At 38.2% G+C, this 144,179-nt stretch overlaps 1 protein-coding gene and 1 pseudogene across 3 annotated transcripts; both read right to left on the bottom strand.

Annotated features, from left to right (window-relative positions):
- Positions 1-14,323: 14,323 nt before the first annotated feature.
- LOC308338253 (NADH dehydrogenase [ubiquinone] 1 alpha subcomplex subunit 1-like) lies at positions 14,324-14,595 on the bottom strand (annotated as a pseudogene). The gene has a single exon. The product of its transcript is annotated as an NADH dehydrogenase [ubiquinone] 1 alpha subcomplex subunit 1-like (transcript).
- A 19,781-nt stretch (positions 14,596-34,376) lies between these two features.
- Positions 34,377-128,905, bottom strand: PPP2R2A (protein phosphatase 2 regulatory subunit Balpha). 2 transcript variants are annotated; one of them, XM_080797724.1, is made up of 11 exons: positions 128,876-128,905; positions 128,220-128,338; positions 126,325-126,399; positions 70,245-70,342; positions 52,812-52,977; positions 46,515-46,627; positions 45,601-45,778; positions 44,192-44,356; positions 43,051-43,220; positions 40,271-40,362; positions 34,377-37,209 (listed from the first exon to the last, which is right to left on the bottom strand). In XM_080797724.1, the coding sequence occupies exons 2-11, from the start codon at positions 128,224-128,226 to the stop codon at positions 36,930-36,932; spliced, it is 1,344 nt and encodes a 447-aa protein (XP_080653850.1). In that variant the 5' UTR covers positions 128,227-128,338; positions 128,876-128,905; the 3' UTR covers positions 34,377-36,929. The 2 variants fall into 2 exon arrangements, with proteins under 2 accessions (XP_080653850.1, XP_080653851.1); XM_080797725.1 differs by lacking the exon at positions 128,876-128,905 and adding an exon at positions 69,207-69,277 and having other exon boundaries at positions 128,220-128,529.
- Positions 128,906-144,179: the final 15,274 nt, after the last annotated feature.

The following is a 144,179-nucleotide window of genomic DNA, read 5'->3' as shown; positions in this document are numbered from 1 at the left end:
ATTTCTATCTGAAGTTTCTTTTTTTTAATTAAATTAAATTAGGTTTTTTTTTCAGTGTTCCAAAATTTACTATTTATGCACCACACCCACTGCTCCATGCAATACATGCCCTCCATAATACCCACCACCAGGCTCACCCAACCCCCCACCCCTCTCCCCTCCAAAACTCTCAGTCTGCTATCTGAAGTTTCTAAATCTGAAATGTATTTCATCTGCATGTCAGGGCTGGTTTGGAATTTAGGATTCCAATAACTTTGTACTGAAAGTATTCTGTTCCTAGAGTCTCCCAGTCACCCAGAAGCAACTTTTTCCTTGGCCCAAACATACCCTTGGCAGACAAGGGCGAGGTGGTGTCAAAGGTGGGATGATTTCCCAATGGTAGAGGTGTGAAAACAAGTATCAGGGAAATGTCCATGGAAAATGAAACAGGAGACAAATACTGATTGACTCCTGATTCTTCCACAATAACAAAGACCAAGATTCCAATAGAATCTGATAATTTTCCCTAGAAAGGCCTATAGTACTCATTACCAGTACCAAAAGAGGGTCCCCTCCCCTCCTTTAAACTAAGAATCACAGCAGGATACTTCCCACTTTGTGTCAAAAATAAAATTTTACTCTTTGGCTGTTCCAGTGTACAATTTGAGGAAGCACTGACAGCATTTTCCTTTCTCAAAATCTCATCAGCACAGGGGTAAGATGCAGGCAACGTTGTAGTGCACTGCTACTGGAACACCAAACACACGGGGGGCTATTAGAATCAATAAAAAGATATTGAATATGAACCTCAGGAAAAGCACCCTTTAAGGGAATTAATGAGGACCCCTAACAATAAGATCTACCATCTCACCCTATGGAATTCACCCATAAAAATCATCAACCATAATAGCCTGCTGACCACTGTAACCACCTCACCATTGACCTCTAGGCTTGTAATACACACTCCAGGCACCAGAGACACACTTCTCAGGAGCAGAATGGGACTTGCCCACTCCTGATGGACCAACTCTTACAGTGAAGCCAAAATACCCCATGCCTTGGAAATTCTAGCCGTTAGGACAAAGTCACAGAAACCACACCCAGAATTCAATAAAGGGCAGACACCTCACAAAGCGGATGCTGCAGATCACCATCACTCCCACGAAGTGACTTGACAGTGGACTCCAGATCTGTTCTCTTCTCGGGATTACATGGACACCGCATTCTTCCAATACTCCATCCTCAGAACAAAACTGTGAACTGGCCTTGTCAGTCCTGTGTGCAGGCTCCCAGTGAACCCTGCGAAATCCAGACACCTTCTTGAGAGCACTCAGCCTCTCACACCTATCCTAGCAGATGGAGGGTGCTGCTCTCCCTGACTTCTGTACCAACTAGAGAATGCTTGGAACAAGTCTTGCCATACTCCATGCAAAAGGCATATTCTTCCTCTGCAAAATGACGGACAGTAAAATACCATGAATTCCCTGCACCTTCTTGAACCTAGGTAAACTGGAGATACAGCTTGGCCAGAACCATTATCCCCAATCCCCTACACACACACACCCTTCCCGTGTGCACTCCAGACCAGTTTCCATCCACCCTGCTCATTCTCAGCCATGGTCTCTGCAGAATAGTACAGTAGTACCGAGGTGCTGGGACTGAGGTGCTAGATGCTAAGCCAGCACCTTGGACCCACTTATTATCAGAAATTAATATTCATTTTATTAACAGATGTATCCCAGAAGGCAGAAAATCTTGCCACCACCACCATTAGAAAAGTCATTATAACAGAGGTCGTAACAACCTGTGCCAATCTTCACACCTCCATCCCTGTCTCCAGGGATTGGCTCAACCATGCGCATGTGACCTGGTCCCAGCCAATGAGGTGAGAGGAACCTCAGGTCTCAACCTGCCAGCCAAGCATGGGGTGGACCACCCAGGCTAGGGGCTTTTCCATCACAACTGCAGAAGTGGCCCAGGCCAGGCCTATACCAGTGTCACGGAGGACCCAGGAAGCCAGGTGCTCCATAACATTACTAAGGGCTGAATCAGACTCGTCCTGAAGTCCACACATGCTAGATCCTCCCCTAACTCAGGAGAACCCTAAATGTGTTCATAGGCTTGGTCTGAACAAGATGACCCTCTGTGTGGTATATAACCCACAAGTTATACCCACCAGGCAATGGAGACATACTCAATAACTACATGGAATTCAACCACAGACAAACATCTTGTGGGAAGCTCAAGGTCTCCAGAGACATGCGGGGGAATTCCTGAGGCCTTAATTGTTGCCAATCTCACTATTATTTTTTTTTTTTCCTTTCAAGTGAAAGGACCAGGGTCAGGGAGGATAGATCCCAGTGTACTCCCACTCTGCCACTGGAAAAGAACAGCCCTCTCCCCCATCATCCATCATGTTGCAGATCTGGGGTGTGGGAAACTACCACCCATGGGCCAAAGGGGACCTCCCCCTGTATTCTGTCAGTCAAGTGTGGTGGGAACATTAGTTATGGATGGTCTGTTGGCTGCTTTCAAGCCACAATTCAAGAGTGGAGTCACTTTCAGAGACACCACATGGACTGCAACACCTAACAGAAAATCTTTACAGAAGACTTCACGGAAAACTCTGTTCTCAAAGATCCTAGGATCATGTCACTTCTTTGAGTAGAACATAGCGCCTTCTGGGTAAAATCTAATTTCTTCACTCCAGAGGCAAGGACTGCCATCCTTTTAGCCAGAACTCCATCTCCATCCTCCTCTATTTACACCTTGAATGGCACATCTACATGTCTGCAGCCCAACGGGAATTCACTGTAGTTTACGTGGTAGTGATGTTCAGAAACGGAGGTGTAAGTGTGAATTTGTGAGTGTGAGCGTGTGTTTCCTCTTTGTTAGCCACAGTGTGCAAGGAGAATACAACGCAGTAGCATGCTCTCTGTCCCACAGGAACGGCCACGCAATGGCCGTTGTGTGGCTCCATAATGATCTCAGAAGGAATCCACCTTCACAGAACAACCTTCATCTGGGAGGACTCCCACATCCCTTGTCCTGGACACTATGTTCCACCGAGTCTGGGGGCACACAGAGGGACAGAGACTCTCCCTGCCCATCAGGGTTTTGAAGGACACATGCTGTTCTAAGACATTGATCCCAAAACAATTCATCCACCTGTCATCCAGCCAGGCATCTATGAGAAAGATTTACTCCAAGCAGAAAAGACAGACTGAGAGATAACAAATGACAGCCTTGTGTGACAAGTGCCATGACAGGGAACACTCAAGAGGACTGGGGGTGTGCAGGATTGGCCAGACTGGGTGGTAGGGGTCCGGGAGTGCTCCAGGAGGATGTCAAGGTTGTGCCCTTGTGTGGCCACACGTGTCAGTGTGACCGGGCACTAGCCAGACTGGAAATGACAGGGACGTTGAGGGGCGGTGTCCCTAAACTGTATTCTGCAAGGCAAAAGTTCAGTAATAAGATTTCTTTTAATACAGTTTCATTTCACATGCATCTATGAGTCCCTAAAACTGATTGTATAGAACATGAAGTACGTAGTTGACCATTGCTTTCAAGTCTGAGGTGCCAGGAGCAGAGCACACTTGACATTTCTTTTTGTTGCTTTCAGAGTATGATAACTTTTCCCACCTTCATCTCCAACCCAAGGACAGGGAACAAAGGAAACAGAGATCTATACTTTGAAATGTTAACAGAAGGGTTCTGTGAACCCAAGTTCTCACAGGAGCTAAAGGTTCAGGACGAGGGTGACAGAAAGGGGAGGCAGATAGCAAGGAACCAAAATAATATGTCATGTGTATGTGAGCTGGCCCACTTCTCTATCTGTCAGAAGCAAGTCATGCCTGAAAAGAGTCACACCTGCACTGGATCATCTGTTTGCTGACCTTGAGCATAGCAGAGAATGTGCTGAGCTGGGTGGGGTGTTGGGGGGAGATGGGCAGCTGACCACAGATGCTACTTGCCCAGTACCTGTAGGACCAGCTCCTGGTCCTCAGCTAAGACGAAACAATAATTATGTTTAGTTACCTATCTCCTGGGACAGGTAATGTGCGCTGTGCTGTGGTGACTATATCCTCTCCCATTTTTTTTTTTTTTAAATCACTTTGGGCAGGTAAGATTGACACACAAAAAGCTGCCCATAGTTACTGTATGCAACTTAACCCTGACCTAACCTTACTATCTAGTTAAGATATACTCTATGTAGAATATCGCTCATAAATTAGAGGGTGGTTTTTAGTAGCTAAGGAATTCAGGGACCAACCTTCTTCTGTCTTATTCTCCCTTGAATCTGCTAAATTGGACCACATTCGTCCCCATGCTATCTGGAGAGTGGCCACACGGGGGCAACAGAGAGTAAACATTGGCACAAACCCCACTAAAAGTCAAACCTTGTTCATTCAATGTTTCCAGGTCATTTTATAGATTATGAAACGTGTGACTTTGTTGAATTTTTTAAAAACAGAACTAATTCTTTCAATCTGTTAAAAATAGAAGATGTTTTCAAAAATCTCAGAGTTGGCCAGCAGATGAAGGTCCAGAGACCTGGGAAATGGCTATGACTATTGAATATATTCAGGTCTGTTTAGGAAACAAGGATGACTTCTGTTCCACTTCTTTTCAGGAAGAATTCATGTCAACCACCAGCACTGAATCCACCAAAATAGTGCTGCTCAGAGGAAAACAAAAGGAGAATCAACAGCCTCCAGAAGCTGAGAAAGAACCACACCCAGGAACCAAGAAGACATACCACTGAGGCTCTGCTCAGGCCAATTTGCAGTCTGTAGATCCTCTGGAGCTAGAACGCCCCCAATGCCCTGGGGGTCGTGGGTCAGGCAGAGCATACACCCTGTTGCTGCACTGGGGTAACCCGTGACAAGTCTCCTGGTCCCTTCCTCCATGAGACACCCCCTACCCCCTTATGACTCCAACCTGCTTCCTGGAACTTCCATTCCCCTTTCTGACCCCATCGTGCCCTTTTCCTCTCACTGCCATAGTATAGAGTATGTTTAACTACATACTATTCTGTCATTTAGATGTTTTTTTGTCATGTGTGCTGCCAAACTATACCTTGCATCATCTACCCTGATGTAAAATCACTTGTTGCATTGCATGACTTCACTGTGGACTCACAGTCCCCTCACAGTGTCACGGTGCTAGCGTCCTGGGCCAGGTCCTCACTAAGCCGGCTCAGCTCTTGCAGTGAAGGCCTGAGCCAGGCTCTGCTATTTTCCTGCAAGTAAGACCGCACAACCAAAACCTTGGTTGGCGTTCAGAAGTGCTCATGGCCCCTCAGCCACATTGGATGGCATGGGGGCACACCCTGAAGACACTTGCTAGTCCAATATTTCCCTGGGAAATTTCTGTGGAGCAGCCATTGTGTCCAATGAGGGAACTCAATAGGATCAGGGAGGATGGGAGTCAGAACTCCTGAGGTAGAATCCATCTTGGAGACTGCCCAGAACTTTCTACGAGTTCATTCCATAGTCCTGAATGAATCAATTAATTTAAAAACATTTCCTTATTTTAGAAATGATGAGCCTGAAGTTCAGATGAAATGACTCTCCTAGGTCATATTGGAAATCAGTGAAAGAGTCAGACTGAGACGTGAGATGATCCCAGCATGATCCTCCAGAGTAGCTTTACCTAGAGCCACAATCACCCATTTATCTTTCCTGGACTCCCAGATTCTCATGGGACTCTTCATGGGCATACTCTGGGGACATAGGTCATGTCAGTGTCACAGAAACCTATGACACTGGTTATAAAGAGACTCTGTGATATCAATGGAGTCCCAAGCCATAGGCCATCTCAGGGTTTGTCTGCAAAGATATGGATGGTGGTAAACCCACATGCTGACAGAAGGTAGAGGACGATGGAAGAAGTTATGGAAAGAGGGGATGCTCATGTCACATCTGGCCCCAGATGACATGGTGGGGTCCAGCAGGACAAGTCCCCCAAGTACCCCCCAGTTCCTTCAAACAACTCACCCCTAAGGTTTGAAGCTGAGCTTCATACATGGGTCATGAGCACTCTGGCTAGCTCAGGGAAGCATGACACAGGACAGAAGAAAGACACAGCCTTGATAGATATATATTCATGGAGCAATAGATTTCTCCAAATATATTCTGAAATGGTAAAAAAATTCACTGATAAAACATGGATTTTTTTTATTAAAAAGAAACCCATACTTGTTCAATCCATAAATATTTATGGAGTATCTACTTAGTGCAAATGTATAGCCCTAGTCCCACCTGGGAGCTTGCAAAGAGTGTGGGATATAATCAATGGATCAACGATAGGAAGGAATGCAGGCTAAGGACTAAGAGAGCATCCTATTCAGAGAGGCCCATTAAGGAAGCCCACTGAGAAGATACTTTTCAGCCAACACCAGAAAGACAGGGCCAGTGAATCTGTCTGTGAGACGAGTGACAGAGCAACTCTATTTTTAATTATTTTCACCATAAAACATAAATGTCAAGAAATATAGTTTCAAGTATTGCTTTGAAACATTTGTTTCTTCTCCGTAATTTGACTTATAGACTAACCTTTACTCACTGTAAAATACTCTAAGAAAATATCTTATTCAAGCATGGACAACTCGTATTAAAAGGCCAGTAAATTAACCCTAGCAAACTCCTAAACCTACCCTTACCCCAACTCCTAACCCTAACCCCTGAGCCTAACCCATGACCCTAAAACCTGACCCTAACTGACCCCAACCTGATCCTAGGTAGGGCTTGGAGGAGTGTGTCCCCAGAGACCTTGCACCAAACCACAGGGACAGGGACACCCAATCGATTCCAGAAGACTCCGCCTGGCACCCAGAAGGAAACCATGCTGTTTAGAACTTTGGAAAAAATTCAGAGCAAGAGAAATCTGCATGCACACCTGAGGCCACCCTCCACATTCAGTGGCCTGCTGGACACAGATCTGGAGCCTAATACTCACTCTGACCCGCGCCCTCAACTCATCACTCCAAGAGTCTTGCCACACAGTTGGCTGATTGAACCAGCCATCATGCTAGGCCCTAACCCCAACCTTAGGTTGACTTTTTAAAGGACCTCCCCAGAGGTCTGGCTCCAAATCCCCAGGGAACAGGGATACCTGAGTGAAGAGGAGGGCTCTTCCTACAACACAGTCAGAAATCATGCCTTTTCCAACTCCATGGAGGATTTAGAGCAGGAGAAATCGGAATGAAATCCTGAACCAATCTCTGCTTATTTATAACTTCATACCATACTGAATGCCAAGCCTGAGCCTGATACTCTCCTCAACTCTAGCCCTCAATTCAAATGTCTCTGAAGGTCTCCACAGCTAAGCAGATCACACCCTCCATGTTCCTGGGACTACACCTTACCCAGCATAAGACACAGGTGTAAACATGAACATACGTTTCTACCAAGAGCACTTACAAGCAACCAAGAGACACACGAAAAAGTGCTCCACATCAATAGTCATCAGCAAAATACAAATCAAAGATACCACCTTACAACAGCTGGCATGGCTAAAATGATCAAGGCAGGGAACAACAAGTGTTGGAGAGGATGTGGTGAAAGGGGAACACTCTTACACTGCTGGTGGGAATGCAAGCTCACACAGCCACTCTGCCAAATGTTATCAAGTTTCTTCAAGAACTTAAAAATAGAGCTAGCTACCCTATGACCCAGCAATTGCACTACTTGGTATTTACTGCAAAGATATAGATTGAGTGAAAAATAGTGGCACCTGCCCCCCAATGTTCATTGCAGCAATATCCACACTAGCCCAACTATGGAAAGAGCCCAGATGTCCACAGATGAATGGATAAAGAAGATGTGGTTCATATCTACAATGGAATATCATTCAGCCATCAGAGAGGATCAAGACTTACCACCACATCCACGTGGCTGGAACTGGAGGGTATTATGCTGAGGAGAATAAGCCTATCAGAGAAAGACAATTGGCACATGGGTTCACCCATATGTGAAATGGAAGAAACACCACAGAGGATCAGAGGGGAAGGGAGGGAAACTTGAATGGGAAGTCATCAGAGAGAAAAAACACGAGAGACTCTTCATTACAGAAAGAAAATGAGGGTTGCTAGAGGGGAGGTGGATGGGGATGAGGTAACTGGGTGATGGGCATTAAAGAGGGCACATGATGCAATGAGCACAAGGTGTTATACACACCTGATCTATTATTAAGCACTACATCTGAAACTAATGATGTACTCTAAGTTGGCTCATTGAATTAAAGTTAAACAAAAAGAACTCAAGCAGACACTCATAAAAATTTGTATAAAACCACCAAAGAAACTTAACAGCCAATGTAATGTTAAGAACGAAAAAGCTGGAGCAGACACAAATCCAGATTTAAAGTTATACTACAAAGCTGTAGTCATCCTAACAGTATGGTACTGGCACAAAAATACACACAGCAACCAAGGGAACAGGATAGAAGCTCAGATATAAACCCACAATTATGTGACCAATTAATCTTCCACAAAGCAGGCAAGAATATCAAAAGGGAAAAGGGCAGTCTCCACAACAAACAGTGTTGGAAAAACTGGACAGCTACACACAAAAGAATGAAATTAGACTGCTTCCTTACACCATACAGAAAAATAAACTCAAAACAGTTTCAAAATCTCAATGGAAGACCTGAAGACCTGAAACCATAAAAACCCTGCAAGAAGACACAGACAGTAATTTCTTGACATGGACCAAAGCAACACTTTTCTACACTGTCTCCTGAGGCAAAGGAAATAAAAGCAAAAATAAACTACTGGAAATCTATCAAAAAGTTTCCACATAGCAGAAGAACTATGAAGAAGTAATAATCACGAGACAAACTACTGAAAGGGAGAAGATATTTGCAAATATCCTATACAATAAAGGGATAGTGTCTAAAAAATATAGAATAGATACAATTCAACACCCAAAAAACAAAGAGTCCAGTTAAAAAATAGTCAGTAGACATGAAAAGACATTTCTCCAAAGAAGAAATACAGATGCCCAAATATCTCATGAAAAGATGTTCACCATCACCCAACTTCAGGAAAAGGCAAATCAAAAGTATAATGAGATATTACCACATACTGTCAAAAGGGCTCCCATCAACAGGACAAGGAACAACAGGTGTTGGGAGGATGTAGAAAAAGGGGAACCCTCGTTCACTGTTGGTGGAACCTGCAACCTGGTGCAGCCACTCTGGAAAACAGAATGGAGGTTCTTCAAGATGTTAAAAATAGAGCTACCCTAGGGTCCAGCAATCACACTACTGGTATTTACCCAAAGAATACAAAAACAATAACTCAAAAGGACACATGCATCCCTATGTTTCTTGCAGCATTATTTACAAGATCACAATATGTAAGAACCCTAAGTTTCTGTTAATAAAGTGGTAAATGAGGTGATAGATGTACACACACATACACACACACAGAGAATGGACTATTACTCAGCCATAAAAGAATGAAATCTTGCCATTTGCAGCCACATGGATGGATCTAGAGAGGATTATCCTAAGTGAAATCAGTCACTCAGAGAAAGACAATACCATACGATGTCACTCTTATGTAGAATTGAAGAAACAAGCATACATAAATAAGGGAGAAAAAAGAGACAAACCAAAATACAGATTCTTAACAATAGAGAACAAACTGAAGGTTACCAAAGGGGAGATGGATGGAGGGATGAGTGAAACAGATGAAGGGGACTACAAGTACACTTTTCTTGATGAACAAGTAGTATCTGGAATGACTGAATCACGCTACTGTAAACCTGAAACTAACATAATACTGTATGTTAACTCAACTGGAATTAAAATAAACAATAAAAAAGATTTTTCTTTCAGTAATCTATTTGAAAAAGCTTTGGTACACAACATTCATATGCCCTACTTAGGAGTATTTCCTCAACAATATTTATTCACTCTATACCTCAAATTCAAATTTCACTGAATCCTTATACTTTAACTGTTAATCCTAGCCCACGGGAGCCATGGTCCCTTTCTGACCAGAATCAGCACCTATACATTCCAGAGAGTGTAAGTAGAGATAGGTGCCACTTCATAATCCAGAAAGCTATTATTGTTTCTGTTTTAGTATGAGATGCTCAGAGAGTGTGGGACAGATTTCAGAGCAGGCATGTTCTCTATCCTGGATCACTAATTCAGCGGTCTTTACCTGAATCCATTTGGTTAATAGGTTCCCTGTGGATGAGCTTACTTCCAAGCACATCCATGGAAAGGCAAAAGGTGGGTGGGCTCAGTGCAGGATAGGAAGAGTATCAAGTACAGACAAGGGTATGATCCCTCCCATGATCTAGAACTGCCATGGGTGTGGGTATGGGAGACAGAAGCAACAGGAAACCACTAAGCTCACCAGCTGAATGCAGGAGGCACAGATCAAGGGATCTCAAGATGCGGTGCATGGAGGCTGCTCTGAGCTACCTCTGGGAAGGAGTGGGGGAAGGAACGAGAAAGAGAAACTGCTTGTACCTGGCCCATGCCAGCTGCCCACTGCTCCTGGCACTTGTGAGTCTACACAACTGACATTGGGCTCCTGATGGGCCGGGTTGGGTCCCTCAACACTCAGTGGGATAGCTGGATCCAGGGCTCAGGGACATGCTGAGGGAGGTGGTAGGGAAGGTTGCCCCTATGAGGTCATCCCCTCCTTGAGCAGACAGCCCTGCAGGACTGCTGAAAACCCACTGAGAGGTTCAAAAGACATGCCATGGAGGAACTAAGGCATGGAGAAACAGAAAACAATGTTGGATTTTAAGGTCAGAACTGTCAGCTCAGGAAGTGGGGACAGCTTCCCTGAGGAGGCTGAGGGGAGGGCAGGCCAGGCTGAAAAGGAAGACATGGATCTCCTGATTGGGGACCTGCAACCCCCTTCCAAGGCAGGGTATCATCCTCACCTCACAGGGGATCCATGGAAGTGTTCCATCAGGGGACTGACAGAGCTGCCTCTTGAGAAGGCTACCCTGGCATTGGGTTGCACAAGGCAGGACGATGAAGGCCAGATGGAAGGAGGGCAATACCCCAGTGGGCCATGGGGAACAGCAGAGGCTCATTACCATGAGGATGATGAAAAGTAGGAGGCAGCAGCATGAGTGCCTGCTTGAAAGTGCCATGGGCACCCTGCCCACAAGTAGATTGACTGGGTGCTTTCTGAGCCAGGCATGGTTGACCTTGGTGGGCTCCAGACTAATCTTGACCACAACCCTAGGAAGTGTGCACCACCACTGCCCTCTTCTCCCATGCTGCTGTTAGGAACCATAGTCACAGATCCCCGGTAAGTTTGTGTGGAAATGAAGGAGTGGCTCCCCCCTGAGCACACTGCAACTCTGGTGGCAATCCAGTGCAACCCTGGTGCCTGACCAGAAATTACTGTCTACCTGTTTCCACACAACTCAAAAGACAGGAGGGCCTCCCTAATTCCACAGGATATGATGAGACAGATCCACATGCCCCACTACCCCTCTGCCAACAACAACCAGTGGGTCACTCAGGACCTTGGCTATTATCACAAAGCACACCATGCCCCGTTTCTGTCACTTCTAAAAGAAAGTTGGGTTCTGATCTCCCAGTTTACCATATATCCTGGTTGCTGACCTGGGACCATGCCATTAACCCACATGGCACCTTTTTGTTAGAGAAGGCCACCCTACACCTCCTACAAAATGTTTCTAAGGAAGTACAAGTCCATCAGGGCTACAGTGTGAACAGTGGTACACAGCCTACATGTTCAGTAATTTTAATAAGGGTTGCCCCCGGCTCCAGACTCACCAAATGTTCCTCTGTCTCCACGTAACATGTGGTCTTCCCTCAGAAAAAAAGCCCAGGAAACCAACCATTAAACTGATGCTCCCTTCACCCTCTGTTTCAAATCTTGTCCAACCACAATGGTATGAAAGTAGAAATCAGTCACCAGAAGAAAATGGACAGTCAGAATTATGTGGAGACTTAACAGAATGCCACTAAACAACCAATGGTCAAAGAAGAAATCAAAAGAAATTTTAAAAGTACCTTGAGACTAATGAAAAAGAGGACCTATGAAAACTTAGGGGATGCAGCAAAAGTAGTTCTAAGGGAGAATTTTATAGAAATTTGGGTGTTCATCAATCCACCTGAAGGCTCTCCAATAACCAACCTAATTTTACATGGGAAAGAAGTGGGAAGAAAAAAAGAAAAAAGCAAAGCCCCATAACAGTAGAAATAAGGAAATAACAAAAAAGGATGTGGAAATAAATCCAATGGAGACTAAAAAGACAAAAGATCAGTGAAAATACAAGCTGCCTTTTTTGGAAAGATAAATAAAATTGGCAAACTTTTAGCTAGACTCACAAAGAAAGAGAGAGGACTCAAATACATTGGGAAAGAAAGATAATGGATTCCTGCCTCACATCAAGATACTAGAGGAGGTGGGTTTTGATGACTTGCAACAAAGTGTTGTGACTAACACAAAAATTAATAAATATTCTGTACTTTGTTTTACAAAAAAAAAAAAGATACTAGAGGAAAACACAGGCAACAACCTCTTGGACCTTGGACACTACAACTTCTTACAAGACATGTCTCTAAAGGCTAGGGAAACAAAAGCAAAAATGAGCCATCGGGATGGCTTTAAGAAAAAAAACTTCTGCACAGCAAAGGAAACAATCAACAAAACTAAAAGGCAACATACAGAATGGGAGAAGATATTTGCAAGTGGCACTATGGATAAAGGTCTGGTATCCAAGATCTACAAAGAACTGCTCAAACTCAAAACCCGAGAAACAAAGAACCCACTCAAGAAATGGGCAGAAGACAGAAAGAGACACTTCTCCAAAGAAGACATCCAAATGGCCAGTAGACCATGAAAAAATGCTCCAGATCACATGTCATCAGGGAATTCAAAACCACAATGAGATACCACCTTCCAGCAGTTAGAATGGCTAAAATTAACAAGACAGGAAACAACAAGTGTTGGTGAGGATGTGGAGAAAGGGGAACCCTCTCACACTGTTGGTGGGAAGGAAAGCTGGTGCAATCATTCTGGAAAACAGCATGGAGGTTCCTCACAAAGTAAAAATAGAGCTACCCTATGACCCAGCCATTGCACTCCTGGGTATTTACCCCAAAGATACAGATGTAGTGAAAATAAGGGACACATGCACCCCAATGTTCATAGCAGCACTGTCTACAAGAGCCGAACTGTGGAAGGAGCTGAGATGTCCTTCGACAGATGAATGTATAGAGAAGATGTGATACATACATACCACAGAATAGTACTCAGCCATCAGGAGGGATGAATACCCACCATTTGCATCAGCATGGATGGAACTGGAGGGGATTATGCTAAATGAAATAAGCCAAGCAAAGAATGACAATAATCATATGGTTTCACTCATATGTGGAACACAAGGTATAGTGTGGAGGACCACAGGGGAAGGGAAGGAAAACTGAATGAGAAGAAATCAGAGAGGGAGACAAACCGTGGAAGACTCTAAATCATAGGAAACAAAATAGAGGAGGGTACATTCGGGGAGGGGTAACTAGCTGATAGGTATTAAGGAGGGGACATGTGATGATCAGCCCTGGGTGTTATATGCAACTAATGAATCATTGACCATTACCTCAAAAACTATACCTTGGCTAATTGAATTTAAATTTAAAAATATGAAAAAAAAGAAAGATGAGCTATTACAATGAATACCACAAAAATACAAAGGATCGTAAGAGACTACTATGAGCAAGGAGAGGCTAACATCTTGGACAACCTAGAAGAAATGGATAAGTTCCTAACAACAACCTAGAAAGACTGAACTCTATATATACATGTGTGTGTATGTACATACACACACATGTATATTAGATGTATATATATATATATATATATACACACACACACATTTTACACACACACACAAAATGGAATATTACTCAGCCACCAAAAAAAAAGAAATCTTGCCATTTGCAACAATGTGGATGGAACTAGAGGGTATTATGCTAAGCAAAATAAGTCAATCAGAGAAAGACAACTATCATATGATCTCACTGGTACGTGGAATTTAAGAGACAAAACAGAGAATCATAGGAGAAGAGAGTAAAAAATAAAACAAGATGAAACCAGAGAGGGAGAGGAGGCTTAAGAGACTCTTAGTCATAGGAAACAAAGTGAGGGTTGCTGGAGGGGAAGGAGGTGGAAGGATGGGATAACTGACTGAAAGACATTAAGGAGGGCATGTGATATAATGAGCACTGGCTATTATATAAGATTGATGAACCACTGACCTCTACCTCTGAAACCAATAATACATTATATGTTGATTAATTGATTTAAATTTTAAAAAAGGAAAATTCTTCTTTAATCAATACTTTCCAAACCCTTTGACCCATAGCAACAATTAACTCCAGAGATGCACCTATCTCTCTCCATCATACTCTGCTGATAGGAATAATACGCAATCTTTTTTCCTTACCCCCATTAGTGAACCTGTGGATGTGTGCAGTGGCTATGTTGGGGATGAACAAGCACACAGCTAAGACCCCGATCCCAGCCAGAATCTCAAACCAAACTGCACCTTGGTTACCAAAGCTAAACCTTTCCTTTGTGGCCCCTTTAAAGAGACCCAGCATCATTCATAGATTTTCTTATGTGAATAGCCTTGCATACCTGGGATAAATCCCACTTGCTTGTGGTATGTAACCCTTTTTATGCATTGTTGGATATGATTTGACAATTTTCTTTTGAGGATTCTTCTCAACAAATGTGTGTACGTTCATAAGAGATATTGATTTGCAATTTTCTTATGAAGCTTTGTCTGTTTTCAGATTTTGGTATTTGGTATTTGGTTTTAGGGTATGCTGGGCTTATGGAATGAGTTAGAAAGAATTCTCTCTGCTTTTGTCTTCTGGATGAGAGTCTAGAAAATTGATATGATCTAAATGTTTCATATAGTTTATCACTGAACACTTCTTGGCCTGGTGCTTTCTCTTTTGGAGGGCTATTAATTTTAGATTCAATTTCTTTCATAGACATAGCTTTATCTCTTCTTGTGTGAGGTTTGGTAGATTGTGTCTTTCAAGAAATGTATCCATGGGCACCTGGGTGGCTCAGTAGCTAGAGCATCTGCCTTCAACTCAGGTCATGATCCCAGCCCTGGGATCGAGTCCCACATCAGGCTCCTTGCTCAGGGAGCCTGCTTCTCCTTCTCCTTCCACCTGCTTGTGCGGGCACATTCTGTCAAGTAAATAAATAAAATCTTAAAAAAAAGAGAGAGAGAAAGAAATGTATCCATTTCATCTAGGTTATCAAATGTGGGCAGAAAGTTGTTCATAGGATGCCTTTATTGTTCTTTTAATATCCATTAGATCTGTATTAATGTTCTCTCTTTCATTTCTGATATTAGTAATTTGTACCCTTTCTTTTTTTTCTTAATTATCCTGTCTAAAGGCTTATCAGTTTTATTGGTTTTTTCAAAAACCAGCTATTTGTTTCATTGAGTTTATCCATTAATTTCCTGGTTTTAATTTCATATTTTTATTACTTATTCTATTTGGTGTAGTTAGGATTTAATTTGCTCTTCTTGCTCTAATTTCCTAGGGTAGAACCTTAGATTATTTTTAATCTTTCTTCTTTTCTAATATGTACATTCAATACTTCAAAATTCCTATAAGCGCTACTTTCACTGTATCCCACAGATTTTGAGAAATTGTTTTTTCATTTTCATTTAAGTCAAGTATTTTAAGATTTCTCTTGAGTTTTCCTCTTTGACCCTTGTGTCACTTAGAAACATGTTGTTTAGGGATGCGTGGCTCAGTCAGTTAAGCATCTGCTTTCGGCTCAGGTCATGATCCTGGGGTCCTGGGATCAAGTTTCGAATTGGGATCCTTGATCAGCAGGGAGTCTGCTTCTCCCTCTGCCTGCAACTCCCCATGCTTGTTCACTCTTGCTTGCACTCCCTCTCTCTCTCTCTCTCTAGCTGACAAATAAATAGATAAAATCTTTTTTTCTTTTTTTAAGTGTGTTTGATCTCTGAGTATTTGGGGAATTTCCAGCTCTCATTCTGTTATTAAATTCTAGCTTAATTCCACTATGGTCCAAAAGAAGTCATTATATGATTTCTATATTTTTTTAATTTTTGAAGGTGTGTTTTATGGCCTAAAATGGTCTATCTTGGTGAATGTTGCATAGGAACTTGAGAAGAATGTGTATTCTGTTGTTGGATGAAGTAATCTATAGATGTGCATTATATCCAGTTGATCAGTGGTATTGCTGATTTCTACTATGTATTCAGCGGTTTTCTGGGAGCTGGGTGTGTTCATTTCTGATACAGGTGTATTAAAGTCTCCAAGTATAATATGGACACATCTATTTCTCCTTGCAATTCTTTTTTTGCCTGATGTTGCTTGAAGCTCTGTTGTTTGGTGCATATATGTTAAGGTATGTTATGTCTTCTTGGAGAATTGATCCCTTTAATACTATGTAATGCCCCTCTTTATCCCTAAAAACTTTCCTTTTTATGAAGTCTTCTCTATCTGAAATTAATATTGCTATTCCCCCTTTGTTTGGTTTAGAGTTAACATGTTATCTCCTTCTTGATCCCTTTATTTTTAATCTATATCTGTTTTTGTATTTAAAATAAAGTCTTGGGGTGCCAGGGTGGCTCAGTGGGTTAATCCTCTGCCTTCACCTCAGGTCATGATCTCAGGGTCCTGGGATAGAGCCCCACATTGGACTCTCTGCTCAGCAGGGAGCCTGCTTCCCCCTCTCTCTGTCTGCCTCTGCCTACTTGTGATCTCTCTCTCTCTCTCTGTCAATTAAATAAATAAACTCTTAAAATAAAATAAAATAATTATTTTGTAGACAACATATAGTTGCATCTCTTTTTTTTTTTAGATTTTATTTATTTATTTATTTGAGAGAGAGAGCATGTGCACTGGAGTGGGGGAAGGGGCATAGGGAGAGAATCCCAATCAGACTCTGTGCTGACTGCTTAGCCTGACTCAGGGTTCAATCTCACGACTTTGAGATCATGAACTCAGCCAAAATCAAGTTTTTGGGTGGTTAACCACCTGAGCTATCCAGGTGCCCCTGGGTCTTGTTTTTTGATTCACTCTGACAAGTGGCACAGTTATAAGTAAGGCATTTGTTTTCTTTTTTTTCACCTCTAGCTTCCTTCAGGATTTTCTCTTTATCTCTTATTTTCAGTTTTGTTTTTGTTTGTTTGTTTGAAAATGATATGCCTAGGTATAGTTTTTGGTGTTAAACATTAATTTATGGAAACTCTCAGCCCTTACTGTTTCAAATATTTCTTCTATTCCTTTCTCTTTTCCTTTCTCATTCTATTTTCATCTTCTGTTTTAAGCGTATGTGTTATGACTTTTGAGTTGCCACACAGTTCTTGGATATTGTGTTCTGCTTTTTTCAGTCTTTTATCTGTTGGCTTTGTAGTTTGGGAGGTTCCTATTAAGATATTCACAAGTTCAGAGATTTTTTTTTTTCCCTCAACTATTTCCAGTCTATTAATAAAGCCATTAAAGACATTCTTCATTTTGGTTAGTGTTTTTAGTCTCTGGCATTTCTTTTTGGTTTTTTTATTAGAATTTCCATCTCTCTGCTTACATTGCTTGTATGTTGCCTAATTTATCTATTAGAGCCTTTAGAATGTTAATTATAGTTGTTTTAAATTCCCTGCCTGAAAATTCGAACATCCATGCCATATTTGAGTCTGGTTCTGATGCTTGCAGTACTCTTTAAAGAGGTGTTTTTTACTTCTCGGTATGCCTTGTAATTTTTTTTTTAATAACTGAGCATGATGAATTCGGTAAAATCATTTGCTATAAATAAGCCTTTAGTAAGGTACTGCTAAGGTGTAGGCAATGGGAAATGTTCTATACTCCTATGATTAGGTCTCAATCTTTTAGTGAGCCTATGCTTCTAGACTGTGCATTTCACACCTGATTTTCAGTCCCCACTCCTCTTAGGTGAGACAGGATGGCTAAAGTGGGGAGAAATTGGGTAGTTTCCTTCTTCCATATATAAATGTAGAAGGAGCTTGAGTAGTTCCTTTCCCTCTCCCCTTCTTTCTAGCCTTTCTGTAGAAAGCTAGAGTCATCTGGGGTTGGGTATTTCCTTCCTAGAGGCCAATTAGGCTCTGATAGGAAAAAAAAAAAAAAACAGCATATATGGATCTGGTTAAATAGTTTCTCCTGAAAGCAGACTTTGTTAAGAAGGACAGAATGGTCAGGCATATTCTAAAAAGGTTCTCTTTCCCCTTTTTCTGATAAGCACAAGTTCCAGAATTTTTGTTTTGTTCCTCTTTACAATTCATGTTTCTATATTAATATTCCCTATTCATTGAGATGTTATTTTCCCTGTTCCCTTTAGCTTTTCTTCTCTGGTTTCCTTTAGCTCTTTGAGCATATTTTAAATAGTTTATTTAGAGTCTCATCTAGTAAGTTCAATATCTGTGCCTTGTCAGACAACTTTTTTTTTAAAGATTTTATTTATTTATTTATTTGACATAGAGAGATCACAAGTAGGCAGAGAGGCAGGCAGAAGGTGGGGGGAAGCAGGCTCCCCACTGAGCAGAGAGCCTGATGCAAGGCTCGATCTCAGGACCCTGAGATTGTGACCTGAGCTGAAGGCAGAGGCTTAACCCTGTGAGCCACCGAGGGACCCTCAGACACAGTTTTTGTTGATTTTTTCTATGAATGGGCTATACTTTTTGTTACTTTATATGCTTCCTAATTTTTGTTGAAAACTGAGCATTTTAAATATAATATGGCAACTCTGGAAATCAGATTTTGCCCCTTTTAGGGTTTATTTTGTTGTTAGTTGTGAACTGTAGCTGTTTAGTTTTTTATTGGCCTTTAAAACTATTTCTGTAAAGTCCATATTCTTTCTCATGTGATATTTCTGAAACCTCTGTCCCTTTAGCTTGTGATCAGGTGGTGTTTTGACAGAGATTTCTCTAAGTGTCTGTAACCAAAGGAACAAGACAAGTAAAGAAAGAAATGGAAAAAACACTCTCAGCCTGTTTGGGGGGCACTCCTTCAAGGATTTGACAGGCCATTTACAATGCTGAGCTTCTATTTCTTGCTAATGCTGAGGCTAGAGATCAGCCAGGGTGAAAGTTTAGTGTCTTTCCAAGTCTTTTCTAAGCACACATCCCACTTTGGGCATAAGCATAGCTTTCTTGGCTCCTCGGTATACATAATTATTTTGAATGCTCTAATTTGAAAAACAAAAACTAAAACTAAAACAAAAACAAAACAAAAACAAAAACAAAAAAAACAAAAGAAAACAAAAAACCCTCTTCCCAACTTTTCCTTCCAGGCTTTAGGCACATCTACTGCTTGCCTCAGCTGTATTCTTTTGCCAAGGCAATAGCAGTAGTTCATTTGCCTTGCAAGGATTACAAGAAGTTCCAACTGTATAACCACTTTTCTGCCCTGATGACTTCCAAGTTAGGGGGGAAAAAAAGCAAGACCTTTCAGTAGCCCCAACACAAGTTAGAACGGACCAACATAGTTCTTTGAAAATGTGGTGTACTCTTCTCTCTCTGAGACCAAGGCCCACGGTCTCACAGTGGTAATACAGGCTGCCATCATGAGGACTACCCTGGAACGAGGGATGCATGGGGCCAGGGAAAGTAGAAATGCCACAAATCTTTACTACCATTTTTTGGTTGCCTTTTTCATAATTCAGCATTCCTTTTATTATTATCCAGAGTTCTGAAAATTTTGGTTCTGACAGTTTTTACTTTGTTTTCCAAAGTTTTAGGAAGATATTTTTGCTGGGTATAGAATTCAAAGTTTACAAGGTTTTTTTTTTTTTTTCACCTTTCAGTACTTTATTTTTGAGAGAGAGAGAGAAAGGGAGAGAGAGTGCTTGCCCTCACCTGCATAGGGCATGGGGGTGGGGGAGGCAAAGAGAGAGGGAGAGAGAGAGAATCTTAAGCAGGCTCCACATCAGCACAGAGCCTGATATTGGGCTTGATCTCAAAATCCTGAGATCATGACCTGAGCCAAAATCAAGGGTCCCATGCTTAACTGACTGAGCCACCCAGGCACCCCTCTTTCAGTATTTTAAAAATGGTGCTCTGGTGGTTTCTTGTTTGAATTATTTCCAGTGAGAAAGCTGATATCCTTTTCTTTGTTCCTCTCTAAAATACTGTTGTTGTTTTTTCTTCATTGCCTTTAATATTTTCTCTTTATTACTTACATTCAGCCATTTGACTATGTGTTATCTTGATTTAACTTCCTTTATGTTTCATATGTTTGATATGTTTCATATGTTTGGGATTTATTTAACATTTTGGACCTCTGTTTATCATTTTGATCAAACTTGGAAAAATTTCAGCCATGATTTCTTAAAAAAATTTTTGGGGGGTCCTCTGCTCTCTCCTTTCCTTGTGGATGCTAATTATCCATATACTCAGTTGTTTAATGTTTCTTATAGTTCACTGGTGCTCTTTTTCTTATTTTTTCCCTTTTATGTTTCATTTAGAATAGTTTCTATTGGAATTGCTTCAGGTTCATTAATCTTTTCTTCTGCAACATTTAATCTGCCATTAACTCATCTAGTGTATTTTTCATGTTAGACCTCATAGTTTTTAATCTCTAGAAGTATGACCTGAATCTGTTTTCTGTCTTCCATGTCTCTAATTTTTTTAACATATAAAACACAGATTTACAGGTGTCTGTAAATAATGGTGCAATGAACATAAGGGTGTATATATCTTTTCAGACTAGTGTTTTCATTGTCTTTGGGTAAATACCCAGTAGTGGAATTACTGGATCATGTAGTAGTTCTATTTTTAATTTTTTAAGGAACTTCCATACTGTTTTCCAGAGCAATTGCTCCAATTTGCATTCCCAATAATAGTGATTAGGGTTTCTCTTTCTCCACATTCTCACCTACATTTGTTATTTGGTAGAAGCATTTATTTATTGTGCTCTTAGTAAGTGTGTCTGGCAGTGGTAGCACTAGCAAAGGCAGGTAAATCTTGGCCACTGGTCTCCTGCTCAGACATCATGCTTCCCACAGTAGCAACCACACAAATGCAGTCTTGACAGCATAGCATCTGTGGGCTCTCAGCCTGGGAGCAGCAGGCACTTTGGACTCATGATCTTCTGCAGCATCAGAAGGAATATGCATTCCTGGGTATAGGGTAGTGTTGGCATTTCCAAGAACTGCCCCATCATTACAGAAAAAACTGTGGGCTTTGAATTTCCCACTTTGGTTCTTCAGCTTCAGAGCTGGTAGTGGCTTCTTGAAGTAACTAGTCTATATATAACTATTTGTATAATCAATATCCTGTATTAAATTTTCTCTACAATCTATGATATTTCTTCAAAACATCCACAATACATTCTTTTTCTTAACTGAACACTGAGTATTATAGGAAGATATAAAATAATTGGGTTATACTTTATTTAAAGATTTTTGTCAGCATTACTCCACTGTCTTCTGGCATTCAGCATTGATTGGGGGGAATGTGAGGTCAGCTTGATTTATAATTTTAAATTATAATTTATATTTATATATAGATTTATATATTTATATATAAATTATAATTTATATATTTTTAATTTCATAATTTATAATTTCCTTTAATCTTTTTAACTGGATACTCATGAATTTTTTCTTCATTTTTGACATCCATTAGCTTTATCCATTTTTGTAGATATGGATTGTTCTGTATCAGGTTTTCCCAGATATCTGTATGTCTTTTTTTTTATGATTTTATTTATTTATTTGACAGAGAGAGACACAGCAAGAGAGGGAACACAGCAGGGGGAGTGGGAGAGGGAAAAGCAGGCTTCCTGCTGAGCAGGGAGCCTGAAATGGGGCTTGATCCCAGGACCCTGGGATCATGACCTGAGTTGAAGGTAGATGCTTAATGACTGAGTCACCCAAGTGCCCCTGTATGTTTTTTTGTTTATTTTAAGACTTGGGTCTTGTTTCTGGAAAATTTTCTTGAATCATGGAGTGTATTTATTCCATTATTTTTTTCCAGATACAAAAATGAGTTATATGATAGAACTCATTTTCCTGTCTTTAATATCATTTTTTATCATTTTCCTCTTTTTCCCTAAATATTTTACTTCTTGTCTTCTGAATATTTTATATTAGAGGTGGAATAGCTGCCCCTCCCCCCAAGATGTCCAGGTCCTAATCACTAGAACCTGTGCATGTGTTACATTAGATGGGAAAAGGGACTTTGGATGCAATTAAGGTTATAGACTCACAAAGAGAGATATTACCCTGGACTAGCTGGGTGGGCTTAGTCCAGTCACATGAGCACTTAAAAGTAGAGAATTATCTCCCTAAAAATGGATGAATCAAAAAAGGAAGTTAGAGAGATTACAAACATGAAAAGGATTTAACTTGCTATTTTTGGTTCTAAGATATCGGGACCCATATAGGGCTAGTCCTCTAGGAGCTAAGAAAGGCCCAAGTTATATAAGCAAATGGTGACCACAGTCTTAATATACAAGGACAAGAATTCTCTCAGAAATCTGAATGTATTTCAAAGTGGATTCTTCCTAGAACCTCCTGATAAGACTCCAGCCAGTGAACATAGTGATTTCATCCTTGCAAGATTTGGAACAGAAAAATTAGCCAAGACCACATGTATTTCTGACCTACAGAACTGTGAGATAAATAAGTTTATATTGTTTTAAACCTCTCAGTTTGGGGTAATTTGCTTGGAAGCAATAGAAAATGAATTTATTATACATCATGCTTTAATATAATTTATTTAAAAATGAAAAGATCAAAGTGATACATTGAAATAAGAAATGAATGAATTTGAAATTTTGAACTAATACGTCTAACTATATATCTTTTCCTTTACATTCCAGTGTTAACATATTACAAATTTTACTGTTATTGTTCAGAATTTCCACTAAAATATGTGGTCACCCATGTTGATTTTTTTATGAGTAAGACTTTATATTTAAGTATGTAAATATAAAAGAAATATACAGCAAAAGTTGTGTAAATATGGGAGAAACAAGTAAAAAAGTAAAAAATGCATCACTGAAGAGGTGCATAAAAATTTCTAGACAAAGTAAGTGAGAACGTGGATAGAACTATTTAAGCAGGATATGTTATGAAAATTATATTACAGTGTATAATTCCATGCAATGGTGGAATAAACATGAGTTAATTTGGCTTGTCCAATTAATAAATTAAGTCTATTACATCTTGGAATACTCACTAAGACAGGAAATAAAATTTTTAAAGTTTTTATGAATCAAGGAGTTCCACTTATAGCTATCATAGAATAACAGGGACCAGACTTATCTTCTGATAATATAAATTAATAAACTTGATCAAATATACAGAACAATAATTTTTAGACATTGCATAAAGTCCTACCTATTGCACAATTGCATAGGACTTTGGTACATGAGAGAAAGGAAAGAAGTAAGCCCTATGATTACCTTGGCTTCCTACTTGAAGGGAGAACCACAGCAGAAAAGAGAATCAAAAGCAGAACAAGGAAGACTTGGTGAGGTGAAGATGACATTGAGAGAGAGATCTGAGTCCTGGGAGATAAGAGGGTGGCAGAGTTGGGCAGAGTTCTGGAGAGAAAGAACCAATGCATGAAAAAGAAATCCCTTTTATTCTTTGCCTAATACTAAGCTATGCAAGCATAGAATGAAATTCTGTAAGCAAAGAAGGCATGGAAAACTGTAAGTTGAAGAATTTCCAGGGATGTACATTACCTCGGAATAAGATATATTTAGGTTCTGATAAGACAAACTATAAAGTTCTCATTGAACACACAGTAAAGACCCCAGAAGGATTATGCCTTAGGAGTAGGTCTAGGGGCTCCTGGGTGTCTCAGTGGTTAAAGGTTTGCCTTTGGCTCAGGTCATAATCCTAGGGTCCTGGGATCAAGGCTGGCGTCAGCCTCTTAGCTCAGTGGGGAGCCTGCTTCTCCCTCTGCCCCTCCCCCTGCTTTGTGTTTCCTCTCTCACTGTCTAATAAATAAATACAATCTTAAAAAAAAAAAAGGAGTAGGTCTAAATTATCTCTAGAGTAAAAATATTCTAAGCCAGTGATGTCCAATACAGTTGCTACTAGTTGTATGTGGCTGTTGAATATTTGAAATGTGTCTACTAGAGCTATGGAATGGAATTTTTCATTTTACTTAATTTTAACTCATTTAGATAATTTATATTGAAACTTAGTCAAATGTGTCTAGAGGCTACCAGATTGGACAGTGAAGTTCTATGGCTGACCTCATGCACCTTAACAAAGATGAGTCTTGAGATAAAATTGAACTGCAAATAACTGTTTGCCATAACAATTCCCAAAACTCTTTAAGAGAAGAAAACAAAATCTATATGTTCAACTATGATTCAAAATGTTCAGAAACTAATACAAAAATTACTAGATATGCCAAGTAGAAAAAATGTGAGCCATAACTAGGAGGAAAATCAATCAATAGAAACAGACCTACAAATGACAAAGATGATGGAATAAGTAGACAAAGATGTCAAAATAGTGTAAATATACTCAAAGATTTTAAGGAACACCATTAACATACTGAGGAGAAAAATGAAAGATTTTTAAAAAACCAATAGAACTCTTAGAGATGAAAAATAAAATACCTGAAATAACAAATTCACTGGATAGGTATTAAGGACAATTGTATATTGCAGAAGAAAAGACTTGTAAATGAAGAAAGCAATAGAATCCATTTTTTTTTTTAAGCCAGAGAATAAGGATGGGAAAGAAAATGAACAGTGACCTAAGGGATATTATCAAAAAATCTGACATACATATAATTGGAGTCCTAGAAGGAGAGCAGAGGGAAAGACAGAGAAAACCAGTAAAGAAATAATTTCTTTGAAGAAAAATTTCCCAAACTGATATAAACTATGGTCCCATGCTTACAAAATACTCAACAAACCCAAAGCAGGAAAAACATGAAGAAAATCATACCAAAGCACATCATAATCCCATGGCAAATTAAAAAAAAAAAAAAAAAGGTGATAAAGAGGGGCGCCTAGGTGGCTAAGTCAGTTACACTCCTGTCTTCATCTCAGGTCATGGTCCTGGGGCCCTAGTATTAAGCCTTGCATTGGGCTCCCTGATCAGCAGGGAGTCCGATTCTTCTTCTCCCTCCACCTCTCCCCCAGCTTGTGCTGTCTTTCTCGCTCACTCTCTCTCTCAAATAAATAAATAAAATCTTTTAAAAAAAGTGATAAAGAGAAAAATCTCAAAAACAGCAGCAAAAACCAACACTTACCTTACAGAGAGACAAAGATAGGATGTAACAGACTTCTCATTGGAAACCATGGAAAGCAGAAAATACTGGAATCTCTTTAAAGTGTTGAGAGTATAAAAGTCAACCTAGAATCTATACCCAGAAAATTTCCCTCAATAAATTCATTACAAAATACAACCTCATCATTAAAAGGGCCAACAGCATACTAGCTACTGTTTAGCACCATGGCCTATGCTAGGCACTTACATGTATTCATCTCAATTGATCCTCATTATTAGCATCACTTAACCAACATGAAATCTAAAACCTACATCCAGGGTGGCTCAGTTGTTGAGTGTCTGCGTTTGGCTCAGGTCCTGGAGTCCTGGGATCCAGTCCCACGTTGGGCTCCCTGCTCAGTGGAGAGCCTGCTTCTCTCTCTGCCCCTCACCCTGCTTGTGCTCGTTCTCTCTCTCAAATAAATAAAATCTTTAAAAAGAAAAAAAATACATCCATGGGGTAGCTTGGGCAAGTTTATGGGGGACAAATAATAAAGCCAGAATGTATTCATTAAGTCAACCAATAAGCAATTCTTTGTTTATTAGGTGCCAGACATGTTTTAGGGTCCAGGTTACTACAGTTAAGGAGTCAGACAGCTGTCTTTTGTAGGTTCCTGTCTCTTTAGTGAGACAGGTAAGTATCAAGTGAATGACTGACACAATTTTGGATAGGAAGAAAATTGGAGGCCTGGAGGTTGGTGATTGAGGTTCACTGAAGGGAATTAGACTAGGCCTTAGTCTGAAGAAAACTATCTAAGGAGTAGACATCTATCTGAACTAGGACATAGTGATAATAAAACCTTGGTGTGCCCTTGGATGGGAACAGAGGACCCAAGGGAAGGGTTGTGGTGCTGGAGACAATGACCTATATTGGTTGGGGGTCTGTAAACTATAGCAGGGTTTCCTTGGTGTAGTGAAGCAGGTTTCAGTTAAGGCAAACTGAATTACTGAGTAAAGCCTGAATTCCTCCCCACTGACCTGATAAAGGTCCCATTCCCACGTTTATTATAATGACGTAAGCCACATGCAAGTGCAATCCTAGTGAGGGGCAAAACACATAGTCTGGCCAGCTCCACTTTGGAGGAAGGCCTGAGCATTAGTCTGTAAAGTCTGTTATCATGAGGGAAAATCTGTATTTTACATGTTAAACTGGGTCCGGATGCTAAAGAATTTGTATGTACCACATTACATTTTACTTCCCCCACTGCCTTTATTCAAAACCAGTTAGATAAGAGTCAGGAAGAGGAGGGGATCAAACATGTACAATTAGCATCCAACGTTACTGTGCCCTTCATATTCACTAGACTTGGTAAGGACTTCATAGGGTTAGTGTCCTATTTAATTCTCCCAACAGTCTCACAGGTTAGGTATTACTACTATTCTACGGAAAGGAAAAGTGACACACTTGCAAAGTACCATCCACAAGACAGCACTAGTAGAGCTAGGACTTGAATCCAGAACCATCTGACTCCAAAGCACAGACTCACAGCTACTATGATCCCTTTGCATTTTAACACAAATATGGGAGAAGTGACTACTGTATTATAATTGTAGTCTAGTTTCTCAGGCTCCAAGGCACTGTCTAGAAAAATGGCTCTGGTTCAGCCACATTCTTCTCTACCCAGATTTACAGAGATTCCACCTGGACCCATTTGGGTTCTACATCATCTGCACTGCCATGCACACTTCCTTCAGACTCTCTCATTATCAGAGTTCCTACTTTCTACTTAGAGTCTTTTTTTTTTTTTTTTTTTTTTTTTTTTTTTTTTTTTTTTTTTTTTTTTTATTTAAAAAGATTTTATTTATTTATTTGTCAGAGAGAGAGAGAGAGTGAGCACAGGCAGACAGAGTGGCAGAGGGAGAAGCAGGCTCCCTGCAGAGCAAGGAGCCCGATGTGGGACTCGATCCCAGGACGCTGGGATCATGACCTGAGCCGAAGGCAGCCGCTTAACCAACTGAGCCACCCAGGCGTCCCTCTACTTAGAGTCTTATGCAAAGTTCAGTCATTGAGGTTCAATGATTTAGTACTTCTCTTGTAGGAAAGAATTTGTTTCCTTTCAAATGCTAAAAAAAAACAAACAAACAAACAAAAAAAAAAAACAAAACAAAAAACACCAAAAAACCCACAAGCAACCTGCTGGCTGCCTGTGTGTTAATCCAAGGAATGATCTCTTTCAAATTTCCTGTCAAGAGAAAGAGTCACAATTATATTGTGCAGATAATGTTTTACCTTGATATCTGGAATATCACCCAGTTCTAGAACCTTGCAATTTTATTGCCCTTGAAAAAATAAGGGTCAAATTTAATATAAGTCAGTAAGGAAATGGACATTTTGATCTACTTCTTTGGCACCTGTCATATTGATATCTAAATTAGAACCTTAAGCTTCTTATTCATTCATTCTTTCTTTCTGCTTGTTTTACTTTCTAATAAAGCTTTGTCTACAACCTTTCTGGTGGACAGTTAAAACAGCGTCCAGATTTAAAATGCAGCTGCTTGATCTAGAATTTTCACTTTCAGGAAATTAGTCTAACAGAATAATCAAAGAGTACTAGATGTCTGTACATGGATAGCTATTGCAGAATTACTTACAACAACATAAAACATAGAAAAAAATCTAGATGTGGCCTACAGGAAGTCAACTTAATACACCATGGTATAGCTTTGTAATGCAGCAATTAAAAATGAAAATGTATCTCAGTAGTGAGAAAATGTGGGCCACAATGTGAATAGTTTATAAAACAGTGAGTAGAGCTCTTTTTTTTTTTTTTTTTACACATGAAGGCAAAACGAATGACCTCAGAGGTGGCATTATGGATGAACTCTATTATTTTTTTTCTGGCAGCCTAACGTAGCGGTTAGGACTCCGGGTTCTGGAGGGGTGTCTGGGTAGCCCCATTGTTGAACACTGGACTCTTGGTTTGGCTGGGGTCATGGGACTGAGCCCCGCGTGGAGCCCTGAGCTTCTCGCTCTGGCCTTCCTGCTCATGCTCTCTCTCTCTCTAAAATAAATAAGTGTATCTTAAAAACAAAAAACAAAAAACAAAGACTGTGGGCTCTGGAGAGGGCCCAACTAGGTTTAAACCTTGACTCTACTATTTATTACTTGTATGGCTCTCTAGGCAAGTAACTTTTATGAAAATTACGGGAGTTACTTTATGTAAAATCTTTAGTACAGTGAAATCATCGTCATCATCACATAAAATGGAAACAAAATTAAAAATAAAAAGTGCCTTTAATAAAAAAGAGGCAGTGTGTTTAATATTATACCAAAGGACACATGGAAACGGGAGTAAGAAAAACTGGGTTTGAGCCCAAGCTTACCAAGCGGTGGAGATTCTGCACAAATCCCATCCTCGGAGCCCTGATTTCAAGGGTCAAATGGGGAGAGTAACACTCTTTCACCATCTCAGAAATGTGGCTGGGATCAAATGAGAGTTTATAAGAGGACTACATAAACCATGATACACTCGGCAAAATATTTTATTATTATATTGAGTGTTGAATCCTTAATATCATATGCAATTACAAATAATTTTGTCCTAATTGCAAAGCAGGAAAGGTGCAAACTCAAATGGTTACAGAAGAAAGGGAAATAACTGGATGTGGTGGGATAAGCTCGTCCACAAATATGTCAGCACTTGGCCACCAGCAGGGAGAGTGAAGCAAGGGTTAAGAGGAGAGAAGGAACTTTATAACAATATTTTCTTAGACTAGCAGTGTTCCTAGTGTGGCATTCCATCACATCCTAGCCACCTGTTCTTTGCTATTAAGATAACAACTATATAATCTGATCAGTGGATCCTTTCAGGTGTCACTGAGTAAACTGCTGGGCAGCAAGGCTTTGATCTAGATTTGGGCCAACAGATTAACATTTTCAAAGTTACTGGGAAGAAGCAAAATGTCACCAGTAAAAGTTCAAATTATGGTGCTTCATGCTGCTGACTTTGCTGGGTGATTCAGAGAATAATAAATTAATAGTACATTTCAATTCCTAGAAAGGATGAATGTTACAGCTCTCTTTGTAGAGTGACTCACAGCTATGTGACTCTTGATGGAACAATTTTATGTTTTGCCATTTTTCAACTGAGGAGCTTGGCTTAATGGGGTTTGAGGTCCCTTTAAGCGATAAAGTACTTTATTGATGCATAGGTCAAGATTATGCTAATAGGACATATTATTTGGTAATTTGGAGTAGATTCTTTACTTATAATAATTTTACCTATTATAACCTTGATGGAATTCAGAATTAAAATAAGAAGGACCTTTTGGAGAAGAAAGTAACTGCCACAGAAATAAAATCCCCTTACCTCTTGCCACCCTACCCCAACTCTGCTGGAATTACCAAGAGTACACCTGATTAAAAGAAGCAAAACCATGGGGCGCCTGGGTGGCTCAGTGGGTTAAAGCCTCTGCCTTCGGCTCAGGTCGTGATCTCAGGGTCCTGGGATCGAGCCCCACGTTGGGCTCTCTGCTCAGCAGGGAGCCTGCTTCCTCCTCTCTCTTTCTCTCTCTCTCTCTCTGCCTGCCTCTCTGCCTACTTGTGATCTGTCAAATAAATAAATAAAAAAATCTTAAAAAAAAAAAAAAAAAAAAGAAGCAAAACCATGCTAAAGCATTGAGAGAGATGAGACCATCTCATTTAATTTTATGAAGCTGGCCCAATCCTGACAACAACTACACACAAAAACATCATCTAGTATAGAGAAGTAAATTCCAAAAATATTATCCATCAATTTAATAGTTTCAAAGGGAACAAAATAAACTAAATAGACAGCCACAGCATTTGATATTATTACATTTGATAAAAAGAAAAAAAAAATCTTAGTGAAAATAGGACCAGGAAGATTTTTCTTCTTAATGTGATGAAGAGTATCTCAATCAACAGCCCATGTTATACTTTAACAACGAACACCAAAGGTATTCCCCTGCAGTCATAAATAAAACAAACAACTTCACGTCTGTTTTGTATTTAGCATTACTTTGGAAGTTACTGCAATTAAAGCAGAAAAGTCAGAGATTTGAAAATAAGAAATTCATTATTGGAAAATAAGTGAAATTATGTGTAGACAACATAATTACACAAAACACCAAAGAATCAATTGACATACAGAGTAGAACTACTAAATGTTCTAGTTAATGGTTAAATTTAAAATGCAGTGAAATTAACAGCTCTCGTATGTCATTATTAATAGAAATGAAAATGCAATGAAGAAATAAAATGATTCATAATAAAAAGCATTAAGTGTAAAAAATGATTAAAGAACTTTTTCTCATTTTCTAACCATAAATGAAATTAGCACTTTGGTTGGAAGACAAAAGAAGAAGAAGAAGGGGAGGGAGAGACAGAAGGAGGAGGAGGGGGAAGAGGAGGAAAAGAAATTAAGAAAAAACACAGTCTACAATATTTTGTTTAGTAGCTTGACCACAGGAAGACAAAACAGAATGTTATGAATAACTACACTCGTAAATTTGGTAACTTAGATGAAATGGACAATTTCCTTGAAAGTCAAACTGCCAAAACTCAAGAAATAGTCTGCGTAACTCTATTTAAAGAACTGAATTCAGATAAAAACCTTCCAATAAAGAGGCCCAAATGGCATCATTGGTGAATACTATCCAACCTTTAGGGAAGAAATTATATGACGTTTACCCACATTCTTCCATAACTCCTGAAGGCAACATTACACTGACCAATGAAATTAAAAGGTAAGGAAAACTACAGATCAACATCCCTTATGAACACTGATGCAAATATACTCAACAAAATACTAGCAAAGGAATCTAAGCAATATTCTGGAAATTAAGGCTGGCCCTACAAAGGAAAATGAATGTGATTCACACACCAACATTATGAAGAGAAAAAAAGACATGATGGTTTCAATAGATGCAGAAAGAAAAAGAAAAAAAAACACACCAGATGAAACCCAACATCCATTCATGATTAACAAGTCTCAGAAAACCAGGAATAATTTCCTCAGTCTGAAAAAGGCCATTTACAAAAATCCTACAAATAACCTCCTTAATGAAAACTGAATGATTGCTTCCCAGGACTGATGACAAGGCAAGGATGTGTCTAACCTCACCACTCCTTTCACCATCACCTGGAAGGTCAAACCAGTGCAACAGGACAAGGAAAAGAAATAAGAGGCATTTGAAAGGAAAATTAGAAAGATTGTAAAGAAAGAAAACATTTATTACAAATAAGCTGCAGACAACACGACTGAATAGAAAACTTCTAAAAATCTACATAAGTGGATTTGGTATCAGGATACAAGATCAATGTACAAAAACCAATTGTACAATGAACAATTAGAAATTGAAAATTTTGTCCGTATACACACAGTAAACTAGTAACAATGTATGTGCAAGATCTGTATGCTAAAAACTAGAAATAACTGATAAAAGAAATCCATGACCCACACAAAACAAAGCAATATGCTGCCTTCATGTATTGGAGGACAAATATTAAGATATCCACTCTCCCTGGTCTATGCATTAAGGGCAATTATCATCAAAATCCAAGAGGGTGTTTGTTTTTGTTCTCATCAAGAGGCTGACTCTAAAATGTATAACGGAAATATAAAGGAACCAAAATCGCAAAATGTTTTTGGAAAAAAAAAACCCAAAACACGTTGATTTACTGGCTTATGGAAAGCTACAGCAACCAAGGCAATGTAGTATGGGTGAAAGCACAGACATACAAACTATTGAACACTTTTTAAAAATAGACTAACACGGTGCCAACTGATTTTCAACAAAGGTACAAAGAAAACAAACTTCAACCCATCTGTGGTGTATATGTAATGTTTATAAGTACCATATGTAAAAAGTAACTTAAATGGATCCCAGACCTAAATGTAAAAGGAGAAACTAGTAAAGTCCTAAAAATAAAAAATCTTTGTCACCTTAAGGTAAGCAGTTTTCTTAGATAGGACGCCAAAAGCCTAATCCATTAAAGAAAAAGTTGCTCAAGTGGACTTTGTGAAAATTAGGAACTGCTGCTCTTCGAAGAGCTCTGTCAAGAATAGGAAGAAAAGAGAAGCTCAGACTGGAAGAAAATATTTACAGAGCACATCTTGTATCAAGATTATGGAAATTGGTATCTGGCTAGAAATAAAAAAAAAAAAAGTTACCACTTTTGACTTTTTCAATTTAATAAAGACAAGACATGGGACTTTTTTTGTCTATTAGTGAGTGTGATGATTTGGGTAATCCCATATACTTGGTGGAGCTTCCAGTTTTGGAAGGAAATCTGACAGGATCTGCCAAATCTTAAATATACCCATATGCTTTAATACAGAAACTCTATTTCTAGGAATGCATCCTTAAAAATCCTACACTCAAAAAAAAAAAAAACACAACAACAACAACAACAAAAAAAACCACCTTACACTCAGGTACTTCTGTTTGCAAAAATGAAAAAAAAAAAAAATCAGCCCTTACAACAGACTGATATAATAAATAGCAGATCCACCACCAATATGAGGCTATGCAGACAAGGAACTCTTGCTTAAAGTCTTCTGATCTGGGAAACTGCTCAAGACACAACATTAAGTAGAGAAATAGGACATAAAACTGTATATAGGATCCCACTTTCTATGAAAAAGCAAAGACAAAATATGTTTTCTCTGCATGATGAGATTGCTGGTGGGGTATTTTTCCCTTTTTGTACTTCCTGAAAAACATGTATTCTGAGGATATATAAGTTACTTTGTAAAAGGAAATGGTGTCCCAGAGTTAACTCCACATACAGTTCGATATAAGCCAACATGTAATTCCTGGGCTCCTTGTAAAGGAGAAAGCGAGCATGGCACATAAGGATGGGATTTTGCAAAGGGGTTGGCAGATTGCATAGGCTGATTGGCAGCTCAAAACTTTTTTTTGTTGCTTCCCCAGTAAGACTGTGACACACACTGTTAACGGATATGTGGGATCCTCCTCTATCACTGAGCTCTCAATTGAGTACTTCTAGTATTCACGTTGAATACTGGTCTTATCTGGACTTACCTATCCTTTGGACTTTCTCTTCACTTGGCTCCCAACTTAGTTTTTAGTAATTAAGCTCTTACAGTACGGGAATGGAATTCTGCTGATGCATGTTTAAAAATACCTGTTTAGGACTTAAACATTGCCCTCTAGTGGGAAGCCCTCAAATAACTTATTGCTGTTCACAGATTAGAGCAGAAACTGTACCTAGAATATTAAAAGAAAAAAAACTACTAGCTTTCTCCCCATGCCAGTTTCTTTGCCAGGTTTCTCCTTTTGGAGGAATCTTTGTAGTGCACTCATTATGATAGGTTCTGTTCTAAAGAGGAACTTTTCACATGTATTAACTTTAAGCCCATAAGGTGAGCAGTTATGTTTTTTTAAAGTGGCCACTTCTTAATGCTTACACAGAGGTAAGTCACAGCGCTAATACCATTATGAAATAAAATGTCAAGGAGACAAAAATTTATCTAATCATTATGGCTAAAAAAATATCTTCAGCAGCTGAGAACATCCCAAGACATTTAATTTCACTGATCATTTAATACTACAGTTACAATGTTTTGGCCTCGTATGCATTTTTACAAAACGAAGCAGTGTCAGGTTCAAAGGTTTTGGGTTAAGAGGTGTGTATAAGAACTTTTTAGCGCCACACACACACACACACACCCCACCCCACCCCCCCACCACAGCTTCAGTTATTGAATAACTGAATAAAGAAGATACCCCATAGAGTAGTGCTCTCAAATACTAAATAGATTTCAGTTCTCAATTACCTAGCATTCACCTTTTTTCTCTTCTCTTGGTTTGGTTTTGTTCTTCCAGAAGTCTACAGTACTATCTCCACTTGAATGTATATGTGATCTTACAAAAAAAAAAAAAAAAAAGGACGCAGAAGCAGTGTTCCCTAAGAAGGTAATGATTCCACTAAAAATACTGTCAGTAGTGTTCAGGTTTCACATATAAATTTTCCAAGACTAAAAACCTATTACTTGAAATAAATCCTGTTACACACAAGAATGTGTTTTCATACTTCTCAGTTTCTCTAGGAATATCTGTAACCAGAATCCTCACATTGAAGATTTGAAAAGATCCTCACTTAAAAAAAAAAAAAAAATCCTCACAATTTGAAAGGAAAAAAAGTACACGAATGTAGTATTTATTCCAAAAGACTAGGCTTCACAGAAGACAGTTTAATATCCAATAGTTGTTATATAAAACTTTTGTTTACATACAGAGATTCATAAAGTAACTATTGCCCAGCCACTAAATAAAGATCAAAGGAAATTAACAGAGTTAGGAGTTTTTTTCCTACTCTAAGAGAAAAAAAAGTTTTAGATAGAAGGGATAGGATATGGAGGTGTCAAGAAAATAGGAGAATACAAGCAATTTGACAAGACTAAGTTTATTCTAAGCAAAATTTTTATTAATAAAAAGATTAACCATGACCATATGAGATGAGTGGCTGGGCTTAGAGTCTGCTACATCAAATAAATTAAAAACTGATAATTGAGAATATCATTACAATTTATAATAGCATTCTTTTATAGAGGCATTTTAACTTTAGCAATGTTTCTCTTAAACATAAAAAACTAACCCTTAGTGTCATGGGTGAGAATCATCATAGCTACTGCTGACTCAAAAGAGAATTTCCAAGAGCTGTTTGGTGATATCACCTCAAGACCTACACCCAAACTTTAGGGAAACAATCTTCCAAAAAGATCTGGAACGCCTGATAGGAAACAAGTATCAGTGTTTGATACTGTGGCAGGAGGATATCCCACTTCAAGTGTGAAGAATAAATAACACAAATTAAGAATGCACCCAAGACCCCCAAATAAATTAGCAAAAGTGCCGTTACTTTAAGAATTATCAGACATACGTGTTTAAATACAAATTCAAATTTGTTAAGTCCAAAAGATACAGTAATTTTATTACATAAAATTTCTCCTGTGTGCTAAAAATGTTAACTTACAAGAACATAATATTTGTATATGTGTAGAGGGAATTACGGTCGAATTGTCTAATCATTTTTCATTGATGAGAATAGAACAGTAGGTAGTGGACATAGTCGAAGCACTCAAAGAGTCCTCGAAAATTCAAGGTTGTCTATTACTGCTCAGCCAAAACACACTAACCATTCTCTAATAATATAAATGCCTACTTGATTTTTATTTTTAAAAATAAAGTCCATTTGTTTCTCCATTAAAGCTTCTGCAAGACTGACAAAGGTACATTCTACCTATTAAAAATAGGAGTACTCTTCATCTTTGGATAGGGAAATGTAATCATATACAGATTACTAAATTTTTATTTGAGGCAGCTCTTGGGAGTCCATTAAGCACTTTTTGAACACTATACCTTTAAAGTTTGTCTTTAATAGTAATACTTTGGAAAACCAAAAACAGAAGAAAAACATCTATGGAAAAGTACATTTCATTCAGATTTGATAGCAGTAAAGTACAAAAAAAATAGTGCAGTGTCAATTTTCTCTGTAAATCACTTGAGAATAGTTTTATGTTTTATGACTGAATGACAAAAAAAAGTTTTAACCTGTTAAAAAAGTTTTTTAAGTCTTTGACTTTAGTAAGGCAAAAATGAAATTAAGACTGTAAAAAGACTTTTTAAAAATGAAGTTCTACAAATTTGGTTCCCATTTACAACAATTTCATTAACAGAGTTAAGTGTAGATACAATGTATCCAATACTCGTAACCACAGTAAAAAAAAAAAAAAAAAACAACTAGCAATTTGTAGATTGTGAAATCCTTAGTAATACCAATATATATTCAAAACTTGTTCATACAGAACCAAGACCTCTCCTTCTCCATGTAAAAGAACACTTGTTAAAGATAATTAACAAAAATACCAATTTAACAATGGAAACTCATTTCATTTCACTGCGCCCAAAAGTATGACACAAAATACTGGCTTAAAGAGGTAGATTAAAAAGAAAAAAGAAAACCAGATTCTCCATTCTTTGTCACTTTTATTCAGTAGTAGTATTTTTTTCCTTATTTTCGGTGCCAGACACGGCAAGGAGTGATTACAGCCAACTGTTATTAAAACATTTGTTCGCAACATATACCCCCTTTACCACTGACCCCAAACTGACTCATTTTGTGTGCTTTCATTCTTTCTTTTTTTAATATACCACCACCAAGACTGGGTGGAGGGGGCAAGGGTAAAAGAGATGAAGGGGAAGAGTCCAGGAGGCCAGAAGAGGAGGAATGCTACAAGCCACAGTAAGAATGAGCTGTATTTAATTTAAAAAAGGGGGAGGGGTGTACCCCACAAATGATACAGTAATGAGGATACACAATTAAATCCCATAAGCATGACTGAAGGCTTTCACTGTGTTTGACGTCATCACAATGGAAGGCATAAAAAGTGGAGTAAATCAATGTTGATACAGTCCAATCTAGTCCATTAGGCAAGATGGTGCAAGAAGTCATTTAAATTAAAAGTGCCCTACCCTTACCTACATGGCTAGCAGACATGGAGAACACCACAGTGATGAATCCACAGAGATTTCTCCATGTAGCTATAAAAAATGTGTTGTCGAATGGCACATTGTCAAACACTGGAAAGGGGCGCCACAATGGACCTCTCTCTTTTTTAGGTACGAATGCTAGATTCAACTATCTCAACTAAGCAGGAAGTGGGCTCTTCTGCTGGGAATGCCAACCCTAATTCACTTTGTCTTGAAATATATACAGATTGTTTGTAGTAGCTACAGCAATGATATTTTCCTTGGGGTGCCAAGCTGTGTGAAGGATTTTCTTGTTGAAGTCTAAGCTGTCAACACTTATTTCATCTTTCTTTCGCTTGCCACTTGCACAGACTTTTCGTGGCTTCAGAACTGTGCGAGGTTTGTTGTTTTCCCGTGATGCTTCTAGGGTTATGTCTCGCTTTGTGTTCCTGTCAAACATTCTGAAGAAATTATTGTAAGATCCAGTCATGACAACACTGCAAAAGCAAACAGGACGCAAGTAAGGGAACAAACATTTATTTCCAGTAAAATGATTCAGTGATGAAACCTAGCCTATTACTGCATAGGAAATAGCTACTTCAAGCTGATCTGGATTTAGGGAGAGGGTTGCTGACACCAACCCAAGGACCAATTATTCAAATAAACTAGTACTAGTCTGGTACTAGTTAGTGGTAGTTAGTTTGGATTTCTATTAACAGCTCCTTTTCAGGACTACCAAAACTATCACCGAAGTTGAAAATATTCTCGAAAGTAGCTTCTTAGTTAGTAGTACTGAAATAATCTCTGCTGAATATATTTTTGCAACTACAGGTTTTGTGATTAACCAAACTGGTAGCTTCTTCAAATATCAACTCTGGGATCACAGGTTCTAAAACCCTTCAAAATTCATGGTATATAGCTATTCCCAAGAAACCAATGCATTATTTTGTGATTTATATTATAAACTACAGAATTTGCTCCCAGGATGTTGTCTGATTGGGAAAATGCTATCTTATGAATGCTTTTAAGGTATCTGGGATGCCGGGGTGGCTCAGTCCATTAAGCGTCTGCCTTCAGCTCAGGTCATGATCCCAGAGTGCTGGGATAGAGTCCTGTATCAGGCTCCTTGCTCAGCAGGGAGCCTGCTTCTCCCTCTCCCTGCAGCTTCCCCTGCTTGTATGTGCGCTCTCTCTCTCTCTTAAAAAACAAACAAACAAATGAAAACCTTCTTCTGTGAATATTAAGAGTAGAATATAAATTTTTTTCTTCACAGGAAGTCATTTTACCTATTGCATTAAATACATTTAAAGCACTTTTTCTGGGGACAAATATTTTTACAGTATCCGTTTAATCGTTGCCGAATTTTAACCTTACCCAGGGTACCTCTGTCGGTTCAACTTTCCATCCATCACTGCTCAATGTTTGCTAAGTTTAAGCACCAACAAGCAAAACCTCCCAAGTCTGAAACTATTAATTTAGAAAGGGTCTAGTGCTATTACATATCATGTTCATCCACGTGCTTTAAATTATTTTTGTAAGTAAGATTATAGAATATCAAGGAACTGTTTAAAGTAATGCTTGAAAATAAGTATTTACATGTATCATACATTATACAGGTCATATATGAAATATAAATGATTACCATCTATTCAATAATGTCAAGTCCTCCAAAGGACACTTGACAACATTTTAATCAAACTCAAATTGGTGCACATACCTGAGGGTAATAAAACTGTCTCTCTTTTAAAATGAATTATGTATTTTGATTGGTACTCCCACATTATCTGAATTTGTGAGATTTTAATAATTAGGACACCTAGGTCGATGGCTCTTTGTAAATTTTAAAAGGTTTTGGTAGGTCAGCATTTCTATGGTATACCTGCCCAAAATGTATAACCTGAATCAAATTATGAGAAAACATAAGGTAATAGATTAAGAAACGTTCTATAAAATCATTGGCCTGTTTTTCAAAATGCCAAAGTGGCAGTAGACAAGGAAAACATGAAGAACTACTATTCCAGATTAAAGGAGGACAAGACAACTAAATGTTATATATACTTTGGGACTGCATATTTGACTGGATTTTCTTTTCTGCTAGGAAGGACATGGCCAAGAGAGCTGGGGAAATTTTAATGGGCTCTGTGGATTTGATGGGAGGACTGTGCCATGGGAACTGTTTTGCTTTATATGACTGCCCTGTCACAATGTAGAAGAGACTCTTATCCTTTAGAAAATGCTCATTAAAAAGTTTAAGAGCAATGGGCCACCATGTTATTGGTTCACAAATAAAGTATGTGTATCTATTTGCGTGTCTTTACAGAGACAGATACAGAGAGACTGACACAGCAAACAGTAACAGGAGACCCTGAGTAAAGACTAAGTAAGACTGTGTCACTCTTACAAATTTTCTCCCAGTCTGAAATTATTTCAAAACAAGTTTTTAAACAGTTAAGGGAAATCAAAAATTTCTTTTTGATAACGGAACCTAACTTAAAATTGGCATGTTTCAACAATGTGAGAAGAGCCGGTGCAGCAGTGCATCAGATCCTAGTGTATCAGTATCTTCTCTTCCTGTCTGCAAATTTCTCCTTTCTCTTCCTCCCTTTGATGGCTTAGGGTTCTTCTTCTTCTTCCTTCTTGATGGCTTAGGGTTAAGCAGTGGCATTCAAAGGCAAACACTTTGCTTGTTCTGAGTCTAGGTTTACTGTGGCCAGCCTATTTCTGGGTGTCATGTTACATTCAGATGAAGGTAATTATTAAACACCACACCAAACGTAAGTGATCCAAGTTCTAGCATCCTCTGTAACACAGAACACCATGATACTTGAATGTTCTATCAAGCTTCACTGATTAAACTGTTAAAGTACATCTAATGGCCATGAAGGCAAGTTTAAGTAATTCCAAAATTGTGTTTTCTAATGTTTTCTGTTCTACTGAAACACAATAAATGGTAAATAAATATTGATAAGGAAAAACTGAAAGATTAAGACTTACTTGTCCTTGGAAATAATGGTACTTCACATTTTAATGATACAGTAAAAATGAATCATACACTGTGGCGAAGTTGTAGATTATAAAAACCCTAATTACTCAAGGTAATATGGTTAAAATGACACATGGTAATTCCACTTCTATGAGATATTGATGCGATATCTGGAAAAAAACTGGTGTTTGATATTCCAAATGAAATATCTATTGCCTAAATATTTCTCAAAAGTTTCATAGATGAACCATCAAAGTGAAATTTCACCACTTTAACAGCTGTCATGTCAAAGATGTCACTGATCTGGTTCATAAAAAGGAGTATTTAAAGTTGTTTAAATCATAATTTAAGATAACTACATTTTTTGTGTATTTTCATATTTACTAATGAGACAAAGTTTAATTTTTATTTGCTATTATTGCTACAAGATTACTGAATTTATTTCAAGCAAACTGAAGGAAAAATGAAGTAAGGATTTGTAATTTATGTCAATCATACTAGAAGTGAAACAGAACATTTCTTTTCCTCCAATAAAAGGCCGATTTGAATGAGAAGTTCAAACTAAAATCAATTACCTGTCAGATCCATTCCAACAACATTCAAATTTATCAAATATGCAGTCATTTTCATACAGTGAACAAAGTTTACTTCTGAGGTATTCATGAACCTGGGTTTTAAATATAAATATATTATTACAGATATACTTAACTTCAAGATCTGCTAATTGATATTAGAAAAATATTTAAACGAGTCCTTATTTTTTTTAAAGGAATATATAGACATACATACATACTCTGTAATCTTACTAAAACTCAACTCTCTTAGTAACAAACAATAAAGGCATTTTATCCTTTTCACAAACAAATGAGCTCCCTTCCATGAACACACACTTTCCTACTGTAGGACAGAGAAAAATACCCTTTGGGGCATGACACATGAACTCTTTACAAGCTGGACTAAAATATTTAGGCTAAAATACATTTGAAAATGGTGCAGATAATAGAATAAGTAAAGACTATTATTATATCTTTTTCAGTCCATTAACTGCTGCTTTAAAAAATATTCAATACTATGTTTTACTTCCTTTTTAAATACCATTTTTGGGCATAAATAACTGAAGCCTACATTATCATTAAAGTGCATATGCTATGCAATTATAATTGACCCTTGAGCAGCTGGAGGATTAGGGGTGTTAATCCCCCCCCCCCCGTTAAAAATGCACATATGGGGCACCTGTGTGGTGGAGTCAGTTAAGCATCCCACTCTTGGTTTTGGCTCAGGTTGTGATTTTGGGGTCTTGAGACTGAGCCCCATGTCAGGCTCCATGCTCAGGGGGAGTCTGCTTCAGATTATCTTCCCCCTTCCCTGTGCCCCTCCAGTTTGCGCTCTCGCCCTCTCTCAAATAAATAGGTCTTAAAAAAATAATTCACATACACCTTTTGACTCCCCAAAACTTAACTACTAAGAGTCTACTGTTGGCTGGGGAGGACTTACTGATAACAAAGTTAACACGCATTTTATGTCTGTAATATGTATTATGTACTGCATTCTTATAAGAAAGTAGGCTAGAGGAAAGAGAATGTTATTCAGCAAATCACAAGGAATATACATTTGCAGTACTCTACTGTTTTTATAGACCAAATATCCAAGTATAAAGTGGACCACCCGATTCAAACGATGTTGTTCAAAGATCAACTGTATACAGTTACTCAAAGCATGCATCACTGAAAAAATCCTATCACTTGATATTCCTCACAGAATATCAAAAACTAATGAAAATGTACCTCTTTTCTGAAGTATAATTCACTAGGATTTCACAAGGGGATAAACCAAAAAAGAAATAAATTTGGTATTTAAAATATACTCTGAGAAATAATGCATTTCAATATTAACACTGTTAAATTACAAAGGAGGAAAGTTCTAAAGCTTTTGTTGTGATGGGGTGGGAGGGAAGGGGTTGTCTCGATCTCACTAACCCTTTTTACTTAAAAAGAGCCTTAAAAAAGAATTAATGATAGAAAAGAGTAGGTACCTTCCAAGTGCTTAGAATTCCCTGTTCCTTATGAAGCAGCCTAAAATCATTTTAAGTGTCCATTTCAACTTTTAAGTATAATGGAATGATTCAGGTCATGTCTATGTGACATTACGTACAAATTTGTTAACTATGAGGAACTGCAACTCAGGGAGGGGTCAGGATAGAGGGCAAAAATTAGTAAGATCTATTTACCCTTTAGTCACACACAGCTCAGGAAGATGCTTATATACATTCAACAACAGCTAATTCTGCATACGTTGAGTATAAAATTAACTCTACTCTGAATCACTAATCCAATTCAGCATTAGCAGAAAAACTGCAAATTAGGTTAGTCGTAACAATTCAGCAAAGTTTTAGAATCCACGTACAGGGTTTCTCACCAAACAATTTTAAGAGTATGAAATTAAGATCCAAATCAATTTTATTCTCAATGGCAAGCCGGGGTGGTGGTGGTAGTGGTGGTGAGAAACACCAGGAGATAGATCACAATCTTGGAAGTTACACAAATGTAACTGAAAACAAAGCAGTATGTATCTCTTTGCCTTTGTTTCAGCGTAGCATTTCCTTTAAAATTTCAAATACCATTAAGGAAGAATCTTTATAGTAGTTTACGTTTGTAGAAGAGGAGTAAAAGGCTTGAGAAACATCATTTTAATTTTATAGAAAACACACAACATAAAGAAGGTACAAGTGTTAAGTGTTTTCTATACTGTAGTCTAGGGTTTACCCCAGGTTTCTGCTTGCCCCCCATTCCCGTCCCCGGCTGTGCATGTCTTTATTCTCTTCTCCAGAAGAAAGGGATAGGGGATCAATGGTGGCTGACTGACAAGAGAACCCAGAACTAATAAACAGCCATACACTGGGCTTTCAAGTCCTTCTCCTTTAGCCTAAAACAACAGTCCTCCGCCGAAAGGCAGAATGTCAGTCTATTTGACTGGGCAAGCCAAAGTTAAGCTCTAGTTCAACTACTACTGCTCATACTGCAACCAAGATGGGCCATTCTCCCCAGTCCTCTTCCCCACCTAGACCTTATTACTCTTCCTCCTCACTTTAAATGTAGACAGTGATGTGGAAAAATGGTGTCAACAGTGAACCAAACTGGTAGCAAAATCACACTTTAACTGAACAGACAACACAACCTCTATAAAAGTATACATAAAATTAACATATGGAAAAGCAACATACTTATGCATCTCTGAAGGAAAACGCCTAAGGGTAAACCATGCTGTATTGGGAATAACACATAGTACAAAATCCTTTTCTATGAAGACTTAAGAGTAAATAAGGAATACGCTAATTGAAAGAAAAAACTGCAAATACCTGGTATGTTTCCACAGGCCTGTTTTCCATATTTAAGTCCCAAATTTTGACTGACAAATAGTCTCTAGTCATCATATATCGACCACTATGGCTGAATTTTACATCAGAAATAGAGGAGATGATTTCAGAAAAAAAAGACCTGTTACTGGGATCTTCAGGTTCTTCAAACACTAAAAACAAGCAAAAAAAAAAAAAAAATTCAAAAAAAGGACAATTTGTAGAATATTCTGGCTTGGACAAAGCACTTGCTGAGACAACCATTCACAAACTTCCTTAAGAGTGAGCTAGAGATGACAGGCTAGTGCAGAACTGGAAAACATCTCTCTGACTGTAAGAACATAACCTTCCCTGAAAGTTTCTTAAGGGGAATGACTTAACATTGATACTGAAGATATAAAAGTATACAGTATCTTCCCAGGGTCCCATAGCTGATTTAGCAGAACCAGGAATAGTCAGGACTTCTGATTTCAAAGTGCACCAGGTCTGTAGGTTCTGCACATACCTCCATAACTTTGCCTGTATGGTCACCACAAGGGAACACACCATCCGTATTTATACCAGATTTTATTTTTTTTAGCGGCCAGGTATTTTGGTAACAGGCATGTACCCATTTTTATGAGCTTTAAAAACACTTATCAACAATGAAGACAATAATAATGCAACCCCTTAATTTTTTTAACCCAGTGTTTTTTCAAACTTTTTTTAAACCAAGGAAATCTCTTCTCAGAAAAATCTTCCTAGAAAGCTCAAAACAGAAAGCAACAAAGGGAGAGCAGGAGGAAAAGAGAAAGGGGAGGCAAGGAGGGAAGGGGAAAAAAAAAAAACAAAAAAAAAAACCAACTCTACTTAAAGAGTTAGAGAGCCCAGCCCCAAGTTCTCCCAAAATCACATTCCATTTAAAAATATATCCACTAGGACAACAACAGACATGCTCCCAAGAGAGCCTTTTATGGTCTTCCAGTAGAATGACCTATAATGCCTCACATGGAGTCAGGCAGTTTATTACCAAAGGGTACAGGAGGCCCTGGGCACACAGGTTTTCAGATTTGTAAACCCACGTAAATGTAGTCACCATGCCCTGATGCCACTTTCAAAAAGCAGAAAATGTTATCATTTGAAAAAAAAGACAGAAAACACTTACGTTTAGAATGCCTATCACAGAGGGCAGAGGCCCGCATGTCACATAACCGAATAGTTCCTTTACTGCTGCTGTATACAAACGTGTTGCAGCTGTTTGGATGAAATTCTGCTGCCGTAATCACCTCTGTTAGCTCTTCCATATTGGCAGGCTTGATATCCACAATATCTGGATAGCATTTTATTAAGGAATTTCCACTTAGAATAAAGGGCAAATAAAATTTTACATTTCTCAAGTCTGAAATTAATTCATAAACTTAACCACAAGTATTAATTCTGAATTGCATTCTACTCCTTATAGGAGTACAAATCCCAGAGGGATAAAAACTTCTAATGCTTGGGAAAAAATCTTAGAAGAAACCATGTTAGAATGTAGATGGGCCTCTGAGTATGATACAAATCCCAGAAGCCGTAAGGAAAAGACTGATTGTTCATCTTCCTATATTAACAGGACTTAGTGTAAACTCTAAACAAATCAAAAGTAAAAAACCTCAAGGGGGTAAAAAAGGGAACCTATCTGCAACACAAAGGAGCTAATTCACTTAATATTTTTAAAAAGTGCTTTAAAAACAAACAAAAACCCTAGTAAGTATATAAATTCAATGAAAAAATGAGAAGAAAACAAAAAGAAATATAAATAGTTGATAAATAGGACCTTTCACTAACTAGACTGGTAATGGTGAAGGGAAACAGGCTCTTTTATATACTATGGGCAGAATATGAACTATAGTAAAGTGTTAATTTTTCAAATGATGTCTATTTAAAAAATACAACATCAACACTAGCAGCAATAACTACATGTAACAGGACCTTTAAAAAAAGATACTTAAAACAAATATATTTATAAACAATCCTAGGTTTATATGTATATAGTATACTGTGTATGCCAGGTATGTCTGTATCACACACTTGTGCATGTACAGAAAAATCTCAGAAGGATAACATAAACAATGAAAGTGGCGTCTGGAGAAGAATTTCTATTGCCTTTACACCACGATGACATCTATGAATTTCTTTAGCCAACCTTACTAAGAATATTTTTATAATTATAGATAATACTCTGCAAATTTGTTTTATTAAAAACTCAACCATTTAAAAAAAACTTTTTATAGGTAAAACTGAATTTAATATACATAGTAGTATTATAGCAAAGTATTTAGTACTAAGTACTAAACTTACTATAATAGTACTTAAAATTCTAAGAATCCTATTTTTTAACCAATATATCATGCTCTTTATCAAAGAACTTCCCCCACTATTTAATCACTTAAACACAAAGAAAAAGTGTTATAAAGTTAAGAAGCTACTTTTAAAAAGAAGAAATAAAAATACACGGAGAGATGAAAATAAATCTAGTATGGCGCACAACATGTCTTCTTTACCAAACACCAAAAAAAGAAACCAAACGGATACTAAAACTCCTGTCTGTAATCTCCAGATGCCAAAGATTAATCCGTAAATCGTCTGCAGATAAATATGTTTCATAATCACTATTAATAGAAATTGAGTTGATGTGATATGTATGAGCATTGGCAAATATTCTTCGTGGACTGGCCTCAACCATTAGGTCCATGGGCCTAAAGACTGGCACCTGTCAAAAAGACACATGAAAAACGGTCATTACAAAATGCTCACTATTTACAATAGCACTTAAGGTTCAGTTCTTTATCCTAGTTTTTGAAGGAACACTATAGTATAATATAGTATAACAGTGCAGTATAGTAGTTTATATAGTATAATATTACATAGATTTAGCTTTATAAAGCAACTGAGTCGATCTTTAAAGTGTTGAAATGAGAAGAAAAATAAATAACTTGGTTAATTTACCTTCTTTTATAGATAGCAATATTATTAGAATTTGACGTGCTTTCTAGTTCCAATCTTTTGCTGGAGACTCGCAAAGCTAAATGTTTCTGGTTTGGACTGGCTAAGAAGGAAATTAGCTCAGAACATCTAATTCTTGGTATTTCTTAGCTTGAACTAGAATACCTGGTCCATTTTTACCTACTTTCTTATCTCCAAAGCAAATTAATCTTGATACTTAAGGTCAGAATAGCTGACATTCAAACCATAAGGGCAAAAAAGAGTGTGGCATTATATAAAACGCTCTTGCATTGGGTCCTGGGTCAGCCCCTAGCACAGACAGACCTTTCTCTATGCGGGACAGTTATTCAAAACAGGAATTTTTAATGTCCTATCTGGTTATAAACTTCTTGGGAGGGGGAAGATTATCGTTAATCCTATTCACATTCTGTTTAGGATCTAGAATATACAGTATGAATACAGAACGCTATCACAGTTACCATCATTTTTTCTTAAGTACTTACTCGTAGTGTAGTGACTGTAGTAGGATCTCTATACCTTCCATCTTCCTCTTTCAAGTTATACCCTTCTGGTCTTTTGTCCCTTTCACTGATTTTCCATAATTTTATTGTTTTATCTGGAGAGAAAAATGAAAAAAGTCCTCAAAAAAAAGAATACTGCCAATAGAAGAAAAACATTTTAAGGCATATTCAAACATGCTATTTCATATTTCACCTAAAAGGATCCCAAGAATACAATCTCTTACATGACTTAATAAAAAAACAAATTTCCTATTACCTGGAGAATAAAGACACACATACATAGAACTACAACACAGAAATCACAAATTTATACATTAGTGGCACTCAAGGTATCATTTTTTAGAAAGACTGTATTTATTTATTTATTTGAGAGAGAGCGCGCGCAAAAGCAGGCAGAGCAGCAGCCAGAGAGAAACAAGCTCCCCACTGAGCAGAGGCCTGACACTGGGCTTAATCGCAGGACCTTGGGATCATGGCCTCAGAGCCGAAGGCAGACACTGAACGGACTGAGTCACCCAGGTGCCCCTCAAAGTACCATTTGGTATTAAAATCAAGTCACAGCCAGGTCCTTATCCTTTAAAACTAATTAATCCTGGGGGGGGGGGGTGTTTGTGTGGATAAGCACCTACATGTCTGTAAACACAAACACATACATACACATACACATTTTTTAAAAAAGAACGGAGTTATTACAATAGCCTATTATCTAGAATAAAAATGATAAAGGAGTATCCATCTCCTTTATCTTCTAGGATTTCTAACAGATCCTACCAAAGACTCGACAAATTCCTTCAAAGACTGGATGCCTCTGTCTGAATCTATCTTTCCCTGTTGTATTAGGGATTCAAGTCAAGTTGGTCAGGGTCTGAAAAAAAAAATGACCAATTAAAAGCTGTGTCCCAAGTTCTTTAAGACAAAATTCCTAGTATCAAGAATATATTAAATAGTATTATTTTTTAAAATAGTATTTTTTAAATAAATGCTTATTTTGAAGTAAATTTTGACTTAAAGTTGCAAAGATAGCCCAAAGTGTTTCCACTCTACCCTTCACCCAATTCTTCTAATGTCAACATCTTAAGCAACCATGGTATATTTGTTAAAATTAAGAAATTAACATTGTACATTACTACTAACTAAATTCTAGACTTTACTCAGAATGCACCAGGTTTTCTCCTAACAGCCCTTTCTGTTCCAGGATCCAAGCAACACTGTATTTATTTGTCAAGTTTCCCTAGTCTCTCTGACTTTAACAATTTCTCAGACTTTCCTTAGTTTTCATCATCCTGACAGTTCTGAGAAGAGCGATGTGGTACGTCTGCTGTTTTCTCATGATCAGACTGGGATCACTGGTTTTTAGGAAGAATACCAGAGGTGCAGTGAGGGTATACACAGTATCAACATGACTTTCCCACTGGAGGTGACAGCTCTGTTCACTTCGTTAAAAGCAGTATCTGCCAGGTTTCTCCATTTCAGAGTTAATTTCCCCCTTGCCATACTCTAGTCTCTGGAAATGAATCTCTGAAGTCCAGTCCACACTTAAAGGAACAATTAAGTTACAGTCCCTGTGAGGAGGAGCATCCATCCATATATTTGAAATTCTTTTGTAAGAAGCATCTCCTCTCCCTGCTTATTTATTTATTCAACTGCTTATTTAAATCATTACGGACTTGTGCATGTTTATTTAATACTTTGGTTATAATCTTCGAACTGCATTCATATAAAAGTATCACATTCTTAATGGTCCTTTCATAATCCAAAGGGTACAATTTAAAAAAAAAAAAGTGTACAGAGGCACTTTCTAATACGTTGTCTCACAGAGAGGTACAGGACTCCTCTAAGCCTACCACCTCTCTCTGCCTGGTAGTGAAGAGGGTGCTAGCTAACCCCGTGGATACCCTTTGCAAAGATGAAGTGTAAGAAGAAAAAAACTGCTCACTTTACTAACTTGTAATCTATTTTATCTAAACCCTAGTAATCTACAGTTAAGTCATATGTGTTTTCTATGTGGTGTGTTTAGGTAAAGATTTATGTATTTTAGGATATTCTACTTGTCCCCAAATGTAGTAAGTCAAGCCTAAACTCTTAATTTTCAGGGTAATTATCTTAAAATAAGGATGAAAAGCTTCTCACACATCTCCAAAACTGTCTTATGGCCTGTCCAAATTTATCATCCTTACCAAAGATCCAGATAAAGAAATCACAATATACTTACCAAACTTTTCAAATAAGAAGTAATTAGTTTATGGTTCCTAATAGAGTTTTAGGAAGAAAAAAAATTTTAGATCATGAAAAACTGGGTAAACAGATTTTTAAAACGTTATTACCAAAAAAGTTGTCACTTAAGAGGTTAAAAAAATTTGGCAGTCTGGGTGGCTCAACTGGTTAAGGATCTGCCTTTGGCTCAGGTCATGATCTGGGGTCCTGGGATCGAGTGCTCCATCAGGCTCCTTCTCAGTGGGAAGCCTGCTTCTCCCTCTGCCCCTGCCCCTGCTTGTGTGCTGTCAAATAAAATCTTAAAAAAGAGAAAAAAAAAAGGTTTAAAAATTTTAGTAACATAGGGGCGCCTGGGTGGCTCAGTGGGTTAAAGCCTCTGCCTTTGGCTCAGGTCATGATCCCAGGGTCCTAGGATCGGCCCCCGCATCAGGCTCTCTGCTTGGCAGGGAGCCTGCTTCTTCCTCTCTCTCTGCCTGCCTCTCTGCCTACTGGTGATCTCTGTCTGTCAAATAAATGGATAAAATCTTTTAAAAAAAAAATTTAATAACATAAACACAGGACAGAAAAGTACTATACAATTTCAGTGCCATGCTTGGGAACAAGACAGGTCAGAAAATATTTTAATACATGTAACAATTTTTTAAAAAAATCAAATTCTTAAGCTCTGTAGTAGTAACTTTTTTAGCTGTAGTTTTTGGCCTATTGGAGGTATGTGACAATAATCAAACTCCATAGGACTACATGCAAAATTATGCAAATATACATATTTTTCCATAAGGGGATTATTGGATTCCTCAAAGAAATCTGTCATTTCCAAAAGGTTAAGAACCACTGCTCTATGGCGTTTCCCTACAGTGCCAATACTAACAAGTAAGGGCACCTGGGTGGCTCAGTCAGTTGAGCATCTGCCTTTTAATCAGGTCATGATTCAGGGGTCTTAGGATCAACCCCTTAGTGAGCCCTGAGTAGGGTTCCTTGCTCAGCAGGTAGTCTGCTTCTCCCTCATCCTTTGCCCCTCCCCCCCACTCATGCACTCTTTCTCATCTCTCACAAATAAAACCTTAAAAAAAAAAAAAAATACTAACATGTAAAGAGGGTTCCTAAAGTCCGTAGGCCCCAGTGTTGGTCTCACCATAAAAAGAGGATTGGGATAGGGAAGATCGTGCTACCATGTTTCCTTTGTGGGAATGCAGCTTTATGATTAAAGAGATTCTTATCAACAAGCTGTTAAAATACACTTTACTAGTAAACTTTGTATTACTCATATATACAAGACCCACGGTCAACAGGTTAGAGGCGGACACTTCTGCAATGTGGAAGAGTTGAGAAGAACTCAGAGAAAGCAAAAGGAGATGAGAGAGAAAGAGTACAGCCACCTGAAGAAACATTAAATGAACTAAAACTTAAAGTTATTTAAGTAAAACCGATTTGGGAGACATGGGACAGTTTATGATGACCATGGGAAGCCAATGCAAAGACAAAAATAAGATTACTTTCGGTCAGTCACAGGTGATATGTTTAGTCCTGTTTTCCACCAATCTCCCACAGGAGTTCATCTTTTATGAGTGGAAAGGCCTGCTGTTGTATGTGGGTGAGAGGTATTATTTTGCTCAATCTCAAAGAGATAACTACACCAAATAATATAAAAATTATTACTTAGATTTAAGCGATGCTGACATTCTCCCATGATTACTTTCTCTCTTCTTAAACAATAAAGCTTCCCAGATATAGCTTAAGTTTTAGTCCTTCCAATCCATCCTTTCCCCATCCCACCACATCCAGACACAGCAGTCTGTAAAATTCCCACACTGGTTTTATCCTTCCAAAGTGGGCTCTATTTTCTAGCTCAAAAAAAAAAAATTACACAGCCCCAAATAACTGTATTTTATTTACTATTCACTAACAGTAACAACAAAAGACAAACCTACAATGCCTTGTGCAGTGCCCTTTAAAATAATTTGTATTATTAATCAAGGACTTAAAATTTACATGGTAATCGTATTGGGGAGAGACTGTTGTTTCCGTCTATAGAAAAATACTACATAGAGTCACATACTTGAGACCCAACCACTGGAATTCCCAGTGGCCTCTCCCTCCACTGAGCCTTTGCAGAGCTTACTACCTAGGAAAGCTTGTCTGGCTACACTGCCTTGCGTATTTCAAATCAGAGAGCACGTGGAAACCTGCAAGGAAGACAAATGTGAGTATCAACAGAGAAGTTAAAGGTAATTAAGACTTAATCCATAAATGAACTGAAATGGGATTTGTTTCCAAACTATACTGAGAAGGAGGGGAATTGGAAGTACCTGAAAAACCAACTGGCTATGAACTCAGACCTGCTGAAGCTGGCTGATGGGTACATAAGGCCCCCTTATCCTAGTTCAGCCTGTATTTTAAATATTTCCCTTTATAAAAAGAAAAGTAATTTATCCCGTAAGAAATGAACTGCCAAAATTAAAAACAAATACCCCAATACATGAATTATGTATGTCCCAACAGACTTACTGGGGGCATTTATTTCCAAAAGTAGAAACCATATAAACGATTAGATTATTATTTTATGTGAAAAAGCAGTATCGAAGTGCTATCAGTTTACCATATAAATGAAAACTGAACCAAGATTAGAAGCCAACATACAACAGGAATAAACACAATTCCTCCATCTATAATGCTCTAAGTCATAAGCTTTAAATCATTTATTTTTCTTTTAATAAGGAGAATAGAGGCAAATACAGTGATGTGAGAAGAGAGGGGGTAGAGGGTTTTGGTGGACTGGCTGGGGAGAAATTTGACCATCAGAAAAACAAAATGGACACCTAAGAGGAAGTAAACATGTGTGGTGTTAGCTAATGACACTGTGTTAAGAATACACTTTTAAGAACTTGAAAAAGTGGGTGATCAGGCCTAAACAGGGTGAAAGGGGCACTTTGCATTTTCTACCATGTCACCCCAGAAGTTTCCTGAGTTTATAATCAGCAAATGGTAAAGAATGGTAAGGTCTACCAAGTATTAAAATCTGATTTCATTAACAGTGCCTTATATCAGCCTCAAGAAAGTTTTAATTTAAACTTTTACAGACGATGGCTAACCAGAACCTAGAAGTCCCCCTCAATCACTCTAACGGTTCTCTTCAGACCCAAGCCCCCAAGGATTAACCAAGTCACAACAACCCATAAGAAAAATATTTCAAAGAACAAAAAGAAGGTGCCTGTGTGGTTCAGGTCATGATCCCAGGGTCTTGGGACTGAGGCTGGCATCCAGCTTCCTGCTCCACAGGAAGCCTGCTTCTCCCTTCCCTGTCTCTCATGAATAAATGAATAAAATCTTAAAAAAGAAAAGAAATGTTCTTCAACTTATCATGAAGTACTTTAAATTCTGGTATTCTCTTATTTGATAACTTTTCCCGAGCAGACTAAGAATCATCTTCTCCCACCCATGAGGTTTGTTGGGAAGAAGGCAGAATGCAGACTCCTGTTTGTATCCTTACTGAACAATGGATCAAGCAGGAAGGGTGCTCCTCTAGAAAGTATCCTGGAATGGAGACCATCCTTTGACGGAGTATTTTGTACTTATAGTTTTGAGATATTCTTTGGAGAGTTTAGGCACACTTTAACATTTATGAGAACTTACTACACATACCAGGAATTTTATTTTACTACCCATAATACTCCTACTAAACAGATATTACCATCTCCAGTTTGCTGACAAGGAAAGTGTAACTCAAGTGCTGTAACTTCTCCAAGGCTAGTAAGCCAAGCTGGGACAAGCCATACCTGATCTAAATCCAATGATCAAGTCCCTTTTTTTTCCCACTACAGACTGTGTATGCAACATAAGAAAATTGACACCCGAGGACCTTTTTGTGGAATTTAAAAACTAAGGAGAGAACTTAAAAACGGAAGACAAAAAAGAAGAATTTACACATTCCCTATGGAGAAGACATATTTCCAAGTGTCTATTTGCAGAAATCTCTGAACACCAATTCCTCTTTGTAAAGGGCCAAGTATCCTAATGCAGGACATATGTAGATAGTGGGCATATAAAAGGAAAAAAATTAACACTTACCATTGGTAGACAATAAAAACTGAGCAGCATTTTTCTGGGGTAACCACCTAATTTTGTTGATCTTTTCTTCTATTTCTAAACTTTTCAAGTAGTCAAACTCTGGTTCATGGCTCTGAAAGGTGCTGTAAACATTATATTCTCCTCTGCTATGAGACTGGATTTTGTTCTAAAATGGAAACAAAAATATTTGGACCATTGTTGAAAAATATTTCAAAAAATAAACATGCAATCAATTCCAACAGACCTTGTAAAATGCTGGTTAATTACTTGCATCTTAAATACAATTATATTGTTTTTTATATTTAAGGCCTTCAAGGAATAAGTAAAACAGCTCCCCTCAAAAAGGGAAAGCTAAATAAAGCCTGATAACAATTAAGCCCAATTCAATAGGAAAAGTGACATTAAAATACGATCATTTGATTATTAATTTGCCATTATTTAATACACAGTAGAGAACTATTAAAAAAACTAAGCAACTTTAATGAGGGAGCACATCTGGAAAGTAAGATTAAATAAAATTAATAAAAAGGGAAGATTAAGTAAGATAAGCATGTCAGAACCAGCTGGCCACAACACTCTTTCTCCACCCACTTTAGGGTCAATCAGTTATTTATTATGATGTATTGTCCTCATCTTCCTTTCTCATGCCTCCCTTTAAGTCATTTCACTGCTGAAAAATTCTTATTTAAGAGCTCTCATCAATGTAATGGCATTATCTGACCCTGACTTCCCACCCCAAGACCACTGTTACAGAGCTCTGTTACTCACTAAAGACCACATTCAGCATTACCCAGCGAACCTCATTCCACAAACCCATCAACAATGGCTTCCCCTCCTTAAGTCTGCCTTCTTATGAGCCTAGCACACACACTGGTTTCTTTCATTTAGTTATCAGTGTGAGTGAATACAGTTTAAGCTATTGGGTAGAGACTACTTGTGAACTTCTTCAGTTAACACTAGTACCTTTGCAAAATTGAGAATCAGAACCACAAAAGAATTTCATCTTTTCAACCTATTACCACATAACTAAAAATCTTTCCATCAAAAACATTAAAAGTCTAGTTCTAAGAACCTAAGGGAAAACAGTTTATAAAGGAAAGATATTACTGATAGTCAATTACTTCAAAGTAAAAGTGAATTTATCAAGTGAAATGTTTACGATTACCTGATTAAAAGAATGGCTCATTAGTTATTGTTCTCCATACAGAAAGAAAACCTTATCGAATCATCTTAAAACCATGTTTCGGGTTTTTTTTTTTTCCCAGTAGTTTGATTATCTGGACTGTCATTCATAATTCTAGTTATATTTGAACCCTCTGACAGCAGTATCAATTACTGAGTTTGCCAACATAAAGAATGTAGGGCATACCATAAAACATAATCCACACTGCGGATTCGAACCTTAGTCTCATTATCAAACTTTCACACCAAATCAAATAACCCTATCTATTAAACATATATATGCTAATACTGCTTTAGAAGAAATTCCATAAGCCTTCTATGGAAAATTGCTGTTTTAAAAGGTTTGTCATGCAGATGTTGGCGAGGATGCAGAGGAAGGGGAACCCTCTCTCACACTGCTTGTGGGAATGCAAGCTGGTGCAGCCACTCTGGAAAACAGTATGGAGGTTCCTAAGAAAGTTGAAAATAGACCTACCCTATGAACCAGGAATCGCATTACTGAGTGGGTATTTACCCCAAAGATACAAATGTAGTAATCCATTGCGCTCCAATGTTTCTATCAGCAATGTCCACAATATTCAAACTATGGAAAGAGTCCACATGTCCATCGATAGATAAATGAATAAAGAAGATGGGATAGGGGTGCCTGGGTGGCTCAGTGGGTTAAAGCCTCTGCCTTCGGTTCAGGTCATGATCCCAGGGTCCTGGGATCGAGCCCCACTTCGGGCTCTCTGCTCAGCAGGGAGCCTGCTTCCTCCGCTCTCTGCCTGCTTCTCTGTCTACTTGTGATCTCTATCTGTCAAATAAATAAATAAAATCTTAAAAAAAAAAAAAAAAGCTTAAAAAAAAAAAAGAAGATGGGATATATATACAAGGGAATATTATGCAGCCATCAAAAAATCTGGTATCTTGCCATTTGCAACTATGTGGATGGAACTAGAGGGTACTATGCTAAGTGAGATAAGTCAATCAGAGAAAGACAATCATATGATCTCACTGATGTGTAGAATCTGATACACAAGGCAGAGCATCATAGGGGACGAGAGGAAAAAATGAAACAACACAAAACCAGACAGGGAGACAAACCATAAGAGACTTTTACTCTCAGGAAACAAATGGAGGGTTGCTGAAGTGGAGGCAGGTGAGAAGGATGGGGTGGCTGGGTGATGGATACTGGGGAGGGTATGTGTTGTGGTAAGCACTGTGTACTGTGTAAGACTGATGAATCACAGACCTGTACCCCTGAAACAAATAATACATTATATGTAAATAAATGGTTTGTCATGTTATTCTCCAAAAAAACTATAATAGCAATTTGATTTTTAGCATGAATGCTATGTTTTGAATTTAAACAAGAAACTATGGTACTATTTACACATCAGGTTCCAGAAGTATGGAGATTGAAAAACACAGCACCTCTACCTTCAAGTAACTTATGTAAGTGAAACTTTAGTTGAAGTAGAAATTAAGGTCCATATAACTTAGGTAAGCAATATAAAGAACTAAGGGCAAGCACATATAGTTCTATATGTAAAAACTGTATCTATATGGGTCACAACATAAAAGTAAGAAAAGCACAAACATATGAACGTATCTTCTAAAACAGAAAAGAAAAAAAACACCATCATCCTAAAGACTCAATAATTACTACATGGGTCTAAACATGATCTATTACAGAATACAAATGAAACTATGGAGGTGATTAGCAGTCTTAATGGATTTTAAGAAGCATTGTTGCTTTTCAACAGAAAAAAAATACATCACAGAAGATGAAAGTTATGTCTACAAAGTTAAAAATGCCAGGCTGAGCTCATATATTAGCATCCACACCCCTGAAACTCCACTAAAACTGCAGTGAAAGAATTTTTAAAGACAAATCAACAAGAACAAAGAACAGCAGCAAAAATGACAACAGCAGTAACAAAAAGAAACAGCCATAAAAGAGATGCATAAATGGAGACTGGCTTAGTGAACTGCAGAGAGCTGTGCGCTTTTGCCTTAAGTGAGCAATCAGATTCTGCCTAAAACTAGGAGAAGGATGCATTTATATTATTGTAATGATCATGACAGTTAAGTACAAACGAAGTACTGTGAGCAAAATATGAAGAAAAGGAAATATAATTCCCTGTTCTTAACACTGTGCCCCCCAAAAATGCATCACAGAATGCTTTGTTTTAAAAAATTCTCCTACATAGAGAATCGACACATTGTAGAAATGCGGCATATTTGTGTTTTCTTGCATAGCTGTTTGCAACTCCCTTTATCATAGCTTGTTATGACCACTAAGAGAGAACTTACGTTCTTAACCAATCTCTTTATAGAATTATATATACAGCTAAATAAAATATTTTTATATATGAAAATAAATAAAATAAATTTAGAAGTGTTTTATCCTTCAATACATGTAATAGTGCCTGGCATAATAGGCATTCAATAGATGACCAAAAAGAATAAAAGCTGGTGCTGGTATGGTAAAGGAGGTTGGATTTAACCCAGTAATTAGAGTATAGGGCAGAAATCAGAGGAAATGGGTTAGAGGTACATACAGTAAGACAAAAGGATCTTGAAAACATAGCTCTTCGTTTAAAAAAGTAGGATATTGAATGAGATGTGAGATACAGTATTTTTCCCACATACTGAAAACACACAGTACAAAAAAAAATGAAATCACGCATTTCAACAAACAAAATTCATAAATATATAAAAGATATTATATCATGACCAAGTTTTAAAACAAAGTAATGAAGACAGCGTGGTACTCACACAGTATTGACAAATAAACCAATGGAATAGAATAAAAGGCCCAGAAATAGCCCTGAATTACAACAAAGTAGCACTGATGAACCAGGATGGTCTTACCATTTAATGGTTTTGGTTAATTTGCTATTCATATCTAAGAAAATGAACCTCAGGGCGCCTGGGTGGCTCAGTGGGTTAAAGCCTCTGCCTTCGGCTCGGGTCAGGATCTCAGGGTCCTGAGAACGAGCCCTGCATCGGGCTCTCTGCTCAGCAGGAGGCCTGCTTCCCCCTCTCTCTCTGCCTACTTGTGATCTCTCTCTCTCTGTCAAATAAATAAATAAAATCTACAAGAAAGAAAGAAAGAAAGAAAGAAAGAAAGAAAGAAAGAAAGAAAATGAACCTTGACCCCTGCTACCTCAAACCAGTCATATAAATTGATTCCAGGTGAATCAGAAATACAAATACAGGGGCACCTGGGTGGCTCAGTGGGTTAAAGCCTCTGCCTTCGGCTCGGGTCATGATCCCAAGGTCCTGGGATCGAGCGCCGCATTGGGCTCTGCTCGGCAGGCAGCCTGCTTCCCTTCCTCTCTCTCTGCCTGCCTCTCCGCCTACCTGTGATCCCTCTCTGTCAAATAAATAAATAAAATCTTTAAAAAAAAATACAAGTATAAATGTTCAATAATCAGGTTCTAGGACAACAACGCCCAATACAGCATTCTGCAGTGGTAGTAGTCTATATCTGTGCTGTCCAATATGGTTGCCACTAACCACATGTTGTTTTATGAAATGTGGTTACTGTGACTAAGGAAATGAACCTGAAATTTTATTTAATTTTAATTAATCAGAATTTAAATAATCGCATGGAGCAAGTAACTACCATACTAGACAACCACACGTCTTAAAGATCTGGCACATATGTTTTCCTGGACCTTCGTGTAGAGAAGTATTTCTGATGCAAGGCAGAAAAAGCAGTAAGCTCAAGGAAATCATTGATAAACTGTACTGTGTTATTCTACTAATAACCTCTATATATCAAAATCCACCACTGAGGAAAGTGAAAAGGTAAGACACAGAGTGAAAAATTCTTCCAACAAATTGTAATTAAAATTACAGTATGATATACTTAAAACCTCCAAAAATATTTGAAATTTTAAAAAGACTGACAATAATGAAGCACTGGCAAAGATGTGGAACAGCCATAATTTTCATGTATTGTTCATGAGAATAAAACTGGCAGAACCACTTCTTACTCTTCTGTCTACCCCATGACATAATTTTATGCATGACTATATTACCAAAAAACATAATCAGGAATATTCATAGCTGCATTTATTAATAGCCACAAACTGAAACAACCAAAATGTACACTTCTACAACATAACGGATAAACTGTAATACAGCAATACAAAAGAAATTATACAGCAATGAATGTGAGCACATTATTTCTATACAAAGGTAATACTGAGACAAAAGGCCAGACCCAACACTTACTGCCTGATCCTATTTATAGAAAGTTCTAAAACTATAGATTAAACTTAAGTGTTTAAAAGACAGGCCTATAAATAGGCTTATGGGGAAGGAAGCAGAAATTAGTGACTTGGAAGGGGAATGAGAAGGGTTATGTAGAAGGGCAGGAAGTTCTATTTCTTTTTTTTTTTTTTTTAAAGATTTATGTATTTATTTGAGAGAGAGACGGAGAGAGAGCACACACACGTGAGCGGGTGGAAGGGCAGAGGGAGAGAGAATCTCAAGCAGACTCCCCACTGAGCACAGAGTTCCACTTGGGGCTCAATCTCATGACCCACGAGATCATGACCGGAGCCAAAATCACAAGCTGGACACAACTGACTGAACCACCCAGGTGGTCCATCTCTTTCTTGACCTAGATGTCTGCTGTGTTAATAATCTACTAATGCTTTGTGTGCTTTTTTGAGTATATTTTTATTGAGTATATTTCAAGCGTAAAAATAAATATAGCACACGAAAGGTGCAGCCACTTTGAAAACAGTACAAGGGAGTGATTTTTTGAAATAAAACTACCCTGTGATCCAGAAATTCTGTTTCTAGGTATGTATCTGAAAGCACTGAAAACAGGATCTCAAAGAGATTATTCACAACAGCCATGTCGTGGAAGCAAAGTAAATGTTCATTAATGGACAAATGAATAAAGAAAATGTGACATACAAACCCACATGAATATTATTCAGCCTTATAAAAAGGAACTCCTATCATATGCTACAACTTAGAAGAACCAGGAGGAAATAATTCCAAATCAAACAATCCAGGCAGATAAAGACAAATACTTCATGATTCCACATATATGAGGTTATCTAAAGTAGCCAACTTCATAGAAACAGCAAGTGAGGGGTGCCTGGGTGGCTCACTGGATTAAGCCGCTGCTTTCGGCTCAGGTCATGATCTCAGGGTCCTGGGATCGAGCCCCACATATGCCTCAGCATCCCTGCTGAGCAGAGAGCCTGCTTCCCCCCTCTCTCTGCCTGACTCTCTGCCTACTTGTGATCTCTGTCAAGTAAATAAATAAAATCTTTAAAAAAAAAAAAAAGAAAGAAAAAGAAAAGAAACAGCAAGTGAGAATGGTGGTTGCCAGGGGCTGGGAGGAGAAAGGGGGCAGGAAGTTTTTCAGTGGTTATAGAGTTTCAGTTATGCAGGGCTAGGGGGTAGTTTCTAGGGATCTGTTGTACAACAACATATACATGGTTGGCAATACTGTATCATATAGTTGGAAACTGTTGAAAAGTTCCATGTTATAGAGTATTTTGCTACAGCTGAGTAAGAATTCGGCACACAAAAACAAAATACATATTTACAAAGACACACTGAAATGATTATCCACATAAGGAGCAGGTGATGTGCAAAGTACGTGCATCTGCACACCTATGTGCACGAGTTCGTTTCCTTGGAGAGAGGACCTTGCTATGGTATGTCATACACTCAAGTAGGTCCCTGAGGCTTAAGCAAACCAAAACAAAATTTATAAAACAATAATAATATTCAATGGTGTTAGAAACAACCAACCATTGGACAAGAGGACTGGAGCTTCATTTCTTATACAAAAGTAAATTTCAGAAGGAAAAATTAAATTCTTAAAAATAAGTAAAAGCACCAAAATGAAAGAACAATGGTAAATTTCTATGTATCTTGACAGTGAAAAAGAACTTTTTAGTATAAATCACAAGCAAAGAGCAGAGAAAGGCTGATATCTAACTTAAGAAATAAATATTTAAAGGTTAAAAGAAGCATACTAGCAAGGAAATTGTATCTTATGACAGCAGGTTACGGTCTTTCATGTATAAAAAGTCCTTAAAAATCACTAGGAAAAATATTAACACCTTTCCTTGAAAGATGGCAAAGGTCAAAAGTTGGCAATTCATATAAACAATGGTGAGATATTTATGTATAACTGATCATCAGTAATCAAAATTAAGAAATAATGTTTTGCCTCTAAACTGATGAATAAAAAAATTTTAATGCTCCTCAAAATATGGGCAAAATCATATACTACTAGCAGAAGTATAAATTTTTACAGCCTTTCTGGATAATTTGTCAATACTTACTGAAAGCCTTAAAAAATACAGATACTCAACAATTCCACTTCAAAGTATAATATATGCAAAGATGTATCAACTTAATGCATAAACAACCTCAATGTCCATCAAGTGACTTATGAAATACTACAAACCCAACTACATTCAATGGCAAATCAATGTTTCTCAACCCTATTAACTTAGGCACAACGCTTCCTGGTACCCATTCTCTGTGGTGCCCACAAGCTACATTTTTATTGGCACTTTTGTCACTTAAGTTATAAAAACACACTGGACATATTCTTCCAACTACACATGTATTCCTTTCCTTTCAATAGTTGTAACAGTCTCATCACTTCACTTAGATTAACCTGAGTAAACATCGATATAAAAACTAAAATTTACAGAATGACATGTTCAACATGATTCTCTCTCATTCTGCAAAACAGTAACAAAAACACCCAGAACACGCACAAATTGGTTTTTACTCATGAGATGGGATGATTTTGGATTTTTATCTTTTTCTTTGTGAAAATGATATTTTTTCATATTTTCCATGATAAACAAATCAAGTACAATGAATTAAAAATAATCTTGGAAAAGAACATCACCTGATAGTCCATTAACAGTTAATTCTAAACATAAATAACTGCACTGTGCTTTTACTAACTTCCTCCTTTTTAGATGAAACTCTGAAAATGTAGGATTTCCTCTGCTCCTTGAACAATACGTAAGTTTTAGTAAAAATTAACTGTACTTTACTTTAATCATTTCATATAAATGAGAATGGATATTTTTTAAGCTTCCAAACAGAACACTACTAAAACTTAGTTACTGTTTAGTAATGCTACTTTAATCTTACCTTTGTCAGGGAATCATTTGTTTTCTATTTCAAAGTAGTTTAAGGAGTTTTAGAGACTTGTGAAAAGGACCATTCAGGGACAGTGAGATAAATGGCAGAAAACAAAATCAATTTATATCTGATAACAAGCCACTATCAATGCAAACAAGTGGAACTTTCTAGAATAAATCAAAACACAACACCATCAATGATGTAAATAGAAAACAAAAAAAGAAATTTCAAACATTTTCTGAACTGATCACAATAACAGTGACAGTGGTGGAATACCTCAAGATTTTGCAGGAACTTACTAAATTATATTCAGTAAGTTGTGCCCCTTCACTGAGTGCCTACTATATACATACTATAATAAGAAACATGCACTTTATAGACAACTTATCAGACTCTTAAGGAGTTGAGTTTCTCTAATACAAGATTCAGCAGATGGACCCCACTTAATGTTAGATTTTTTTAAAAAAAGGGAAGAATTCTTTCTACTAATTTTGTGTGTTTTTACCTCACAGATTCATTAAATATAAAATCTTCAGACCTCAATTTCCTCACATGTTAAACAGAATTTATCTTCACTACCTTTGGTGTGACAGGGCAGTTTTGAGAATTAAAAGAGAAAGTGAGTAATGTTGAAGTATCAGTTTTTCTTCCAGATAGATAGGAAGTCCAGTCAATCTACATCATGCGGTTTAGAAACAACAAGATACAGCTGAACATATAATGGCCTTGAAATCAAGGAGCCTTAAGTCAGTTTCTCAAATTAGGAAACCTCCAACACGCTTTATTCTAACCAAGTCATTTATTTTGAAAAGAACATAAAGAGATATATGAGAAAGAAACAACTTCAGTGAATTTCAAAACCTGTCTATACAACTCAATCACAATACAGGAAAAATGAGGGGAGCCTGGGTGGCTCAGTCGGTTAAGCGTGTGCCTTCGGCTCTAGTCACACACGATTCCAAGGTCCTAGGATCGACCCCTGTGTTGCGCTCCCGGCTCACCAGAGAGCCTGCTTCTCCCTCACCCTTTGCTGCTCCCCCTGCTTGTGCTCCCTCTCTGTCAAATAAATAAATAAAATCTTTAAAAAAAAAAAAAAAGGTTGTTTCATAAATACATTTAAAACTATCATTGTGAAAAGATTTTCAGTAAGTATGTTGGAATCTCCTGCCTGTCAATTTGGGAATGGGCACAGAAAGCAGAGGAGGGGGGCGCCTGGGTGGCTCAGTGGGTTAAGCCTCTGCCTTCAGCTCAGGTCATGATCTCAGAGTCCTGGGATCGAGCCCCACATCAGGCTCTCTGCTCAGCAGGGAGCCTGCTTCCCCCCTCTCTCTCTGCTTGCCTTTCCACCTACTTGTGATCTCTCTGTCAAATAAATAAATAAAATCTTAAAAAAAAAAAAAAGAAGAAAAGAAAGTAGAGGAGGGGAAGATCCTGAAATCGTATTAATTAGGGTAATAAATTTCAACCAGATAATGAGTTGAAATGGGACAAATGAAATGTGAGTAAATGTCTAAATAATTTAGAGGCAGGAAATCAACAACAAAAACAAAAAAGTGAACGAAAGTTAAAGGCAGTTAATCTACAAAACCGAAAAACACAGCCTCATGAAAAAACTTTGCTCCTCACAACACGTGGCCTATGAGAATCATTTTCACAAACACACCAACAGAAAAACAGGGCATAGAGCAAACAATTTTAAGAACTCCAAGTATTAAGAGGTTAGGTAAAACTAAAACCCAGTAAAAAATACGTTTTCAACTACCAATTTGTTTGTTTTATTTATCTCTATTGAGAAATTTTTGGTTGAAGTATAAATCGGTAAAATTTACCAAAAGAGATCTGGCCAATATGACTAAAAATGTTCACAACCTTAGATCCAGCTACTTAATTTCTAGAAGGTTCTCAAGCAGTAATAAGGTCTTCCAAGATTCCACCAGAAGAATGTTTTTATAGCGTCATTTATGATAGAAAACAAAAAAATGAACAGAAAATAAGAAATAAAACAGTCTAGGTAGTATCTAAAAATAGAGACTACGTTAAATAGTAAATGGAATCAGTAATGGAATACCATATAATCATTAAAAATGATGATTCAGAATCTTTAACAACATGAAAGGTCTTTATGTACATTATGCAAGGGAGAAAAAAAACCATACCACCCTAAATATATTATAACATCATTTTAGAAAGGTAAACTTAAAAACACACCAAAAGTGTTTGTTTTTGTTTGGTGGTTGTAGATATTTTCTTTGCACCTTGTCCTTATTTCCTAAATTATCTACAATGAGTATGATGACTTTTTTTAAAATTGTGTTTATTTATTTGAGATAGAGGGACAGCACAGAGGGAGAGGGAGCAGCAGACTCTCCGCTGAGCAGGGAACCCGATCTAGGGCTTGATCCCAGGACCCCAGGACCATGACTTGAGCCAAAGGCAGAAGTCCAATTGACAGCCACCTAGGCATCCCTGTGACTTTTTAATTAGAGGTAAAAAATTACTTAGGAGAAAAATACAATGAAGTAGTATTGTATGATGTTGAGGAGACACTAGAAGAGGGAAGAAAAAGTAAATTCTAAAATTACTGGGTATTACTAGTTTCACAGATTTTGATCTGTTTGTTGCTGTTGGGATTTGGGGAGGACAATATAAGAAATATGGTTAACTCAAATTTCTGGGCAACAGGTGAAGTGGAAAAGTAATTTTACTTTAATATGTCAAAATATCCTTTCAAGATCTAATCTAGTGTTTAAGAAAAATAACACTTAAATGAATCCTACTTTGTCTAACAGTTGTTTAGTGACAATCATTTCTGACAAGCTCAGCAATCAGCAAAGGTACTTTAAATGATAATCCACTTTTGAAAAATGTAATATTCTAAATTAGATAGAACCTCAAAAGTTAATAGGTAGTTGATAAGTGTGTGACAGCTGGTTGGACAGAAATGTGGACACAGACAGATAAACGAGTGAGGTTGCTAGATGAATCCATGAACAAACAGAAATGAAGACTACAACTTCTCCAGGTATTTAAACTCTCAATTCAAACTCTTTTTAATTTTGCCCTCCTTAAGCCTACCACAGAGAAGACATCATTCATTAATGGCTACTATTAAAAAGCTAAGATCCAGTACTTTCCTCATTATTATAAAGGGACGAACTCGATATTCCTGTGTGACTTATACCACTTAGTCTCATTACTTAGCGGAGACAGATTTTTTCATTTGTTGAAAACAATACTCAACGTTGTGGGTATCCTAACAATTTATACAGAATTAGCTTTCACCCACCTTCGGTAGCTGTGTGATCCTAGAAAAGTTAATTATCTTCTCTGATCTCAAGTCATTTATAAATTGGTGATACACTGACACACAGATAGAAGTATGCATACATCTTCACTATTTTGCTGTGAAGATTTATAATTAAGATTTAGCGACCTTGGCAGGCCTAGCAGAAAAACTATTATTGCTATACCCAAGTCGAAATGGGAAAAGCTACGGGCAGGGAAACAGGACAGGGAAAAAGGGTTCACCTTATTAACTGTATGATTTTGGCCCATCATCTGGGCCCCTAATCTCTTTATTGGTAAAAGAAGATTACATTACTAGGGACTGTTAAATTGGGGCCCTATTACTATCTTATCCATGGACAGAACCCAGGGATTTTGTGAACTTGGATGTGGTGCAAGTTTACTATTTATCCCACTAATGTCCAGCTGAAATCCGGCATTTCTTCTAATAATGGATAGAGGCGATAAACCATCATTATTAGGAGTACCTGTGACTTTGTCACTATAGAAATGACAGGTTTTAGGGGTGCCTGGGTGGCTCAGTGGGTTAAAGCCTCTGCCTTTGGCTCAGATCATGATCCCGGGGTCCTGGGATCGAGCCCCACATCGGGCTCTCTGCTCAGCAGGGAGCCTGCTTCCTCCTCTCTCTCTGCCTGCCTCTCTGCCTACTTGTGATCTCTCTCTGTCAAATAATTAAAAAAAAAAAAAAATGACAGGTTTTAAAATCACACCCCAGCTGCTTGTCCACAAAAAACACGTATTACTCAATGTGTTTTAACCTTGAAAATATTTTTCAATATAGTTTCCTTCTATGTATTTTATGCATCTAAGACATTTTGAGAAGTCTACAGAATTAACCAGGCTGGAGGAAATCCATGACACGAAAGGTGGAGAACCCTTGAAAAACCCTGTAAATTTTAGCATTTAATTTCTATGAATGCACCATATAAAGTTCAATACAGGCAAAACAAGTTCACAGTTAGCTTTGGTAGAGGGTAGTAGTGACAAGAAAGGACAGAAAAGGCGTCTGAAATGCCAGTAATATCCCATTTCTTGATCTGGGGAAGAGCAACACAAGTGTGTTTGTTTTGTGAAAATTCACAGAACTATACACTTGTGATTCAGTGCATTTTTCTCTATGTATCATAAGATCTACCTTGCGAAAACAGTTTAAATGTATTTTTAGATAATATAAACCTGAAGCTCTATTTTGGAGTTTTTATCATTACCCTGGTAGTGAAACATAGACAATTTCAATTTTGCGTTTTCTATCAGGTGAAGTTCCCAAAGGACTTAAAAAAAAATAAAAAAAAAGTGAAAGTGGAATCTCTTGCTTCCAGACATTCTAATTTAGCGGTTCAGAGACACAGTCTAGGAATCTGCATCTGAAATATATGTCCCCTGGTAATTCCAGTATTTTGAACTCTGAAAAACACAAACTTAGGTCAAACAGAGAATGAAAAAAAAAAAAAAAAAAAGATAGTGAAAGCCTGGTAGCTTAGAAAAGAAATCTCATTTAATAGATATGTTGATCTGGAAGATACCACAGTGGTATTTTCTTGAACTTCTAGTGTATTCTTTCTATAATATCCCTGATAGAAGGGCATCCAGCTCTTGTGCATTTATTTCCACATACAAAATAAACCAATCATTTTCTTCTCATGCTTATCTCTAAACATCGAGACTCTAAATCATCTCTTCTCCTGGCTATTACAGGCTCAGTCCCTTTGACCATTCCTCACTGGCACTGCTGAATTTGCTGTTCTGATTGGCGCTCAGTAAATATACCATGTTAAGTGAATGCTGCCACATCACCCTAGAACAGTGAGTGGGTTCTATTCCTTCACTTAAACATCAAACTAGATCAACTCCTTTGTACAGACAATACTAAATCTGTTGACAACATCTTGTTGATTTTGAGCCCCATTGTAGTCTTTCCAAATAATTTAAAAAGAAAATTCAATCTTTTAAACCCCCACCCATCTTTTGTGATAAGCGTGATTTCTAAGGTTTCTTCTATATCTTGTTGAGCAGCTTTAGGAATACCACAAAGCAACAAATAGAGACAGATACAGAGAAGGGAAAAAATCCTGCAAATTACTAGCACTCATAGAAAACAAAAACCAAAGGCTATATAATAATCTAGAAAGAACTGAAAAAAGGAAAAATTCTACTTCTCACCTTTCTCCTTAATTATTCCTTTAAAAAAATCACTCCCCGCACACTTTAACTTACCATGTACATCAGAAAGCCTTAGAGAAAACTGAAGATCTGAGCAATCCAAGGTCAAGAGGAAACCAGTTATTTCAACAACTGCAAACCACCTAATTTGAGCACCCATAAAAACAAAGCTCCCCTAAAAAGTACAGAAACCAAGCACACCTAACAGTGGCTTGGAATCTCCCAAGAACAACTGTATTAATATTTTCATTATCAAAAAAATATATCCCACCATCTACTTTGTTGTGAAAAGCTATTACATATAAGCTATGACAATAAATTAGTAAGACTGTTGACCTATTTCAGGACATGCTATGAACACATGATTGGATATCAAAACACAAGAGGTGGGATGCCTCATGGAAATCATCTTATCCTTGTGCCTCAATTTCCCTACATGACTGCTTCTATCAAGAGGTTCTATCGGGGCGCCTGGGTGGCTCAGTGGGTTAAGCCTCTGCCTTCGGCTCAGGTCATGATCCCAGGGTCCTGGGATCGAGCCCCGCATCGGGCTCTCTGCTCAGCGGGGAGCCTGCTTTCTCCTCTCTCTCTGCCTGCTTCTCTGCCTACTTGTAGTCTCTGTCTGTCAAATAAATAAATAAATCTTTAAAAAAAAAAAGAGAGAGATTCTATCAAACAGAAAACTGTAAGAACATATTAGTTAGAAAAGTATTACTAAATGACAGCAAAAAATGTTACAGGATCACCAGGCTGAAATATACTGAATTGAATGAAGACCTACCCTCTAAATGAATACCTAGCTTCTCTGACAGGGGAAAAGAGGGACAGGCAGCAAGAAGGAACCTAACAAGATGATAGGCAGGGGTCCTGCCACATTTGAAGCACAACAGAAGTGAGACAGGTGAGTTAAAGGTATCAGTCTGATATGTCAGTTAAGTGAAGTTCTCACCCAGCCAATGGGTGAGAAGATGAAGACAATAATGCAAATGCCACTGTGTTTTGCAAACAGAGCAAGCTAGCATCATCATCAGAGGTGAAGACATGCTCCATGGACAGGCACCAGCATGCCCTGAAATGTATGCATAATAGTTGTGATTGTTAGAAGAAGGTGGACTGAAATTTAGAAATCAAAGTTCTAATTCCAGAGCTCTGCTATTAAACTAAGCAATGTAGCCTTCTGATATAAACTTTTCCTATGATTATCTAAAAACTAGGAAAGGACCACTTTTCAAACTGTATCAATGTTTTATAGATAAAATAGGTGTGAATTCATAAAATCTAATCTAAATATATTAGGTACTGACATAAAGGTGCCTCTAGATGTAAGCAGCACAAAGTATCAGTGAGGTAAACAGTGACTGTCCTGAATACAGCTCTATATTAGAAGCTCCAGTAAAAGATACGGCTTAAAAATGTGGAAAATAAATTAGGTAATAGACACCAAATTAATATTAACAAGATCAAGTTTCAGAGAAGGAAATCAATCACTACATCATTATTTAATCTATCACTTAAAAATACGGATACTCACACTAAGTAATTCTCAGTGGACACACTACTAATCTGAAGTTCCAGATAATGAATTGGTTTTGAATTCTTAAATGCAATTAAGAATGATAGATACCAGTGGCCCTTCTCAAAAAGTCATTTTGCTGATTCTTGTTATCAGGGCATGTATTTTAAATATCAGTACTTTAGGGGTGCCTGGGTGGCTCAGTCGTTAAAGGTCTGCCCTCGGATCTGGACATGATCCCAGGGTCTTGGGATTGAGCTCCGCATCAGGCTCCCAGGAAGCCTGCTTCTCCCTCTCCCACTCCCCCAGCTTGTGTTCCCTCTCGCTGTCTCTCTACCAAATAAATAAAATCTTAAAAATAAGTATCAGTACTTTAGAATCTCCTATAGCATTTCACAAAAGAAATTATCTGCTTCAAAAATTTTGTTTCCCAATACAAGTAAACTGGTCAAGCAGTTTCAAGTAACCCCGTGTTAGACCTTTTATTCCAATTTAAGGTATTACTGACAGCTTCAACTGTTACTCTTGAGTACATTTATCGAGAGCTCCAAATACCTTTCTTTAGAATAGAAGCAAAGCATAGACAAGTCATTAACTTCCAGGAAAAAAAAAAAAAAAGCAAAAAACACTCAAGGGCACAGAATGCTTAGGGGAATGCCAGCTCAAATTCTGAGTAACAAAATTAACATTCATTTTTTGGTTATCTAACATGAAAGACACTGAAGAATACTGAAAAGATTACATGTCAGAAGTTTTGGGCTCTAGTTGTTAGTTCTGCCACTAATCAAGTGATCTCTTAGTATCTTGACTTTCTCACTTGTAAAGAAAGGGAAACTGTAATGATCTGTAAGGTTCCATTTCAACTCTATGTATTTCAAGATTCCTATGATCAAGATTTTAGTTGCTTGAAACAGGAACAGAAAATTGATTTTGCCCCCCCAACCCCACTTCCCACAAGAACAGTCTGTGACAAAAAAAGCTTGAGTCTTTTCATCTTGTCTTCCAACCAAAAAAATAATAAAAGGAGACATATTTAGTGTTTGTGCATCTTCTAATCAGACACTATTAATCATTTCTTTTAAAATTAAATTACCTACCTCACTGGGGTGTTGTGAGGATTAATTCATTAGTGTTTGTAAAGCACTTTGAGATCCTCAGGTCAAAGGCGCTATAGAAGTGCAAAGTAGTAGTATTATTACTAGATTCTTTGCTTATTTAAGGAACTTCACAATCCTTTAAAACCTAACTCTCTGTTATGATTTAGACATCTATTTGTAAACCCTTGCAATTTATGCACATTATTTTAACCCTCTTTGGATCTATAGACAGGGACAGGATGTTTCAAAGCGAATGATTTTAAATAAGGTTTAAACTTTGATCTATAACTGGAAGGAGAGAGCAAGGGAAAATCTAGTGTGACAAATTCTGTTCAGCATAAAATTTTAGTGAGAAATCCAGTCAATTAGATTTAGAAGTGTGCCTAAGCTATACCCAAAACAAAATAAAATTCACTTTAATCTCAAGAGTCTTCAATGAGAAATTCCTTTCTTCAAAGAGAAAAGGAAACAGTTTTCAAATCAACTCATTTTAAAAAGGGTACTGAGCTTATAAATTACATTACATGGGTATACATGCAATTGTCATTTAAAACCGATTTAAATCACAGTAACAGTATTAGTATGAACTGATATCAAAAAAAGTGAGCAGCTTTTCCTTTAAACTAGCCTCCCACCCCCAATTACACAAAGCAAACTAGCCACTGAGAAGACAACAAAGCAATTTTGCTTTACAGAGTTTTTCGGGGGGTGGGGGGAGGGACACCAAGGCTTCCAAACCAGTTCAACTCTTGGATTAATTCCACCACTTCCCACTCCTTTCTCTAACCAAATCTTCTAACAATTAAAGCGCTGTGTTTTTAAATCAAAACCACACACACACACACACACACACACAAAGCTAAGAAAAGCAGAGCTATTATCTATCAGTTAAGATATTCTGCTTGAATAATAAACAGGTACTTCTTCAAAAAAAAAAAAAAAAAAAAGCCAACATCCTTCAATGAGATACTTCAGTGCAACACAAGTTCTAGCCCCAAGAGCAAACTGAAATTTAGATATTAAACTTTAAACACTTACCTCCTGCTCCTGTTGAAAGATGACAACTCTACCACCTTTATCTCCTGTTGCTAGTAATTCTCCAGAATGATTAAATTCTACTGTAGAAATTATATCTGCTGTATAATTGAAACAAAAACAAAGAGAAAATGTTAGTTTTTCTTTCCCAACTTACTACAGTTTCAGAACTTAGCATGTTTTCCCTAACATGTTCCAAGCATATAGATCAAACCATCATCAGAAATAAGTAATTCCAAGGTTCTTTCATGAACATTTTGGTTCTCCAAAGAAACACTCTCCAGAATAAATCAATATGAGAATATTTTATTAAGAACGGAAGTAATAAATACTTAAATACTAGTGGGTTACTGGTATTTCACTAAAACAATTTGTGAATCATTTTGATCGCATCATTAAACATTAATAATTCTGTTAATTTTCTTTCTTATATACTTTTGATAAAGTTCTTTATACAAACCCAAAGGCAGCCTACAAAATTAAAGCAGATATAACTGAAATGTGGGGAAATTTTAAATGTAAAAATGATTTCAGATAGAATTTTAAAAGTAAAATTATTAATTCAAATTATGGCCTCTCAAACAAAAGTCTGCAAACAGAACACACATATAGCAGAAATGCATTGCACTACTGCACCTTCAATATGCACAGCTCTTGTGGCAACACAAAGGCTACTAGAATCAGTCATGTTACACCTTAAGTCAGTGCTAGTCGCACAGTAAGTTCAAATAAAATTAAAGGGTTTTTCACTTGCTTTTTGACACTAGAGCCATTTTGCTAAGGAGAAAAAAAAATCCAAGTTACAGAATTAGGCATTAAGATAAAGCAACTACTCTATAAAACTTACCACTGTTTCTAACAAGTTCTTCACTACAAAGTATTAAGCCAAATTACTAAAGACTACGTCATATGCACTTGAAGTAGATAAACTTTTCCTACAAGAGAAGGGTCATTTTCTGGTCTACACAGGCTCACTGTAAGAATTTAAGGATGCTGACTTGATATAATAAAGAATGCTGTCTACCTTAAATTTTTAAAATTTCTAACATATCTTTATCAATAATCCGTACAACACTGCATTTTATAGTTTTCTTTTTAGTGATTTTTCCAAGACCGGTTTGATTTTGGAAAGCTTTCTTTGCTTTCTCCATTGCCTAGGTCCAAGACACTTTTTCTTTTTGGAACACTCTTGAGAATCTACTGAAAGTTACACAGGATGTATGTAACTGCGTAAGTTTTAAGTGTGCACAAAAATTTGCATATACCTTTCGGAAAGCATGGACAGCACCCCACCTCCAGGTTAAAAGCCTTATTCCAGAAGCCTCCCATGGTCAGTGGTATCAGGAGGAAAGATTAAGTTTAGTGTCTGCATATGTAACATAAAGGTGTAAACTGAATATACTGCACTACTCTGTAAAGCCAAACACACGTAAGTATTTTTTAAAGCCATTCTATATTTTATTAAGTTTTTTATTTTAGTTCCAGCATAGTTAACATAGTGTTATATTAGTTTCAGGTGTACAATATAATGATTCACAATTCTATATTCAGTGCTCATCATGATTAAGTTTACTATTAATCCCCTTCACCTGCTTCACCCATCCCCCACTCACCTCCCCTCTGACATGATTTATTTTAAATGAATACCCTTTGTTAAAATTATCTTTTTCTTTTTCAACAAGAACATTTTTTACTTGAAGCATACTTCAGAACACATGATTCTAAAATATACATATTATTATTATTATTTATTTGACAGAGATCACAAGTAGGCAGAGAGGCAGACAGAGAGAGAGAGAGAGGGAAGCAGGCTCCCCACTGAGCAGAGAGCCCGATGTGGGACTCGATCCCAGGACCCTGAGATCAAGACCCGAGCCGAAGGCAGCGGCTTAACCCACTGAGCCACCCAGGCACCCCTAAAATATACATATAAAACATTCACAAGAAAAGCAGAATACGTATTTTCTTCAAGTACAGAGAATCCCCTGATTAAATCACATAAAAAGAGACCTAACAAATACTACAAATTTAAGACTGAAATCACACCAAGTATATTTTCCCATCACAATGGTAAAAAACTAAAGATCAACAATAAAATAATGTTGGAAAAGCTACACTGTAAATATTAAATATTTAATATGCAAATATTGAGCAACACACTACTGCACAAGCAATGGGACAAATTAAGAAATCAAACATTAAAGCCATTCTATTTGGTGCTCAGTACTGTACTTACTTCTGTACTGAGTATGTTAAATGACTAAAAACATACACAGTCCCTGCACTTAAAGTACATTACAGTACAGTTTGAGACAGAAAGTAAGTAGAAGCTAACAATATCAGACAGAATATATGGACTCAGGGGCTCCTGGGTCGCTCAGTCATTAAGCATTTGCCTTCAGCTCAGGTCCTGATCCCAGCGTCATGGGATCGAGCCCAACATCGGGCTCCCCGCTCAGTGGGAAGCCTGCTCCTCCCTCTCCCACTCCCCCAGCTTGTGTTCCCTCTCTCGATGTCTCTCTGTCAAATAAGTAAAATCTTAAAAAAAAATAAAAAATAAAAAAGAATATATGGACTCACTTATTTGAAGATTAGGTTCTAAAACTGGGGAATAAGGTAAAAATCATACGTAATAAAATTATCTTTAAATTCAAACCCCTCAGGGCTTCTGGGTGGCTCAGCAGGTTAAGCCTCTGCCCTCGGCTCAGGGCATGATCTCTCTGTGTCAAATAAATAAATAAAATATTAAATAAATAAATAAATAAATAAGTAAATAAATTCAAGCCCCTCAGACAAGCATAAATTCCTTCTGTTGTCGGTCCAACTCAGCCAGTTTCCCCTAATGCACTGCTAGTTTATGGTTTCTTTGGCTAACTAACTAAATGAACTACTTAGTTTGAATATAAAGTCATGCTGCATCAAATGAACTCTGAAACTCCTGACTTGGTAAAATGCTCACACCTAACACCAGATTCATTTTTCTGTTCATCTAACGAATAATAGGCAGCATTTGCTCAGTATTTACATTATTTCATCTTTTTTCCAGGTACAAACTGTTGCATTCACTTAAATCACAACTGCTTGTTTAGTAGATGAGCTGTCATGGCTAAACCTTAATACATGTCAATGATGATGGTATGACTAGCCTGACCTTCCCTGCTGAGTAGTGAAAAGCAGGAGGGATAGGTATTCTGCAAGATGGGCTCTATTTCCAATGAACTTCCTTGGAGGACCCGGACAGGAAAAAAAAGCGAGAGATGATCAGTCAGAAAGGAGGTTGTTATAGTAAAAAGGGCTGAAGAAAGATGTGGAATGGGGATGGTGGTGATGGGAAATCCACATCTAAATAATCCTTAGAAGACAGAACAGGGATCAAGTAATAAAGCAGCCTTTAATAAACTACCCCTAAGTACTAAAGACAGTACTGGGGGGCACCTGGGTGGCTCCAGTGTTAAGCGTCTGCCTTCGGCTCAGGTCACGATCCCAGGGTCCTGGACTGAGCCCCACATCGGGCTCCCTGCTCAGCAGGAAGCCTGCTCTCCCTCTCTCATTCCCCCTACTTGTGTTCCCTCACTCGCTGTCTCTCTCTCTCTGTCAAATAAACAAATAAAAATACAAAAAATTTAAGACAGTATTGGTTCACGAAGCAAGTTATAATGCAGTCACTGAATATGTGATAGGGAGGGGAAGCAAAGTGAAGTGTGTAGGTCTGTGTCTGTGCACATGTTAACAGAGAGCCTAAGGGGGAGGAGAGTAGAGGAGGGAGAGAAGAATAGAAAAAGACCAGTATTTTAGTGCAAGCTGCAACAAGAATAAGAAGACATCTGTTCTTACATATGTTAACTAACTAGAATTTAAATAAAAATTTGAAAAAGAAAAAAAAAGACATTTGTTCTCACAATGATCACTCATCCTAGGAATGGTTATTTTGTAACAGATAGAATGCCAGAGTAAAGTCATGTTATAAATGTTTAATACTGAAACACCTCTGCAGCAAGGGTACAAAAAATTTTAACAGGCACACTTGATAGTCTGAGAAATCCTAGAAACAACTAAGTAACTGGCCTAAGAATCAAAAGACGCTGAATGTTAAGGAAGGACAGGAACCGAAAATAAAGATACCATACACCACAGAAGTCAACCTACTTTAAATCCTTTTGGAAGGAAGAGAAACGATGGGTGAAAGGCAACAACTTTCTCAATTTACAGATATTCTTAAGATACTGGTGTTTGTTATTATTCATCTTGCCAAAAGCCAACGAAAAAAGAGAAATTTTCAGAAATAGCCAACCAAATCACTGCTAGTTGAACAGTGCAGAGCAACTGTTTCTGGTGAAGGGGTAGGTGGGCAGACTTGTAGCCTCCTTGCTGTGATTTTTTTTTTAATATTTTATTTATTTGACAGAGAGAAATCACAACTAGGCAGAGAGAGAGGAGGAAGCAGGATCCCTGCGGAGCAGAGAGCCCGATGCCGATGCCGGGCTCGATCCAGAACCCTGAGATCGTGACCTGAGCCGAAGGCAGAGGCTTTAACCCACTGAGCCACCCAGGCGCCCCTCCTTGCTGTGATTTTTATACTTCATGTATTTAATACAGCCATACTTCAAGTAAGTTATTTTTCTACTTTGTATGATGGGATTTAAGTAGGCACTGTGTCAAATGGCATTCCTTCATCCCTTCCCCCAAAAAGAAAAGAAATACTATGATTTCTGGATGCTAATCCACATGTATCAGCATAATAACCATCTAATATACACAGGCACCTATTAAATCTCCAAGTCTGTGGATGATGCTTTTTAAGTTTTTTTTGACTCGTGAAATGCCAAGATCTCACAGGGTCTCTCACTGAAAATATGACTACGAAGGGGAGGAATAAAAGGAAGAACAAAATCAAATGCCGCCTACAAAATCACAAAACATCACTTATGAAGAACACTATGAAACTGAGCTTTGAACCGCACAGGCCATGGCATACTGGTGTGCTAAGATGGGTTATGAGTTTGACTGGATACTGCAAAGCACCCAAATCTGTTAACCTCCCATCTGAACAACCTTTTTACCTCAGCGTGCCATACTGACACAACTGCTTTCTAGGGGTACCATGATGCACAAAAGGTGAGGAAGAAGCATGGCTCTAAAAAGAGTGCTCCCGTATCACACTATATACCGGCGATGTTGACCAAATACAGATTATCAGTTTTTGGAAAATTATAATAAATTCACTCCTAGAAAATAATCCTTTTAATGTTCCATACCATTTTTAAAAAATAGAGGCGATCTGTAAGTCCACAACAGGGTTATTCTACAAAACTGTGTTACAATTTAAGTGTCTTGTACCTGCACTGTTTAATACAGTCATCAGAAGCCACACCTGGCTCCCACACCGGACAATGAAAGTCTAAAACATTACAGCGTAGACCCTGACTTCTATTGCAAAGTCAAGAATGCCGGACCGAAGATAATTTTGAACCTTTAAACAATGAGCTATGGGTAAAATAAAACTATCTTACAAAACATGGACTGCTGCCCCAAGGAGCAGCAGGATAAAAATATAAACGTGTTTCAAGAAAATTTAGATTCCTGGATACTAGTTTTTAAACAAACTATTAACAAAAACTTGAGAACACTTCAGAGATTAAAGTAACTATAACATGCTTTTAAAAGCAAAGACATTAACCTCACTGTTAAGAGTCACACTACTAAACTCAAGGGATGGCTCAGTTTAACACATCAACTAGGCTATGTTCTCCCAAACCAATAGCAACAAACAACAAAACTCAAAGAACAAAAACTTCCTCTTTTAGAGAAAAAAGTAAGATACTGCCTTTGGGCAATAAAAATGTTATTTCACAATGAAAAAACTGCCTATGTTAATCTTATAAAAGAACATTCTAATATACTTAATAAAAAGAAGGGACTCCCTTTCAACTGCCCTCCTGTGCACTAAGTCACACAGTAATTTTAGGCAGAGACTGAATTCCAACCAATATAAAGACATCACTTCAAGGCACAATCAAATTTTTAGTAAGAAAACTTAATATCCACAATGTTTTTTACCTTTACTATCAAATATTCTATACTGTTAGTAAAAACCAACAATTTATAATGTATTATATAAAATGGAACTCATTTCTTCCAACACTTTCCTTCTAAACTATCAGTAGCCAAATTTCATTCTAAGAAAGCCAAAAAATTGCTTTCGTTTGGGAGCAGAGTGGTAGTTGGTGGTGGTTAAGAGTGACAACCGCAGTATTATTGGTCTGTTTTTATTTCATCAGACATAACATTCCCTTCTTGTTACCTACCTTCTCTGTTTCTTAAGTGGTAAAATAAACAGGGTACAGAAATACAACATTCTCAGCAAAAAAATCAAACAAGGGAAAATTAACTTATGGTATATATATACATGGTAGTAATAAACAATAATTGCTATGTATTAGGTGAGAAAATAATTATTAGCTCTGACATGTGGGTGAGGGTGAGGAAGGGGGTTAGGATGGGTCTTCTGCTTCTGGCCATGAGGGAAAGAAAATAAGACAATCTGGATGGATCCTCCTGCTGGGAAGGACTAGAAAACGAACAAAATACCATGGACTATGCAAGACAAAGAAATGGAGTCATGTATTTAACCCCCTTCACTTTCAGACAGTGTAATCAGAATCAGCAGAATCAGCTGCAATTCGTGGCAGAGTACCAAAAGAACGTTGGAGGGATTTAGAGAGGAAACTTAGGATCCTTAACTGAATACCCATCTGAGCATTCCATATGGCCTAGGAAAGAACCACCAGAAAGCTTATGCGGGCTCAGGATTGTTAAGGATCCCTACCAGCTGGAATAGAGAAACCTCACAATTAATGAGGCACCAGGTATAGTCTTCAGAAGAACATCCCCTTAGAAGTGGGACTAAATCAGCACTAAAGATGGAAATCTGTCATAACAAAGCTAAAAGTAAACGTTAAAACAACCAAATTTACCTCAAGTAACGATGTGCTAGAACAAAATCCAACGCTCAACAACATAAACGGACAATGTTTGGCATCCAATCCCAAATCACCAGAATGTAAAGTAGTACGAATATGTGACTCATAACCAGAAGAAAAATAAACCAACAGAACCAGAAATTACAAAAAGGATGGAATAAAGGTCTCAGCAGACAAGAACCTTAAAATAGCTATTGTAAATATGCTCCAGAACATAGAATTATCAACATGTTGAGAACTATGAAAGACAAAGGAACACCTAAAAATGAAAAATACACTGGATGGCATTAACAGATACTGAAGTAGAAAAGATCAAGAATTTGAAGGGCTAGCAATAGGGGAGGGAAAATTTTAAAAAGGCAGGAGCAAAGCAGGAAAAAAGAACAAAGACCTGACCTGTGGGATACAAACAGGTATCTACCGTAGGGGACACTGCAGTCCCAGAAAAAAAGGTGGGAAATACTTTTTTTTTTTTTTTTCCGAAGACCAATATATAAATGTTCAAGCATGATGACACTACATGTAGAATAACAACTATAAGAGATCAGTTATAAATGCAGACTTATACAGGTACATAATAGTGATAACTCAAAAACTATCAATAGCCTGCACTGGGGATGTGCCTTTACAAAATCATGGAGAATTCTTTGTAAAATTCCAGTATTTCAGGGGTGCCTGGGTGGTGCAGTTGGGTATACAACTCTCGGTTTTGGCTCAGGTCATGATCTCAGGGATCTGGAATTGAGCAGTGCATAGGGCTCTGTGCTTCGGACTCTGCCCTTCCTCCCAGCTCACTCTTTCTAGAATAAATCTTTAAAAAAATTTCTAATATTTCAAAGCACAATATTCCCTTGATATACACAGTAAACCTCAGAATGTACATTAAACCCATGTTTAACTAAAAAAAAAGTTGATAAATAGAAAGTTGTATTTTAGGCTCAGAGTATGTGAATTTTTTCTTCAGCACCATGAACTTTTGGCAGAATATTCTAAGTCATGCAGACCAGGACAATTTTTCCTTGTTCAAGACTGTCCTGTAAGCTGCCAAATAGCTAACACACTTGGCCCATGCCTAGTAAATGCCAATAATGCCTCCAATCATGGTTAAATTAAGTAAAAAAGAATTCAATAGGACAAAAGTTTTTAATATGTACATCTGATAAAAAGTGTGGTAGAGATGTTAACAGTCATGAATCTTTACACCTAGAGATTTTTACTATATGTAATTCAAGGTTATTAGAAATGAAGGAGCTGATAAAGATTTGACAAAAATTTAAAATACAGTGTAAGACACATATGCTTCTCCATGCCTGACAGATTTGAAAAACAAGGAAAGTATATACACGTGGAAGATATAAATGATACACACTTGCAGAGAACTTTATACCAATATAAAAAATTAATATCTTCCAAAGAACTATGCAATTTTTAAAAACTCATCCATTGAGCCACAGACAGTCCCTTAAAGAATTCTAATTACAAATTTAAAGACCACATTCTCTAACCACAATAAAATTAGCTAATGATTAAGAACCACTGGTTCTAACTAACCACGTGGTAATCTTACAATTCTAAGGCAAAAGATAAAAATCAGTACTGCAGGGGCACCTGGGTGGCACAGTGGGTTAAGCCTTTGCCTTCGGCTCAGGTCATGATCTCAGGGTCCTGGGATTGAGCCCTGCATGGGGCTCTCTGCTCAGCAGGGAGTCTGCTTCCCCCCCTCTCTCTGCCTGCCTCTCTGCCTGTTTACGATCTCTCTCTCTGTATGTCAAATAAATAAATAAAATCTTAAAAAAAAAATCAGTACTGCAATAAAAATACCGAAAAAAGACTTACAGGAACCTAAGTATATAAATATTTAAGACAAGTGTCTTTAAAAAAAGAAAAGGGGTGCCTGGGTGGCACAGTGGGTTAAGCCACTGCCTTTGGCTCAGGTTGTGATCCCAGGATCCTGGGATCGAGCCCCACATTGGGCTCTCCGTTCAGCAGGGAGCCTGCTTCCCGCCCCCCCTGCCTACTTGTGATCTCTGTCAAATAAATAAATAAAATCTTTAAAAAAAAATTAAAAAAAAAAGAAAAAAAACAGCGATCACTTTAACTTTAAAAAAAAACTGAAAGAAAAAGAAAACATGAAATCCCACTACTAAGAGATGACCACAGGTGAAAGCTAAACAGTCTTTCAGCAAACTTTTGAAATTATAAAATATGTATCTGATGTATTTATATACACTATGATTTCTGTAAAATCTGTAATGGAATTATAATAACTTTACTCTGTTTTAATCACAGAAACTGCTTTATAAAAAAAGACAATCATCACTCTTAACACCACTTCTGAGAGAACCTATTATATTAGTATATATCCGTCCAAAGTTTGTCCATGTATACCTTACATTCTCAGTCCAAAACAGTAATACCTATTTGTATTAAGAATGTTGTCTACATTGTATCACTGAGTTTAAAAAAATAACAAAGCACATTTATCTTACTTGTGCGACCTAAATAAAACAATGAGCATTATGGAATTTGTTTCCAGAGCCTCAGACAGGAAGACCAGGTTAATACATCTACAGCCATTACCATAAAAGTAACCTGAGAACTCTGACAAAAGATGAATCTCTACAAGCTAAAAAAAAAAAAAAAAAAGGACTGAGACACCACTACACACCATCCAAATGACTAAAATTTAAAAAAGAAAAAAGGTGACAATGCCTACTGCTAATACTGAGCAACAGAAACTCTCACGTAGAGCTGATGGGAACGGCACATCCACTTTGGGGAAAAGGAGAAAAAAGTCTGGCAGTTTCTTATGAAGTTAAAACACCACATGACCTAGCAATCGCAATACTAGATACCCAAATGAAACAAAAACCTATGGTCACATAAAAATCAGGATGCAAAAGTTTATGCAGCTTTACTGGATGAAAAACAAAAAAGTGGACAAAATCACGAAAAACTGGACACAATCCAAAATGACCCTCAACTGGCAAATAAAGAGAATACAATATAACCACACAATGAAATAAGACTCAGCAATAAAAAGCAACTACTGATATAAGCAATAATACAATTAAACTCAAAATGCATTGTGCTAAAGCTAAAGGAACCAGATTAAAAGGTTACATACTATATAATTCCATTTATCTGACATTCTGGAAAAGGTACAATTAGAGGGACAGAAAACAGATCAGTGCTTGCTTAAGAGTGGGGTAGAGGTTGAGTACAAAGGGACATGAAACCTCTTGGAATGATGCAACTGCTTTTCATCTTGGTAGTAACTATATGTCTGTATGGGTTTTTTTTTTTTTTTTAAGATTTATTTCTATTGATTTTAGAAAGAGAGGTAAAAGAGAACACATGTGCACCCAAGTGCACATGCTTGCAAGGTGGAGGGGGAGAGTGAAAGGGAGGGGGGTGTTCACCAGGCTCCACGCTGAGCCTGGAGCCCGACATGGGGCTCCATCTCACCACTCTGAGATCACTACCTGAGTTGGAACCAGAGTCGGACTCTCAACCACGCAGGCACCCCGTATGTATGTATGTATGTATGTGTGTATGTGTGTGTGTATTTTTTTTTAATCAAACCTTGAAGAACTGTACGCTAAAGAGGGTGAATTTCACTGTTTGCAAATTATAAGAACAATATGAACCTTTCCCCTGAATATACCATCTTCCTTTCTAGTTCCATAGCACTAGTCAAATTCTCTAGAAAACATGACGTTTTACATACAGCTTCTACATTTATACTTATGCTCACTCTTATGCCTTCTCTAGCTCGGGTGTCTTGTCTGCCTTGCTTGAAATATCACCCTTCCTACCCCCATCCTTTAGCCCTTCTGTATGTGGCCCATCAGGAAAAAAAAAAATTTGTATCAGATCTTTGGAGGGGTGGAAATACACCAGAGATAACCAAAATAGATGTAATAAAAGAAAATGTGATTTCACACAATAACTAAAGACAAGTGGACTAGGAAAAAAATGCTTGTATTTCCAAAAACAGTTAATATACAACATGGTAAGACAACTCACAGAAGAGCAATACTAAAATACTAAAATCTAAGAAAATATCCACTCAAAAGTAAATTAATTTTTAAATAAGACACCATTTTCTACCAAACAAGAGAAAAAATATAAACTGTTCTACTTACATTGTAGAGAAGTGTATCTGCTTATTTGGGGAAACTATTTCGTAATTTGTATAGACAGCCACAAAGCACTGATTCTCTTGGAACTTTATGTCAGGTTCCAGAAGTTATCCTACTGAAATAATCCAACAATTTTAAAAATGTATAAAGATGTTCACTAATATCTTCAGTTATCTAAAGTGTTAGAGAATATAAGGGAAACACTCAATGTTCTTATTCTGCTAATATCCTTTCACATTTTGCTCTAATTTTCCTTGCAATACTCCTCCCTTTCCACTCTTTTCCCTTGGCCCTTCATTAACCACTAGGCAAGAAGTGAAAGACCCCTGGAGACAGAGTCTCAAACTGTACTATAAGATATAATTCAATCGTGAGTAAGTCATTTATGAACTTCAAAATCTGCAAAGAAATTTCATTTGCAAAGAAACACTGAAAAATGATTCTTCTCTTCAGAGGATTTATCTCTCACAGAGCATATACAACATGTATTCAAATACTTAACACATTTAGGAGAGGAAGAAAACAGAATAAAAAATGGCTGGAGAAAAATAATGTGTTTTTTTTTTTAAAGATTTTATTTATTTATTTGACAGATGAAGATCACAAGTAGGCAGAGAAGCAGGCAGAGAGAGAGGAGGAAGCAGGCTCCCTGCTGAGCAGAGAGCCCGATGTGGTGCTCGATCCCAGGACTCTGGGATCATGACCTGAGCCGAAGGCAGAGGCTTTAATCCACTGAGCTACCCAGGTGCCCCAAATAATGTGCTTTTATCAGGCAACTTGGAATATGGAAAATTTTAAGACCTGAAAGGACAACACATCTGCAAATGCTAAGTAACTCCACCCAGGACCATATATTTCTCTGTCAGTCCACTAGTCCAGACTGCACTGCGACAAAATGGATCTCAGATTTGTTTCTTTGCAACCTGGATTTCATCAACAACACTGATTTAACACAAGTTACTCTCTGTAACTTATAAGCCAATCAATGGTGAAATCAGAAGAGAACTGAGGCAGTGCAGCATGATTCTACTCTGTTCAACTCCCACCACTGCTAGAGCAGTTAACCATGGTACTGGAGATTCTTGAGTCACTCACTGATCACTACTCACTCTTTTGAGATGAGGCCTTTCTCACTTTTAAAGTCTCACACATAAAAGTCACATGCTACTTAACTCCAAGTGATAATGCATAAACACGTAAGAGAGAAGTTCCCCATATTTCAAGACACGGAATGGTTTTTCAAACATCACTGAAGCAAAGTTACACAGCACAGAAGTTAACCAAGCTGAATCTTTGTTTTCCATAAATTAACTTTAGCATAATTTTAGAATTACGTAAGAGTCCCAAAGACAGTTCCCGTATACCTCCACCTAGGTCCTTCCTTATTTGCTGGCATCTTACATTTGCTATTGTTTATCAGTCACAACTGAAGAACACTGGAATATTAACTGAACTCCACACTTCATTCAGATTGCAGTCACTTTCTCTGGTGTCCTTTTTCAGTTCCACGATCCCACATTACATTTAGTCCTCTTGTCTCTAGCTTCCTCTGGTCTGTGACAGTTTCTCAGACTTCCCTTGTTTTGGATGACCTTGACAGTTCTCAGTACTGGCCAGGTGCTTTACAGTATGTCCCTAAATTTGAGACTTTTCTTCTCATGGCCACACTTGTTATTATGGCTTACTGGCAGGAAGATCACAGAGATGCAATGTCATTCTTATCCCATCAGGCAAGGGTGCATTTTAACAGTATTATTTACTGATGATTGCCAGGTTTCTCCACTGTAAAGTCATCCCCTCCCCCCATAAGGGGGGAAGTCATTAACTGCAGCCCACATATAAACTGGGGTGTTAAGCTCCACCCCTTTGAGGAGTATCTACATAAATTACTTGAAATTCTTCTGTTGGGGAAATTTGTCTCCCCTCCCCCACTTATTTATTTAGTTATTTATCTATATGAACTCATATTTATTTATTTCATACTCTGGGTTAAACTCTTACTATGTCATTTACTGTATTGTTCAAATTATTCCAGATTTGGTCATTGAAAGCTCTTTCAGGCAGGCTCCTGCATCCCTTTGTGGGATGCTCCCACTCTTTTTTTTGAGCACTTCAGGAACTTTTAAAAAATATGTAATTTTCACATATTCTTAATATTACCACAAACTGAACATGACTTCTAACTTTTTCATTCTATAGTTACATACTAACTATGTATGAGTTCTGAAGAGAATAAACCATACTGGGAACAAGAGGAGTACATTCGGTAAAGGTCAGCAATGTAACTAAATTCTTATCCACGGAGTATCTGACCAAAACTAAGATTTCTGTCTTGAAACAGTTTTTTCATTTGATCAGCTGAGGTTCTAAAACTTAAATTGTATGTTAGCTTTCTTAGGTTTTAACATACACCTGCAATTTGGACTTCAGCATATCAACCTTCTGGTACTCACTGCTCTCTTCTTTTCAGAAGCTGGGGAGGTGGGGTAAGAACACAGTGGGTATAGTGATCACCTTTAGCTCTGCTAAAGTCAAGGTCTGCTGTCAGAACGTTCTGATAGCACAGAAATTCATTCTCATTTTCATCCGGTTTGCTTCAACACTCAGAGCTCCCATTAAGAAGCATGCTCTTTTGTTTGTACACAATCTATTTTCAAGATCTTTTCTCCTTTACTAGTTCAATATACCCTAAAATACAGCAAACACTGAATATTAGGACTGACCCCACATAGCTTATTACAGTTATGATTAACCCAAATTTCTTCTCAAAGGTAGCTAACCACTCCCCAAAGAAAATATTTTTCCAAACACTGCATCGATAAAATGCTAGTTTCTTGCTAGCTTCTTTCATGTAGGCTAGCTGTAGGTTGTTTTTTCCCATTATGATGCGCCTTTCTCACTGTTGACCTCTAGAGGGAGCTCAAAGGTTTTGTTACCTTTTCTCAAAGGTCAGTCCACTCCTCCCACAAATGCAGTATATTCAAGATTTAAGAACATTTTATTATGGCCTAAAAGGCAAGTTAAGTGTGTGCACTCCTTTTAGGAATCTCTTGTTCCTGTTACGTAAATAAGGTCTTGACCCACTCACCCTGGGGGGAGTGGGCTCCAACCATTTCTTTGTCTCCCTTCCAGACTTTCTTAACACTCTTTCCCACTTGCCACTGACTAGCACATTATTACTGTACCCAGAAAGGCTGATTGGAGGATGGCTGTAAGAAGTGGGGGCAAATACTCTCTCTTGCTGACTCTTGTTGCTTTCAGTGGAGCAGGCCAATGCATCTCTATCTTCCTCATGTCAGCACATACACAGAATATAATATTTGTATGGCACACCAGTATAAAAGATTAGGCTGTTCATGTCTATTCAGTCAGAAACTCTCGTCAGCTAAGTTCCCCCCTATCCAGCCCAGTAGGCATCCCCAGGATCAAGTGATCATTATCTTAGCACACCTGTAATACATTCTTGGGGCCCCATCTCTAAGAAACTTGTTCAAGAAATGAGAAATCATACTGGACACTTCTTCTCTTCACCTGCCTATTATGACCCTGAGGAAGTAACTAAGGCTTTTAAAGACTCAGCTTCCTCATCTTTAAATACCTATCTCTGAGTTGCTCTGAGGGCTAACCAAGCAATAAATGTAAAGAAATGAGCACTGAAAGTGGCACACAGTAGGCACACTGGTAAGCAAAAGAAGTCTGCAGGGGTTTGGGCTTTGCTGCACAAAGAAACAAGCATTTACCGATTCTAGTTCTAAGCTACTGAGACCAATCTGGCTTAGGTAAAATTCTCCAAATGGTCCAGCAAAGCTCCCTGGAGCCTGAAGCTAAAGCCAAAACTACCAACAAAGTGTTACAGCTGACCGGCTTTGCTGCTTCTTTGCATTAACAGTCTTGACTGAAGACAGGGTTACAGCCCAATAAACCCATCATAAATTGAAAATACCATAAATTGAAATGCATTTAAATGCACCTATCCTACCAAACATAGCTCAGCCACACCTACCTTAAATGTGCTCAAAACACTTACATTAGCCTACAGTTGGCGAATCGTATTGGATAATTTTGTATTAAAAGTCTGTTTGATAATGAAGTGTTGAATAGCTCATATAAGTTACTAAATAACTATCCTGACAGTGAAAAATAAATGGTTATATGGGTACAGAATCACTGTTAAATGTACTGGCAATTTACCCTTGCGGTCCCATGGCCAAACGGGAGTATCATACAGTGTATTGCTAGCCCAGGAAAAGATCAAAATTCAAAGTACATCTAGAGAATGCATACAGCTTTCGTACCATCACAAAGTTGAAAAATCCTAAGTCAAACCACCATTAAGTCGGCAACTGTCTGTACACTCAAGAAGCCTCAGGCTGAAAGCAGGACTGGTCAGGTAAGATTCTGTACTCCTAGGTCTCTGGACCAAAATATCACTTTGATTACACCATTATTTCCAATAATAAAGCAACTGCTAACAGACTTTATAATATCCTTTTTCAACCTCTGACTCAGTGAACAGGAACATGTTACGTGATAGGCTCAACAAAGACCACTGGCTATTGATGCTCATACAAAACCTACATTGTAATGTTGCCATGAGAGTCAGGGTCCATAGGGTAATTTCCAGAGATGTGTTCTGGAACCAGTCTCCCTTCTTTTTAACTTGTTCCTGGATAATCTGATATCATGTTTGGATAAAATGGAATGGAACCATACCCTCCTGCAACAAAGAACAGAAAGATAAACAGTTGCTAATACATTTACTCTACAGATGTGATCTTAACAAACAAGCCTTGGTGTATTAAGGTTATATAATGTTAGAATGAAGAGCTCGAAACTGATCATTCTAAACCTAAAGTTACCATCTTTGTTAGATGTTCACTAACTCTTAACTGGCTCATAATTCATTCCACAAAGCAAATCACCTCATTAAGTTGCCTCATCAAAATATAATGCACATAGTTTCCATGGAGATTATACAAAGTAGTACTGCACAAAATTTGTACATCTATGCATGCCCTAAGATATTTTAATAATCAGAATGGGCATCTGGTTATTAATATCACCTAAAATCTTTACAAACTAGAATTATTATGGCCATGCTTTAAGAAACAGAAGGCCCTTCCTTGTTCATCTGTCCTGGCAAAGTCACACTCAATTCTATTGTTTTGACAGGACTCCTCCCTGCTCACTTACAAACCCCCTACAAAAGAGCAGCCTGTTCACAGAAAGAAGTTAGAGTTCATAAGGTATGTTATAAAAAGTTTCACAGATGTTACTCCAATGATAAAAGGGAGCCCACTGAGAAGTTTTAAACAGGGAAGTGTTAAATACAAGTAATCCAAATAGGTGTGCCTTTAGATTACTCAGGCTGAAGTGAAGAGAACTGGGAATTGGGAGAAGACTAGAGACAAATCCTGGTAAGGAATGAGAGTGATCTGAACCAATATCTACAGTAACAATATTAGCATAAATAGCAAATATTTAAAATGCACTTATAGTATGTTAGGTATTTAACTCTCACAACAAGCCTATTAAATTGGTTTATTAATATTAACTATTTCATTAACTAAACCACAGAGGCAAAAACGGGGGACAGAAGTGAAGAAATTTTAAAATACATCTATGGGGGCGCCTGGGCGGCTCAGTGGGTTGAGCCGCTGCCTTCGGCTCAGGTCATGATCTCAGGGTCCTGGGATCGAGCCCCACATCGGGCTCCTTGCTCAGTGGGGAGCCTGCTTCTCTCTCTGCCTCTGCCTGCCTCTCTGCCTGCTTGTGCTCTCTGTCTCTCTCTCTGTCAAATAAATAAATAAAATCTTTTTTAAAAAAAATAAAAAAATAAATAAAATACATCTATGAAGTTTATAATGCAAGGCCTGATCACTGATAAGGTGTGGAGAGCTAAAGATGAAAGCAAGAATAATAATGTCCAGCTTCCCATCATGGTGCCTGAATATACTTAATACCATTAGTAGATTGATATTTGTCTAATATTAAGTATTATTTAACAGCATCTAGGGGCGCCTGCGTGGCTCAGTTAAGTGGCTGCCTTCAGCACAGGTCATGATCCCAGGGTCCTGGGACTGAGCCCCGCACTGGGGGAGCCTACTTCCCTCTCCCTCTGGCTGCTGCTCTGCCTACTTGTGATCTCTCTCTCTGTGTCAAATAAATAAATAAAATCTTTAAAAAAAAAAAAAAACAGCATCTAAATGGCAGATACAACTTTGGTTTAAAGAAAAAAGTTTACTCCATTGGCTAAATAATACAAAAGATTATGTCACGAATAACAAAGCACCAAAATGCTTGACTAAAAGGAAAACATTCTATGACATTAAAAGGAAATTTAGTTCAGAAAAATTCTTCTCGTCCATTTTTCCCTTTTTTTTAAATCCTTTTTCCCTCAACTCTGGCAGGTTTGCTGAAGGTCATACTCCTGACCTTCCTGACAACTGTATTTACACTGTGATTCACTGCCTCCACCATACTTTTTTAAAAATTATTTTTATTAACACGTATTATTTGCTCCAGGGGAACAGGTCTGTGAATCATCAGGCTTATACATTTCACAGCACTCACCAAAGCACATACCCTCCCCAATGTCCATAACCCAACCACCCTATCCCTACCCTCCCACCCCACAGCAACCCAGTTTGTTTTGTGAGATTAAGAATCTCTTATGGTTTGTCTCCCTCCCAATCCCATCTTGTTTCATTTTTTTCTTCCCTACCCCCAAACCCCCACCCTGCCTCTCAAACTTCTATCAGAGAGGGCATGTAATTGTCTTTCTCTGATCGACTTATTTAGCTCAACTAATATCCTCTAGTTCCATCCACATCATTACAAATGGCAAGATTTCATTTCTTCTGATAGCTGCATACACACACACACACACACACCCCACATCCTCTTTATCCATTCACCTGTTGGTGGACATCTAGGATCTTTCCATAGTTTGGCTATTGCGGACATTGCTGCTATAAACATTCGGGTGTACATGCCCTTTGGATCACTACATTTGTACCTTTAGGGTAAATACCCGGTACTGCGATTGCTGGGTTGGAGGGTAGCTCTGTTTTCAATGTTTTGAGGAAACTCCGTGCTGTTTTCCAGAGTGGCTGTACCAGATTGCATTCCCACCAATAGTGTAGGAGGGTTCCCCTTTCTCCTCATCCTCATTAACATCTGTCATTTCCTCGCTTGTTAATTTTAGCCATTCTGATTGGTGTGAGGTGGTATCTCACTGTGGTTTCGATTTGTATTTCCCTGATGCCAAGCGTTTGGAACACTTTTTCATGTATCTGTTAGCCATCTGGATGTCTCCTTTGCAGAACTGCCTGTTCCTGTCTTCTGCCCGTTTCTTGATTGGATTATTTGTTCTCTGAGTGTTGAGTTTGGTAAGTTCTTTATAGAGATTTTGAATACTAGCCCTTTATCTGATATGTCATTTGCAAATATCTTCTCCATTCATCAGCTATCTTTTGATTTTGTTGACTGTTTCTGTTGCTGTGCAAAAAGCTTTTGATCTTGACCAAGTCCCATTTTTGCCCTTGCTTCCCTTGCCTTTAGCCATGTTTCTATGAAGAAGTTGCAGCTGCTGAGGTCAAAGAGTTTGCTGTCTGTGTTCTCCTCTAGGATTTTGATGGATACCTGTTTCACTTGAGGTCCTTTATCTGTTCTGAGTCTATTTTTGTGTGTGGTATAAGGAAATGGTCCAGTTTCATTCTTCCGCATGTGGCTGTCCAATTTTCCCAACATCATTAGTTGAAGAGACTGTCTTTTTTCCATTGGGACATTCTTTCAGCTTTGTCGAACATTAGTTGACCACAGAGTTGAGAGTCTGTGCTCTCTATTCTGTTCCACTGATCTGTGTGCCTGTTTTTGTGCAAGTAACATACTCTCTTGATGATTACAGCTTTGTAATAGAGCTTGAAGTCTGGAACTGTGATGCCACCAACTTTGGCTTTCTTTTTTCAACATTCCCTTGGCTATTCAGGGTCTTTTCTGCTTTCATATAAATTTTAGGATTATTTGTTCCATTTCTTTGAAAAAAAAATGGATGGTATTTTGACAGGGATTGCATTAAATGCATAGATTGCTTTAGGTAGCATAGACATTTTCACAATATTTGTTCTTCCAATCCATCAGCACGGAATGTTTTCCATTTCTTTGTGTCTTCCTTAATTTCTTTCATTAGTACTTTATAGTTTTCTGAGTACAGATTCTCTGCCTCTTTGGTTAGGTTTATTCCTAGGTTTCCTATGGTTTGGGGAGCAATTGTAAATGGGATCCACTCTTTAACTTGCTTGTTGTCTTGCTGCTGGTGTACAGAAATGCAACTGATTTCTGTGCACTGATTTTATATCCTGACACTTTACTGAATTCCTGTATGAGTTCTAGTAGTTTTGGAGTGCAGTCTTTTGCATTTTCCACATAAAGTATCCTATCATCTGCATAGAGTGAGAGTTTGACTTGTTCTTTGCCGATCCGGATGCCTTTTATTTCTTTTTGTTGTCTGATTGCCAAGGCTAGGACTTCTAGTACTATGCTGAACAGCAGTTGTGATAGTGGACATCCCTGCCACATTCCTGACCTTGGGTGAAAAGCTCTGTTTTTCTCCACTGAGAATGGTATCTGCTGCCGGTTTTTCATAGATGGCTTTGATGATATTGAGGTATGTACCCGCTATCCCTACACTTCGAAGAGTTTTGATAATGAAAGCATGTTGTACTTTGTCAAATGCTTTTTCAATATCTATTTAGATTATCGTATGATTCTTGTTCTTTCTTTTATTAATGTATTGTACAACACTGATTGATTTGCAGATGTTGAACCAACCTTGCAGCCCAGGAATAAATCCCACTTGGTGAATAATCCTTTTAATGTACTGTTGGATCCTATCAGGTTGTATTTTCCTGAGAATTTTCACATCCATGCTCATCAAGGGTATTGGTCTATAATTCTCCTTTTTGCTGAGGTCTTTGGTTTTGGGATGAAGGTAATCCTGGCCTCATAAAATGAGTTTGGAAGTTTTCCTTCCATTTCCACTTCTGGAACAGTTTCAGGAGAATAAGTGTATTAATTCTTCTTTAAATGTTTGGCAGAATTCCCATGGGAAGGCGTCTGGCCCTGGGCTCTTTGTTGGGAGAATTTTGATGACTGCTTCAATCTCCTTACTGGTTATGGGTCTGTTCAGGTTTTCGATTTCTTCCTGGTTCACTTTTGCTAGTTTATATGTCTCTAGAAATGCATCCATTTCTTCCAGATTGTCAAATTTGCTGGCGCATAGTTGCTCATAATATGTTCTTATAGTTGTTTGTATTTCTTTGATGTTGGTTGTGATCTCTCATCTTTCATTCATGATTTTATTTATTTGGGTCATTTCTCTTTTCTTTTTGATAAGCCTGGACAGGGGTTTATCAATCTTACTAAGTCTTTCAAAGAACCAGCTCCTAGTTTTGTTGATTTGTTCTACTGTTCTTTTGGTTTCTATTTCATTGATTTCTGCTCTGATCTTTATGATTTCTCTTCTCTTGCTGGGTTTAGGCTTTCTTTGCTATTCTTTCTCCAGCTCCTTTAGGGGTTAGGTTGTGTACTTGAGATCTTTCTTATTTCTTGAGAAAGACTTGTATCGCTATATACTTTCCTCTCAGGACCGTCTTTGCTGTGTCCCACAGATTTTGAACAGTTGTGTTTTCAATTTTCATTTGTTTCCATGCATTTTTTCAATTCTTTAATTTCCTGGTTGACCCATTCATTTGTGTAGGACGCTTTTTAGCCTCCATGTCTTTGAATTCTTTCTAGCTTGGTTGAGTTGTAACTTCAGAACATTGTGCTCTGAAAATATGCAGGGAATGATCCCAATCATTTGGTACCGGCTGAGACCTGATTTGGGACCCAGGATGTCATCTATTCTGCAGAATGTTCCATGTGCACTAACTAGAGAAGAATATGTATTCTGTTGCTTTGGGATGGAATGTTCTGAATATATCTGTGATGTCCATCTGATCCAGTGTGTCATTTAATGCCTTTATTTCCTTAATATATTTTGCTTGGATGATCTGTCCATTTCAGTGAGGGGGGTGTTAAAGTCCCCTACTATTATTGTATTATTGTTCGACTGTCGATGTGTTTCTTTGATGTTGTTATTAATTGGTTTATATAATTGGCTGATCCCATGTTAGGGGCAAAGATTTTTAAAACTGTTAGATCTTCTTGTTGGACAGACCTTTTAAGTATGATACAGTGTCCTTCCTCATCTCTTATTATAGTCTTTGGCTTAATATCTTATTCATCTGATATAAGGATTGCCACCCCAGCTTTCTTTTGATGTCCATTAGCAAGGTAAATTGTTTTCCACCCCCTCACTTTAAATCTGGAGGTGTTTTTAGGTCTAAAATGAGTTTCTTATAGACAGCATATCGATGGGTCTTGTTTTTTAATCCATTCTGATACTCTATGTCTCTTGATTGTGTCATTTAGCCCATTTACATTCAGGGTAACTATTGAAAGATATGAATTTAGTGCCACTGTATTGCCTCTAAGGTGACTGTTACTGTATACTATGTCTGTTACTTTCTGGTCTATTATTTTTAGGCTCTCTCTTCGCTTAGAGTACCCCTTTCCCTATTACCTGTAGGGTTGGTTCGGTGTTTTTGCAAATTCTTTTAATTTTTGTTTGTCCTGGAAGCTTTTTATCTCTCCTTCCATTTTCAATGACAGCCTAGCTGCATATAGTATTCTTGGCCGCGTATTTTTCACGTTTAGTGCTCTGAATATATCATGCCAGTTCTTTCTGACCTCCCAGGTCTCTGTGGATAAGTCTGCTGCCAATCTAGTATTTGTACCATTGTATGTTATAGACTTCTTGTCCCGAGCTGCTTTCAGGATTTTCTCTTTGTCACTAAGACATGTAAGTTTTACCATTAGACAACAGAGTATGGACCTATTTTTATTGATTTTGATGGGGGGATTCTCTGTCCCTCATGGATTTTATGCTTATTCCCTTTGGAATATTAGGGCAATTCTCTACTATAATTCACTCCAACATACTTTCTGCCCCTCTCTTTGTTCTTCTTCTGGGATCCCATTTATTCTAATATTGTTTTATCTTATAGTATCACTTATCTCTCAAATTCTCCCCTCGTGGTCCAGTAGTTAGTTGTCTCTCTTTTGCGCAGCCTCTTTATTCTCTGTCATTTGGTCTTCTATATCACGAATTCTCTCTTCTGCCTCATTTATCCTAGCAGTAAGAGCCTTCATTTTTTATTGTGCCTCATTAATTTCAACTTGGTTAAATTTTAGTTCCCAGAAAGGGATTTTATTTCTCCATAAAGGGATTCTTTAAGATCTTCCATTCCTTTTTTGAGCCCTGCTAACACCTTGATAATCATCATGCCTTTTTCGAGCCCAGCTAGCACCTTGATAATCGTCATTCTCAAGTCTAGTTCTGACATCTTACTAATGTCCGTACTGATCAGGTCCCTAGCCATCAGTACTGCCTCTTGTTCTTTTTTTTGTGGTGAGTTTTCCGCCTTGTTATTTTATCCAGATAAGAATGTAATAATGAAAGAATAAAATACTAAAAGGGTGGCAAAGACCCCAGAAAAATGTACACTAACCAAATCAGAAGAGATCCAAAACCTGGTGGAGAAGGGGGAGGTTAAAAACAAAAAAATAAAAAATTACATATATGTATTAGACTGGTGAATGGAACAAAGCCACCCACTTGATTTGGGGTGTATTATGGTCTCTTAGCAGAAACCACCTCCTAATTTTTAAAGAAAGAAAAACATATATACACAAAAATAAGGGTAATAAACACGATGAAGGGATGGAATATACTATAAAGATGAAAATTTTAAAAAAGATTCTAAAAAAGGAAATGGTAAGATAATTTGGTTAGAAAAAGAAAAAAAAAAGAATGTGATCAGGCTGGAGACTAGAAAAAAGCCATGTGCTAGATTTAGGGTATATTTTGAGCTATTAGAAGAAATTGTATCCCAAAATTTTAAAGAAGAAAAACCTATTATGTATACAAAAAATAAGGTTAAATACAATGAAAGGATAAAATATGACTGTAACAATGAAAATTAACGATTTTTTAAAAAGGTACTGTTAAGATAAAATATTTAAAAAACGTTAAATAGGTAAGAAGAAAAGTTAAAATAGAATAAGAAAAAAATAAAGTAAAATAAATTTAACTTTGTAAGACTAAAGGTTCTCGTTCATCAGTGAACTTGGTCTTGGCTGGATGTTCTTGCTGATCTCCTGGGGGAGGGGCCTGTTGCAGTGATTCTCAAATGTCTTTGCCCCAGGCAGAACTGCAATGCCTTTGCCAGGAGTCAGGCTAAGTAATATGTGTGGGTTCAAGCTCCAGAGCTTTTGTTCCCTGAATGTTTTCTCTACAGCTTTCGAGGAAGGGAATGAAAATGGCGGCCTCCCAATCTCCAGCCCCATCCGAGCAGAGAGCTCGAGGCCCCACCCCTCAGTGCCTCCTCAGAGAAAAGCAGTCAATCCCTCCCGTCTCCCTGGTCTCCAGCCACACTCCATGCTCACCTGGCCTATGACCGAGCGTTTCTATCTCTGGTGCAGAGCCCCAAACCCAACAGATTCCTGCTGCACACTCCTGTGCTGCTCCTCTCGGAGGAGGAAGGGAGGGGGTCTCCCCTATCTGCCGCTTATGGGTTCCCTGCTAAAAGAGCAGTGGCCCAAATGTGCCTTGGGTCACAGTTTAAGGTAACTGCAAGCAGCAAGCTCACTCTCAGCTCCATCTCTGTAGCCAGATTCCCCACTCAGATACCTGGCAACTCTGTCACACTCCGACAGCGTGACCCCCACGGGTCCTGACACCACATTGTCCCCGAGAGGGCCCCAACCCCGCTTAGCCTCTGGAGCTATGTCCCTCAGTGGAGCGAACTTCTAAACATTTTGATTTTGTGCTCTGCTGCTCCACCGCTTGCAAGGAGACAGCCCCTCCCCCCACAGTCTATCTTCCGGTCGCTTTAGATTCACTTCTCCGCCCATCCTACCTTCCAGAAAGTGGTCTATTTTCTGTTCCTAGAATTGCTGCTCTTCTTTCTCTTCTATCTCCTGTTGAGTTGTAGTTGTTCAGAATAATTTGATAACTGAAATCCTGGGACCTAATGATATTTCAGTCTGCTACTCTTCTGCCACCTTGTTTCCTCCACCATACTCTTTAAATAATTGTAATCATGCTTATCCAATGACTTGAAATTTTCACAATTCCATTTTCAAAGATGCAATTTCTTTCATTAATTCATTGAGGGAATTAAACATTAAAGATCTTCTCCACTTACTAGAACTTAAACATTTATCCTCTAATTCTGGAAACTGGTTTTTTGGTTTTTTTTTTTTTAAATCTCATGCACTTCTATGGTTTTGCTCATTTTGGCAAAAGGCCTCCCTTCAACAATAGTTTAGTAAGCATCTATTTATACGCTAGTACGATACTCTGGGTCATGCTAGGATTTCTAGCTGCTAGGGATATAGGAGTTAAATAAGACAGACAAAGAAAATCCCTGCCTTCATGGAACATACATTCTAGTGTTGGAGGCTATTATAAGCAAATATAAAATGTTTCAAATAGTGTTAACTACTATAAAAACAGACCAACAAGAGAATGTAAGTAATGACAGTGGGGCATTATTTCAGGTAGAATGGTCAGCGAAAGGTCTCTCTGAGGATGTGACTAAAGCAGACACCAAAATGAACAGAGAATTAGTCATCCAAACTTGTAAAGGAAAATATTTCAGGCAGCCTAAGTAGAAGTAAGTTTGCTAAATTTGATAACACTAATACAAAATAAGGTGGTCGAGGAGATGACTCAGTTAGCACAGGCCTGACCAGATACAGCTTTGTATGCCATGGTAGAAGGACCGTGCATTTAAGAGTAGTAAGAAGCCACTGCAGGGTTTCTACCTTATTCTGAGGTAATTATTTGTTGTGTGAATACAATGCAAAACTGGAAAAAAGGAGACTGGTTCCTGAATTACTGCTGTAACACAGGTAAAGATAATGATGGTCTGACCTCAGGGGCAGCCACAGAGAGAAGGATAAACTCAGAATATGTTCTGAAGATAGCATGGCCAGGTTTAAGCTGGTAGACAGAGGAGTCAGAGGATAAATCCAAGGTTTTAGAACCAAGCCCAAAGGAGGAAAGGCAGTTCCATTTACTAAGGAAAGACACACCAGGAATGCCAAGTCTGGGGTAAGAAAGGAGCAAACAGGCCCCTGGGCACCGGAGTCAGTTGGGCGTCTCTTTGTTTCACCTCAGGTCATGATCTCAGGGTCTTGAGACCTCGGGGTCAGGCTTTAGCTCAGTAAGGAGTCTGCTAGGGTTTCTCTCTCCTCCTTCCTCTGCCCCTCCCCAAACTTGCTCCTGTGCTCTCTAAATAAATAAATCTTATTTTAAAAAGAGAAAGAGAGAGAAGCCAAGAATTTCATTTTCACTTCTTTGGGTATTGATTTCAATCACACATACAAGCAGAAGAAATGTCATATAGGCAGCTAGACAGATTTAACAGCAGTTTAGGGAAGGAAGAGGAGATATAAATTAAAGTATCATCAGCTAACAGAAGACATTTAAACACTAAATGTGATTTCCTAGTGAGTAATTACAGAAAACAAGAAGTCTGGCCTGAGGACTGAGCCTTGAGGCCCTCCCACATTTAGCACTAAGGAGGAGGAGCCAGTTAGTGAAGGAGACTACACAGGGAACTACTGGTAAGGTAGGAAGAGCTTTTCTGGAAGCCAGGCAGTGTTTCTAAAAGGAGACAGTGATGAATTGTGCCCAAGAAGTGCACAGAGATCGAGCAAAGTGAAGACTGAGAAGTTAGCTTGGATTTGGCGGCACGAAGATATTCTGTTTGATTTCAACAAAAGTGGTTTCAGTGGATTAAGTGTCCTTAAAATACAACCTGTTTTCTGTGGTTTTATTTAACAACTGTCACAGGGAAAAGCAGCTCTGGAGTTGAGATGTTGTAGGCTGAAATCACTGCTCTCATAGCCTGAAATCTGGTTTATGAAGAATATTCTCTTTAGATTTGCCATCAATGAAGATTTTCCCTTTAATAGATCTTAGGTTATTCTGAGAAACAGAGGGTTAAACACAAATAGGACTCTGAAGCTGATTCATCATCCTTCTGAGTTGCTGACTCCCCAGATGCCTGGATATACGGAATAGGATTTTTTCAAGAAAAGTACTCGAGAGACGTATTTCCAATCATCACAAGCCTGAAAACTGCCATACTGTTATCCTGACTATTTGAAGGATAGTTTCACCAATTTAAAATTCTTAGGTTATAATAGCTTCTTCCTCAGGATTTTCTAAATGCCATGCCACTATCTTTAACATGGTGCTATCCAACAAAACTTTCTATTATAATGGAAATGCTCTATTCTGCACTGTCCAACATGGCAGCCATATGCCTTCCTTTGCAGTTAACCTGTTTCTTGTCTGCGTACTTGTACTATTTATTTCTGTATTTTAAAATTTTTAAATCTACGAGGCTATTCCTAGGTATGGATCTCATTTATTTTGCTTGGCATGCATTTTAGCTATCTGTAGAAGAATAACATTAACAGACCCTACCACATATGGGGGTGGTAGAGAATTTCAAATGAGTTTCAAGGTGAAAAATACTTGACACATAATAACTGTTCAATAAATGTTAGCTATATATTCTCTGAGCCCTTTTGGTCCTTTCTCTCTAGGTCAAGATAATTTTTACTGTTTCTCTGACTTTATCTTTTATATATTTGCTCTGATCGCTCACTCTGAACCTTTATTATACACTGGATCTATTCTTTGTTGTTTCTCATACTTGTGCCTATAGTGTCCATTTCAGTTTTTCCTCTTAATTATGGGACTATTTCTAAAGCCTTCTGCTACCTGTCCGAAAACAAATCAACAGTTAAGGATCACAAATCTCTATGAACACTGGGGAAGGTATGTGCTATGGTGAGTGCTGTGAAGTGTGTCAACCTGTCAATTCACAGACATGTACCCCTGGGGCTAATAATACATTATATGTTAATAAAAAATTAAAAATAAAAAAAAGAATCACAAATCTCACTTAAGAATTTTCACTCTTTCCTGCTCTCTGATTCTTTTTCTTCAAATGTTCATGAGTCTCCTTGAGAATACTAACTGATTCTTCTTTAAATTGCAACATTTTCTCTCATTTCTTGCAATAAGTCTGTATCACAGGATATCACCTGCTCATAATAATGGTCATCTTCTTTTAGACTACTGAGACTGTATGTGTCTAGCTTTTTGTATGTTCAAATTAAAGGAGAAAGATCTATGTTTATATAACATTTGGGAATTGTGTCAGGTTCAATCAGAAAACATTCAGAACCAAGTTCACAACTTGGGGGCAGGTGTGTGTGTGTGTGTTCACATCGTTATTTCCTGTCTTGGCTCTCAAATTGCTGCCTAACAAATTACCCCAAATTTAAGAAGCTTAAAAAAATCAAACATGTATTTTCTCAGTTTTTGTGGATCAGGAATCTAAGTGTGGCTTAGCTGGGGGCATTCAGTTCAGGGTCTCTCACAAGACTACAGTCTATGTGTCCACCAGGGCCTCTGTCATCTCAGAACTTAATGGGGAAGGATCTGCTGGCAGTCCAAGCTCATACACATGACTACTGGCAGGCATCAGGTCTTCACTGGCTATTGACCAGAACACTAGGTCTTGCCTCATAAGCTCCACAGAGAAGTTTACAAAATGGGAGATTGTTTCTCTCAGAGAAAATCAAAAAGGACAGATCAACATGAAAGCCAAAGCCTTTTTGTAACCTAACCTGAAAAGTTTTGCTGTTAAGTTAACCCATTCACTTCTGTCATACTTGGGAGAATCAAGTCACTAGCTCCAGCCACACTCAAGGTGAGGGGAATCAGATACAAGGCATGAATACCAGGAGGCAGGGATTATTGAGGGCTATCTTACAGGCTGCCTGTCACACTTCCCTGGTCACCAGAGAGACTCAGCAATATGCAGTCAAGTACCAACGGTGCAGACCATAGGCAGATTTCAGAGCACGTGAACTTTGAACTTTGTGCTTCATGGTTAGTCTCTCCCCTGCAACCATGATCACTGATCATACTGCCCTTGGTAAGAACCATTCGGAGTCATTTAGTTTTCAATCCTTGCTTCAAAGTACAAAATATCAAATCAACCACCTACCCCATGGACAATCCTTAAATTCTATCTCAAAATAGGTCTTCACCCACAACCACAGAGGGCTTCTCAACCACCAAGTTAACCAGAAAGAACTTCCCTCGCTCCATTTCTCATTTGTACCTTTTCCTGCCAAAATTCTCTTTAGTTTAGTTATGGCACCTTTCCATGGTTTCCATGGAGACCAAACTCTCCCATTATCTTGCTGGTCATTTCAGTGGGTGTTTGTCTGTTTGTTTTAACGTATGGGCTTAGATCATCATCTTCCACCGGAAGTCAACACAGCGATTTAAGTAAAGAACTTTACACATTCTTTAAAACACTGTTTTGATAAATATGGCAGGAAATGCCTGTTGGTTTTCCTACCCATGAATTCAATTCTATTGTTGGATAAAACAAAGATGTTTTAATCTGTATTATCAATTCACAGGATACATTCTACTATGGTAATGTAAGTAACTAAATCTTGATGATTTCCCAAAAAACGCAATGTCACCAAACTTAGCATAGAAACACTTTAACAAAACACTTATAATCTTAAAAGGAATCAGACACGCAGCTGCTCAGAAGCATGAACTAGTCACACATGGTTGTAAAGAAGCCCCCACAACTATGTGCCCAGCAGCAGGTACCTAGCACTGTCCAAAGAACCTAATGCTTAATCAAAGACAAATCTTAAGTCAGAATACCAACAGAATTGTAATTCACAAACCAAAATATCCGGTTTTGGTTTACAATGAAAAAAATTTTTCCTACACTGTATTACTCCTCTACCGCACCCTTATTCCCCTTAACATAATTTATTTGCCCTATTTTCTTCAAATACTAATAAACAGGGCAGGAGGAGAATCAACAAAAACTATTATCAGATGTCAACAAATTTTCTCACGTGATAATATCTGGTACAGAGTGTATACTCTTCTGGGATAATCAGAATTATGGTTTCTTGTCCTCTGCTGATGAATATACAGGAAGCGGAATTAAGAAGGGACTTAACACAAGTAACATTAAGCACCAATAACATACTGCTGCACTGGACCTATCCTATATAGCAACCAACCTGCACAGACAGGTAAGGCAGAGTGCCTGAGGGATAAACCCTGTATCTGAGCTCTCATGAGATTTCTAGGTGGTATGTTCTTACTTAGTCAAAGAAAAGGGATTTTCAAACGTGTTAGCACTTAAGGAATAAAATTACTTGTTATCTCAATGAAGTTGCAGGACACAAAATCAACACACAAAAATCCATGGTGCTTCCAAACAATCCCAGAAGGAAATCATGTAAACAACTAATTTTACAACAGCATCAAAAAGAATAAAATATTTAAGAATAAATTTTATCAACAAAATGAAAACTACAGAACATTGCTAAAAGAAATTTTAAAAGTAAGTGGAAAGACATCCTTTGTTCATGAACTAGAAGATTTAATACTGTTAACATGTCAACATTATCCAAAGTGATCCACAGATTTAATGCAATCCCTATCAATATCCTGATGGCATTTTTTTGCAGAAAACTGAAGGGACCTGAATAGCCAAAACAATGGGGGGGGGCGGCAGTGGATAAAGTCGGAAAATTTTGCACTTCCCTATTTCAAAGAGTACTACAAAGCTATAATAGTGTGATACTGACATAACACACCAATGAAACAGTGACCAGAGAGAAATACTACTCTATTCCACCTATGGTTCCATGTGACCGCACATATAGTCAAATGTTTTTTGACAATGTCTTTTCAATACATGGTGCTAGAGAAACTGGATAGCCACATACGAAAGAATGAAGTTGAAGCCTTACCTTACACAACCTACAAAAATGCATCAAAGACCTAAAACTAAGACATAAAACTTTTATAAGAAAACAGGGAAAAGTACTCATGCCATGAGATTTGGCAGATTTCTTCATCAGGATGCTAATAAAAACAGGCAACAAAAGAAAAAGTAGATAAACCGAACACCATCATAATTAGAACTTTTTTGTGCATCAAAGGACAAAGGACAAAAGTGAAAAGGTGGTTACCTTTGGAATGAGAGAAGATATATGCAAATTATGCATCTAATAAGGAATTATATCCAGAACATATAAAGAACTCCAACAACTCAACAATTTAAAAAAAGCCAATTTAAAAATAGGCAAGGGACTTGGAGAAACATTTCTCTTAAGATATACAAAAAACATGTAAGGGGGCACCTGGGTGGCTCAGTGGGTTAAAGCCTCTGCTTTCAGCTCAGGTCATGATCCCAGGGTCCTGGGATCGAGCCCCGCATCGGGCTCTCTGCTCAGCAGGGATCCTGCTTCCTCCTCTCTCTCTGCCTGCCTCTCTGCCTACTTGTGATCCCCGTCTGTCAAATAAATAAATAAAATCTTTAAACAAACAAACAAACAAAAAAAACATGTAAGAAGATGTGTAACATAACCAGTCATCAAGGAAATATAAATCAAAACCACACTGAAACACCACTTCACATCCATTAGCATGACTATTATTGAAAATAAATAGTGTTGATGAGGATGTGAAGAAATTAAAACCCATGTACACTGCTGGTGAAAAGTAAAATAAAATGGAGCAGCCACTGTGGAACAATATGGTGGTTTCTCAAAAAGTTAAACACAGAATTACCTTAAGATTCAGTAATTACACTTCTGGGTATATAACCAAATGAATTCAAAGCAGGGACTTGAACCTATACCAGAACATCAACGTTAAGAGCAGCATTTTTCGTGATAGCCAAAGGTGAATGGATGAATGGATGAACAGATCAATGGATAAACAAAGTGGTATTAAAATACAATGGAGGAAGGAAATGGACACATTCTGTAACATGGATAAGTTCTGAGCACTATTATGGACTGAATGTTCTTTTTTTTACCCCCCCCTTTCCGTATTTTCTATCTTTTTTCTCTTAACAGTGAGAACCTCAGTTCCCCAATCTGTAGCTAACTTTTGACAGAAAGAATATAAGGTGAAAATAACCTGGGTCTCTGATGAAATAAGCCCAGAATTCATGCTGAAATCCTAACCCTCACTGTGGTATGAGGCCTCTGGGAGGTAACTGGGTCGTAAGGATAGAGCCCTCATGAATGGGTTTAGTACCATTATATGAAAGATCCCAAAACGCTCTCTCACCTCTTCTGCCATGTGAGGACACAGTGAGAAGATAGCCGTCTGCGAACCAAGAAGCCAGCCCTGATCAGATACATAATCTGCCGGCACCGTGATTTGGGGCTTTCCACGACTGTGTAAAAATATTGTTATGGCAGCCTGAACAGACCAAGACAAAGACATTATGCTATGTAAAATAAGTCAGTCTCAAGAGGACAAATACTATATAACTGCACTTTTATGAGGCACCTAAAGCAGTCAAATTCCTAGAGAAAGAAAGTAGACTGGCAGTTGCCTGGAGCTGGGAAAGGGAAGAATGGGAATTTACTGTTAAGTAGGTATGAAGTTTCAGTTTGTAAGATAAAAAGATCTGGAGATGGATGGCAATGATGGTTTCTACAATGTGCACATACTTATTAAACCGTACACTGAAAGACGGTTAAAACAGTAAATCTTATGTATATTTTATTACCAAAAAAATTATTTATCTCCCATAAGAATTCCTAAGGTAGGGCAATTAAATGCAAGGTTAGTTAATTCAGTGGTTTATTTCATCAAAGACCCAGGTTCTTTTCATATTCATATTTGGCCAAAAGATAGCTATGGATTTGGGAACTGAGCTTCTCACTGTAAGAGAAAAAAAGATATAGATACAGAGTGGGGAAGGTAATAGAAAACTCTGGTAGTAAATTGAAATGGGCAGATCAGTATAAACCAGTATTTTACAAATTTCATCACAAATTATTTTAATTATATATGAAAGTAGGTAGAAGAGAATACTCACGGCCACTCTTGTTTTATCCCTAAAACCATCCTATATTATTTTGTGCATATCCCAGATACCTAATTATTTTGCCCATAAAAATTTTTCAAAGGTATCTTTGAAAGATAATACCATTTTAAAAATAACCAAACACCATTATATATGGGAAAACAAAGCGAAACACAGTACTTCCTTAATATCAAATATCCAGTATACTGCATATATTCAAATTTCTAATTCTTATGTAAAAAAAAAGTTTACCTGTCTGAATTACAATCCAATAAGGTTTTCAAACTACAATTGATTGATATATTTTTTAAGTTTTTTCTTTCATCTATAAGATCCCCCTCTATTTTTTCTTGCAACTTATCTTTTTAAGAAACAAAAGTACCGTAGTTCATCCTCTATGAACTCATAAATTAAACACAAAATGGCAAAATCCTTTTAACAGCTGTCTAATAAAAAAAAAAAACTGACATTCCAGTAGTTAAGAACACACTCAGGACATAAAATGGTTTCTAAATACCGTGCCCTCCTAAAAGAACCCAAGACTTCTTATGATTCCAAGTCTTAGGAAAAAGAATTGTAATCTGAGACATCTCTTGTCAGAAAATAGGGAGTGGTCAAAAACTGGGACATGTAAAACCCAGCAAAGGAGGGACTTGAGGGTCTCTCTCACAGATCAAATTTAAGACAATCTGAGCAACAACAGGACAGTGGCATTAACAGATTGGGTGACATTAACTGATGAACACACTGAACAACAAAAGAACCTATCAGTCCACAATGATACCATAAAGGAGAGGAAGAGTTAGATGATTAGGAAATCACCATTCTGCATCCGGAAATGGAATAACTAACTGCCTCAGGCAAGGACCATCAATGAATGTTTATTAATTACAAAGATGAAAAAAGTGTCTTTCTTGAGAGATCAGGCATACAAGTGATCAATAATGGGACAAATTTACAAGATTTGATGCACCAGGAAGTACACATTATATTTTGCTAAGAATGTTTAACATGGATTTTATTATGAGGAAACGGTGAAATCCAGAAAGTATGATTTTAGATAATAAGCTTTGACTCTACAAAATTAATAGAATGCTTTGACTGGATCCTGGATTGAAAAAATAAAATTAAGTACAGTTTTTGAGCCACCTGGGGAAGTTTAAATATGAACTGTGCAACAAAGAACATTTCTGAATTAATGTTAAATTTCTTGGGTTTGATAATGTTACTGTGTTTGTGTAAGAGAATACTTCTTAAGAGATTAATGCTAAGTTATTTAGGGGTAAAGCATATGCTGTTTCCAACATATTTTCTAAAGATTTGAGAACTTAAGTACAGGTCTAAGTGTAAGAGGAGGTAAAGGTAAAGCAAATGTGCCAAAATGTTTATAACTGGTGAATATAATTAAAGCACAGTTATAGGGGCACCTGGGTGGTTCAGTTGGTAAGCATCTGACTCTTAATTTTGGCTCAGGTCATGATCTCAGGGTGAGACTGGCTCAACGCTCAGCAGGAAGTTTTTTCTGCTTGAGATTCTCTCTCTTTCCTTTTCCCTCCCCACTGGTGCACATATACTCTCTCTCTCTCTAAATTAAATAAACACATCTTTATTTTTTTAGTAAGATTTTTAAAATTTATTTATTTGAGAGGAAGAGAGAGCATGTGCATGAGCCATCATGGGGGGGGGGGGGGGAGAAGGTAACTCCCCGCTGAGCAGGGAGCCTGATGAAGGATTCCATCCCAGGACGCTGGATGGTGACCTGAGCCAAAGGCGGATGCCCAATCTAACTGAGCCACCCAGGTGCCCCAATACATACATCTTTAAAAAAGAAAAAAAAAAAAAAAATGCAGCCCTCTTCCTTGGGTTTCTTTTTAAAGCCTTTGCAAAGCCTTTCATGGAACCACCCCCCTGGCTTCTACCCCCAAGAAAGAGCTCTTTATTATTTCATTGTATAGATCTAATATTATCTGTCTGACCTCATTTCATATTTAGCTTAGTCCTAAAATCATGAATACACCTACAACGAGGAAAAAAAAATGTCAGACTGGACTTTTCCCACCTAACCAGCAGGAAAACCAAGATCTAAGCTGGCATGTTTCTCCCAAACCATTACTGAGACAAAAAAATCTCCCCTACTCTATCTAACACTAGGCTATATAAGGGCACTCGTAATTGGGGAAGAATTCTTGCCTCTTAAAAAGGACATGTAAGTCTTTTCCATCTCCCATCAAACAAGACACAATCAAACCAAAATTGAAGACTAACTGTTACTCTTTTGTTACTGCTCTAGAACCTACCCCATTCTGGATTAACCAACATTTTATCTGACAATGAAAGTTGCAGAAATATTTTTCATTTTTAATTTCCTGAAGAAAATATCTAATGTTAGATATAAATGAGGTGGGAAGGAAAGAACAATGCACTAAGGAGTCAAAGGCTTGAGTAAAAGTTCTGAAAATTACTAGCTATAGCAGAGACTAACTGTCCTTGCAAGTGTCCATGTCTCCCTTTCCTCCTTTTAGTAAAAAAAAAAAGGTACCCTGGTACCCCTTTCCTCCTCAGCAAAACCTCAGAGTTTTCAAGGAAATTAGAGATTACATTCCTTGGGCTCTCCTAAAGCCACATGACCAAATTCTGAACAATGGGATATAAGTGTAAAATTTCCATGTCACACCCTTACAAAGAAGCTACTTGCCCTCCTTGCTTTGTCTTCCTCCTGTGGGCTGAACACAGATGTGAGTCAGATCTGACCATGCAGACAAGAGCATACTAAACACCAAGACAGAAGAAAAGAAACCTGGGGAGCTGGAAAATCTCTACAAAAGCAGCTTATCCACTTTGGACTCCTCTCTACCACTGGAGAATTACGTGAGTGAGAAATTAGTTGATTTTCAGAACCACTGTATGGGTCTTTTTCAGCAGCTTGGCCCATAAGAACTTGTATGACTGGGTACTTCTCTGGGCCTCCTTTTCCTGGTTTACCCAAAACTAGGAAGACTGGTATCAGTGCTTTAACTTCTTCTTAGCTTACTGTATTTTTTTATTTAAAAAAAAAAAAAAAAAGGATGTACATTTAGTAAAATTAAAAACTGAAGTTTCAAATATTTTCAAATACGGTGACATGTGAAAACACTTTGTACAGTTTACCTAATCCTTCAACAAATAATTACAAAATGTCCACCAAGTGTCAGATACTGTTATGTACCTGAAACTGTTCAAAATGCTAACAATAAAGTGGTAAAACAAAAGAAATAGAGTTCATTCCTTCATAGGTGAAACTTAAAATGTGAGAGGAAGCCTATAATAAGCCGGCAAACAATAAACAAACAAGATTATTCCAAATAACAGCAAGGTTATCTGAAAAACAGAAAGAAAAAAAGGCAAATAACACTGAGTTATCTAGGTTTAGGAGGGGAAATCAGTTAATTTACACAGGGCCACACAAAAAATCTGGGTGAAATCTATTACAGGTTAAAGGGCAAGTCTGAGGCCTTAAGCAAGAACAAGATGGTGTTTGTTTAGGAACCACCAAGAAAGTCCCACTGGCTTGGAGCTACTAGTGAGCAAAGAAGAGAAAGAAAAGCTCTAAAGCATGCAGAGGCAGTGTGGTATTAAGCGCACAAACGTTGTATTACTAACATCAGGGGATGAGTGCTCCTCATGAAAAGCAGGGGGAAAACGATTACTCCCTTAATTCTGTGTGTTGGTTTCAGGAACAACTAATAGTCCCAACAGAAAATTATGATCTTAGGGGCGCCTGGGTGGCTCGGTGGGTTGGGCCTCTGCCTTCCGCTCAGGTCATGATCTCAGTGTCCTGGGATCGAGTCCCGCATCAGGCTCTCTGCTCGGCAGGGAGCCTGCTTCCTCCTCTCTCTCTCTGCCTGCCTCTCTGCCTACTTGCAATCTCTCTCTGTCAAATAAATAAAATCTTTAAAAAAAAAAAAAAAAGAAAATTATGATCTTAGCTACCCTTCAATCAGTAAGTGACTATAATCTTACATTCTACTTATAAATGTCTTTACTGGGGCACCTGGGTGGTTCAGCGGGTTAAAGCCTCTGCCTTTGGCTCAGATCATGATCTCAGGGTCCTGGGATCGAGCCCCACGTCGGGCTCTCTGCTCCATGGGGAGCCTGCTTCCCCCTCTTTCTCTGCCTGCCTCTGCCTACTTGTGATCTCTCTCTCTGTAAAATAAATAAATAAAATCCTTAAATGTCTTTACTTGGGGATAAATGTTTTCATTAATTAAAAGCAATTTTTGGAGTAGAAATAAAACTTAAACTCACTTGAATCCAATAAAGCTAACACCTTCTCTGGTATTTTAGATATGCGAACAAATTTCACATATGTACTCAGTCAACAAATACTTCATGAGGACCTACTGTGTATGCCAGATATGGCTGCAAGCACTTTATTAACATACAGACCCACTCCTTGTAGAGTTTAATAAATCAGAATACATTTCAAAATTTAAATATGGTAATAATAAGTTTTTTAAAACCTTACTGCTTTTGGCTGATTCCTTAAAGGTGCCTAAAACTTAGGTTTTGAAAATCCAAGTTAGTATCTTAATTTCTGTCATCTACTGCTGTACTTAAGGGAAAGAATTCACAACTTTCTAAAGCTTAGTATATTAAAAACAATACTACACAACCTTAGAATTTAGATCTAAGAAAGCAATCTTCTAAAAAGAAAAATAGAAATATGAATTCTGTGCATTCTCCTGTTTTTTTGGTAGATAAAGCAATTATCAAGTGTTCTGGAACATGAAGGAAACAGTAACAGAAACGTTTTATTAATACACTTGTTAAACACAGAAATCCGAAACTCAGTTCTCTCCCCACTCTGGATCCCATTAAAGTGACAATAAATGAATGAAAACAGTTAAAGACAGTAAGAACAATGGAGCATGCAGGGAATGAGCAGAAGGAAGAAAACAATGAATGTGCTAGAAAACAGAAACCAGGGGCGCCTGGGTGGCTCAGTGGGTTAAGGCCTCTGCCTTCGGCTCGGGTCATGATCCCAGGGTCCTGGGATCAAGCCCCACATCGGGCTCTCTTCTCCATGGAGAGCCTGCTTTCTCCTCTCTCTCTGCCTGTCTCTCTGCCTACTTGTGATCTCTGTCTGTCAAATAAATAAATAAAATCTTTAAAAAGAAAACAGAAACCATGTAACTTAAAGAATAAAAGCATATGGAAGGGGTTGCCAAGCAGAGGAGAGCAGACTCGCCTGGCAGACCGTGAGAGAAGGGTCAGGAAAGGAAAACAGAAGGGAATGGGGCTCAAAACACGGCTACTGGTTAAAACCTCTGTGTAAGATGCACAGAAACCCCATTCTCATGGAAAAACGACTTTACTTTCTGAAGTAGCTTGACCAGAAAAATCAGAGCTGGAGCTGAGGCTGATGGTGAAGTACCAAACTGAAAACAAGATTAAGTGGGAGGACACAAACTAAACAATGAACTGCTCAAGGCAGGGCTTGAACACACCACCCAGAGACCAAGACCTGTTAGTTCCTCATTCTTAAATGTTACTGACAACCAAGGATCGCTAGATACTGTGGTCTGCTGACACAAATAAGAAAGAAACTTGAAAGAAATGGAATACCAAAACCAAAACACTTTTTTAAAAAATTAGTCTTCTCAAAAAGAGAGGTTTACTGGAAAATAAAGAGTTCTTAAAAACAACTGGAAATGTAAAAATCAGTGAAAGAGTTGGAAACAGAACCGAAGAATTCTTCTAGAATGTAGAACAAAATGGAGAGAAGAAAAAAAATTGGAGGATCTGTTCAAAAAGCCCAAATTCTGTGTAACAGGAACTCCAGAAAGAACAGATAAAACAGAGAAGGAAAAAAACTGAAGGAAATGAATCCACAAGTTTAAAGGGCCCAATGAGAACCAACCCAGTATCGAAGCACATCATCCAAATAGGAAAAAAGAAGAGTAAACAGAGTGGCATTAAGCTTCTCAAATGCAACAGTGGACACCAGCAGACAGAAGAAATGACTTTCAAATTTTGAGGAAAGATGACTTCCAGTTACCAGCCAATCCTTGAAATGGGCAAGTAGAATAAAGGCGTATTTTCCAAGCAAGCAAGACCTCAAAAACTACAACCCATGAAATCTTTCTCACAAAATACTGATGCTGTGCACCACTAAAAAGAGGAAGCAAACCAAAAAAGGAAAAGATACAGTTCCAAGAATAGTGAGCCAACACAGAAGAAGCAAAAAGAATTCCCAAGATGATGAAGTAAAAATAAGAATGAAGGAAAATCCAAGGACAAGAGCTATGCAATAAACTTAGAAAAAAGCCAGGCCAGACTGAAGGACAGAGCCCAAGACAAAAGTAAAACTGGTAGAAATTTGACATACCTCAATATACTGACAGGAGATTTAGTAACCTGTCAGAAAAACCTAAGGATGATTTAGTGATAGAGTCACAGAGAACAAAGCAAATCACTTTAGACTAAAACATGATGGAGAATTCCAGAAGGTGGTGTGTCTATGCGTGTGATCTGATTCTCTTGACCATGTAGAAAATTATATTGGAAGGTGCACAAAGAAAACAGTGATGATGTATTAAAAAACAACAACTGAAAAACAAGGTAATTATTAACCCCAGAGAAAATAATGTCAGAGCAAAAAGGATATAACCACAGTACCTGGCAGCAGTGAGTATATAGACATAATAATGTCCACTCTTCTATAGTTTCCTATGCAACTGTAACAAATTTCCACAGATCTGTTGGTGGCTCAACAGTATGCAGGCTACTCAAAGTTCTGGAAGCCAGAAGTCCAAAAGCAGCTTCACTGAACTCAAGTTATCAGCTAGTCTAACCCCTACTGGAGGCTCCAAGGAAGAATCTGGTTACTTTCTTAGTTTTGGGAGGCTACCTGCATTTCTCAGTTTCTAACCCTTCCCTGCATCCTTCCAACCTCTTGCTTCTGGTATCACATCTACCTACTACTTCTCCTCCTTAGATCTCACCTCCCTCTTTTCCTTGTAAGGATCCTTGTGATTACACTTAGGGCCTAGGATAATACAAAATAATCTCCCTATGTTAAGATCCTTAATTTAATCACATCTCTACTCCCTTTGCCATGTAAGGTAAATTCACTTGTTCTGGGAAGACATCATTCAGCTTACCAAAAACCTGAATACTGGTTTAAACTGTAACAGTAGAGGTGTCTGCCCTTCAGCTCAGGTCCTGATCCCTGGGTCCTGGGATCAAGTCCTACGCTGGGCTCTCTGCTTCTCCCCCTACCTCTGCCTGCCACTCCACCTGCTTGTCTCCCTCTCTCCCTGCCAAAATTAATTAATTAGTTAATTAAATTTAAAAGAACAGTAAGAGTATAGCAACACTGAAAAACAGGAGCAGTAAGAGGGGCTATCATTTACATCTGAGGACACCTAAAACTGACAAACAGCTGAATGAACATACTCTTTAGAAATAGGAAAATAAATACCTGAAGAGACTAGCTGAAAGTCTGAGGAAGGGGACTCCAGGGTAGTTACAGGTGAGGAAAACAGAAAACTGTCACTTTTCCTCATAAGCATTTTAAAATTAGTGACTTGTTGAACTACGCACACAACCTATGGAGATATAGTGAAAATCAACTTAAAATAAAACTAAGATTAGGGAGGGAGAGAAATCCTGACTGGAGATTGAAAAAGTATCTCCCTGGTTAACAAAACAAACAGAAAAATCAGAAAAATAAAAATAAAAAAGTTAATCATTTATACTTCTAAAAATCTGTGTTAGAGATTATAAAACAACCAATTTAGGAGTGAAGATTTTATTTCCTAAATTCATCTTTTCACAGCACTAGGAGGACAATCTATTTAAAAATGCAAATTACCGGGGCACTTGGGTGGCTCAGTGGGTTAAAGCCTCTGCCTTGGGCTCAGGTCAGGATCCCAGGGTTCTGGGATCAATCCCCACGTAGGGCTCTCTGCTCAGCAGGGAGCCTGCTAACCGCCCCCCTCTCTCTGCCTGCCTCTCTGCCTCCTGATCTGTCAGATAAATAAATAAATAAATAAATCTTTCAAAATAAATAAAAAAATAAAAAATAAAAAGGCAAATTACTAGCAAAAGCAAACCTTTAAGTATACTGAGATACTGACTGGTCTGAGCTAAATTTGAAATACAAACACAAATTTAATCTAACAATTAGGGGTGACTAACAAGCAGTACACTATGGTGCAAGCTGCTCTTTTAACAGCTAGTACAAAGCTCCCCAGGAGGTATTTATTCATTTATTGAACAAATGTTAAATGATGTGAGAACAGTACAATGAATCTATTCAGTCTGTCAGAAATGCTGAGTAAGATACTACCGTACCTGTTTTCCCCTCCCTGAAAAACAACAACAAACTGCCTTTTCCCTATAAGTGTAGACTGCAAGCCAGTCAGCAGCAGTGGCGGCAACATGACCATCACTGGAGTGAGTTAGAAAAGCAAAATCATAGGCTCCACCCCAGATCTATAAGCAGAATCATAATCTGCATTTTAACAAGATTTCAGGGAAACCCATAAGCACATAAAGCTTGAGAAGTACTGATATCCAGCTAATACAGTTCTTTTGACAATAAAATAGTGCACTTCTGAATAAGGAATCAGAGAGAGAAATAAAGGTGTTCATAGGTACAATATGCACTTTCTCTTCAGACTCCTGTAAAATTTTTTATGGGCTCAACATATAATCATCAGCCTACTCAAGGCCTGGTAAAAGATTCAGATCATCACGGAACATCATAGAAACAGGACACTGCCACAGAGGGGGAGGAATAACAGGGCTTTTTTAAGAACCTCTGCAGTTTAGGGTCAACACTTCTCATGGGATTTTCCTGAGATCACACCTTCAGTGCTTCCAAACTCCACTCCTACCAGCTAGGGGAATATGTAACCACCAGTAGCCCCACCACTGATGCAGAGTATCCAGTCACAGGAAAGAACAAAACCATGGAGGGACTTGAGAACAGAAAAAGGAAACAAAAAAAATTAAGCAAGCTTGAACTTTTACTGTAAATTAATCAACCTAATAATCAAAGTGCTAGACGCCAGCCTAACTCCAATTCTGATGAAACTAATCTTCCTACTTTTGTCTTTGGATTCCCCAAACTCCCAACTCAACTAAGCTAAAGCTGTATTCATTAATGCAACATGTACTTATTGAAAATGCCTATAAATCTCAAAAACAACTGGTTGGTCTTGGTTTGTGGACTTGAAAGACATTTATTCTGTTAACTGTTAATCTGTTATTTCTGTTAATCATGCATTAAATAACTAACTGCACCAACTAAATATTCTGAGCACTAAGTATATGCCAAAACTAAGCACTCATGTATATTTAATCCTTTAAATAACAATGCAAGTACTATTAATTATCCCCATGTAGATAAGAAAACTAACAAACAGTAGTTGTCAAACTTTTTTCTTATACTCTGCCTTCCACTGCCTGTCAAAAACAGACAAAAAAAACAAACAAACAAAAAACTTCATTTAGAAAGACTTTCCCCTTCTACTCTAGACCCAAATTATTTCTTTGAGTTTTCATACAACTTTCCTCAGCTATGATGATGGGAGAGGGGAGAGGTTTAGCTATTACAAATGAGTAAGAAAAGCACCGGCAAGGAACAACAAAGGACATGAACAGAATCTACATACTTAAACATGCTCAAACAAGTAAGTGGAAAAGATTTTACTGAATGGCAATATTGTGCCAGACACTGTCAACACATCAGGAAATGGGTACTCCTATTCATTGTTGGAGGAAGTGAAAACCTACACTAACTTTCTAAGGCAATTTAGTAATACATTCTTTAAGCCATAAAAAAGGTCACATCTTTTGACCAGAACTGCCATGTCTAGAAATATACCCTAAGTAGTAAGATTCTCACAAGGATGTTCATCATAAATTTACAATAGCAAAAACTGTAAAAACTAAAAAGCCCAAATTAAGTACAAAAGCCATTTATCTTCTTAGACATTAACTGGGGGGCAAAGGCAATATACAAAACTAAACATGTAATGCTTGTTTTTAAAATATACATTCACAGTAGAAAAAGGACAGACCAATGCCAATATGTTAATAGGTGTTACCTTAAAAATGGTGAGATTATGTGTGACTTTATTTTGTTGTTTACTTATGGTAGTTCTAGAGTCAGAAGAACCAAGGTTCAACCTCTGGCTCCCCCCAACCCACCATGTGTAACCCTGATCAGGTTACTTTATCTAATTCGTGATTTCCTTATCTATAAAATGAAAATACTATTAAGACTTATCCTCAGAGGCTAGCTGTGATAATTCAATGGTAACGCATGCAAAACACTTAACACTGGTTGGCAGTTAGCTAAGTTTCTTGAGCACTTTTTTTTTTAAAGATTTATCTATTTTAGAGAGAGAATGAGCACACGCCAAGCACAGGGGTGATAGGCAGAGGGGCAGAGGGACAGGGAGCCAGAGTCGTAAAGCAGACTCTGCCCTGAGCCCTATGCAGGGCTCAATCCCACAATCCCAAGATCATGACCCAAGCCGAAACCAAGAGTCTTAGACCCTCAATCAACTGTACCACCCAGGTGCCCAGCACTTACTTTTAAAATATATGTTTATGCTAATATTGAGTTGTTTTTCCTTAAATAAAAAAAAAAATCCGTAATATTAACGAATCATCACATAACAAGAATTTAATGAAGCTGTATTGTCACTAACTTGAGCACTGTCATTTTACACAATGTTAACAAAATTCCCAAATCTGGTCAAAAATCAGAGATGGTGGACATATGAACAAAAGGAGCTATGCATTTACTGAATAGTCAAAGACTCAAAAGGAAAGGGGGAAAAAAAAGACACATTTAGGTCTTTAGGATCTAGCATACTTAATAACATCTAGTTTAGTTCTAAATAAACACCAAAAAAAAGACCAAGTCACTTCAGACATCAGGAACAATTAAGATTCAAATGGAGAAAATTCAAGGTCTAGTTTAATGACGGAGTATGACACAGACTTCCGCTTCAGGTATCAATGAAACCAAATTGTTATTTTTTAAAGATCAGGGTATCTTGGACATTACTACTTTATTATTAGGCATTATTATTTCATAAATTTTAATTTAGCTTTAGAGTCTAACTGCACATCTAGATGCACATTCCGAACATGTACAACCTTCTCAGCAACTCTTCAGACTGAAGCTACAGAAATCACAGGATAGTTAAAAGAAAATGGTAGCTAAATTGGTAGAAAATTGCTCTAATGAACAATTCATTAGATCCTCTCTAAGACAAGGGCTACACACCTTGTCTAGCACAGATCTCTGGAATGTATTTTCCCACTTTCAAATCTAAAATGATGAACATACTCTGTTTAGTTAAAAACATGCAACTATGAAAAACTTCTGAAACCATATATAAGAAACTCATGACAATATCTCTAGAGACAGAGAACCTGAGAGAATGGGGTTAAGAGGGAGACACATACTTTCACTCTATACCTCTTGCACTGTTTGGATTTACCATCTGTAGGTGTAACCTAAAAAGTTTACTTACTATTATTCATTTGTCAATTTCAGTGTACAATTCAGCATTTATTACTATATTCCCAGAACTGTGTAACTATCACTACCTAGTCCCAGAATATTTTCATCACCCTTTTAGAGAAATCCTGTATCCAATGGCAGTCACATCCCTCACTGGTCTTATCAACCACAAATTGACTTTGTCTTGATAAATTTGCCACTTCTGGATATTTCATATAAACAGAATCATATAATATGTGGTCTTCTGTGCCCAACTTCTTCAACTTAGCATAATGTTTTCCAAGCTCTTTCATGTTGCAGCATTTGACAGCATTTCATTCCTTTCTATGGCTGCATAATATCCCATTGTACAGATACACCACCTTTTCTGTATGCATCATCAATTAACAGACATTTGGTCTGTTTCCACTTTTTGGCTATTATGAGTTATGTTGCTATAAACATTCATGTCTAAGTTTTTATGGACACATGTTTCAATTCTCTCAAGTATATACCTAGGAAGAGAATTGCTGAGTTGTATGGTTAAATCTATATTTAACTTTTTAAGGATCTGCCAAATTAACCAAATGCAGGTTTGAAACACACGGGATAGAGGGAAGAGAGAAAAAGGCTTATGGGCAACTACATTTACATGGAGAGATCTCCGGTAATATTCATTAGTAAATTCAACTCACAGGCATTTAAAACCACTGAAAGACATAGTTATATCTTAGAAAAACTTGAGATACATGTGATTCTTCATTTAATTCCAAGAACAACTAAGTATTTGTACTATAGCACCATCTCAACACCAAAAAGCATGTCAACTCAAAAAACGGAAAATAATTATTCACATTCCAAAATCACCTGTAAGTTTTTTACATAGGATTAGCCAAGGATCTCCCAATAATATGAACAGGTTAATACCACAAGCCAGAAAATGTTATGGAAAAGGCTTAGTGTAACAAACTGATGCTCTTAATATACCTAAAGTGAAGGATATATATACCTATGTTCCTCATATTCTCCACAGCACTGGGCACTCACCATATTCTTGTTGACTTGTGGATGAGTAACTATCACTCTACCCTTTCTCTATGAGAACCAGAGATTTAGATTTTTAATCAAATAGTATTTTTAAAAACTAAACCACAGAGAAGCAATGGGGAAGACTAAAAAGCAGACAGAATAGTTTTACTCACTCAGAATCTTGTGTACAAAATGACAATAATGTCCACCTCAAAGGCTACTGCAAGAAATACAACTATGATCATTCCTTATACAGGTACCAAATTTCCCTAGTATGCTGAAGATTTTGCTTAATCAAAACATGTATGAGGGGCACTTGGGTGGCTCAGTGGGTTAAAGCCTCTGCTTTCAGCTTGGGTCGTGATCCTGGGGTCCTGGGATCTAGCCCCGCATTGGGCTCCCTGCTTGGCAGGGAGCCTGCTTCCCTTCCCCTCTCTCTGCCTGCCTCTCCGCCTACTTGTGATCTCTGTCTAATAAATAAATAAATAAATAATCAATCTTTTTTAAAAAAAATGTATGAAATAACATACCAGCTGTCTTACTGTTAATATAAGGTTTACAATAATGAAATGTGATTTACAAAATTCATGGGACCTTCTATTTTTAAACTAGAAACTGCAAAACAAATGAGGTAAAACTCTGGTCAAAAATTTAGATTTTTCGGGGTGCCTGGGTGGCTCAGTGGGTTAAGCCTCTGTCTTCGGCTCAGGTCATGATCTCAGGGTCCTGGGATCAAGCCCCACATAAGACTCTCTGCTCGGCAGGGAGCCTGCTTCCCCTCTCTCTCTGCCTACTTGTGATCTCTCTCTCTCTCTCTCTCTCTCTGTCAAATAAATAAATAAATAAGAAAAAAATTTAGATTTTTCCTTAATCCTATCCTGTAATAGCCTACAAAATAAAGTAATCCATTTCTAGTTTTCAAACTGTTAACCTGAGATAAATAGATCTGTCACACAGCAGTACCCATCTGCCTTCTTTAGTATCTTCTGTCCAGGGCTCTCTCTGTCCACCTCTGATCATTTAAAGCAAGTACTTCTGCTGTTCCTTCCCCCAGCAATAAAGAAAGACTAGAAGCACACACTTGCTATAAGGTAGAAGCAATCTAAAGTGTCCATAAATGCATGAATGGATAAACAAAATGTGGTATATATAAACACAACAGAGTATCATTCAGTCTTAAAAAGGAAGGAAATCTTGTCACATGCTACAATATGGATGAACCCTGAAGACATGAAGTAAGTCAGTCACAAAAAGACAAACACCATATGATTCCATTTGTAGGAAGTATCTAAGGTAGTCAAATTCATAGAAACAGAAAGCAAAATGGAGGACACCAGGGGCAGGGGAAGAATGGGGAACTGTGAAACAGGTCTAGTTTCAGTTTTGCAATGTGAAAAAGATCTAGAGATAAGTTCCACAACAACGTGAATACAGTTAACACTACCAAAGTGTATGCTTAAAAATGGTTAATATGATACACTGTGGGGTTTTTTGTTATGTGTTTTTAACAATAAAAATGCATTAAAAGAATTTATTTTATAAGCTAAAAAATATTTTGCTTGTAGAACTGGTTCTGTTGCTAGAAAAAAATTAATTCTCCTTTTATGTCAAGGGAGAAAAAGACTAGGAGCAATCCCTTCTCAACTACCAATTCTCATAATAACCACTTTTGCATGCTGCATCCCTAGATAAAGAATTTGACAAGAATTATTTATTGCCTGCAACAGATTTCTCTCTTGAAATAGAGCCTTCCCAATCTACTAGCCAATAAGAATGTATTAAAGATTCCTCTTGGGGCGCCTGGGTGGCTCAGCGAATTAAAGCCTCTGCCTTCGGCTCAGGTCATGATCTCAGGGTCCTGGGATAGAGCTCCACTTGGGCGCTCTGCTCGGCAGAGAGCCTGCTTTCCTTCCTCTCTCTCTGCCTGCCTCTCTGCCTACTTGTGATCTTTGTCTCTCAAATAAATAAATAAAATCTTAAAAAAAAAAAAAGATTCCTCTTATGCTATCTTAGAAACACATCTATTCCATACCCATAGGTCTCTTACCTTGTGTTAAACTGGAAAAAGAAAAGAGACAGGCAACACCAAAAAGGTTCTATTTCCACTCTGACACAAAGGACACCTGATACTCTACAATGTCAAGTTCTAAAAGTTAACATTTTTCCAGATCTTTAGAGAATTTAAAAAAATTTCTCACCAATCTTTTTTATCTACTTTGGTGTCTCTCTTAATACGGGCTACTAAAGAAATTTAGATTCCTTCTGAATGAAGTATAAAACAAGCCAAGTGGTTCACAATCCAATATATCCCTCTAATAGTTTTACCCATGGTTAAAGAGACAGAAGTTTTTAATTAAAAATTTTTAAAAATGGGAATACACTACAACTGTCAAGTCCGCTATCTTAAAGATCCATCCCTCTAATATCATAGCAAAAACAGTAAGTACTAAAAGGATTCCTAAGAAAAAGATTACCCTCCTAACAGTCTAAAAGCTATTATTTCCATATAAAATAATCTCAACTCTTCCGTATTTCAGTAGGCATATAACCATAGGCAAAACTTTAGGTTAAAGCAGAGGTTCTTAAATAGGGTCAATGGTCCATGAACTCCCTTGAACTGGATAGAAGAGATCATTCAAAGATTTCAGAAGAGAAAATCTCAGTTGATACTGAAACATTCAGAGAGGGAATCAACCAAAAGAAACTAAAAATTACAAAAGTACCACCTCTGGTACAGTGGGTTATAGAAAAGCATTTCATCATGATTTCCCAAGGATTCCACATAAGACGCAGGCAAAGACCTGGGTGACACTTTAATCAACTACTGCTAAAATTAACTAAACACATGTTATGAAAAATAAGTTTTTAACAAACCCAACATTTAAACACGGATTGGGAAATTGGTGCAGCCAGTTTTAAAAGGTATATGTACTTTGACAAACGTTCTCTGAAGGGTAGAAAAACAGCCACAAAAATACTGAAAATACTATTAAAAAAAACTGAAAATACTAAACAATAAATGAGATTGGGAAATTCAGCAACTGCTTTAAAACAAATTACGCTGTACTTAAAGTAAAATTTAGGAGTACCTGGCTGGCTCAGCAGGAAGAGCATGCAACTCTTGATCTCATGGCTGTGAGTTTGGGCCCCCCACTGGGTGTAGAGATTACTAAAATATAAATAAATTTTTAAAAAAAAAAGTAAAACTTAAAGAAAACACTGTTCTCTCTCCCCTTCCTCCCTAAAGTAATGAAGAGTTGGGAAGTACAAAGTTACCATTCCAATTTTATGCCTTTCTTCCAAGAAAAAACAACACATCAAACTGCTACATATTGGCCTCAAAATTAAACACAATGCCAAGGTCACCAACTCATTTCTAATAACCAGGCACCAACCCAGAAATGGCACCATACCAGGCTCTGAGGAACTCAGTAATCCTACATTAAGTATTAATGTTAACTGGACCTGAGCAGATAGTGGGAAAAGCCCTAAAAAAGTTTAAGCTAAAGTATTTTGGCAAATATGTACTGGTATGTAATCTCTGCAAGGGAGGTAAATTTAAAAATAGATATTTTAAAGTCCTAAAGGTATCCTTCCTTCACCAAGATCACCAGATGAAAGAGCTTAAGGCAGATCTAATTTGGTATCTAAAGAACAGCGAGAGAGTAGGCTGAAACAATATGAAGTCACAGGAAAGCTTTTACAGGAAAACTTTAGACATTCATGCACAAAAGCAGCATACTGCTCTGATCACTAATCTTATAGTCTGTGAGACTCTTTGAAAGCATTAATACAGTGAAGCCTATTAACAGACTAAACCAACTGCTGTCAAGTATTTCTGGATGGCAGGATTTCTTTACTCTTAAAATCTGAGGACCCCTAAGGCCTTTCAAATTTTCAAGTATTTATCGATTTAAAAATATTAATGATAAACCCTACACACTAACAAAAAAAGAAAAAAAGATGAAAAATGACTTTACTTTCCCACAAAAAATTAGCAAAAAGAATGGCACTGTTTTACCCTGCTGCAAATCTCTTTAATGTGTGGCTTAATAGAAGACACCTAGATTCTCTTAACTGCTTCTGCATTCAATACAATGTGTTGTGTTGGTTAGATATATGAAGAAAACACCCTCATTCAGGTATGTGGTTGAAAAAGCAGGAGTATTTTAATAGGCCTTTCAGGTTATGGATATCCCTTTGACATTACACCAAAACTGGACAAGTGATAGTTTTTTGAAGGTTTGTGGAATCTGAAACCATTTATCAGTCGTGTGTGACATTAAAATCCAATGCTGTATGATGCATTTTTTACTTATGCATTTTTTAAACATCACAGGCACTGGATAGTAGTTTTAAAACACTGATTCAGAGTCATCCAAATATTCAGAGCTTCCAAATGTTCACACATTTCATCACATTACATCAAGAAATTGCAATCGTTAATATTACTGGTCTCATCTGAAACATCTTTACGTATTGGGAAGTTATCCAACTCAGGATGGCATATACATGTTTTATAAAATTCTCACTTTTGCTTGAAAGCTTAAATTTTATTCTGGGCAACAAGTGTTGTCCACTGAGGCAACAAATTCAGTTTACTTGAGAAAATGTCTGCCAAATATCCAAGTCTAAATAACCATCATTTATTTGTCATTAGTTCTTTCTAGCAAAATAATGTTCCATGAAAGGAGGAGCTAATTAAATGAGCTCAAAACCCAAGTAAGTGCACCAATGCTTTTCCTCCAGACAACATGTACTCTGGTCTGTAGCATTAGTGCTGTGGTGTTATCTCTCACTTTGTCACACAGAATGTTTAACAGACATGTACTCAAGAATCAAGATTTAATAAAGTTCGTTTTTACTGCTTCATCAAAAACATTCCTATGTAAAATTGGCATTTTCAAACTGCTCGTACATGGTGAAGATTATCATGACTACTGGGACCAGTTGCTGCCAAGGCCTTGATTCACTCTAAGACACCAGCCGCTTTACCCATATTGCTTTTGTACCATTGCTGCACATGTCAACATTGTCAAAAAGGCAAATATATTATAATGCAAATAGTTTTGACTTCATGGACCTTTTGAAAGAGTTGAGGGGTCACCAGACCACACTCTAAAATAGCTGTTTTAATAATGGTTATGGACCCTCTCTAACCAGAAAAGTGCACATGTGTACAAATATACACAATACTTTTTTTTAAAGATTTGAGAGTGTGTGCACAGATGTGAGCACACTGCGGCAGAAGGAGAGGGATGGAGAAGCAGACTCCTCACTGGGCAAGGAGTCTGATGCAGGACTTGATTCCAGGACTCTGGGATCATGACCTGGGCTAAAGGCAGACACCCAACTGACTGAGCCACCCAGGAGCCCTAAAACCATTAAAGTTTTATGTGATATCCCAAAAATTGTTTTTCACAATTTTACTTAGGTCTTTATTTGGGGAATATTTAGACTCTACAACTGAACTTTTTTCCCCTGAAGAACCAGTCTGTAGGTCTAAATCCTACCAAAAATAAACAGAAAGTAAACTGTTGAAAGATGCAATGCATGTGGACATGGATATGCACTGGATATGCAATGTATATCCAAGTTCCATAAAAACAAGGCTTCATGTAATAAAATCATATCCTAAAATAATTTACTATAAAAAAATCGAGACTGTCAAATATGGAGATAAGGGAAGACATACTTGTATTAAAATATTATAAATCTAAAATTATTAAGTCAACAATATTAAATAATAAAAATGTATAAAAAATAATATCCACATGTATTTGAATTTTTAGTATTTAATATTTCCACAAGTAAAATTTAAGCAAGTAATAGATTACCAGGTATTGCCACTGCAAAAAAAAAATTAAGAAAACTTCCTTCCTGTTGCACTTTAAAATGATGAACTTGGTTTTCTAGTGTTGAATCCAGATTTTAAAAACAAAATCAGTAATGTTTCTACTACTAAATACAAAGGACTGAGAAGGGATCAAGTGATATATAAACGGGTTGCACTGGCCATGGGTTGATGATGTTGGGTGATGGGGGTTCAATACACTATTCCATACACTTTCCATAATGTTCACAATCTCCCATAACAAAGTGTTTTAAAAAAATAAAAATACAAAAAAATAAAAATAAAAGCGCAAATACAAAAAGAACCAGACCAATTAAAAACTGGCCAATTACTACCTTCAGGACAAATGAAGGGATGCACAAGAAATACTGCAATCTTGGTTCAGCAGTGAACATCCACATGGTCATTATAATGTAAGCACTGACTTCTAATTTAATCATATACATGGTATGGTTAAATTAGGGTATGGGGATGATAAACTGGGATATGGGGTGATGGGGTGATAGTATTAACAGCTTAATCTTCATCTACTAGAGGAAAGTCAATTGGAAATGTCTAAAATGCATGAGAAATAGAAGTTATCACTTTATTCACAAAACATTAAGCAACAGGGAATAGTGGAAGAGTTGAATATAATCACCTTTGGATGGAATAGGGAGGATTAGGGTGTGGATGAAGGTAGGGACTGCCAGTTTACACTCTAAATCCTTTCTAGCACAGTACTGATTTAAAAACATACAAACACACACACTTTTTTTCGGTGAAATCTAACAAATACAGAAAATCAAAAATCAAAAGAGAAATGTCCAAGATAATCAGTTAATCACTACAGCCACCACCCAGTCAAAACACTATGTCCATGAGGCCCCCAGATTCCTTCTCAAGAACAACTCCCTTCCATCACTTATAAGTAACCACCACATACTGGCTTTTATAGCAATTATTTTGTAGCTATTCTTCAAAGTTTACCACTTTAGTAGGTGTCTCTAAGGCTATGGTTTAGTTTTGAATGTTTTTTAAACTTTGTATTAGTGGACTCAAAGAATATGTATAAAATACATACATAACATCTCTTCACTTTGGATGAGGAGAAATTCTTATAAATTCCCCAGTTTTCTCATTCTCCAACTCTTCCTTACTTGCCACAAATGTTCCAACAATAACAGCTAAACCCTTACAACACTTTATGTGCCAAGTTTCTGTTTTATGCATACTAACTCATTAAATCACCAAAACAACAGCGTAAGATTTTATTGTTATCTTCATTTTAGAGAGAAGAAAACAGGCACAAAGAGGTGAATTAATCTGCCCAAGATTACCCAGCTAGCAGAGGACTGTATTATGTAGAGGATGTAATTATGTAGCCTAGCACCAGTGTCTGTGCTACCTACTATCTCATGAGAGCAAGTTGTCAATAAAGGAAATTTTTCAAGTATGGAATATTATAAAATGTTATTACCACTACCACGAAGATTAAAAGGAAAACTGCAGGATTAGCGATTGTCTGAGTGATAGAGATTTTAGTACCTCACCCTTCTCCCAAACAAAGAGCTATACCAAAGATAAAGCACTTAAAAATTCCTGAGGAGGGGCGACTCGGTGGCTCAGTCCTTAGGTGTCTGCCTTCCGCTCAGGTCATGAAACCAGGGTCCTGGGATCAAGTCCCACATTGGGCTCCCTGTTCAAATGGAAGCCTGCTTCTCCCTCTGCCACATCCCCTGCTTGTGTTCCCTCTCTCACTGTGTCTCTGTCAAATAAATAAAATCTTAAAAAAAAAAAAAAAAAAGTGCCTGAAGAGACCTGTGCATAGAAATATCCCAATAAGAGTACCCCATGGGGCACCTGGGTGGCTCAGTGGGTTAAGCCTCTGCCTTTGGCTCAGGTCATGATCTCAGGGTCCTGGGATCGAGTCCCGCATCGGGCTCTCTGTTCAGCGGGGAGCCTGCTTCCCCTCTCTCTCTGCCTGTCTCTCTGCCTACTTGTGATCTCTCTGTATCAAATAAATAAATAAAATATTTAAAAAAAAAAAAAGGGTACCCCATCAACCAAAGACCAATCACAGTTATCTGGTCAAACATAAAAATTCTTAGTTCTGCAATGCACTTAATGACAAATTCTGAGCCTTCATTAAGTCCAATAAAGACTTCTTTGTAAATTAAGGCCCCCAAAGAGCCCAGTATCTCATACAACTTAACTTACCGGTAGTAATAATGTTGAGCTCTTTCTTCTCTAAAACATCTTTGAGAATTAACAAGATTAGCATATAAGGAACAACAGAAATCTAATCCAGTCCTGTCATCTTAAGGCTAAGCTTACTGGAACCCAAAGAATCACTTATTCCAAGTGACATATACTTGTTTGTCCCCAGGATAAAAACTCAAGGTCTCCTAACTTCTTTCTATTACACAGCTGTAGAACATCAATCCAAGTAAAAATACATCCATGACGTCCAGAGTATATCACAATCATCTTTTCAACGGATCTCTCCCTTTCAAAATCTCGTTAACAGTAATCACATTCCTTCATTAAACAAATACTCAACATCTACTGGTGTGCCAGGGACTGTTCTAAGCACCGTAATTTGTATAGGATACTCTGCATAGAGCAGATGTATTAGTTCTACACAGTGTAACAGCAAAGATTTAGGGTAAATTATAAATAAGAAGGGCTATAAGGAAAGATTTTTAAAATATTTCCAAGAAAGGAAGATAAGGAAAAGAGTTACAGACATGACTTGAAGAATTCTAATAAGCGATAAATTGTGGGATGACTGTAAGGCATTCCGAGGTGGGAACAGCAAAAAAACAAAAGACCCAAGAGTAAGACCATACAAGACTTGTTTGAAGAACCGCAACCATTTAGCTGGATCATAAACCATATTAGCAGATGAACTTAGAGAAACAGGGGACATACTGTTGAAAGATCTCGTATTCTAGGCAGAAATATCTGAACGTAATTCATAATCCTAGGGAAGCAGTGACCACTGAAGATTTCTGAGGAACATAAAATTGGGACAGCATTTAAGATTAACTTAGAAGCAAAACAGAGAACAAGAAGCAGGGAATCATTTAGGAAGTTACTGCAATGTGGATCAAAGATACTGAGATCCTGAACTAAGGGAAGTTGGGTATGGAAAGAAGACTAAAGAATTACAAAAGTAACAATGGTATGCCATGACAGCTAGCTGTGTGTAGGAGGGGAAAGACAATCCAGAGCCTTTGATGGGAAAGAACTTGCAATACATCATTAACAGAGAACAGGCAAGCTAAACTGAAGATTTAGCTAGATGTAACCTGTTTAGAGATTACAGTCTAAACCAAGGGGGAAAACATTAATCTTACTTGAGAAAAGCAAATCTTCCCTTAGGAACATGAACATAATAGACCATGACATGGAAACTACAGTATGCAAAAAAACCCAAATTAAAGGAGTATAATGTGAAAATTAGGGGCTTTTTTAAACTTACTACACTAGCATAAACTTAGGTACTTGACTTAAGTCATGTTTTTATTAAAATATGCATACCAAGCCTCAGCATGCTAAGATGCTAGGAATGCACTCTATGTTAAAGTATTATTTAACAACCTCAAAAAAAAATCATTTAATGAATCAGTAGCAAGGGGCACCTGGTGGCTCAGTGGGTTAGGCTGCTGCCTTCAGCTCAGGTCATGATCTCAGGGTCCTGGCATCGAGTCCCACATTGGGCTTTCTGCTGGGGGCGGGGGGGGGGGGGCCTGCTTACCTCTCTCTCTCTCTCTGCCTGCCTCTCTGCCTATTTGTGATCTCTCTCTGTCAAATAAATAAATAAAATATTTAAAAAAAAAAATCAGTAGCAAAATGTAGCTACTAAGTATTAGCAGAATAGAACTACAACTGTTCCCATCATACGTATCACAAACCATCATTTTATTCAGTTAGATAAGTTTAGAACTTTTTCTTCTAATTAAAACCCATGTGGTCTCTTTGCCTACTGTTTAAAAAAAAACTACGAGCTCCTTCAGGGCAGGGTTTATGTCCCAGATACCTCGCAGCCCCAATGCTCAACATTTCAGAACTCCCTCAACAGATCTTTGCTATAAAAAATAAATGGAAATCAACCCAGGAATAGTTTCCAAGTATATAGCACTCTCCTAACTTGAGTATTATACAACAGCACAAATGATCCAGTATTCAGTGGCTACTATTCAACAGGTAATGGAATTACAAAATGAGTAACACGTGAGTTCTCCCTTGAACTTAGAGGATTTCTCTCAACAAGTCAACCACCACAAGCTTCACCAGAAAACCTTGATTTGCGCTATTTACGTGACCATCAGTGAGTCTCTTAACTAAGATTTCTGGTTTCTCAACCGAAAAACAGATGAGAATTCAACAGAAATGTGATAGTGCTCCATAAAGTATCACAGGTACAATGTATGCCAGCTGGCTCCCCAAAGAACACCAAACTGACCAAACACTTCACTGATAATGACACTGACACAGGCAAATCCAAGCATTTGACTGGTTCAACACAAGTCTATCATCCTACCATCACTTGAGGAAATCCTCAAAACCAACAGTACTGCAGACAGGTTAGAAATAGGATCTTAACGAGAACAATACAATCTAGAGGATGATTTATAAACTTAAGGGAAACTTTTTAAAATTAAAAGTACATTTTAATTCATTTGAGTTTTGCTGGAAAATTCCTACTATAATTCAAGACAGAATACCATTAAAATTCAAACTTTAAACAATATTTCTGAACAATGAAATGATATAACTACTTTATGGGAAATAATGCCTCCAGCACCTAAAACCATCTCAAATGAGTGCAAAACTCGCATTTCCAAACTTGAAGGTTTTGAAATACACTAATAAATTTGGGAGAAGAATTAAGACTTAGGTAGTTTAACTGATCAAACCTAGCTTCTAACCGCAAAATAGGCTCCCCAGAACCATGGTTATTTCCTTACCCACCTAAATTAATCCTTACAAGACAATAAAATGTATCATTTGAGCCATCATTTCTTTACAGAATGTCAATCAACACCACACACTGAAAGCAGGCAAGTTAAACACTAAAAATCTTACCTCAAAAATGAAAGATAGTCATTCAAAAATGTCTGAGGTAAATGTTGATGCCTTTTTTAACATAATTATCTAAAAATGACATCCGAACATGAAAATGCATCACCATTTATTTGTACATGAAATTTAGAGTCAGGAAATCTTTACAATATGAAACTTAGATTTTTCTTGTGACAGTTTTACATACGTCATTATCTAGGTCCTTCACTTAACAGATAAAAAGTAATGATATAAGGTATTAATAATAAAAGACTAAAGACCATTTTCCAGAAAAGTGACTTGTAAAACTGTTCCTCCATGGCTCAGACAATAAACTCAGTATGTTCTTAAACTGTAACATATCTAGCTGCAAGGAAATCATTCAGTAATCAAGATTCTGAAGACTCCATATCCAAATTTTGCATTATTAAGTGCTTTCTTACCTTCTGCTACATCATCATCTACTGCTCCTTTCACCTGAGAAAAACACCACTGAATATCGTTCCCTCCTCCAGCTCCTGGAAAAAGAAAACACAGCAATTAAAACTGAGTTCTGTTCATGTTTACTCTCGTAAACACAGAGATGGTATCCATGGTTGGCATGATACTAATAGCCTGGTACTGCCCACACATACAACCACCAGCCCAGAGCACTAATTTGGAAGGAGGTTAGTTTCCAATAACTGGTAGTGCATTTAAAAAAAGAGAGATTCCAGGTATGAAATATCTGAAGGCCACGTACTATCATTAACTGCACATGTGTTTCAAACTTCCATTTTCCCTTCCCCTCAAATACAGTAAAAGCCTCACAGTCACGCAAGACCTACCAGAGAAAAGTAAATACCAAAAGTCAGACAGTTTTCCTTTAAGTTTACAAAAGGCTGCAGAAGGGTTAATAAGGTTAAACTACCATAAAACATGGAACGAAGTGAAAACCTCAGGAACATTACCCTGGGTGAGGAGTAATGATTCATATGAACCCAATCACCAAAGAGCACACACAGCAAACACAACACTCACCACCCATTTCTTTGCATTTCATTACCAGCAAATCACTGGCTCCAGACGGGAAAAGAAATCAAAATAAATGCTGGTGAGGAGACTGTCAGAGGAAGCTTGTTTTGCCTCCTTTCACCTTATCCCTCAAAATCCAGAGGACCTTGCAAAGAATTTCCCTAGTTTGTCATCATCTTGTGCAAAACAATTTTTATTTAGCTTAATTATTCAACAAGGCCAAAGAGCAACTTGTTTACAGCAAAACATAGGTCAATCCAACACGTTAACTTTTTTGAAGGTTTAATTATTTAAAGGTTATCTAAATACTGGAAAAAGCATGGAAAATTGGTTTAGTTCCTGAATGTTTCTATTTCACTTCCAAGCACTGTAGAGAAAATGTCCCGGATCTATGGAGGAAGAAACTGAATCAACACCTAAAATTGGTTCTTAGAAGAAGGAAGACATTCAGCAACATCAAAATGTATAAAAATCACTCTCAAAGCAATTACCTTTCTCTTCCTTCACCTTCATTCCTTGCTAAATATTCCAAACTGAATTTCTCTATGCAACCTCCCCCCACCCCAAGCTTTTACCTAAATCTCTCTCTCCTTGGCTATTTATATCACTGAACTCCACAACTATTTTAACTAACTCTACGAAACCCTTTTGGGAAAAGGACATCTGCACAAAAACTAACATACAGAACACAAAGTTTAAATTACATTTTTCATGCAACTTGGTGAAGAAACCAAAGGGAACTAGGGGGACTAGTTCAAGACAAAAAAATTCAGGCTTATGGTCTCAAAAATATACGTACCCACAGTGGGGGGAAAAAATACACACAGGTCCCCATTGTATTTCAACTTGCAAAGTACTCTTCCTTCTCAGTACAAAATACATTAATATGAACACCCAAGAAGGCTTGCAGCAAGGGAAAAAACAGGAATTGTATTAAGGAAAAACCCTAAAAAAAGCCCCGGGGAGCTGGGAGGAAACCGGAGAGAGCGGGGGTTATAACCGGCTCCTGCAAGCAGTAGGGACAAATCTGCACTCGCCCCCACCCCGCCCCACCCACGCCTTACCCCCCGGCTCGCCAGCACACACCCCACCCCCACCCATGCCAAGGTTCCAGCCCTCATTTTAAAAGCCATTTCGGTATCACAACGACCCCTTGCCTCAGCAGAACCCTCCCCACCCCCACCCCACCCCACTTGACCAATTCCCTGAAATCCAAGGGGCGCCCCGTGGCTCTACGAAAGGCACAGGCGGTCGCTAGGGGGTGATGGAGGGAGAAGGAAGGAAGCGGTGCCTTGTCAGTGGACGAGGGTGATTTCTCCTTTACCTGCCATGTTGCGCTGCAAATGGTGACCCTGCTGGGTTCCTCGGGGTCTCTGCTTCCTGAACTCACCCCCCTCACCTGGGGATGGGGGGGTAGAGAGGGCGGATGGCGGCGGATGGCACCTGTGGGGGGAAAGGGCGGGGGTCAGGGGAGAAGGAAGGAGGGGCGAGCAGATCAGCCAGCAGGATGGTGGATTTCACTCTGGGGCTTCCCCGCTCTCGCTCTTTCTCCAGCGGCGGCGGCGGCAGCTACGACAGCGACGGCGGCGGCAGCGGCAGGGGTAGGCGACTCCACTTTCAAAATGGCGCCGGCTGGCCTGGCCAGTGACGTCACTCGGGGGCGGAGCGGCCGGGCCGGGCCGGGACGGAGGGGCGGGGCGGGGCGGGGCGGGGCGAGGGCCGGGGCGGGAACCAGAGGGGGAGGGGCGGGGAGCCGCGGCCCGATTCCCGGCCCCCGCCCCTTCCTCCCCCGCCCCGCGCTCTGCGTCCCCGCGGGCCTGGCCTACGCCGCGCCCTATCCCGCGCGCTGTTGATCCGAGGTCTTGCAGTGCCCCGTCTGCCCTCCGTCCCCGGCCCGGTGCACTGTCCTGTGCACATCGCAGTGTCCCAAACCCTCGCGCCTGTGCCTGGACTCCGGGACGGGCTCAGCCGTGCAGTTACCATGCTCGCTCGCGGGGATTCGTGGGATCCTGTGTCTTTGAGCGTACCGTGTTTCTACTTAAAATAGTGACTCTGTAGCCAATGAAAAAAAGGACGGGGGTGGGGGGGGTGGATAGACTTGGCGACTCGGCCAAGGGGAGAGTTGGCGGGTCTGAGAAGGACTCAGTTGGCCTGGTTCCATGTGGGTGAATTAAATACCTTCTCATGGGCCCCGGGAACCGAGGCAAGAGTCCTTGGCGACTGAAAGCAGTTGAGGGTTTCTGAAGAGAAAGCGGAGTTTGCTTGTAGCAGACATGGCGGAAAAAGTGGCCCCGGTCGGTCCAGCTGAGAGAGTGGAAGCGGTGGTTAAGCAAAGAGCTGGGCTCTGAAGCCAGGCTGCCAAATGCTGACGCCATGCCTGAGATGAGGTTAACAGTCCTGCCTCATAGGATTGTTTCAAAGATTAAGTGACTTAATTAGGATACATGATGAATGTTTGCCGCCGTTATTGTTAGATTTGTGTTGAAAGCATCTTCAACAGAGTTAAGAGGTAGAAGAAGAAAAAAAAAAGGAGACACTAGTCATCATCCAAGAGGGTTAGCGTAGGTACCTCATTGAAAGATGCATTAACGATGCAGTCGCTATGTCCTACTGGACACTTTACATATCTCAGTCCCCGCAACACTCCTAGGATACAGATATGCATATTTTGCACATGACCAACACCTGTAAAAATATCCGGAATTTGACCTTAAGGCTGAAAGGAGTGATCAGGCATTCAGACACTAAGGGGAAGTTAACAATTATTTACATCGCCTCCTCATAGCTCCCCTTTCTACCTTGGTCTTGATTTCTACAACAGTTCGATTGTAAAACAAGTTTCAAAACGTATCCACGCAGGGGTGCCTGGGTGGCTCAGTGGGTGAACCCTCTGCCTTTGAATTGGGTCATGATCTCGGGGTCCTGGGATGGAGCCCCACGTTGGACTCTCTGCTGGGCGGGGAGCCTGCTTCCTCCTCTGCGTCTCTGCCTGCTTGTGATCCCTGTCAGTCAAATATATAAATAAAATCTTTAAAAAATAAATAAATAAAACAAAATGTATCCACACAGAAAAACTGCACCATTGGATTATTATTCCTCCATTTCTATCTTAGTATTTCTCCCTTAACCAGTGAATAAACAAACTAAAAATCCACCCTGTGTTTGTCATCTTTCAGCTACCTGTACAAAACATGAACGCACTGTGTGCTGTATTGACTTCTATTTTGGTTGATTTCATAAATGTGTCTCTCTGCCTATGCCTTTACTACTCATTTTTCCTTTTTACTTTCCATGCCATTGTTTAATAATTTAATCCTAGACTCTCCAGTGAACCTTAATCAAAACTGAGAGAGAGAATAGACCATTAAACTAGAGGATTGGCACCCCTATACACAAGTCACTTTCTTGTTTTATGCTTCAGTTTTTGCTATGTGTAAGATTTGTATCTTCACGCTTCCTAAAAAATGATTCGGTCTACAAAAATGATTCGTTCTTCTTAGAAGCCAATGAAGCTTGCCTAGAAACTGAGATAATTATAACAGAAGTTCATACAGCACTATGTGCTGGGTGCTGTCCTAAGAACATTGTATGAACTCTTGAGGGTACTACATGCCTATGGGACAAGCTGAGATGGGTCTAATAATCAAGAATTGGTGACCCTAAGCTAGTAGCCCAAAGACAAGGGTTGCTCTTGTTGGTCCCTCCTTCCTTATCTTACATTCTATCTTCCGTCTCTGTACTAGGTCCCTTTCCTTACCATTTCATGGAAATGTCTTCTGTCAAGGTCATTAATGATCTCCATGTAACCAAATCCAATGGTCACTTCTTTGATTTTTCTCTTTCTCGACTTTCCAACAGTATTTGAAACCGCTCACCACTCCATGCTTTCTGAGACCCTTTTTTTTTTTGCTTGTTATATGATTGGTTTACACCCAATCTTTCCATACACATTTTTTTAGTTTCCTTTGCTGGCTCCTCTTCCTGGACCACCTGTAAATATTAGGGTGATATGTCTTCCTGTCTTCTGCCCTGTATATGCCTCTCTATCCCAGGCAACCTCATTTAGTATTTACAGATGTAAATACCGTGTATATACCAGTCACTGCCAAATCTAGACCTCAGCTGTCCTTCCCCTGGAACTGCAGGCACATACATCTACCTGCCTGCTTGACATTTCTACAGATGTCCAATAAGCATATCAAACAAGTAGTGACAGAACATAAATATTGATTCCACATCTGCTTTATACCTTGGCTGATGCTGGTTTTCCCTGGAATGTCACCATCCCCTCTAACCCACCCCTGCCTCAAGAGTCCCACATGCCCGTCTCTTTCTCCTTCCTCAGCCAGTAGAACCCTTCCTGGTTCTTTAAAAATCAATTCTGATGTAACTGCCTTCAGAAAGCCTTCTTTGATATTTTCCCTCATTCCCTATCTACCTTAAGCTGGGTTGGGTGCACTTCTCAAATATTCTCATAAAATCTAATGTACTTCACTCTTATTAGATTATGTTAAAATTATATAAATATGTGTCTGTTACTAATGGAGTTCTTTGAGGAAGGATGTATGTCTTATTCATCTCCATATCACCAGCCACATAATTTGTTGGATTAACGGCTGAATGAATCAATCTCTCTGGCCTGGGAAGAAAACCACTGAAGTATTGTCTCCATAAAGCTTACCCTATCATACATGTTTTCACTTACTCTTCTTAACCCTGGAAAAAAGAGGCATTTTACAAATTATCTTGGTCATTCTGATGTACATCTATTAGGCATAGTTGGTTAAATTTCTAAGTTGCTTAGAGATAGATTCATCCCAATTATTTCCAACTGCTCCTTTGTCCCTGAGTACATATTAACCAAGAGAATCCCACAGGACATCACTCTTCATCCATATGATCCACACACCTTCACACAAACATTTTGTCATTAAGCCCCTAGTCAGAACTTCAACACCTGACCATGGGTAAGATGCCTAAAGTAATAGTTCCCTGCAGAACTGAGTTCAGCCTAGACACACCAGGAGGAAAACTCAAGGTTTTTCCGATGAGGTCCTGGAGAACCTACAAGTCTTAGAGGTGTTTTGGTTCCAATCTAAGCTGAGAGGCACTAAGGGCACCTACAATCTCACCAGCAGAATGGAGCTAATGGGACTCACCAGTGGGGTTTTGCAAGCTGGCTTTTTAAAGCATTTCGCATAAGGAGGGGAGAATCACTTGAAAGTTGTTTCCTCGGAGTGGGTTGAATACAAACCCTCCTTCACACTGGGAAGTGGCACTGTCTAGATGCTTCTCCTCTAGGCAGTTAGAATTAGGAATGCCTAAAAAAGACCATAAACTCAAGGGTAAAAGGAGAAGTCCTTGATAAGTAAACGACACAATTTAAAATTTTGGCAAACTCACTATAAGCCATGCTTTCTGACATGGAACAAGTTCAAGGACTTCATAGGGAAAATTATAAGCAGATGTCAGCTTCTTACATATTTTCTTAATATCTACAAATTTGGCTTACAAAGCAGGTTTCCAAAACCTCGCAGAGTCTAGATTATATTGACAATTCACATCACAATATTCAAGGTATTCAACACACTATCAAGGGGTGCCTGGTTGGCTCAGTTGTTCAGTGGCTGCCTTCGGCTCAGGTCATGATCCCATGGTCCTGAGATTGAGCCCGGCATAGGGCTCCCTGCTCAGCGGGAGGCCTGCTTCTCACTCTCGCACTTGCCTCTCTCTCTCTCGCTATCTCTCTCTCTGTCAAATAAATAAATAAAATCTTAAAAAAAAAAAAAGAATGCACTATCAAATCACTAAAATATCCTACACTAGCAGGTGTTTAAAGAAAACAATAGTGAATCTACCAAGAGGACTTTATGTAGCCAAATGTTTGGAAAAACAAAGGAAATTGCTTACGCTTTTGTAACAGGATACAAAATACAAATACAATACGATCATAGGTATGTACAACAAACATACACAAAATACATGGAACTGAAAAAGACAGGAAGGAAAGGTACCAAGGTGTTCACAGAAATGTCTCTAGGCAGGGACACAATGGTGATTTTTTTCTTCTTTGACGTTTGTGTTTCTCCCAATTGTCTATAATCAATAAATATTAAGGGAAAGAATAAACTTTAGCTTTAAAGTTCTTTAAAAGTCCATTCTAATGCTGGTATTAGAGTTTGTTGATAAAATCTGTGTTATAGATACTCCACCTTAAAGTAAAAGTTGTAGTCCATTATAACTATGTTCAAAGATGTGATTTAATCCATGGTTTTACCATAAAACAAAGAAATATTTTCTTTTGGTCTTTTAACAGCGTGCATATTTTTTTTTAAAGATTTTATTTATTTATTTGACAGACGGAGATCACAAGTAGGCAGAGAGGCAAGCAGAAAGAGAGAGGAGGAAGCAGGCTCCCCACAGAGCAGAGAGCCAGGTGTGGGGCTTGATCCCACGACCCTGGGATCATGACCTGAGCCGAAAGCAGAGGCTTTAACCCACTGAGCCACCCAGGAGCCTAAAACAGTGTGCATATTTAAAGATGAAGAAAAGATCAGTAAATTCTTGCCGTTACCTTGAGTTTATAAATTGCAACAAAAATCTTGTTTTGTGCTTCCATTGGAGATACAGTGAATAGATATATAAGCTGAATATCTCTTTGATATAAAATGCAAACTTTGTGTAATTAAACATTATCTCTGAAATCTATATTCAATATTGCTTATTAAATAACTATAAATGCTCTGCAATGTAGATAAATTATTATCCAAACCACTTGTTTGATGTATAAATCTACTTCCATGCTGTAGATTTTTTAGGAGGCATTTGAGATTAGCTAAGACACTGGCATGTGCTTTATGCCTAAGTAATAGAAACATACACACTCAAGGTTGGAAGGAACTTTAGGGACTAATTAGCTCAATTCTCATGATGCATGAACTTCCTATTCAACACGCTTTCCAGTGCTCATTCAGTCTTTGCTTAAAAACTTCCAAGTAATCAAGAACTAAGATCTCTTCTGATTTTACTAATCACTGAGTAATTCTTCCCTATATTGTATAGCAATGCACTTCAATAGAACTTTATTCCACAGACCCTGGCTCTCCCATCTGGGACATCTTTAATGTGAATATGAAGGTCATTTGAGTCTTAGTTTATAACTATGTCTCTCAAATTTTCTATTCTCCATAATCATTGCCCCAGCTTCCTTAAAGCTTCCTTCCTTAATCCAGCTTTGATCTATTTATCAATGCATTATCTCAGTCAATATCCTCTACATACAGGCCAGTTTTTCCAAATGCCTCATATAATCATGCGGAGGGCTAAGTACAACAATTCAGGCCCAACAATTACACATCTGTTACCTGCTCTCACTTGTAAACCATGTTTCCATTAATGTAGTCAAGAATCCCTGGGATTTCACAATCATGTATTGTGATCTGAGCTCCTCTTCCATGCTTAGCTGTTAAAATAAAGCTCCCTAATCTTTTCCCCTAATGGTTCATTTTTCAGATTGATACATAATCTCTGGAAAATAATAGGAACTTGATAAATATTTGGATAAACAAATACAAGTCTTATTTTCTATTATTGTTTCCTTCATAATTGAAGTTTTATTGATCACAATTTGATGAATGGTTCATAGAAATTATGAAAAATATATAGGGAAAATCTAAAAAGCCATGCAATTGTAATTCTTCCTAGAGAATTATTCCAGCGGCTTTTTAGCTTAAAATTTGATATCAAGGGGCGCCTGGGTGGCTCAGTGGGTTAAGCCTCTGCCTTCGGCTCAGGTCATGATCTCAGGGTCCTGGAATCGAGCCCCGCATTGGGCTCTCTGCTGAGCAGGGAGCCTGCTTCCCCCTGCCTCTCTGCCTACTTGTGATATCTCTCTCTCTCTCTCTCTCTCTCTCTCTCTCTCTGTGTCAAATAAATAAATAAAATCTTTTTTTAAATTTTGGTTATCAAATTTTTTTAAAAAGAGAAGTTCTTACATCTAAAGTCCCCTGAGTTCACAGTTATCAGTTACACCACATGCTCAAGAATTTATACGTTACACATTAGCAGATTTTTTAAAGATTTTATTTGTTTGTTTGTTTGTTTATTTATGAGAGAGCAAGAGCGAGAGAGCACATGCAGCAGAGGGAACGGGAGAAGCAGGCTCTCCGCTGAGCAGGGAGCCTGATGCAGGGCTGGGATCATGACCTGAGCTGGAGGCAGACGCTTAATGACTGAGCCACCCAGGTGCCCCCACATTATTAAGAAAAAGTCATCTACAACAACCAAAGACATTACAGATAGTTCACATATCTGACAGGGAAGATTTTAGGTCCCAACTCCAAAGATTCTGATTCAGTAGGTCCTTTAAGAAGCTTCCAACCATATGATCCAGTCATCCCATTTCTGGATATGTACACAAAGGAAATGAAATTAATACCTCAAAGAGGTATCTGTGTTCCCATGTTTATTGCAAAATTATTCACAACGTCCGAGATATAGAAACAACCTAAGTGTCTGTCAGTGGAAGAGTAAAGAAAATGTGATATATATATCGTATAATATATAAAATATTAGTATTATTTAAACTTAAAAAGAGGGAGATCCTGCCATTTGCAGCAATATGGATGAATGTGGAGGACACTATGCTAAATGAAATAAGCCTGACAAAGAAAGACAATACTGCATGATTTCACTTACATGTAAGGCCAAAAAGTTGAACTCACAGAGGCAGGGAGTAGAATGGTGGTTTCCAGGGGCTAAGGGGAGGGAGAAGTGGGGAGATATTCGTCAAATGGTACAGAATTGCAGCTATGTAGAATGAATAAGTTCTAGAGATCTATGTGCAGCATAATAACTGTAGTTAATATAGTGTATTATACTGGAAATTTGTTAAGACAGATTTCAGGTGTTCTCACCATGCACACAAACACACACATGCACACACACAAAGCAGTAACTACGTGAGGAGATGGCTATGCTGATTAACTTTACTAGTAATCACTTTATATATGTATATTAAAACATCATGTTTTAGGGATCCCTGGCAGGTTCAGTCAGTAAAACATGTGACTCTGGATCTCAGGGTCATGAGTTCAAATCCCACATTGAGCGTGGAGCCTTAATAAAATACATTATTTTTTACATTTTAAATAAATTAGCATGTTTTACATTTCATAACAAGCAAGCTTCTACGCGAATCTTATACACAATCAAATTTGAGACTCACTGATTTAGCATATCCACACACTTGACTGACATGCTGTAAAGTGTCTGACTGAAGTCATTAATGATAAATATTGAGGGATGGGGTACTTCCTGCCTACTCACAGAGCAGTGTTTTTCAATCTATGTCCACGAAATATTAAGTACTCTGTGGAGGAAAAAAGGATTCTACAGTCAAAAAAGTTGGGGAACATTAGGTGTAAAAGGGTTCTTTACTATGTAATGTTTTAAAGATTTTTTTTTTTTTATTTTAGAGAGAGGGAGAGAGTGCGCATGTGCATGGAGGGAGGGGCAAAAGGAGAGAAAGAAGCAGAGGCCCCGCTGAGTGTGGACTCTGCACAGGGCCTCCATCCCAGGACCTGAGATCTTGAACCTGAACTGAAGTCAGACCCTTAACCCACCCAGGCGCTCCATTACTATGTAATTTTTAAGTGTACATCTTGAATATGCAGCAAATGAGATCTAACACAAAGCATGGAACAAAAAACATGGATCCAGAAGCCAGCATGATTTGAGCATAATCACTCTCTAGCTAAGTATTAACTTGAACGGAGAAAGATCTAAACCCACATTTCTCTGTATTTTTTTCATACAGAAAAAAATATTTCACTGCTCTTCCTTTCTCTTTTTATCTTTCCCTAAAGAGGCTCTGATGTTCTTTTACTCACAGCCAATGGTGTCCTAGAGCACTTCATACTGTCTCTCAAGAGCTGGTTGTTAAATTTTTAGGAATTTTGCAAGCTGGTTGTTAAACAGACACTATTAAAAATTAAAAACTATATAGCAACAATCAAATTATTTATATTACAAACAAAGATAATACATACTCAGATCTCATTACTTCCTAATTATTTTACCATTTTACTCTTTTCTATGCTTTTGGGGTTATTTACATCTATTGCAACTGTATGGTAGAAATTGGTCATGATGGGAATATTTATACCTTAGGAAATAGCAAATGCTAGAAATTAGCCCACAGTCCTCCAAGACCCCCTACAACCCTTGCCGCTCCCACCAGAAAGCTGGTGGTTAGACACTTATTAGCACATCACCACCCACAGATTCAGGGACTTCCCCATAAGTCATAAGTAAATTTCTCTCTCTCTCTTTTTTTTTTTAGTTGAGATGACTACACATGAATATGTATAGTCATGACTGATGGCCAACCAACCAACATCAAAAGAAATCAATTATTTACAAATAAAGGCTGTTTTTGAGTTGCAATAAAGATCAATTTGGACATGCCAGAAGCTATTCCTTATTCTTTTTTCACCATACTGTCATACAGTATTGCTCCTGTATTTCTTCCCAGAAGTTGCTGCACAACTCTGTTCCAATGTGTGATACGCCACTTGCGGGCTTAAGCTGTTTGTTTCTGTGCTTTAACCTCATTTTGGACATCCACTATATTAGGTTTATTATATCCTGCGATTGCCCACTCCCTACTCCTATCTAGCTCAAGGCATTCTGTAGCAGGTCATGAGAAACACTGCAGAGCTCACGGTTCTTCCAAGCCTCCTGGCGGGACATCCTGCACAGTCCTTCATTATTCCTCTGGACTCACAGACAACAGTGATGAAACAGTACTTCCATGAGTCCTTATTACACACATTTCCTTCCTTACCTACATTCTTAGCCATGGAACATTCAACCCAAAATAGCAAATCCTTCGAGGTGTTTCCACCAGACCTTCTATTGATCAGTTTTGCATTAACTATTCAGATAAGCATTGGGTCTGAATACATTCAAGAACCTAGGGGTCCTCTAATATTGATTACTGGATCCTGTTCTACCATATCCAAGGCCAGTGCATGTTGCTTCTCGGTCCCTCAGAGCAACAAAGAATACACGTGTCACTTAACCATTCAGAAAATAGCCTTTGATGTCGACACACACTTCGTAATGTCTTACCTCCACAGTAGCGCTTCTGAATTCGAAGTCTGGTTCAACAGTGAGTCTGCCTAGAACACTGGAAAGTCTGCCTGGAACATGAGGGAAAGTGTATGCAGGTCTTTCTGGGTTTACCTTCCAAATTCTTGAGGGAGCCACAGGTCTGCTCATTTCAGTTTTCACCATAATTCAGGTTTCACTTCTCACGTCATTATGAATGACAACAAGATCAACGATAGTTTTCTGCATTGGGACAGTACCTTAGTTTTATTTGTCATGGCTGTTATCTCACAGAGAGCTTTATTGAGAGAAATGAGAACACTGGGGTTCTAAGAGATTAAGGCATCTGTATAAAATGCTGGTAGCTTGCTTGAGGTCACCCAGCTAGTTCGTGGAAAATCTGGGAATCAGAAGCCAGTTTTTGGCTCTCAAACCGTTTGATTTAATGCTCTTTCCATTTTCCCACCAAACTACTGTTTATCTCAGTCACGTTCCTTAAACCAGAGCACTTATAGAAGGTAGGTCCTCAAACACACACATTTTGAAAACAATCAAACTATAATTGCCTGAGTAAAAATTGCCTTGGGGGTAAAACATATAAACCCATCTACGAAGGCCCCAAAGGCGGCCTGGTATGACTGTACCCCTCATCCTTGAATAGACTCTCACCCCCACCCCCCAAGGAAAGGTTATGTATGCTTCCACAAACACTTGAAGACAGCTTTGGAAAAAAATTGAAAGCTTAATGAATCAAATCCGGCTTATACTTAATAGACCTGCAAAAACCTCTCTGACATGGTATGTTGGTAGCTTTGCAATAAAAATTTAAATTTAATAACTTCTTAATTTGGAAGGCAATAAAGCTACAACAGAAGTTAAACTTCAAAATTGCTTTCAGAGAGGGAAATTAGATAAGACACCACTGTGCAAATGCTATTTGAAGCACCCACCTCCACAACTGAACCTCCTCCACCATAGCGAAGTTCGCCATCCCCACCAAGTTGCAGAAGGGAAAAGGTGTGAGTCTCTGGAAGGTCACGTGAGAATACAATTGTGTGTCCCACCTATGTTCCCTGCCAGAGTCCTTTCCAAACCACACGTACCCACCTCCACAACTGAACTTCTCTTACCACTGAAGGCTTCATGGCCCCAGGCAAATCATCCAAGAGAAAGGACAGCTGTGTCTGAAGGAGGCTAATAAAAATCAAGACAACTTGGTCAGATAGTGACAGTTCATCAAAGCTGGAAGATTGTTCCTCAGCTAAAACCCTGATATCCAGGAATAAATGGGCTTAAGCTACTTCTGTAGAGCAGAAGTCTACTGTAACAGCAAACTGAGGGGGGCCAACGGTTGGTAAGCCACTAAGAATTAAGGTAACTGAATTAACCAGCTGCTATGTTTATAAACCTGAACATGAGGCCACAACAGCTGGATAGACACTGGCGTATTGATGACTGAAATCTATGTATTTCATTAGGATTGTATAAACTTGACTGAACTCTACCCCTGATTGGTCGGTCCCAAGGTTGATTAGAAATGGAGTCCCAAAAAGCCTATGTTAAGTTTTATAACACAAATTCACTCTATGTCAGTACAGAGTGATTATAAAGGGGTTTACCACGTATCTCAGACTCTGGTAACTACCCTTTTAGAAGAAAAAACAGATGGCGCAGGAGACATATATAATTAGCCATTTGGAAACATAAGGAAATGCACTCTGTTCTTGGAAGGTCCCAAAAGAGTAAATTTTTAACAGGCTAACATAAGAGCAGCACCTACAGAGAACTGACTAGAAGTACCATTGTCGTCACTGACCCATATGTGGCAGATATTTAAACCCAGCCCTAAGGGCTTCTGGGTGGCTCAGTGGGCTGAACATCTGACTTTTGGTTTCTGCTCAGGTCATGCTCTCATGGTCATGATCTCAAAGTTGCGGGATTGAGCCCCATATGGGGCTCTGTGCTGGGCATGAAGTCCACTTAAGATTCTCTCTCTCTCCCCCAGCCCCTCTCCCGCTCACATGTGCAAGCATATGCACACTCTTTCTCTCTCAAAAAAACAAAACAAAACAAAACAAGCAAACAAACAAACAAAAAACCCAGCAAATTTTCTTTTTATTGGCAGCTCACTGTTCTCAAAAGAGCTGGGAGATGAGTTAGAGGTCATTGAAAAGCTGCTAAAAGCCACTTTCCAATAGGATTACTGATGGTACAATTATCAATAAGATGACAGATAATGCAAAATAAGATAGATGACAGGTGAATTTTAGGAAGAAAAGAAACCTAGGTTTGCCTGTTGTCCCCTTTTATTCTCAAAAGTGACTATGTTTAGAAGCGCATGGGTGGTTCACTCATTTAAGCACCCAACTCTTGATTTCGGCTCAGGTCATGACCTCAGGGTGGTGGGACTGAGCCTGAGTATGGCTCTGCACTCAGTGGGGAATCTGCTTGAGATTCTCTCTCTCCTTCCTCATCTGCCCCTCCCTCCCTGCTTGCGTGTGTGCTCTCTCTCTTTCTCTACAATAAATAAATAAATCTTAAAAAAAAAAAAAAAAAAAAAACAAGTCTAGGTGTGATCACCTTTCCAGCCATGAAAGATGCGAGAACTCTCTGTATTCAGAGGCCTGGGCCCATGCCTGACCCACCCACTACCAGCTGAGACTTCAGGCAGGGGCATCCCCAGCCTGGATTGCTTTCTCATCTATACAACAAGAGAAATAGCACTCAAGTATCTCAGTGGTCCCCTCTAGCTCTAAAATTATGACTTTATAGGAACTTTTTTTTTTTCTGCCTACTTAATCCCACCTACTCAGGCTTCACCTTACTCTTCACCTCTACCGATGAAAGAAGCAGCACTTCTTAGATGTTTCTGCCTTGTCTCTGGACTTCTTTACTCATGCAGATTTAACTGAGTCATCTACCTCTTCAAAATCAGCTTCAAGAATTTTTTTTTGGCCACCACCTCCTCTTTGTCTTCTGTTCTTTCAGTAAAGCATATCCATGAGCTTGGATGGCGTTTAATAATCCAGAGTAGCTTTCGTTTTCTTCTGCTTCTTGTTCTCCCCATCATAACCTCTGAGTCAAATGAAATCTTTCTTGATTGGTAGCTGAACAATACGTTTCTTAGTGACATTCTAAATAACAAGGTGAAAGGCAATTATTAGCTTAGAGAGGAAATTGTTATACCCCACACAGAAAAGACACTGAAAGTGTCACAGAAAGACACAGAAGACAGAGGAGTTTGCAGAAACTGGAATGCCCATACTAACAGAATTATTCTCTTAAATATGGAGAGGCAGAAAAGCAGTGTTTCTCAACCTCGATTTAACATCCAAATTATCTGGGAGCTTGAAATACTATTGATCCCTTGCTCCTACCCTCCAGAAATTCTGATTTCATTGATCTGGGGTATGGCTTTGGGCACACCTTGGGATATTATTCTAACATATGGCCAAAGCAGAGAACCACTGCAAGAAGAGAGATTAAAAATAATGGCAAAAATAATCGGATAGCAAGTTTTACCTTATGAAGTTATGGCCCTAGAACTTGGCATATTAAGCAGTCACCATGGAGATGGGCCTCAGAGAATTTTGGAAAGAAGATCTATTCCAGAACTTTCTTTTTCTATTTCTTCTATGTCTATAGCAGGGGAATTCTAACTTGGGGTGAATCCCATGATATAGCATAAAAACTATTCCATGCATATAGGCATATATGCTCTGTTCTAAGCAGAAGGTCCACAATTTTCATCAGATTTTTTAAGGGGCCCACAGCCCAAAATATTAAAAACCACTGATTTATTGAGTGGGGGAAGGTCATATGGGATGTTCACACTAAATAGTAAAAGTCCTTATGTTGGTAGAATACAAGCCCTTTATGATTATTCCCTGTGCTCTCGGTTAAAAAAGTATCACTCACAATCAAGTGTTGTCTTTTTATGAGACCTTACACCCTTATGAAATGGGGCGAATGCCACCTGTTCTGTCCAACAACTAGCAACAAATGTTTTGGAAAAATGTCACCGGTGCAAAGCAAGTGCAACTTTTCATCCTTCCTGCTATCACTTAGCTAGAAATGCAAGGCTGCAATAAGACAGTGGGATGTATGAAGATGATAATACTATAGTTGAGGGAACTAGAGTATGACAATAAAATTCAATCTCTTTCCACTTAGTTGCAAAGAGTTTCCACTCACTTAAAAGTTGCTGCTGAGAACTGGATGATGTTGGTGACATTTCTCCCAACTGCTCACCAGAGACATGTTTTTGAAGAAAGAAGAATGGCGACTCCAAACCTTGCAGATGACATGCAGACTACTTCCTTTGGTTTTACATGGAAGAGTCATCCCCAGTCTTTTTCATCCCTCTGCAGAAAGTCTGAGAGAGTACAGTCACAAAATACATGTCATCGTATACCACCCCTGTCATCTTATGCACCTAAGATGAGTCCATGCTCAATACGAGTCCTACTGGTTACTAGAGCAAATACTTCCTCCAGGTCATGCTTGGAGATGTGCTTCACAGCTTTGGATCTCCAAGGAAGAACTTTGCATGCCCTTCAATGTGAGCTTCTGGTTCCTTCCAGAGAGAGCAACTCTTTGGCCAAATCCAAGATGTCAGTGACCTCCATTTTGTCGCTTCAGCTCTTAAAAATTGATGGAAAGTGCTCTGGTATTTGTGCATGTTTCTTCCTTCCTTCCTTCCTTCCTTCCTTTCTTTTTTTTTTTTTTTTTAGTCAGCCAAAACTTTGCAATTTGGAATTTCCCTGTTAAATCCTGAAATTTCTTGTGCAACTCAATGGCATGCACTTGCTGGGCCAATGACTCACCAATTCTGGCCAGGCAGACTCTCCACAGTACCTCTGTGGGCAGCGGTGTTGAGGGATATGCTCTCCCCTGTCACCACACAGAATATCCTCAGGGACTGTGCAACCATTACTGACCTTGTCTGTCTGTGTGACCAGAAGTCACATAGTGACAGAAACAAAACACAGGGGATCAGAAAGGCAGACATGTGATACTCTTACCATCCTGGAGGAGGGGAACATGTTTCTGTGTCAGAAACATGGTAGAACTGTCAAAAGGTAACTGAATGGCCTATATGTTGTGAAGTGTCACAGGTTTTTTGTTGTTTGTTTGTTTCAGTGACAATGTCACTGCAAAATTTTTCATCAAAATAGAAAAAGGAAACAAAGAATACCTATAATCACACTGGTATAATCCAACAGATGACCATAGCACCCTCATCGTCCCATCCTCGCTTGGCTGTTAAGAGATGCCAAATCTCTAGAAGTTTTCCTTGGACTCTTCCCCCAGTTACCTGGCTTCTTAGCAAATGCTGGGCTACTGAATGGAAGGGACCTTGATATAGTTAAAATAGACATGCTTCCCTCCTCCACCCCAGGCTCCTTATCCCTCACCTGTACCGCTATATAACAGATGAAGACCAAATCTTTGACTTGGGAAAGAGAGAAAAAATATTTATGGGGGTGTAGAAACAACCTTTTGTCATTTGATTAGCTGCCTCAAATGCAAAGAGGACTAAGGGGCCAGCCAGTCAACATCAATCCAAAAGTTGCATTCAACCATCACTGAGGTAAAGTTAAACGATCCCAGCCAAGAGAGAATACCTAATGAGTGAAAAGTAAAGTGGGCCTGCTATCCCCATAGTGTGTCCTTGAAGAAACACTAAACCCTGGGATGCCCGGGTGGCTCAGTTGGTTAAGCCTCTGACTCTTAATTTTGGCTCAGGTCATGATCTCAGGGTTGTGGGCTGGAGCCCTGGGTCGGGCTCCATGCTCAGTGCTGTGTCTGGTTGTTCCATGCCCTTCCCCTGCCCCTCCCCCTGCTTGTGTGCCCAGGTATGTGCTTGCTCTCGATTGCTCTCAATAAATAAATAAATAAATAAATAAATAAATAAATAAAATCTTATTTAAAAAACACAAAACCCTTCCTGGTTTTTGTACCCCTAGTAACTTCAGCATCTTATGACACATGCACTTAAGGCCTAGGTTGAATAAAATCATACGTTGTATTCAGGACCTGCCCCAGTCGTGAGAGCCATCAGCTAATGGTTGCCTGAGTAATGGATGACATTGTGTCATTTATCTGAAACAACTTCTTTTCATTTAAATTTGAAGCTGTGCTATCTGCCTCCTAAGAAGTCGTCTGGTTC

The sequence above is a fragment of the Martes martes genome (genome assembly GCF_963455335.1).
Source record: "Martes martes genome assembly, chromosome: 2".
Lineage (NCBI taxonomy): Eukaryota > Metazoa > Chordata > Mammalia > Carnivora > Mustelidae > Martes > Martes martes.
This window is presented reverse-complemented; position numbering and strand designations above follow the sequence as displayed.

Coding starts and splice junctions, on each gene's coding strand:
- PPP2R2A (XM_080797724.1), bottom strand. Junction 40,363..43,050: donor GGCCTGTGGAAACATACCAG/GTATTTGCAGTT, acceptor TTTAAAACCCAG/GTTCATGAATACCTCAGAAG. Junction 37,210..40,270: donor TGTTGGAATGGATCTGACAG/GTAATTGATTTT, acceptor TTGCTTTTGCAG/TGTTGTCATGACTGGATCTT.